The 121,896-nt window shown below is 54.0% G+C and overlaps 1 protein-coding gene across 1 annotated transcript; it reads left to right on the top strand.

Annotated features, from left to right (window-relative positions):
* Nucleotides 1-1,468: 1,468 nt before the first annotated feature.
* Nucleotides 1,469-105,888, top strand: TCERG1L (transcription elongation regulator 1 like). Its single transcript, XM_080642069.1, has 12 exons — nucleotides 1,469-1,844; nucleotides 3,893-4,039; nucleotides 4,825-5,005; nucleotides 25,054-25,239; nucleotides 76,586-76,677; nucleotides 79,440-79,528; nucleotides 84,319-84,473; nucleotides 91,012-91,081; nucleotides 93,341-93,476; nucleotides 101,226-101,315; nucleotides 103,821-103,939; nucleotides 104,996-105,888. Exons 1-12 carry the CDS (start codon nucleotides 1,512-1,514, stop codon nucleotides 105,150-105,152), a joined length of 1,755 nt encoding a protein of 584 aa, XP_080498195.1. The 5' UTR covers nucleotides 1,469-1,511; the 3' UTR covers nucleotides 105,153-105,888.
* Nucleotides 105,889-121,896: the final 16,008 nt, after the last annotated feature.

The following is a 121,896-nucleotide window of genomic DNA, read 5'->3' as shown; positions in this document are numbered from 1 at the left end:
TATGCCCAGATCTAAAAGAAATCATGCCAGAGCAGGAGGAAATTAAGCAAATTAGGGTTATGTGGAAACATCCCTAGAAGAAAAATGAGAGGACTCAGGTGACTTAGTTTGTACCTAGGAGGGTGGTGTGGACCAGTTCAGAGCACGTGTATGCAGAGTCCCAGGTGTGTCTGTGGCTGCAGGCAGGTGACTGCATGCCCTCCCGCCAGGTCAGGGTGAGTTTTTCCACGCGCTCTTGAATGCAAGCCTCATAATCCCCCTTCGGCTGCAAGCAGCAGGAAGCCCTTCACCAGGCCTCCTAAGGGGCACTGGGCTTGAGCTGCAGGGAACTGGTTGGGCTTCTCCGCTTAGCGACCTGAGGACCTAATTAGCACCGGAAGTCTCCATCCCGCCACCAGCACAAATCGTCCATGCCTGGGCTAGGTTCCCAGAGCTGCCATTGCACAAGGAAGTGATTGGGCCTCCCGGGGACCGGGTCTGTGGCAGGAGGGAGGTCGCGGGAGCTACTGGGAAGCTCGCCGCCTGGCGGTGACTGCTCTTGAGCAGCGCTGAGCCAGGCTGTGGGCCAGCCAGGGTCCGGAGGAAGGGTTTGTCCTTGGCCCCAGGCAGCTCTCGGTGCACTGCAGAGGCCACGTGCGGTGGGTAAAGCAGGAGCACAGTTCTGTGCCTGCGGGAACCCACTAGTTTACAGTGGGCTTCTCGCGAGAACTAGGGCGACCCGTGCAAAGGCCCGGAGGCGACCTGCCTGGTGCGTTGCACAGAAGTTAACGGAGCGTGGGGTAGGGCCGCGGGAAGAGGCCCGACTGGGGGCTTAGGAAAGTGTTTGGCACATTTCCCCAAGAGAAATCTACTCATCCCCAGCGGCAATCAGTGCCGCCTAGCGTCGGGGTCTGCAACCAGCATCCCCTCGGGCCCTGCGCCCTTGACCCAAGTGAAGCCAGGCAGAGAGCGGACCTTGCGCGGTCCCGTCTGGCGCCCCCAGCCCCGCCCGGCGGCGGGACGTGCCCGGCTTGTGCGCGGCCACCTGGGCCTCCGCTCGCCACCGCGCGTGGATTCCGGCTCCGGGCTCCAGCGCTTTGCGCACCGTTGCGAGGGCCAGTGGCTTCCAGCGCCGCCCGAGAGCTCGGGGGCGCTATCCGCGGGATCCCGGCCAGGCGCGCCCTCAGCTCCCAGAGCTCCCGCCCGCCCCGCCTGCCCAGGGGTCCGGAGGCGCGGGCGCGCCGAGCCTGGGAGGGGTGCAGGCGGTCAGTCGGGGGCCGGGAGTCTGGAGGCGCGGGCGGGCGGGCGGGGCCCGGGCTGAGGTCCGGGGGGCGGTGGCAGCGCTGCGGCCGCGCTCGGAGGGGAGGACGGTGGGCGGGAGGAGGGGCTCTCGGCGCGGGGCAGGGGCGGAGCGAGCGGCGGCGCCGCGGAACCAAGTGAGTTCGCTCCGGAGCCCGTGCTTTGGCCGGCCGCACCTCCGGCGCCCGCCGTCCCCGCCGCCCCCGCCGCCGCCGCCCGCGTGGGGATGTAGGATGCTGGTGGGCTCCAGGCTCCAGCGGCGGCGGCGGCAGCCTCTCCTTTGGCCGATGAATGCAGACCCGCCGCCGCCACCCTGGGTTTGGATGGTCCCCGGCTCGACCGGGCTGCTCCGGCTGGGCGCTGGGGTCGCGCCCCCGCCCGTGCTGCTCGCAGCGGCCCAGCCCCCCGCCGCTCCGCTGCTCCCGGGGCTGCCCGGCTGGCAAGCCCCCGGCGAGCCCCTGCTGCCGCTGGTGCCGCTGCCCTCTGCGCCAGACCACGCCGCCGCCGCCGCCGCCACCACCAGCGCCGCCGCCGCCGCGCACTACTACCCGCTGCTCCACGGGCAGGTAACGTGTCCCCGCCCCCGCCCCCGGTCTCGGGTTCTGGTCTCCGCGCGCCCCTGCCCTGGGCGCGGCCCTCGCTGGCCCGGGCGGCCCCGGCCTGGGGCTCGCGCTCTTCCGCCCCTGGTGGTCCAGGCTCCCCAACCAACAGCACCAGCCTGGCAGCCGTGCATCGGCCACAAAGTTCATGCCTTGACGTCCCGCTCTGCCCCCAAGCAGTCTTTCAGTATTTTCCGAGGTCTCTCAGTCAAGCGTTTTAGGGACCAGCACCCCAAGGCCCGAGTTGGGACCGAGGTGGCCACAACTTTCGCGGGGCCGGGGTCGCTGTCCAGAGAGCGGTGCTGAAGTCGCCGCCGCGGGAGCCGGCGTGGCAGCCGCGCAGCGTGGCCGGCTTATCGCAGAGAAGTTAATACTTTTACAGTCTCTGCCAGACTTGAAAATCAAGCTGGGAATCAATAGCTGTTTCTGATTCTGATCTGGTTGGGGTTTGTGTTTTTTCTTCCATGTGAAAATAGACTCAGGACAATGCTTAAGAGAATTCAAACCAATGGGAGCTGCAGGGAAATCCTGCCTTTAATACTGAGAAATGTTACCGGTGATACACCGCCGCCCCCACCCCCAACCTAGGTCCACCCGAGCCCGCCTCATTAGCTAGCTAATGCCATACTGCACTTTGGAATACTTTAGCATTTAAAACCTGGAATTAAAAAGGAAAAGTGACTGTACCTTTGATTAATGGTGCAACCGACCAAGGCAGGCTGGTTTTGGCAAGATCCATTGTTTGCTCTCTAACTATGCAGATGTATTTAAATCAGGAAAAAACGCATTTTATTCCAAGGATAGTCTTCATTAGCATATTCAAATAAGTGGTATGTTAGAATCCACCATTTAATTAATTTTATTCCTATATTATCTTGTGAGCTTTCCTTAAAGATGTTGTTAAACTCTGCCCACACTGGTCTTTAGACCTAATGATACATCACATATGCAGTCCTAGATACCTATTTTGATGTGCGATGCAGTTCATATTGGGTTTTATTGAATAAACGTTGGTAGCTTTTTTGGCATTTTCCGGGGGTTGCTATATCAGAGTGCTACCACTAGAGGTATATAATGCCCAGGAACTACATTTTTTCTCCCCCCTATATAGAACACTGCATTTTTGGGGGTGTAAATTTAAAAATGTATTTTAAAAATCTTATTATTTTTCTTTTAAATATTTTTGTGCTACATGTTTTCTGTGAAATGACAATATTTAGAACCAGAAGGACATTTTCACATAACAGGAAAATTAAAAAAAAAATGCTTTTATGGTCTTAAAAGAAGTAGATATGGAAGCATTCCACATCATGGAGCAACGATTCTGTCAGTTCTCTGCTCGTGACGACTCGGTTATTTTAACGAGGGAGACTGTCTCCGAGGCGGCCTGCCCCTTTCGGTGTTCGCTCCTTTACTCTGTGCTTTGGGATCTTCGGTTATTGACGAGCTACCCTTTCATCTCCTTTGCCTGGGAATCTGTTTGCACTTGTGAGCCGTGGGCAACTTTCAATCTTAACCCCTTAATGAATTTTATTTTGAAAATATTATTTGTGTTTGTCTTTTAAAAAGATAAGTATAATTCATACAAAATGTTATACTGACAGGACTATCATGACATACAGCTCTCTGCTTGCTTATGAAAAGAATTGAAGAACCATACAGGGACTACCCAGCATCTCCCCTTTCCACTGTGGTTCCTCCTATCTCAGGCAGAAACCCACTTCTTACCGGATTCTCGTGGTTTTGTGCTTAGAAGTTCTTTCTCAGTATTGAAGAGTCCAATGTGGGTAATGCTTTGTGATGGTTCTGATGGGAAACCTTATACATTTTAAAAACATGTGGTTTTTTTTTTTTTAAAACTGGGAAAGAGGAGGTTTTTCTCCTTGTTAAATACATATATTTTTGAATTCCCTTTTAAAAAAATTAAAAAGCAACTGCCCCAGTAGCTTATGGGACAAACTAGAGTTGATTGATATGGGCTAACAAGCATTCCCTTCTCTCTTCTTGGGTTTCAGTGGCTATTCGGTGGCCCTTCTCCTTCAATAGGACTGTCCCCCTCTTCCACTGTGGAGCTGGTGCCCATTTTCCCACATGTCTGCCCATCTGCTCTCCCATCTCCTCTTGGGAAAGGTTGGATAGACAAACGGATACCCAATTGTAAGGTAAAAATGCAAGTAGTTTCATTGGATAAGTGGGAGTCAATTATGAAGTCGTTGGGTATTTCCATAACAACCGAAAACAGTGTGTTTTCTCTTTGCTAATTGCACTAGATTGACCTTCTAGGTCTAAAGAGGAATCTTTTCAGAATAATATCAGTCTGTTAAACACCGTCAGATTTGGGGGGGGGGGGCGGAAGGGAATGGTATTTCATTTTAGCTTAATATACTTGGATTCTGTAGTACACTATAGAATTTTCCATTGTGAATCAGAATCTACTCTTTACAATGTTCAGTTTTTAAATCTGTAACAATGGGTCAACAGCTGGCCTTAAACATGATATAATTCAAGTATAAATTTTAAAAGCGAGCTTTTCTTGCTATGATTGCTTTAAGTATTCCTCTTCCTGGTGGTTTATTTTGGCGTTTGAATTCAAATGTACTAATTACGCTTTGTTTGAAAACTAAAAAAAGAGAAGAAAAATTATGTGGTAACTTGTCTGTGCCACACAACGGACCTCCTTGTGGCGGTTCTTTAGTCTGTAAACGGGCTGCTGTGCTGAATTAATCAAGTCAATAGTTAAAGGCCAGCGCAGACCACGGTAACTTCATGGTGATTGTTATTGGAGCCCCGTGGATCTTTAGGTTGGAGAAGGATGCTTTTATAGAGTCCCCACTTATAGACTCTCCAATATTTGATCAATGTAAGACGAGACAAATATTTTACAGTAGTCTTTAGTCTTTCTCATGTGCATGGTCTGAAATGTTACATTGCTTTCTTTTTTGGACAGATCTTTTTAAATAATTCCTTTGCTCTGGACTCAACGTGGATATATCCCGAGGAATCAAGATTGTTCCATGGGTATGAAAAGCCTCATTTATTGGCAAATCAAGTAGCTGTGTCTCTGTCCAGGCCAGCGCCTGCCTCCAGGTCTCTCCCCACAGTGGTGTTAGCACCTCAGCCTATACCAGGTTGGTGCCCAATTAGCCATCCAGTGTGCTTTTTATTCCTCCTTTTTGTTCTAGCCACAAGTGAGTGAGTTCTGGGTATGAACACTGCGTTTGTCATTTTAATGAAACCATTCTTTTAAATTCGTTCAGTAACATATCATTTCTTTTCATTGGCGTGTTTCCTTTTGATAAAGAAATGGAGTTTGGGGTAACTTCACTGTGTTTGGGGGGCATGGAATTTGATTTAAGATGAAGAGATGGCAGAAGGGATTTTCCAGGACCATATTTTTGGTGCTTTCTTTTTAGAATTGGACCACAGCTTCTGCTGGTAGCTCTTAACAGGGGCACCACGTGATCAGGACACTCATTACAAAATGTTTCTTGTGTTGGGTGAGGTGCATGCGTCAAAGCTGCCTGGTCTGCAGGACATATGAGGTTTCTGTGACCTCACCTTGGGGGTGATGCTGGGCATGGTCTAGCACATACTGTTTGGAAGATGGGTTTTGTTCTGTCTTTGGAGTCTTAGTGACCTGAAAGAACACTTGTCTTGGAATAAACTCCCTTGAAATAATCCCTGCGTGAAAGATTGTGTAATAAACCCATATAGTAACAGGAGAGTAAAATCATCTTATGAATTTTTAAATTGATTTTTAAAATCACCTTAACATACGATCATATTATAAAAGCAAATGTTGCCCGCGCCAAAATTACCTTGCAACACCTTCCATTATGGAATATTTTATGACTGCAGAATTACATTAGCTTCCTGTAATTTCCTACCTGCCACGCTCGTCTCAACGGGTGTCTCGAAAACTTAGTAATAAGGACGTGCCCTGTGGCTAACGTGATGGTCGAGGAGATAGATCTCTATGCTTCTGTTTGCCTACCTTACGTATTCTAATTTGCTGTGGGTCTTGTTTAGTAATAAGTCAGGAAGAACAACTCCATTATTTGTGGGGTGTTTTTTTTTTCCCCCATGGGCCTTAATGATTCTTGACTGAAACTTGCCTTCTGTCCTTGCCTTGTCACTAGGCATTACCGCGTTATTAAAATCCCCATGAGCAACACCCACACGTGCATTTATAGACATTTTTCACTAAGATGATTATGTTTCCTATTTCATGTAATGATGATGAAGGGTGGTTAGGCTGCATGTATTCTCACAAGGGTTCGTGGCTGCAGGTGGCTCTTTTGGTATACGTAAGAATAAGATTTCCGTTTCCTAATGCATCGGCAATAGCTGTCACCCAAATAATTAGACATTAGGTTTAAAAATAGATAAATTAGTTGAACCAGTTAGGCAGAATCTTTGCGTAAACTTCCCACCTCTCAGCTCATCCTTGAGTACCACAGACATTTTGCAGTGTACCTTAATCCTCTTCCTAGAACGCTCACACTATGAACACACTAAATATCTCTTTAGCTGAAGAAGCTGTCGATGTAAGAAACGGCCAAACCTGTAGAGAATTTTTAATAAGAGTTTATTTTAGCGAAACTGATGACAGCTGCCGGGAAGCAAGAGCTCAAACACTCCTGAGATAATCGTTTTGCAGCTTCTTTTATGCATTTGAAATTAAGGAGGGAACCCAGGGAAGATTAGAGAAAGCAAGGCGGGGATCGGATTACAGAATAGTTAATAAGATTATGTACTCTTTTGAGGGTGGTAATTACTTTTGTTATTTCAGAGGTGTACTAAGGTAGCTGCACAAGAACAATGAACAGGGCTGGCTTAAAACCTTTCACTAAAGAAGAGGGCAAAGGGGGGATAAACGATGGCGGAAAGAGATTTGACTTTGGGTGATGAGGGCACAGTGCAGTGGGAAGATGATGAGTTATTGAGTTGTATACTTGAAACCTGTAGGGTTTTACTAACCGATGTCACCCCAATAGAGGCCTGGGGTGTTACTACCCACCATGACCTACCCAGTTAGGAATTTATGGTCAGATCACTGTGTGAGGTTACGTTCTGTAGAACCCCTTTATCTTTCACAATTCCCCCTTTCAATTATAAATCAGCCTGAAGGATGCATTGATGACCAACCTTTGGTTGGACAATGTGGTCCCACAGGGCTAGGAAGGCTCAGTTCTAGGAAGTCTCAGTATCAATGCTTGTTGAGCTGGTGGACCATTGGGGATGAGGCAATGCTATAAGCATGAGATGTGAGGCTGAATTTTTCCCCTAACGGGAAGGGCAGGTGAACGGAAGGCTTTTGGGCCCTATGGCTTTCACTGTGAAGAACGTTGGATCATTTCTATCCTGTGAACTGTCATGATCTGAGTTTTGTCTTCTGCCTTTTTTTTCTGTGTTGGGTACCTAGTATGACATTATGTAAGCCATGAAAGAGAGTATTGAGTTATTTTATACATGTTCAGTCATCAGGAACAGTTAGACTACAATGAAAAACCTCCAAAACAAGTATAACTATTATTAGGACTAATGTCCTTAGCAAACTGGTAAAGACAACCAATTGTTCTCTGTGTTTAACATCAATCTGAAGGTATACCGGCCTTGTCGATGTCATGGGACAGCTGCCTAACTCTGATGTGGGAAGCTTCTCATCCTCAAGGAGTCTTGGATGTCTGTTGTAGGCGGAGGTGTGTATCAGAGACAAGGCTAGATATTCATTCGCTGTCAGGCACCTGATAAGTCCCTTCCAATGAAGTTGCAGAGTGTCTTTAATTTTTGTCCTTTCCAATGAACAAAATCTCCAGGTAGCAGTCAGTGAACCCTAAGTCTGTGTCTCCTGGGAGTTCACTGTGAAAGGAAGTGGCTACCCATTTGACAGTTTCTTTTTTTTTTTTTTTTTTTTTTTTTTTTTCAAATTTTTATTAAGGTATTATATGTGTACATATCTTACCATTGTCCCCCACCGCCACCCCACTCCCATACATGCCCTCACCCCCCAATGTTTTGCATCCGTTGGTTACTCTTATATACATGCATATAAGTCCTTCAGTTGATCTCTTATTTCCCCCACCTCTCCCTAACCTTACCACTGTAATTTGACAGTCTGTTTGATGTTTTACTGCCTCTGTAACTATCTTTTTGTTCATCAGTTTATAATGTTTTTCATTATCCCCAAATGAGTGGGATCATGTGGTATTTTTCTTTCATTGACTGGCTTATTTCACTTAGCATAATGTTCTCTAATTCCATCCAAGTGCCTACAAATGGTAGTAATTCCTTCTTTTTTACGGCAGCATAGTATTCCATTGTGTAGATGTACCATAGTTTTCTGATCCAGTCATCTGCTGATGGGCATTTAGGCTGTTTCCAAATCTTAGCTATTGTAAATTGTGCTGCTATGAACATAGGGGTGCATATATCCTTTCTGATTGGTGTTTCTGGTTTCTTAGGATATATTCCTAGGAGTGGGATTACTGGGTCAAATGGGAGTTCCATTTTCAGTTTTTTGAGGAAACTCCATACTGTTCTCCACAGTGGCTGCACCAGTCTGCATTCCCACCAGCAGTGCACGAGGGTTCCTTTTTCTCCGCATCCTCGCCAACACTTGTCGTTTGTTGATTTGTTGATGATAGCCATTCTGACAGGTGTGAGATGGTATCGCATTGTTGTTTTGATTTGCATCTCTCGGATAATTAGTGACTTTGAGCATGTTTTCATGTGTCTCTTGGCCTTCCTTCTGTCTTCTTTCGAAAAGCTTCTATTTAGGTCTGTTGCCCATTTTTTTATTGGATCATTTATCTTCCTTTTATTAAGTTGTATAAGCTGCCTGTAGATGTTGGAAATTAAACCTTTATCAGTGATCATTTGACAGTTTCTTGAAGTGACTTTATCAAACCTTGATAATAGCTAAGATGGCTTCTTTCAATAATGTCAACTCATAAGTTACTTCACTCAAGTCCATCTTAAAAGGAAATGGGGTTTGCTAGTGAGCCTGGGAAGAACCAAGCAGCTATCTTGGGTTTCCAATAACCCCGACTATTCATTTAATTGACAACCATTATTTACCCATACAATATGCCCTGGAAGTTTTCTATCACTTATTGTACAATGATTTCCATGTAATTTAACATAAAAACAGAACTTGGAGATATTCCAGGGGCTCTTTTAGCTGCAAAGGTATTCCTACATATAATGAGATTTTAACCCTTAAAATCTCAATCTCTAATGAAAACTAAGACGTAAACAACTAGCATTCTTTAGCTTGGCAAATTTGTGAAGATATTTTATAACCTCTAGAAGCATATTCCGTAGACATCAGAGTCAATTATTGACATGGACTTATTTTTATAAACTTGGGTAAAATATAAATATTTTATTAATAATTCAAAAGACATGTCTGTTCTTGAACCAACAAATTTAAAATAGCCTTTATTTAGTATGGATTAATCTTAAGTTGTGAATTTGAAAAGCATTTGAGTTAGTTTCTATATTTCTGAGAATTTTAGAATACCCAGTTCTTACCAGTGCTTGCCTTCCCATTAATTTTAACAATATCAGCAGAAGTTGAAAATTATCTTACATTTACAACATGCATACGTAGGCATATACAGATAGACAAAGAGAAACATATCTTTTATCAATGAGAAAAACTCATTAGTTTATGAAAGAACAGTTGGATCCACTTTTTGTATTGGAGGCATTTACAATTTATATCTGTCCTGGACAAGTCAAGTTCCAAATGACCACCCCCTTTTAACATAAGGACAGCCATTTTTAATACCTCAAAGAATTGGGTTGACACCTAACAACATCATTGGTTGATCTATTTGTTTATATTGTTGTTCTTTTAATGCTTCGAGAGACCAATTCAATATGTTTTCCTAATTTTATAGTCAGGTTTTTTTTATGGTGCATACAAAAAGATTAATCTAGAAGTCACTTTAGTATTAATGGAAGGCTGACTGTCCTGGGGCTTGTCGGCCTTGAAGGCATGATTTCCCATGTTAATTTTAGTGTTGTTGTTCTTTTTGAGATCTATAGAGTCTGAACAAACTTCTAGGGAAAATCAGCCTTTATGTGCATGTCTCCAGATGAGCCACATGTGGTGGATATCTCTATGGGATTGCTTCACACCTCAGAGGGTGACAGAGATTCTCAGATACTAGGAATACCCAGGGCAAGGGAGAGCTTCCTGGCCTCCACCAGAACCATGATGTTTTCCAAGGATGGGAACCCTCTCGCAAGGTGAACATCCTTTCATGATTTTAAAAAAAACAAACCCTCAACAAATTGGGTCTGAAAGAAAAATACACACCTCAACATAATGAAGGCCATAGATGACAAACCCATAGCTGACATCATACTCCATGGTGAAAGGTTGAAAGCCTTTCCTCTAAGATCAGAAACAAGACACGATGCCCACTCTCACCACTCCTAGTCAGCATAGTATTGGAACTCCTAGGTAAAGCTGTCAGGCAAAAATGAAAGGCATCTAATCAGAAGGGAAGAAGTGAAGTTGTCTTTATTGGCAGGTGACATGATCTTATATATAGAAAATCCTAGAGACTGCACCAAAACACTGTTGGAACTAATCAACAAATTCAATAAAGTGGCAGGATACAGAATGAGTGTTCAGAAACCAGTTTTGTTTCTATACAGTAACAATGAAGTACCTGAAAAAGAAATAAATAAACCAAATCCATTCACAATAGCATCAAAAACAAGAAAATACCCAGGAATACATTGAACCAAGGAAGGAAAAGATCCAAGCAATGAAAACTACAAGACTTTGTCGAAAGAAATGGAAGAAGACACAAACAAATGGAAAAACATCCTGTGCTTATGAGTCCGAAGAATTAATACTAAAATGTCCATACTACCCAAAGCCATCTATAGATTTCATGCAATTCCTATAAAAATTCCAATGGCATTTGCCACAGAAATGGAAACAAGAATCCTAAAATATTTATGGAACCATAAATGACCCCGAGGAGTCAAACCTCCTGAGAGGTAACAAAGCCAGAGGCATCACACTTCCTTATTCAAACTATAATGCAAAGCTACAGTAATCAAAACAGCATGGTACTGGCATAAAAATAGACACATAGACCAATGAAACAGAATATAGAGAGCCCAGAAGTAAACTCCTGCATACGCGGTGAACTAATATTTGACAAGGGAGCCAAAAGCACTTAAGGAGGAAGGGGTATCTTCTTTAATAATGATGTTGGGAAAACTGGATAACCACATGCAGAAAAAATGAAGTTAGACCCCTATCTTACACCGCTTACAAAAATCAACTTGAAATGAATGAAAGACTTAAGCATAAGACCTGAAATCATCAAACTGCTAGAAGAAAACATAAAGAAAATCTTCTTGACACTGGTCTTGGCAACAATTTCCTGGATATGGCGCCAAAACATAGGCAACAATAGCAAAAATCAACACGTGGGACTGCATCAAATTAAAAATCTTCTGCACAGCAAAGGAAACAATCAAGAAAATGAAAGGCAACCTAGGAAATTGGAGAAAATATTTTTAAATCATGTATTTGATAAGGGGCTATTATCCTATATATTAAAAGCTTAATATGCAAATCGACCTAATAGTGGAATGACCAGTCGGTAGGGGCTGAAGCTGGCGAGTGGGTGGCGCCAGGCAAGCTAAGGTGGGTGCCAGTGGGCAGAGGCAGGGGACAGCAATCAGGGGGCGGCAGCCACTGGCTGTAGTGGAGGCGTGATTGGCGGGCAGGGCCGGCCACTCACCAGCTGGTGTTGTCCCCTGATTGGCCCGTGGGTTGCCTCCCACAGAGGTGTGGGCCTAAGCTGTCAGTCAGACATCCCTCAAGGGCTCCTGGTCTGCGAGAGGGTGCGGGCCAGGCTGAGGGACCCCCCCCAAGTGCACGAATTTTTGTGCACCGGGCCTCTAGTTCAAAAATATAAAGGACTCATACACCTCAATAACAACCCCCTCAAACAAACAATACAAATACCCTGATTAGAAATTGGGCAGAAAAACAAAACAGATATTTGTCCAAAGAAGACATACAGATGGCCAACAGGTACAAGAAAAGATTCTCAATATCACTAGTCATCAAGGCAATGCAATTCAAAGCCACAATGAGATATCACCTCACATCTGCTTGAATATTATCAAAAAGATAAGTGATAACAAGAAGTTGATGAGAATGTGGAGAAAAGTGAACCCCTGGGCATGATGGCTGGGGAGGTAAATTGGTTCAATCATTATGGAAAACAGCATAGAGGTCAAAACAATTAAAAATAGAACTACCATATGATTCAGTGATACCACTTCTGGGCATATATAGAAAGGAAATGGAAGCAGATTATTGAAGAGGTATTGTTCACAGTAGCCAAGATATGGGAGACAACCTAAGAATCCATCTATAAATGAATGGATAAAGAAGATATAGTATATGTAATACAATTGAATATTATTCAGCCATGAGACAGGAAGAAATCCTACCATTTGGGACAACATGGATGGATCTTTAGGGCATGATACTAAATAAGAAAAGCCAGGCACAGAAAGACTAATCCTGGAGGATCTCACTTATATGTGGAATCTAAAAAAGCCACATCTGAAAAAGCAGAGACCAGACTGGTGGTTGCTAGGGCTGGGAGAAGCGGATGTGGGTAGATGCTAGTCAAAGGTACACACTTGCTGTTGGAAGACGAATACGTTCTGGAGCACTAACGCACAGCCCGTGATTATAGTCAACAAGACGGAATCACCTACAACAAAGCGGCCCAGAGACTAGACCTCAAATGCTCTCACAAAAACAAACAAACCCCCAAACACCTCCAAAAACACAAAAACAAAAACAAAAACCAAGAAAATTCTCAAACCAACGAGCTAAGCTTCCATCTTAAGAAACTAGAAAAGGGAGCGCTAACCTGTAAGAAGCCGAACTGAGGAAACAGTGAAGATAAGAGCAGGAATCAACCTAAAACTAGAAAAATATAAAGAAAATCAATGACACAAAAAGTTCTTTTTTTAAGAATGATCAGTACCAGTACAGTCAAACCCCCCTGGCTATAGAGTATAAGAAAAGAAGAGAGACAACACAGGTTGCTGAAGTCATGATGAGCAAAAGGCATCACTATAGATTTTAGTCCTAGAAATTTAATAGGAAAACCATATAGAGTACTTCATGACGATGGAGTTAACAGCCTGGAAGCAACAGGCAGATTCTTTGTAAGTCACCCCTACCTGTGCTTCCTCAAGAAGAAACAGAAAGCATGGGTAACACAAAAGCACCGAGTCAGTTCTGTTCTTCCAGCAGAGAACACCAGGCCCACACAGCTCCACTGTAGCCCGACCCGGCGTGTAGGGAGGAAGGAAGACCACGTTACAGCAAACTGCTTCAGAAAATAAAAGCAGGAATAACCTTTCGCAAGTTACTATTTTTTTTTAGGTCAGCATCCCTCTGATACAAAAACCAAATAGATATTACAAAAAAGACAATTTCAGGCCCATATGCTTCATAAACATTAGTGAAAAAAAAAAATCCTCAACATAATATTAGTAATGTACACAACTCACAGGACACCGTGAGCCAGTGGGGCTTTTTCTAGGAATGCGATGCTGGCCCAGCGTTAGAAAATCAATGTCATTTACTTTACAGAAACAACGAAGAAGAAAAACAGCAGGATCGTTTCAATAGATGTGGAAAATACATTTGTCAAACTCAAAATCTATTCAGGTATTAAAAAAACCCCCAAACAAACCTCTAATTCAACTCAGTATTAAAGGGGACATCATCAGACTGACAAAGAACATCTATGAAAGACCCACAGCTACAATCATAGTTCATACTGAATGCCTGATGTTTTCTGAGATGGAGAACGGGACGAGGATTTGTGCTCTCAACACTCCTATGCATCCTGTACTGGAAGGCCTACCCAATGCAATAAGGAACAAGAAAAAAGAATGAGGAGCATGCATCCAGATGGGGAAGGAAGAAGTGAAACTGTCTCTCTGTGCAGACAAAGCGAGGCATGCAGACCATCCCTAAGAGTCTACTGAGTGCGGCTAGTGCCAATAGGTTGTTTATCAAGGTTGCAGGATACAAGGTCAATGTGAAAATTCAATTGCAGTCCTGTATTGCTGGCGATGAACAATTGGAAATTAAAATAAAATAGTAGTACATTAAAGCACCCAAAACATGAAATGTTTACAGATAAAGCTAACAAAATATGTACCCAGAATACTAGAAAACATTGATTAGAGAAATGAGACATTAATAAATGGAGAGAGATTTTGTGTTAATGTGCTAAAAGACTTAATAATGTTAAGATGTCAGCTCCTTCCAGGTTGACCTCTAAGTTCCATGTAATCCTATCTAATAAAAGAGTAATATGCAGATTGACCATCACTCCAACACACAAGATGGCTGCTCCCATGTGGACACAAGATGGCCACCACAAGATGGCCAGTAGGGGAGGACAGTTGGGAGGGACCAGGTCTGCAAGGGAGGGCAGTTGTGGGCAATCAGGCCAGCAGGGGAGGGCAGTTGGGAGGGACCAGGCCTGCAAGGGAGGGCAGTTGGGGGCAATCAAGCCTGCAGGGGAGAGCAGTTAGGGGTGACCAAGCCGACAGAGGAGGGAAGTTGGGGGCGACCAGGCCTGCAGGGAAGAGCAGTTGGGAGGGACCCAGGCCTGCAGGGGAGGGCAGTTGGGGGTGACCAGGCCTGTAGGGGAGGGCAGTTAGGGGTGACCAGGCCTGCAGGGGAGGGCAGTTGAGGGGGACCCAAGCCTGCAGGGGAGAGCAGTTGAGGGGGACCAGGCCTGCAGGGGAGGGCAGTTAGGGGTGACCAGGCCTGCAAGGGAGGGCAGTTAGGTGAAAACAGGCTGGCAGGGGAGCAGTTAGGCATCAATCATGCTGGCAGGGGAGTGGTTAGGGGGTGATCAGGCTGGCAGGCAGAAGCGGTTAGGGGCAATCAGGCAGGCAGGCAGGCGAGCAGTTGGGAACCAGCAGTCCTGGATTGGAAAGGGTGCAGGCTGGGCTGAGGGACAACCTCCCCATCCCCGTGCACGAATTTCGTGCACCGGGCCTCTAGTCCTAAATAAAACCCCAGTTTCATAGTGGTTTACAAGCTAATTCTATAATTGGTATAGGAAGCCAAAGGAAGTAGAATAGCCACAACAGTTTTGAGAAAGAAAACTAAATGTGGAGGAAGCATCAATAAGTGATTTGAATGCTTGTGATGGAGCTACAAGAATGCGGGCCTTGTGGAATTGGCAAAAGTATAAGAACAGCGATCAATAGAAATAGTAATAGACCTTCCAGAAATAGGCACACACATACGTGGTCAATTGATTTTTGACAAAGGCATAAGGGCGATTCGATAGAGAAAAGCTTGACTTTCCCTAAATGGTCTGGGGACTGGTCTTTAAAACAAAAAACAAACCTTGACCAATACTTCGTGTCATATACAAAAATTAACTCCAAGTAGATGAGAGGTGTGATTATAAAACCCCAAACCCTGGAACTTCTGAAAAACAAAACAAAACAAAACAAAAACAAAACAACCACATAAAAGAGAAATTTGTGATCTTGAATTAGGCAAAGGTGCCTTAGATATGACACCAAAAGCATGAGCCATAAAAGAAAACACATGGATGGGCCAGATTTCATTCATATTAAACGCTGCCACTTTGAAAGTGCTTCGCATCAAGTGAAAAGAAAAGCCAGAAACTAAGAGAAAATACTTGCAAAGCGTATATCTAATAAATAATTGATATCCGGAATACACAGAGAACTCTCACAAGAAAACAAACAACCCAACAAAGTGGGCAAAATGTGTTACCAGATGCGTCGCCAACACAGAGTGTGGACGGCAAATGAGCGCGTGCAAAGATGCTCGCTGCCCCCACGGGGGCCAGGCACACTGAGTCCGCAGGGAGAGCCCACACACCTCTCAGAGGGGCTGTAACTTCAACACGCGGGGAGCGGCTGGCCCTTCCAGAACTTGCTGGTGGGAATGCAGCCCCTTTGGGGTCAGTGTGGGCGTCTCTCACAGGCATACCCACATCCGGTAACCCAGTAATCTCCTGCCTACATAGTCACCCAAGAAAAACAGATATGCCCACCCAGACCCCTGTGCACAACTGCTTTCAGAGGCTTTGTCTGTAAGCAACAAGACCCGGGAACAATGTAAAGGTCCGTTATTTGGTGAGCGATGGACGATGACGGAGATAACGAGGCACGGCTTCTGGTACCAGCAGCCAGCGGTTGGACCCCGAAACCATGATGCTAGGTGAAACGATCCGGAAGCAAACATCCGCGTCATAGGCGCTGCCCTTTTAAGACTAGACACAGATCGGTGGTTTCCAGGGTTAGGGTTAGGGTTTGGAGGAAGGTATCGACGATGGGGGTCCGGGGTAAGAGGGTTAGGGGTTGTGGACAGGTATCTGACTGTGGTGGTGGTTACATGACTGTGTTTATTGAAATTCTGAGAACTGTGCACCTAAAAGCAGTGACTTTCGCTGAATGCCAATTTTACGCGAGTGCACCCAACACTTGTTTTTCAAAAGGAAGAGACATAAGAGACATTCCCAGTACTATGTGCAAAGTTTACCTGACCCTGGTTTGAAAGAAAAAGATGGAAAGACAGCTGGAGAAATCCAGACGCTGACTATGTCTTGAATAATAGGAGGGAATTATGTTCATCTTATCAATCTGCAGGTGTGACAGGTGTTCCGTGCTTACGCTTTTTAAAAGAACTCTCATACTTGAGAGTCGACTACTGCAACGTGAGGATCAGCTCAATCCAGGACGCGTGTGCTCGAACCCGGGTGTGCGGCTGGGGGCACGTGTGTCATGAGGAAACACGCCCACCGCCACCTGGTGACTATGGACGGTGGACGCGATCGCGGGCTCCTGGTGCTGTTCTCACTACATTATCTTTGGAAGTTGCCGTAATAGCAAAGAGAAAAAAAATAGCGCCATGAAACACGCTTCAAAAAAGTGACGGAGTGGTAGTGGGGATCCCACCTGCCTGCCACAGTGCAGTGAAAGTGAAAATGAAAGATGAACCCTAAAGAGACAGCCAGCCGCCTGGAAGTTACAAGACCACCAAAAATAAAGGAACGAAGCAAGCCACAATGACAAAACCAGGCCTTTTATGTAAGAAGCAAACACGATGTGTGCCTGTTAGGAGTGATGCGTTGTGGGCAGTGGTACTAAAGAGCAGACCCAAAGCTCGAAATGATGATGGTGTGAACTATGAAAGTGTGGGGACCAGTATAAATTCACTTTCAAATCAAGGCAATAGAAAGTTAGAGAAACGTAAGGAAAACCCGAGGAAGCAAATGGTAAGAATAAAGGCAAACATTTATAGTTTTAAACACAAAAATAAATTCAATTGATTAAAAATGCTTTCCTCACTGATGGTTATAAAAACAGAAATACATGAACTGGGAATATTTTCTCAATAGCAGTCATTTTTAAATGATTAGGTTAGCTATTTCCTGGGAGGTGGTCAACTTGGATCAAGATGGACACCTGCATAAATGCCCACAGGACTCCTGCCTCCTCGGACTGGACTTCTGCTCAGAGACCTCTTTCTCCCCTGCCCCTTAGCCCGAATCCCCTCTGAGCCTGGCCCCATCTCAATCTTCGCCGGTAAAGTCTCCCAAACTCCAAGGAGAACCCTTTAATAATTATAGTTTGTTTCAGAACATAGAACATGGCGACATGCTAATATAGATTATAGAAGTTATTTACCCATTTTACCAGTGTTTTTAGAAAATAGAAAACAAACAGAAACAAGTCAATTATATGGTCAGATTTCAGCTGTAAAGGGAGCTGTAATGATCCTAAAAGTATTACTGAAAATGTAACAGTATGGTAATGAAACACCTGCCAGGACTCAGTGGAGCGCATTTCATCACTGCAGAAATTGTGTAAAAATAAGAAAAGCATGGCAATGACATCACATATGTGGGTTTAATAAGAAAAAATATATTCTTTCATTAGGCTACTAGAGGCGCGGTGCACTAAATTCGTGCACTTGTGGGGGGGTCCCCTCAGCCCAGCCTGTGCCCTCTCACAGTCCAGAGCCCTTGGGGGCTGTCTGACTGACGGCTTAGGCCCGCTCCCAGTGGGGAGCAGGAAACAAAGAAACTAAGAATTTGTGGAATTATTTTCAACTGGAGAAACTCACTATGGACTTGAGTAGGAAAAATGGAACATTGTGAGATATTAATTATTTTCAAATTAAGTTATGGATGTAGTACAATGCTGATTATATTACTTTTTAAATCTTTTAAAAATCTTGATCATGGAATATACACCTGAGATGAACAAATATAGGATGTCCCCCCCCCCAAATGTATACACACACTTTGAATAATTAGAAAAGAAATATTTACTAAAACACATTTAATTTTCAAAATTGAGCTACCAGCTGTTAAAGTGTATACATTTTTTGGGGGGGATACCCTGTATATATTTTTAAAAAATCTGTAAGAGGGATTTAACTTATTCTAAAATTACATCAGTTTTTAAAATGTGGTACTGATGTACTAATATACATATAGATTAATGTAATAAGTTTTAAAAGAATTGTTATGGAGGACAATGTTCTAATACCATAATAAAAAATAGATACAAAGATGACTTACAGCATAATTATAAATTATTATTTGTAATTATGATTATTATGCAAGATGGGGTTTACTCACAGGTAATTCAGGAAATGCAAATTTAAACCAGCAAATATAACATTCTTCTATTACGTAAATTGGCACAGGTTTTCAAAAACCTTGGCTCCACTCGTGTTTGCAGTAGAGAACAGTGTTCATTCTTCCACAACTATTAGAAGTAGTGTGTTTTGAGTTATGTGATTGGATTTTCAGATCCTTTAAAATGTTAATATAAATTCACAGTGAATTTATGTATATGGCCGGTTACAGAAAGAGCATGTGACAACTTATAATCCCAAGAGGAAAATTAAATCTTAAATGTCCTTGACTAGATAAGTGTCAAGCGAATTGTGAAACATCACTATTTAAAATACCTTTAACTTTTAATAACGTCACATTTGGAAGATTATTTAGACAAAAGTAAATGCTTTTATTTTAGTAAATTTTTAAAAGCAGGGAACAAACCATTTGAACCAGATGATCTGAATTCTTTATTTTTAAAATATATTTTATTGATTTTTTACAGAGAGGAAGGGAGAGGGATAGAGAGTTAGAAACATCGATGAGAGAGAAACATCGATCAGCTGCCTCCTGCACACCCCCTACTGGGGATGTGCCCACAACCAAGGTACTTGCCCTTGACTGGAATCGAACCTGGGACCCTGGAGTCCACAGGCCAATGCTCTATCCACTGAGCCAAACCAGTTAGGGCATGATCTGAATTCTTGGAGCACCAGACACAAACTCACACTCATGCACACACTGACGACAGAAGGAGACACACCAAGATGTTAACAGTGGCTATTTCTGGTTGCTGTATGCTGGGGTGAGGGGTACTTTTATTTCCAACTCTATAATACCTTTTATTTCCTTTTTTGTTGTTGTTAATCCTCACTCAGAGGACATTTTTCCATTGACTTTTAGAGAGAGTGGAAGGGAGGGGGAGAGACACACACACAGAGAAACATCGATGTGAAGAGACACATCGATTGGCTGCCTCCTGCACGCGCCCCAACCGGGGCTGGGGATCAAGCCTGCAACCGAGGTACGTGCCCTTGACCAGAATGGAACCTGGGTCCCTTCAGTCTGAGGGCCGACTCTCTATCCACTGAGCCAAACCGGCGAGGACTTACTTTCCATTTTTAATGCACATGTATTGCTTTTATACTCAGACAAAAGCCGTAAGATACATGGAAGTGCTTCCCTCATCCTCATGCCATTGAAAATGAGAGTGTTACTACCTGCTGCTGGGGCTCGTCCACTCGAGACACCTACCGAGGAGATCATGGAGCTGGCCCACTTGTCCCACAAGGGCGCCGCCCGCTGTGGGCGATGCAGGTGTATCTTTAACCACACGTCAGATCAAGGGCAGCGTCCTTGAAGGATCAGGCGTCCGGGAGAGCCCGGGGGAGAGGTCTTTCACTGCATCCTTGCAAACATCCCCTGTGGATCCTTGGGTTCCAGCAGAGTGGCAGCACCAGCTTCCCAGACGGCGGGCGTCCCCACAGAGCGCGCATCCTGAATGCATCCGTCTGTCCCTACCGAAGACTGTGTGTCCGGGAGCTGGTGATGCGGTGGGAGTCAGAAGTCAAGTGTCACCGAAGCCAGTCAGTCCTGGTCTGGAACCATGCAGCTCCCCGGAAGCCACCCTGAGACGTCGCCCTCACACGGGGCGCCTGGTACCTGGAGATCTGGAGTCACAGGCTGCACAGAGAAATCTCTGGGAACCCCCAACATTGCTTAGCGAGTTGGGGGAGACAGGCTGCTTCTCTGTGATGGAAAAGCAGGTATCTTAGCAGAAGATGAAGATGTGTTTGAGTCTCAGAGCTGCCCGGAGGCCCTCGGGGCCTCCAGGTTTGTGGGGGCCGGGCCGGCTCTGCCCTGTGGTCTGCGGGTATGTTCGCGCTTAACTCCAGTTCCAGAGAACACTACGGGGCGATCCCAGAGGCGCCGGAACTCGGGCCATCTGGGAGAAGTCAGAAAATACTGGCATGTGGAAAACGCTGACTCAGCCTCCCCTAGCAAGTGGCCTAAAGTTCTGCTTTGAGAGAAGGGACAGCACAGCACAGACTTTGATGCCAGTCTGCCCGGGTTCCAAACAGTCCTGCCACTCGCCAGCTGTGTGCTGGCTGTGGGCACTTGAGTGCATCACATGAGTGGCATCTTCCGTGCTGGCGGTACCCACCTGCTCTCACAGATAATCCCCACAAGACGCTGCTCCGGACAGGAGGGAGGCGTCTACCCTCCCCAAAAGAACCGGGCGAGCAGTTCCCCCGGTGACTGCTTTCTATTTTGTCTGTATCACACGTACTTCAAGGCGCCATTTGTATGAAAATTGGGTTGTGTCTCCAGACCCAGTGGTAAATTATTCAGGCATCAGCTAAAATTGAGAGACTGCCTAGATAATGAAAAACTTAAATGAGGGTTGTGTTTACCAACACAACTTATATCATTTTTAAAAATGAGGAATTTATGTCTGGTGATCTTTTTTTCCCCCCTTGAATTTATGGGTGACATTCCACAAAGTAATGAATCAATTCGATGCAAGATGACAGTTCTAAGTCACAGATGTGATTCAGATTCTTTATCTAGAGCCGAGACGGGGCCGAGGAAATGACAAAGGAGATGTCAGAATTCCATAAAAGTGGACTTGGGAAATTAGGGCTATCGCCTCACTTTCATCTTATTGGAAGTTTCCAGATGTTGGTGCCTACTTTAAAGCAGCACTCTCTAGCGGAAATACGATGTGAACCACATGTGGAATTTAAAATTCTCTGGTACTCATATTCCAATAGGTATAACAAGCCAGGTCGCCATGGCTCCGTGGCTGAGCGTTGACCTATGAACCAGGAGGTCATGGTTTGATTCCCGGTCAGGGCACATGCCCAGGTTGCGGGCTTGATCCCCAGTGTGGGGCATGCAGGAGGCAGCTGATCCGTGATTCTCTCTCATCATTGATGTTTCTCTCTCTCCCTCTCTCTCTCTCTCTCCCTTCCTCTCTGAAATCAATAAAAATATATTTTTAAAAAGACATAACAAAACAGGTGAAATTCATTTTAGTCATTTATTTTATTTAGCCCATTATCCAGACCATATCACTTCACCATGTCATCAACATAAAATTATTGAGACATTTACCCTTTCTTTGGTTTTGTTCTTGAAACCCAGGGTGTGTCACACCCAGAGCACATCCCAGTGCCATGAGCCACAGGTGAGGGCTCAGCAGCCACATGTGGCCAGTCTCTCCTGCGTGGGACAGGGTAGCATGAGAAGCTAAGGGTATCTGTGGGGCTCTCAACCATGTATCTGCGAGTGTACTTTAGAGAAACCGCTCGATCAGGAGTTTAAATAAGCATTTCAAAGAAATGTACTCGGTGCCCATTCTGTGAGCACGCTGAATTCAAACGTCACGTGACCTCTCTCTGTCTAAGGTCTTATAAGAGCCCGCCTGCCCCCGCCCTCGCCCTCGCCCTCGCCCTCGCCCCCTCCGTGTTGCTGAGGCCAGTGGAGGCTTCAGTAAGTGAGCGTGCCAGCCGCTGGCAGAGGCTCCTGTACATAGGCCCAGGTGGGTGTCAAGGAGAGTCCTCCAGATGCCTGGGTGGCCCGGGTGTCTCAGAGGGGAGGGGCCGGCCTGCAGAGGGCCTGGGGTCAGACACAGCGTCCTGGTGCCGGCATGGTCCCCGGGCCTGCCTGAAGTTTCTTAAACCTCCCCGAATTGTTGTCTTTGGCAGCAAACAGGTATGTATGGCTACCAGGAGGTTCCTCAGGACAAAATGTGCCGACACAGCTCTTTGCGAGTTTGGCCTTGAAGGAGGTAGATGGTGATGATAAAAGGGCAGCGCAGGTCCAGCGCGGGAGCTCGGCTTCCGCAGCCACCGGCCAGCTCGCCTCCCAGGCCGCCCGCCAAGGGAAGCACACGATTAATCCCTGTTTTGCTTAAAACATTGCTTTTTTCTAAGTAATCCTTATGGGATAGCATCTCTGGCGTATCTCTTCGCTGGCTTAGCAGTTTTCTGATTTTTTCTTTGGCTGGACCTCTCTTATCTCACGGATATTTACTCAACTCAGGGATTCTCTGCGGTCCTTTGGGGAAAGCGAGTTATGCTAATTATTTATCCTTCGGCACAACTTATTGAGTGCCTGCTCCTCTTCCAAGAGCCAGCTCCAGAGGCTCTGGTGTGTGTGTGTGTGGGGGGGGGAAGGGGGCAGCTGGCATCCCAGGGTGCCCTTGGCTCCGCGCACCACCTGGCTGGCTCCGTGGGCAGCTCGTATATCTGTGTGCATCGCGCTTCCTGCGGCATCGTCTTTCCGTCCGAGCCTTGCAGACGGGTGAGCCGAGGTGCTAGGGAGATGCCCGACCGTGGCGGGGGCGCAGGAAAACACCAGCCCCCCACCCCCCCGTTTCATCTTGCACACCCAGCAGCGGAAGTTCTTCAGCACCCGCCTCCCAGCGTGCACTCCGCTCCCGGACCAGGTGCCCTGTGCTGGCGGAGGGAGCGAGGCTCTGCTCCCACAAGGGGCCCTGTGCTAATGTCAGCACTCCTCGCTCCTGGCCGCGGCCTGGGGCCTCCTCCCAGCGCACCCCCCCAATTCAGAACAGAATTTTGTCGCTATGGGCTATTGACTTTCTGTCTCCGCTGATAATAGTCAGTCGATTCTGGGAACTCATTGGAGTGAGTTCGTAACCGAATGAATGCAAAACAGGCCCCACCTGTCGTTCCACGTGTTGGTTTTTAAACAGGCAGATCCTGATTTTCCTTTTCCGTTGACACATCATTTTTGACAACAAAATCGTCACCGGGGAATAGAAATGTCCCCACACTCATTTTCCAGACAGCCTTCACCTTAGCATCCGTCCTTCACGGGCAAACCTCTGTGTGAACAGGAAGTGACGTTCACGCTCGGAATCCCTGGGCGGCAGGCCGGGGTCATCGGGTTTGGCGCTTACCATTGGGCCACAGCAGCAGACCTGTCCCTGAGCCGGGCAGGCAGGTGGGTGAGTCCCTGGGAAAACATCTGCGGGATCCTGAGGGCGAGGCGGATCGAAGCAGAAGCATTTGAATGGGGCTTTCACAACATCACGGCATCGGCTGACACAGCCCGCGTGCCTCGGACGCTGGTGCTGCTGTGCACGTCATGGATGTTTATGGTGGACAGCACCTCGTGTGATGGGCTGGTTAGGGGGATGCGGCCAGTGTGTGTGGCGGGTCCCTGACCGGGGAGACTGGGCTCTGACGCATCGGTGGACCTGGGGAGGCCCCGGGGTGGGCAGGGAAGTGTATTTTGTGACACCTCACGATAAGGGCTTCCCGACAACCTCATGGAAAGCTGAAACCCACCTTCCGATTCTCAGTCCTCTCTCCCCGCCCGGTTCTCCACGGTGCCACCAGCCTTCATACAAAGCAAACCAACCAGAAGGGCGTAGAGCGCGTGCCCTCCCCGCCTGGCAGGTGTGCTCCTGATTCTGTGGGCCGCGCTCTGTCCCTGGGAGCTAAGCGGGCGTGGCATCAAGCCAGCCAACGAGGCACCGTTGGCCCAATGGCATGCCGTGCGGGCAGAGGTGGTTTTGTGATCTGCTTTGCTCACTGAGCACATCGGAGCCGTCCCTGCACACCGCGTGTTCCTCCCCACACGACCGTACCGGCTGCTGCAGTCTCGCTGGGTGGACGCACATACTACCGCTGTTATTTCTAGTTTCTTGCTATTAACCTCTGTCTTAAGGCATCAGACATGGGGATGGATTACAGGAAGGGAAATGCCAGATTAAATAAGTTGTGAACTGTATTAAGATTTTTAAAAACACGTTTCCAGATTGCTTTCCAGAGCTGAGCGCACGAGATTTCCACCATCAGTATAAGCTGGTACCTACACCACGTTTCTTAGAAGCCACATTATTCCAGGGACTGAGGGTTCCTGTTTTATTTATTTATTTTATTTAAGCTTTACAGAGACAGCAGAGAAAAAGACGGCTTTCAAATTCTCCTACAATGCCAAAAAATCCAAGCTGGAATCTCTATTTGCAGCCTGACCCCTCACAAGGAGCTGCCAAGCCGAGAGCGGTTGGGTCTCCCCACGGTGGTGGCCAGTTGGGTGGCAGCCATGTGCCCAGGGCCCTCTCCACCCCCAGCACAGCTCCCCTCTCCAAGCTTCCCCCCGCCCCCCACGGTGCCTGTGCTGGTCCCTGGCCCCTCTCAGCTCCTGCCCCCAGCATCACCTCTGATTTTGCGCGGCCCTGCATCTGGCCCCTTCTGTGAGGGGCTGGTGACTGTCCGCGCGGCGGCCCGCGGACCCTCACAGAGCTGTGTGCTCTGTCACCTGGACAGTGGAGAACTCCTCACTTTCTCTCTGGGACAGTGGCACACGGTGTCCACTTCCAAGAAAGAGGGCTGGCCCCGCTCTTGTTTTCTGTGCTCGTGTGTTGCATCATGAAATGGCATCTGTCTCCCCTGGCCACCGGTGTCCCCTGCTGACCTCCTGTCCCTCTTCCGCAGGTGGTTGCCACAACAGCCTTAAGCCCGTCGGCAGCAGCCCCGCCATCGCCATCGCCGCCACTGCCGCAGCCATGGTCTCCGTGGACGCTGAGGGACTCGGGGGCCCATCCCCCTCCAGCGCGCAGCCCTGCCACTTCCTGACGCTGGCACCCATCAAAATCCCCCTGCGGACTGTCCCCTTCCCTGGTAAGCGAGAGCACGCTCTCAGAGCCTTGAGTCGGTTCCAAAAGGCACAGTAAGAAGCATGAGGTGGGACCAGCCAGCCCGCAGGTGCCCGGCTCCCTGAGTCCTGGAGCTGTGGGGCAGCCAGGCTGGCCCAGGGGCGGGTGCGGGGGGGTGGTGGGCAGGGCAGGAGGTATACAGGTTTGCTCATTATCCATCTACACAGAGGGACGCGGGTCCACTCAACAAGGCTTTGTTCCGTCATCCCGGGCCTTTTCTGCCATAAAGCAAAGTTCCCAGTTTCTGTTTGAGAAATGCCACTTCCCTTGCTAACACGTTAGGGGAGGGGACACGTAGGGGACAGGGCACGGCCCTGAGAAGTTGGAGATTTTCTTACACAGACACGAAGGGAAACAAGGCAGCGTGCTAGAAGGTAGTCAGGCGTCTCAGCCAACACAACGCGAAGACGTGCGCTGTGGGTGCGTACGGAGCGCTCGGCCGCCTGTGAGACCAGCTGGCCTTGCAGCTGGGCCTGTTCGGAGTGCGGGGTCGGGGTCCAGGTTGGGGTCCCGCCCACCACGCAGGGCCTCTGTGGAAGCCACCGAAGGCTGTGGGCGTGCAGGCCGGGCCGGGCTGGCGTCTAAGGCGTTGAGTCTGGGTGTCGTGGGGTGCTCTTCTGAAAAGGCCTCAGGTGGCTCAGGGGCGGACATCCCCGTGTCCTGCACGGTGCCCAGTGCCCGATGCCCGATGCCCGCGGGGGCTTAGGAGGGAAGAGGGAGGCCCGGTCCTGATCGGTGGCGACTCCATTGTCCACACGTGTTCACAGTGTACACGGGCGTCTGTGAACTGTGACCACTCCGTCATGTGTCCACGCCATCCTTGTGAACGCACGGTCAGGTCCCTTCCTTACATGTAGCAAAAGCCACGTGAATTTGGAATGACATTTACTAAGTACCCAAGTCTCCTGGGCAAGTGCTCTTTAATTTTAGCTTTCTTTGTGATTCGATAAGACTGAAACAGAAGTTCTGCAGAGTTCTAATATTGATTGTACCCTGGAGAGAGTGTTAGAATTCTTTTTAAAAAATATATATATTTTATTGATTTTTTACAGAGCAGAAGGGAGAGGGAGAGAGAGTTAGAAACATCGATGAGAGAGAAACATCAATCAGCTGCCTCCTGCACACCCCCTAATGGGGATGTGCCCGCAACCAAGGTACATGCCCTTGACTGGAATTGAACCTGAGACCCTTGAGTCCCAACCCAACGCTCTATCCACTGAGCCAAACCGGTTAGGGCTAGAATTCTTTTAAAAAAATATGTTTTTATTGATTTCAGAGAGGAAGAGAGAAGGAGAGAGAGATAGAAACATCAATGATGAGAGAGAATCATGGATTGGCTGCCTTCTGCATATCCCCTACTGGGGATCAAGCTCACAGCCCAGGCATGTGCCCTGACTGGGAATCGAATCATGACCTCCTAGTTCATAGGTCGACGCTCAACCACTGAGCCATGCCGGTTGGGCTAGGATACTAATTCTAGTACTAGTATCATTAGTTGCTTGGTTATCAGCAATAACAAATACCACTGGATTGTTACATGTATGAGTTCTAGGTAGAAAGAGAAATAGCCTCGCTGTCTCCAGTGTGGGGGTGCTTCTGCTTTGCTCACCTGGTTTCTGGTAACTCTAACGTGGCCTTCTCAGCACGGGCCCCTGGCTTCCATAGTTCTCTACCAGGTTGATAAGTTAGCTGGTCAGCAGAACGTTGTACTCTCAAGAACAGAATCTTACTTCTATTTCGGCATGTTACTGAGCATGCATTTGGCGTGTGATGGGGAAATGAGTAAGCCACAGAGATAATCTCTTGCGTGGAACATAATTTGCAGCCGGGTCAAGATCCATCAATCCATTGGCGCTTATTAAGGATGACTTACTGTGTTTCAAGAAAGTTACTCTGAGGGAGAACTGAACACCGTGGTGCTCAGGGGTAGCTTCACTCCCGGGTCTCTCACGGGATTTATGAAGTGGCGCCCTCACCAGGCACCTCTCCTGGCTGCCTTTTGTAAGGCTCTGTAATCACATAATGTGCCTTCGGGTAGAAACCAGAGAGGCCTCGGCTTGGCTCTGTCTGGGAGATACCTGCCCAGACGCTGTCAGAGAGATGGAAGGGGTGGGCTCATAGGCGGCTTCTAACATGGCCTTTACAGTATTTGCTGTGGTCTAGTTCCTGGGAACCTGGCTTTACCGAGGAGACACCTGGGTGATGCTGAAATGCAGGCTGGAGGCTGGGTCTGGACCATGGACCCCAGCCAGGGGTGGCTTATCCCCAGCATCAGGGGTGACAGGTGCCCCCAGTGAGGGGGTCTTTGGGCGATGTGACTTCCGATAGTGTTTTCCTGGCTCTCTCCTCTTGGCCTCAGCGGGAGGCATGGGAGTGAGACTGGCCAGAGTCCCGGTGAACACCTTTACCCAACGTCCCTTGAGAGCCAGGGCTTGAGGGACATGGCGGGACCAAGGGGTGTCTGTCAGGGCTGCTTTGAACTGTCAGCAGCCCCACAAATGAGGTTCTGTGAGACGGAAGAGCAGACTCCCCTGGTGAACATCATCAGTGGGGTTCGGGCGGCCTGCTGGGCAATCCCTGCCGCCCTGAACATAGGGGGCCTAGAGGGGGCGGGAGGAAGCGAGGACGGCATTACTAGCACAGCAGAGCTCATAAACCACGACTGTGCAGATCTCTGTGGGATTTGCTGCACGTTCAAGCTGATCTTATAAAAGCACGTGAACTTTAACGTCGCTGCGATGAATACTCCTGTTTGCACTTAGAAGATCACTCCCATGAGCCAGGTAGCCTCGGAGCCCCACACGGCTCAGCTTTGGGGTTCTCAGCGGGGCTGGAGGCTGGGGGCTCGGGATGCTCGCCCCAGGGCACATTTGGCAATGGCTGGGACCTTTTGGGGGTTGCTATTGGGATGTAATTCTAGTGGGTAGAGACCAGTGGTTCTGCCCCACATTCTACAACACCCAGGACAGCGCCCCCGTGGTGAAGAGCTATCTGGCCCCAAATGTTAGCAGTGCCTCTGTCGGGAAACGGCGGTGCGTATTCTAGAATTCCACGTAGATGGTGGGAACCCGCATTGGGGTGTGGACGGTCTGCCCTCATCGGGAGAGTCAGTGACCCAGTGAGTGAAGGGCTTCGAAGGAAGTAGGCGGGGTGCTGGGAAGGCCAGCATGTTACTCTAACATTACAGGCCTCTAGCGTGACTTAGAGTCCAAAGAGGGTACGTGTTGAAAGAACCCATGACCCGTTCCAACGTCCACCATCAGCTGTGCTTCCTCTGCCCGCGTGGCCCGGCCCCTGCAGCCAAGTTTGTCCCTGCGGTTGCTGTGCTCAGGGACCCGTGCTTTCCTGGTGCCTGCTGGCCTCCTGCTCACCCCCGTGTGTTCACACCTGTCCCCCGCCCTAGGCTGTCAGTCATTTGCTGGTGGGCTGCCCCGGGCACTGGGGTCGCGCTCACACGTCGGCTCCATGCGTGACTCCACGGCAGCTTCCCAGGCTCCCGTGACCATTCTCCACTTTGTATATTAGCAGGTTGCGTAACCTATTCACCTTCTCACAGAATTTCTTTTTTTTATTTTTATTCCTCACCCGAGCCTATGTTCTTATTGGCTGAGAAAGAGAGAGAGGAAAGGAGAGAGAGAGAAACATTGATGTGAGAGAGACACATCGATCAGCCAGTTCCTGTACGCACCCAGACCAGGGACAGAACCTGCAACCTGGGTGTGTGCCTTGACAGGAGACTGACCCCAGGACCTTCCAGTACATGGGACAATGCTCAACCAACTGAGCCACACTGGCCAGGGCCACAGAACTTCGAATGCTCCCTTAGCTAGAAGGGACTTGGGGGCCCATCCCCCTCCAGATCTGCCCCTGAATCCGAGGGGAGGTAGCAGGCGGTGGGCACAGCGGGGTTACCTGCAGGTGTGGGCTGTGACGGAGGAGCTGGCCGATGGGAGATGGTGGCAGTGGGTGCCTCCTCTCCCTTCTCCCCAAGCAGGTCTCAGCAACACAGCCTTCCTCATTTCTGACCCCTCCCTTACGCCCTAGAACTTCGGGTGCAAGCACAAACACTTTCGGGGGGAAACGTATCTGGCACCCTGTGTATTTCCTGGTGTGTAAGGGGGAGGTGCAGTTTCCCGAGGGGAGAAAGACAGACCCGCGGGAGGGATTGTTGTGGAGCACGGCCCACTGTCCCCATCTCTGGGAGGGTCCTCAGACTCGTCATGTTTCTGTTGTTAATTCTCGCCAGAGAATATTTTCCCATTGATTTTTAGTGAGAGTGGAAGGGAGGGGGAGAGGCAGAGAGACAGAAACATCAGTGTGAGAGAGACACGTCGATTGGTTGCCTCCTGCACACACCCCCTAACCAGGGCTGGGGTTGAGCCTGCAACTGAGGCACGTGCCCCCTGCACACCCCCTAACCAGGGCTGGAGTTGAGCCTGCAACTGAGGCACGTGCCCCCTGCACACCCCCTAACCAGGGCTGGAGTTGAGCCTGCAACTGAGGCACGTGCCCTTGACCGGAATGGAACCCAAGACCCTTCCGTCTGCAGGCTGACGCTCTACCCATTGGCCCGCTAGGGGCCAGACCTGCGTTCTGAGTGTCCACAGCCGCCCCGGCCCGGGTGACAGGTGGGCGCCACCTGCGGAAGGAGATGACATCGCTGGGGCGAGCCTCGGGTTAAGAATGTCGGTGGTTCTTTTTAACGCTCTGCCCACCATTTCGTAAGCATTCCGGAGAAAGAGGGAGGATGTGGGGGGGTGGCGGCCACCGTGGAGTCATTACCACCCCGCACAGCGAGGAGGCAGAGCCATCTGCCCGGGAAGCCGCTCGCCACCTGTCCTCCGCTCCAGGGCGTGTGAGTGGCTGACTGTGACATCCTGTCCTGCCACCGAGCAGCTGGGAAGTGACTCTGTGTCTCCCCGTCTCAGTAACGCACCCACCGAGCCACACGGTGAGTCAGGAAGTCCCCGTGCCAGGACCCGCGGGCGCAGCCGATCCGTGGCTGTGGCCCCTCATTGGAGAACCCGTGGGTGGGCAGCAGGCACCGAACAGCCACCGGCGGATGCAGCCTCTTCCTTTTTGTTTTTTGTTAAATCCAGGAATTGTTTCCTCTCCCCTGCCATGAAAAATGTCATAATACATATTAACATTTCAGAGAGGCTCCGAGCTAAGAATAGCATCGCAGCACAATTACTCACACTCCAGAGTGTCTGAGCCTCAGCTGGCTCCTGCGGGAAGGACAGCTGTGTTTCTAACACAGGGACTGAGCAGCTCTCGGGAGGAAAAATATTGGATTTAAACAACCTGGGAACAAAGACGGGGGCTAATTTGTTTCCACGAATGAACTCCTCTGCAGGATGCGAGCTCCGCGTGGCCACACTGGCACTGCCACACTTCTTTCTCCTCACCCGAGGATGTGTTTTTGTTGATTTTAGAGAGAGATGAAGGAAGAGAGATAGAGTGAGGTGGGGGGGGCATGTGCACCTTAGGCGTGTAAGGAGCAGAGTTTTGTAAACGGGGAGCCCCTTGCTGGAATGCAGGCGGGGAGCCCCCATTCCGTGGCAACTTCCTGCGGTGGGAACTCCGGGCTCGGCATTAGCCGTCTCCACTCTTAGCTTCCAGCCACTGTTGGAAAGCAAACTGGAAATACGTCATGCACGTAACAGCACGCACGTGCTTGTGCAAGTGTACAGAACGCTAGACAACAGGCCTGAGACGTCCCTCTGAGCCTAAGGAAGGGGCGTCGCCCTGCCCTGATGCGGGGAGCCCCGGCTCCTGCGGGCCAGGGCCAGCCGCTCCCTGGAGGTGCCAGTCACCTCTCCCAGCCTTAGAAACGTGCGCCCAGGTGTGTGCGGCTCTAGCAATCGCTGCGGAGCTGCGGCTTTCCTGCGTTTCGCATCGGTGTGATCATCGTTCACGCGTTCTTCTGTGATGGCCTTTTTTCGCTCCAAATGACGTGTCTTTAAAAAGCCATTCCCGCCCGTGCTTCTAGCTGTAAGGCAGTCTCGTCCACGTTGGTGTTGCATTTGTTTGTACCCGTGACTCCGCCCAGTACCTGGCCCTGCTGAGAACGGTTCGTTCCCTGTGAGAGGTGAACCCAGGCTGCTGCTAAGGGGACCTACAGGAGGAGAATCTGTCACCCCAGCTACACCCGTGTGCCCGTGAGAGCACGCACGTCCTCACATGCACGCGCTCCCGAGTGATAGGGTAAGTGCATGGGCTGGGTGTGTTGTCCGGTGACTTGGGCCACGCGGGGCGCTGGCAATAGGTGCTGCGCTGTGTGTGTGTGTGTGTGTGTGTGTAGGGGGGGTGGGGGGCGGCGTTTAGAGGGAGGCGGATTGGAGAACCATCGGGAGAAGCGTGAGGGCCCAGCCCCGTGGTGGATTAGGATGGACGGCGGGCGGAGTAGGAGAATCAGCGCTGAAACCCGCTGTGCGTCTGCTGGGGCTCAAGGCCTCGTCCCCGCTCATGTTCATCCCTGTCGTTGGATCTGGTGTCATTTCTGGTTGTGAACGCCTGTGTCCCATACACCTGGCCTTGTTTCTGTACCTGAGGGGCTCACCCGGGTGGGTGTGCTGTTGGTGGTTAAGGTCCTTTCGGGCGAGAAGCGTATAAACACAGGCCAGGCCGAGTGGGTGAAGCTGCTTTACACACACGTTTCAAAATGTGATGATCGTGGGCAAGAACATGCCGATGTCCTTCCCGCAGCTCACACACAGGCCTCACTCCCCAGCCCTCACTGAGGAGCGGTGGACAGAAGTGAGCTCACCCGCCAGCCACGCTCACCTGCTGACAGCTGAGCTTCAGAAACGTGCAACCAGGGGCTTGAAGTAACACTGTGGCCATGGGGCCCAGGCCAACCAAAGCACGGGGTGATGCTGACAGGTGGCACCTGTAGGTGTTTCTCTTTCCGCGTCCAGCACGAAAAGAGAGCCGGTCCAGTTCCCGAGTAGAGGAGCTGGGGATTGAGGAGTAAAAGAAAGAAAAAGACCAGACACAGAGATAGAAGAAAAAAGCTGGGACCGGGTGGGACCACCGTCCTCTCTGATGGAGGGACAGGGATCCAGAGCCAATCCAGCAAGTTTATTTTATACCCCAAATACCGGGAAGTTTCACCAAAAGTTAGGATCAAAGGAGATTATTTGCATTCTTGAGTAGGCCCGAGCATTCCTGGTGCTTGCCTGAATTTACATATCAAAGCCCGCTCCAGACACCTGGGCAAAGGTGAGAGTCAGTGCTGATAACACATCTGCCTTTTTGGTAAATGTGTATCCAAGATGCGGCTCTGCCTGTTGCCTTGGGTTCACCTGACAATAGTTTAAAGAATGCCCATGTGCCTTCCCAGGTGCTGTCTACAGGCACCCTCAGTCTGCACACCGCCCGCCACGGGGGCTCCACCCCCAGGCCTCCCACTGGGTCCTGGGCAGCCGTCCTGACGCCCCTCTCAGCCCAAGGAGCACAGCTCCCTTCTCACACTGGAAGGGTCAGGGAATGTCTCCCCAATTTCACAGCACGCACACACGCACATGGACACACATGTACGCACACACATGCACACACGTGCACATCCACACACATGGACACATGCACACACGCACATGCACACACATGCACACACGGACACATGCATGCACACACACATGCACACATGCTGCATCCCTTCCATCAAGGCCGACCTCAGACCAGCTCTTTGCTAGGACACCAGGTTTAACTATTCACCAGAATGACTCCCCACGGCCGCCTCGGAAGCCCCACCTCTAGTTGGGCTGTTGCCCTTGAAGGCGTGTCCTCTGGGCGGTCACGGCTGCTGACGTGGAGAGCCGTGATTCCGTGGGGTGAGCACGCACATCAAGGAGGAGGCAGCCCCCTCACAGTGAGCTCACAGTGGGCGCTTAGCCGAAGCCGATGTAAACCTCTCGGTGTTTCCCCAATTTATTATTTTAAGCCTGTTAGCAAGCTCTGATGTTGGCTGTTATTTCCAAAAATAATTAATCAGAGACGAGTCCAAAGAATTCCGAGGGGGTTAGGCTTGGCAGGACTGCCTGGCGGGTTACACACTGCAATTAGTACGGCTCCCTCAGCCTCCATCCTCGCGACCCTTTAATTATGTTTCTCCGACACTCTCTCTCGTCTGCGGTGGGGTCACGGTCCCTGTTCCGCACGCTGGTGGCGGTGATGCCCACGACACCCCTCAGAGAGTGTGGGAGGTCCGCCAGCCCTTTGTCAGTGCAGATGTGTTCTGAGAAATTCGGGTCCTTCCACGGGGAGGATGGGACTGAAGTCAGGCTCAGCGCCAGGCCCGGGCCTGTGCGTGATGGACAGTGAGGCCACCCGTCTCTAGGGCCGGAGCTTGTTGGTTCCAGGTACCCAAGAACCGGCCCTGGTGGGTTTCTCTCCACCCCATGCCCACCAGCAGTACCCGTCCTGGTCCCTGCAGAACCCGCCTCATCCTGTGGTCACCCCAGCTCCGCCACGCTGCCGCCCCAAGGCTGGAGTGTCCTTGGGCAGGAAGACAGCTGACCCTCCTGTGCTCAGGAGAAGGGAGATGTGCTACGTCTTTCATGATTCCCAGCCTCACCCCGGGGACGGCGCTGAGACCAGCTCAGCAGCCGAGCAGGCGGGGTGGGGGCCACCTGAGTCCCTTGGTCCGTTAGTCTGTGAATTCACGGAGGGAAAGGATGTTCAGATTGTGACGTGATTTTCCAAAAAAATACGTTTTTATTAATTTTTAGAGAGAGAGGAAGGGAGATAGAAACATCAATCATGAGAGAGAAACATCTTTGATAGGCTGCCTCCTGCATGCCCCCTACTGGCAATTGAGCCTGGCATGTGCCCTGACTGGGAATCGAACCAGCGACCTCTTGGTTTATGGGTCAACGCTCAACCACTGAGCCACACCGACGGGGCGAGATTGTGACATGATTTTAGATGTCATAAATATTAATTAGAGTCATTAATATTAATAAGTGCTGTTCCATGAGATTCCCAACCTCAGGACCACGCTTTGGCATCAGAATCCAGCGGACACCTTTACTCGTCTCTCATTGTTGAAAACCCAGCAGCTGAGGCCAGGGCTTCCTCCAAGTCTCCTTTCGGTTGTTCCCGATTCTCTGCTCTTGCCTGTCACCAGGATATTCCTCCCCGCACCTTTCCGTTCAGTTCCTCTTCTCTCCCCGCACACCAGTCCCTGAGGGCCTTCCTTCCTCAAAGCATCCATCTTCCCGAATCATCCCTCCTGCATCCCGGCAGCTGTGATGCGGGCGGTGTCTGCTGGCTCACAGCCAGGTCTTGGGATTCGGCGTCTCCATTCCTAGTTCATAGCCACACTCGCCCGGAGCATATGCTGCCATAATGTCCCAATAAAAGGAATTTCCAATCTCTTTGATGTTTAAAATTCTCATTTGCCTTCAAACTTGACTGATAGGTTGTCAAGTTTACACAATATTGGCTGGAGTCGTTTTTCTCTTTAAGAAATTGCTCTAACAGTCTTCTGAAATCGGGACTCGCGAAGGGAAGGGCACACTCCATCCGTGTGAGTGTACAGGTGTGTTTTCTTTCTGGAAAAACACTGTGGCAAGGGCACCACATTTCTCTTTGATCTACAGTGGTGTTCTGATGGTATCTACACACTTAAAAATACTAATTCTGTGGAAAAGTCTGTGGGCCTTGTCAACACAAAAATTCATTGTTCTTTACTGCTGGGAAATTCTCTTATTCAACACACACACGTAGACATACACACACAGGTGCTGTGAATATAGATTATAGATTGTATTTTATATTGTGTTACACATTATACTATACACTAGAGGCCTAGTGTATGAAATTCGTGCACGGGGGTGTGTGTCCCTCAGCCCAGCCTGCACCCTCTCCAATCTGGGACCCCTCGAGGGATGTCCGACTGCCTGTTTAGGCCCGATCCTACCAGGTAGGATCATCGGACATCCCTCTCACAATCCAGGACTGCTGGCTCCCAACTGCTCGCCTGCCTGCTGTCCTGATTGCCCCTAACCACTTCTGCCTGCCAGCCTGATCACCCCCTAACCACTCCCCTGCCAGCCTGATTGATGCCTAACTGCTCCTCTGCCAGCTTGTTTGCCCCTAACTGCCCTCCCCTGCAGGCCTGGTCACCCCTAACTGCCCTCCCCTGCAGGCCTGGTCACCCCCAACTGCTCTCCCCTGCAGGCCTGGGTCCCCCCCAACTGCCCTTCCCTGCAGGCCTGGTCGCCCCCAACTTTCCTCCTCTGTCATCCTGGTCACGCCTAACTGCCCTTCCCTGCAGGCTTGATCACCCTCAACTGCCCTCATTTACAGGCCTGGGTCCCTCCCAACTGCCCTCCCCTGCTGGCCTGATCACCCACAACTGCCCTCCCTTGCAGGCCTGGTCCCTCCCAACTGCCCTCCCTTGCTGGCCATCTTGTGGTGGCCATCTTGTGTCCACATGGCAGCAGCCATCTTTGACCAAAGGGTGTCCCGGATCAGGGTGGGGGTTCCCTTGGGGCATGAGGCGGCCTGGGCGAGGGGCCCATGGTGGTTTGCAGGCCAGCCATGCCCCCTGGCAACCCAAGCGGAGGCCCTGGTATCTGGGGTTTATTTATCTTCTACAATTGAAACTTTGTAGCCTGGAGCAGAGCCAAGCCTCCTGCTTGCTCCGTGGCCACAGCCATTTTTGTTGGGATTTATTTATCTTCTATAATTGAAACTTTGTAGAGGAGGCCAAAGCAGACCAGGGCTGTGGGAACTTGGCTTCCTCCATCACTGGGGGCAACCCAAGCCTCCTGCTCTCTTCAGCTCTGTGGCTGCTGCCATTTTTGTTGGGATTTATTTATCTTCTATAATTGAAACTTTGTAGCCTTGAGTGGAGGCCTGGGCCAGCCAGGGCAGGTGGAAAGCTTGGCTTCCTCCATTGCCGGGGAAACCCAAGCCTCCTGCTCTCTCCGTGGCTGCAGCCATCTTGGTTGGGTTAATTTGCATACTTGCTCCTGATTGGCTGGTGGGCGTGGCTTGTGGTTGTAGAGGAGTGATGGTTAATTTGCATATTACTCTTTTATTAGATAGGATTACAACATATGCTATATAGAGTATAATGTGAATACACGTAGTGTGATAGAAATGACATATAAGAGTATGATGTATTCACGTGATATTCACATCTATTACAAACATATTATATGTCATCCCCTCCCCCGTGGGGATGCTTTGTTTCTGGGGTCCCAGCAGGAGGCTGTCAGCTGTCATGGATCGTCCCCCCTCATGTCTTGTTTTTTTCTCTCATCTTCTGTGTCTCTGACTTTCCCCCACATCCTGGGAGGCCTCTGGACCTGTGTTTTCAAAGTGTACGGAACTGGAAGGGAGCCCTTTGCCCCTGAGCACGCCTGTCTGCCCTCGATCGCCATCTGCCCTGCCTGTGGCACCTGGGGCATCTGCTCACCTGTGGATGCAGCATTTGCCCTTTTCCTTTTCGCTTCTCTCTGACTCTCCTCCCCCCCCGCCCCCCGGGGCTCCCATGGATCATTGTAGTCCGTTCTCTGTTGCCGTCTGGCTGGGATGTTGTCCTCCATGTTCTGGGAAGGTTCTTGAAGACCCCATCCCTTCTGAGGGCAATCAGGAGCCCAACGTCTTAAAAAAATTATATATCTATATCTATATCTATATCTATATCTACATCTATATTTAATTTCAGAGTGGAAGTGGAAGGGAGAGGGAGAAATATATAGAAACATTAGTGGGGAGAGAGAATCATCGATCGGCTGCCTCCTACATGACCCCTTCCCGGGGATGGAGCCTGCAACCTGCATGTGCCGTGACCAGGAATCGAACCCTGGTCTCCTGGTTCATAGGTTGATGCTCAACCACTGAGCCACACTGGCCGGGCACCCTGGGAGGGTCTTGACTCCGACCTGAGTCTGGTGTGGCGTCTGCAGGTGAGAAGGGACTCAGCCTTGTCATGCAGAAGCTGGGCATCAGTCACGCGGAGGATTTCTGAGAGCTATCTCCCGGGTGTGTGATGTCATGGTCGTCCAGGTCTCCCCTAACCCCGGGCAGGTGCTGCCCGGCTGCCCTGCCCTCACCTCTGTCTCCGGGCCTTGTTGGGCAGAGCTGGCGCTTTGGCCATCCCTGTGGATGGAAGCCGCTGAGAGTTTGCTAACCGGGTCTGATTATCACCCAACTTGTTTGCGCTGTTCGACCCCTTGTCCAAATCTGCAAACAGCTTTCTTTCGAGATAACAAATAAACAAACAGATAACAGAGGGGCCTACTCATTGTCCCATATGCCTTTATTCTTAGGAGATAAGATGAATGTTGACATTTAATTCTCATTTTTATTCTGGGCGTTGCATGAACGCCTCCTCGGCGCGTATGCTATCTGCATATCTCTGCTTCCCATATCAGCAAGCAGTTTATGGGCTGTTATTTACTTTTCTGTGTCCAATAAAGGCCGCATTCAAGCGAAGGCGTGAAATTACATTTCCTCAGGCAGCTGCAGATCTGACGTCCGCTCCGGGTGAGAGTGACAGGCCGTGTCCACGCCCCACTCTGGGCCCCACTCTGCCCAGCTTCCCGGGATCCACAGCCAGAGCGGACTGTCCTTGGCAAGACACTTGGACCGGAATGGTTGTCCTTTGGTCACAGCAGATAAATAAGTACAGGAGGGGTGTTTGCTTTTTTTAAAAAAAATATTTTCATTGATTTCAAAGAAAAAAGGAAAGAAGGATAGAAGCATCAATGATGAGAGAGTCATTGCTCGGTGGCCTCCTGCATGCCCCACACTGGGCATGGAGCCTGCAACCTGGGCATGTGGCCTGACCAGAAATGGAACCGTGACCTCCTGGTTCATAGGTCGACGCTCAACCCCTGCGCCACACCGGCCGGGCAAGGGGCATTTGCTTTTAGGTTCCCAGAGTTCAAGACTGCGGCAGGCCAGGAGACCGGGGTGCAGGGGCACCTGTGCCTGGTGCGTGGTTTGTGCCAGGACACCCTCCTGACCAGGAGGAATGGCTCCCGGGGCTGTCGGGCAGAGGCTCCGGGCACCACATGCTGAGCCGAAGCTGCAGCCAGGCCTCCCCCCACCCCCCCTTCTTCAGCCCAGCTGCCCTGGTGGCACGAGGGTTGGCTCTCGGGGGCAGCTGCCAGGGCCGCTTCCTGAGGTTGTGCAGGGCAAGGCTGACCGCGGTCGGGGTGGCAGTGATGGGGGGAGAGGTCGAGTCGTGGGGTGGGGGGGGGGGCGGGGGTGGTGGAAGGAAATCGGAAAACCCTGACATCACTAATGCTGCTTTGATTTTCAAAACATGGGAGTATTTTGACAAAATCAAAGCAATTTCCTGTACCCTGCTTGAGTTAGGAAAGCCCAGAATTAGGGCTTTCGGGGCGAGAGGGCTGCCCAAAATACTCTTGCTCCCGAATCAATCAGATCCCTAAAGGGGGAGCCCAGGCAGGAGCAGCCCAGGCTCCGGAGAGAAGGCGTGAGCCCTCGCTCTGGGGCCTGGGCGGGCCCTCCGCCTGCAGGGACCTGGGGGAGAAACGCTTTGCGCGGCTGAACCCCAGCATTGGCGTCTTTCCACCAATTACTCAAGCAAAGAGGGGCAGGGGCTTCCCAAGGCGGGGAGCTGGGAGCTCACCCTTGGCCACACTCTTCCCCTGGCCTGTGGGTCGGCGGCTTTCCATTGTTTTAGTGTGGCCCGGGGCCTCCATGGAACTGCCCGCCCCCCTCCGGCCATGCTGTACGGCTGGGCGGGTCTCGGACCTCAGTGGCCTCACGTCTCCGGATACTCTGTATGGAGACGCGGCCGTCACAGGTTGCCGCTCAGCACGTGGCTCAGCCAGCACCATGCGGAAGCACTTTTAACCCTTCCTTCATCTATCGGAGATGTACTGCCCGGTGGCCTGGCATCGCACAGAGGGCCTTCTGGTCCCTGGCCTTGCCAAGCACATAGTTCTGCAAATAATGCCAACCTCCCCCACCACACACACACACACACACACACACACACACACACCCATCACCACCAGGAGGGTCTGCTTCGGTGATGCTTGAGACATACATCCTTAATGTGGGAAGCATTCACACCATGTTAAAGCTGTATGAAATGGTGACGTTTTATGCCAGCCCCTCAAATTACCCATCTTCACCGGGTACAATGCACCTACATGTTAAATTAGCAGATGCACTCATTTATCTTCCTTTATTTATTCATTGACTCATTTCAGTAAACATTCCCTAAGCACCTCCCGTGTGCAAGGAACTGTTTTTGTACCTGGCAAACCTTGAGGAGCAAAATAAAAATCTCTGTCCTTGAGGGTGTACACCTGTGGGGAGAAGCAAACCCTTAAGAAAAGATGGGGCCCGCTAGTGAGTGATGTGGGCGGTAGACAGCGATCAGTGTTGGGAAACAGACATGGCCGACCAGAAAGGACGCTCGGAAGCAAAGGGGGCCGTCACGCTGTGCGTAGCGTGAGGAGGCAGGCTCACCGGGAAGAGACGTTTTGGGCAAAGCTGGGAGCAGGTGAGGGATCCCGCTGGGGGGCTGTCTGCGGATGGAACATTCCAGCAGAGGGAACAGCCTGTGTGAAGACTGTGTCGTGGTGAGCTTGACATGATTATGAGCCATCGGGGAGGCTGCAGATGGGCATGGTGGGAGGGGGTGGGCAGAGAATGGGCAGCGGGGCCACGGGGATCCACAGGAATGTCTTTACAGCAGGCGAACTGGGACTTCCGCAGGGTTTGGAGCAGAAGTGGGCCAGAGATGTCTTCTGGTTCAAAAGGGCCACTGGCTGCTAAGAACAAGCCTTTGGGGCAAACGATGAAGCAGGTGTCGTGTGTGAGCGGATTTTAAGAAAGTCCAGAGAATGGATCAGGCGACGTTATTTGCAGCAGCCCCTGAGGACACACAGATGTTCTTACTTCTCTGCCTTAGACTTTCCTGCTCAGAGTACAGGCTCCTGGTGGCGTCTCCTTCCAGACACAGTGGCCTCTCTCAGGGTCGGCACTCCTGGGTGGTCAGCTCTGACCCCAGGTCCCCGGGTCATCCTGTCCTCAGGCTGGGAACCGCCGCTGTCTCAAAACTTGCCCGGAAAACGGTCTCATTGTGCTCCATAGGTTTCATGTTTGATTCCGCGATTTTAACAGTGTGGTGTGCTTAGGGGCTAGTGATAAATTGCAGAACTATAGCCGTCATTCGCCAGGTGGTATTAGGAAAGTTAGCGTATTTTACTACCAAGTGTATTTCCAACAGCGTGCGTGACAGGTACACGGTCTCTTAGGTGTGGTGTGGCAGTGGGGGGGCGGGGGTGCGTGGACAGGGGCAGGGGTGGTGGTGGAGATGAGCCGAGATAATCACAACAAAAACACTGGAGATCCGCTTCCAACAATCTTCAAGGAAATGAAGTGATTTTGTAAAATTTTAATGGAAACTAAAATGACAAGTTCTCTTTTTAGTGCACTGTATATTCCATAGCTTCAAAATTGATATTTTAATGTAGCACTAAATGGGTTCTAAAATCACATATAAAAACAGCGCTAACTATGGAAAATATCTGGACAGAAAAAAAACAAACAGTAAACTGTAGACAGGAGAGAAAAAAGTCACAGAAAAGACTGAGACATTGGAATGGATACTCTAAGTTTTATATGTGTGTATGTATATATGCGTATATAGATACACTAGAGGCCCGGTGCACAAATTTGTGCACAGGTGGAATTCCTCAGCCTGGCCAGCGATCGGGGCCGATCAGGGCCATCTCGCTCAGTCCCGATTGGGGCCAATTGGGGCCAGCGGCCAGGGAGAGGGGCTGCAGGAGGTTAGCCGGCCAGGGGAGGTTGGCTGTGGGAGCACACTGACCACCAGGGGGCAGCTCCTGCATTGAGTGTCTGCCCCCTGGTGGTCAATGTGCATCATAGGGACCGGTTGTTCGGTTGCCTAGGCTTTTATATATATACTAGAGGCCCAGTGCACGAAATTTGTGCATTGGAGGGGGGTGTCCCTCAGCCCAGCCTGCGCCCTCTCACAGTCTTGGAGCCCTCGGGGGATGTCCGACTGCCAGCTTAGTCCTGCTTCACACATCCTTAGCGCCGCGGAGGCGGGAGAGGCTCCCGCCACCGCCGCTGTGCTTGCCAGCTGTGAGCCCGGCTTCTGGCTGAGTGGTGCTCCCCCTGTGGGAGCGCACTGACCATCAGGGGGCAGCTCCTGCATTGGGCGCCTGCCCCTTGGTGGTCAGTGCACATCATATCGATATGTCGTTCTGCTGGTCGGTCGATTTGCATATTAGCCTTTTATTATATAGGATAGATATACACCCACATATATGAACACTAACTCATTTAAAAAATGCAATGCCATGAATAAAGGGATCCAGAAAGTAGAAATACATGACCTAATTAAGATACAGAATGCGTTTGTTACTAACAAAGAATGCCAATTGTAACAATGGACCTTAATGTTACTGTGTGACCCCCCCCTTCCTCCTTCTACATTATGTTACATTGTTACCCTGCGTTATAGAGACAGACTCAGACACTGCTGTCAGCAGGATAGAGTATCTTTCTGAAGATGAGTGTGTATCATTCTCCTTCCACATTGATGTCCCCTGACCTACCATCCCCTTTAGGGGAGTTTAGTCTTAGGATGCATGCAATTTCCTCTAGGTAGAGCTATTTGTAACACTAAAAACATTAGCAGCGACTTGCATCTCCCGTGGTGTTGTAGGTAAGTTGTTCTGTGAAGTAACTCTTCTGTGTAGCCTGTAGCCTTTTACAAACACTATTTGTAAAGACCACAGTTTACCGTGAACTGCTGACCACATCTCGTGTTTCAGAGGCAGAGAGAGATGAGGAGGGTGAGGAGATGTTCACGAGATGGGTCTTGCTTCCACCTTCTTCTCTGGGAGACGAGGGGGCGTCTGTGTGGACACCCCTCATCCTTTGCCCAGCCTACCAGCCACATTCGAGGGCTGGCAGAGACATGGTGCCCGGGCTTAGGCAGTGAGCTGCCCCACATCCCCTAACAAGCCATCGCCCCACGTGACTGTAGGAGAGTCAGGGATGAATGTTCCAGGGCCATGTTGACAGTTGGCATGTGAGGGTGGGTCGCATAACACATGGGTGTGCCATTGGCTGCCAAGACTTTTCTCAAAGGTCTTGATATTCTCTGTGAAGGCATTTAGCTTCCTCTCTGACCCGTCTATTTGGAAAGAAATAAAAAATCGGGGTGGAATTCTGAAGGAGGAATGAGCTCCCCAGGCTCAGTCCCCGCCCTGAGCGTGTGTCGGGCTGGGGAAGTATGGCCCCAGGTCCAGCCTGGTGATGCCCGTGACCCAGGAGTTACACAAGGAGAAGGGACTGGCAGGTCATGGAGCGGCACCTCTTGTGGACGTTGGTCCTTAGGGAACAGTCCAGGTGAAGAGAGCTGGGATGCTACAGCCGTGCTCGGGGGCGGGCAGGAGAGGCGGTGGCCTGAGCGGGGAGGAGAGAGTCAAAGACAGACAGACAGAAACGGGATGGTGACGGGAGTGACAGGACCGGAGCCTGGAATACGAATGAGCTGGAAGAAGGGTCTCCGGTCGGCGCTCGGATCTGGTGCTGAGTACTGGCATTAAGGATGATGGTGCTCGAGGAAAATGTGAACGTTACACAGATACCATAAGAGGCTCCCTGTTCTGTGAAAAAATGAGACATGAGGAGCGTTCTCCGTAAGTGATCAATATCTGAATGAAAGACTGTAACCTCTGTACTAACTACAGTGCGTAGCTTGGACTCTGTGCTCCGGTCTGTCACCCATTCATCCAGTCGGCCTGCAGTGACCAGGTCAGCCGGACAGCCAGCTGGACTGACGGCTAACCTGCGCTGGGCAGGAGGACTGGCTGCGCTGGAGGTCAGTTCGGTGAAAACCACAGGTGTGTGTGATGCAGAGGTTTCCCTGAGTCCCCTCTGAGCTGAGCGGAGGACCCCAGGAGGTGCTTGCCTGAGGTGCGGTGGGGGTTACCCTCCTGCCCGCGCCCAGACAGGAGGGAAGCCGAGGTCGGCCTGGGACCAAGCAAAGCCTGAGGCCACTGTGTGGGGCTGACTCCGTCCACCTCTGCCCACACCCCTGGCCCCCCTACGTGAATCCTGAAATTCCAGTTTGCAGCTGCGAGCCCAGCCCGGGGGAAGGAGGAATGGGGTACCTTTTGCTAGGCCACATGCACAGGCATAGAGATGGGGTCCCCACTGGGCCAGGCGCTGGGTTAGGCTTCCACCAGCCATGGCATGTCCGGCCCCGGTGGTGACTCCAGGAAAGCTCCCTTCCCATGGCCAGTGGCCACACTCACGGAAAGTTCTGGAAGGCAGCCTCTGAGTGGGGTGTTGCTTTTTTCTGGGGCCTTGAGGCAAAGAACCAGGCCAGTTTTCAGTGTTGCTGTTGTGAGGAGGCTGGAGGAGAGGAGCACCCTGAGAGAGCGGCCAGCCCCTGGGAGAGGGGAGGGGCCCTCCTTGCTGGCCGGGGCCGCGGGGCGGGGCCCAGGCTGGGGGCTGAGAGCCCAGGGCTGTGAGAGCCTCCTGCATCCAGGTCTTTTTTTGCTTCGGTGCTTTTCCTTGAAGCAGGAAAGCCTCAGTGTCTCTACGTCCCACACAGACATTAGGAGACAGCGTTTTACCTGCCCCTCTGCCCCTGGCAAGGACAGGAGGCCTCTTTTTTTTTATTTTTTATTTTTTTCTGAATGAACGGATTTTTGTTGCCTGGCTTTTACACTTACAAACCATCATTGGTTTTGATTACACGTATGTAGCAGGTGGCTCATTTATGTCGAATGCCGCGAGCGTGAGTCTGTGGCTGCGTTTCTGTGCCACCAGCTGTCCCAGAGACGAGGTGTCGCCTCCTTGGCTTGTTGCTCCCAGGAGACCAGCGTCGGCTCTCCGGCCGGAAGTCTTCAGTTCTCAGGGCGGAGGCGCAGGACCGACAGGGAGCCCCTCCTCCGATGGAGATGGGGGCCTTCCCGTGATGGCATCTGTGGTTCATGCGTGGGCTGGCATGTCAGAGAGGGCTGGAGGCATGTCAGGGAGCCCCTCCCCCGATGGAGATGGGAGCCTTCCCGTGATGGCATCTGTGGTTCATGTGTGGGCTGGCATGTCAGAGAGGGCAGGAGGCATGTCAGGGAGCCCCTCCCCCGATGGCGATGGGGGCCTTCCCGTGATGGCATCTGTGGTTCATGTGTGGGCTGGCATGTCAGAGAGGGCAGGAGGCATGTCAGGGAGCCCCTCCCCTGATGGCGATGGGGGCCTTCCCGTGATGGCATCTGTGGTTCCTGCGTGGGCTGGCATGTCAGAGAGGGCAGGAGGCATGTCAGCGAGCCCCTCCCCCGATGGCGATGGGGGCCTTCCCGTGATGGCATCTGTGGTTCAAGCGTGGGCTGGCATGTCAGAGAGGGCAGGAGGCATGTCAGCGAGCCCCTCCCCCGATGGCGATGGGGGCCTTCCCGTGATGGCATCTGTGGTTCAAGCGTGGGCTGGCATGTCAGAGAGGGCAGGAGGCATGTCAGCGAGCCCCTCCCCCGATGGCGATGGGGGCCTTCCCGTGATGGCATCTGTGGTTCAAGCGTGGGCTGGCATGTCAGAGAGGGCAGGAGGCATGTCAGCGAGCCCCTCCCCCGATGGCGATGGGGGCCTTCTCACTGAATTTCGTGCCAAGGAGCCGGCACAGCTTTCAGGCCCCGGGCCCATTAGCATGGCACTAACTCACATAAGAACCCAGCGCCGTTCAACCCGTAGCCTCACTGTCCAAGCACAAGCGCCGTTTGCGGGTGATGTCGAGGCACGCGTCGGGGGCGGGACGCTCAGGGCCCGACTCCACACGGGTAACTCATTGTTTTGATGGACGGTCGCCTCCGCCGCGCCCGCACTGCACGCGCAGAGAAACGGCCACCTTAATGGCCCGGAACCTGAGAGGCTGTGTCATATTTATCGCGTCATATGTTACACGGTGGCGCTCTAGACTGAGCGAGGCGATTCTCTCACGGGTTTGGGTTATTGATGAATATGACTTCTTCCGAGGATTGGAAGGGTTTGTGCGTTTCCACGTTCTCTGGAGGAACAGGACGCCAGGGCGCGCGCAGCCAGCTCCCAGAGACAGGCAGACACGGGGACACGCGTGGCCACACAGCCTCGCCCCTCAGCCGCAGATGGTGGTGACAGGAGTTGGGTGACCGCACGGGGGCTGGGCCGCTGGGCCTTGCAAATGTCCCAGAGGCACATGGTCTGCAGAGACTCGGCCTCTGCTTCCCGAGGGTATGAAGGCGGCAGGACCGCGCATCCAGACCGCCCTCCTGTGCGGGCAGCACCTGTCCCAACGCGTTCGTGCGTTTAGGGAGCCCCACAGCCTCCCGGGGGCTCGGCCGGCTCTGAAAACTGCTTCCAAACAAGTTAATTTTGCGAAGAACTCTAATGTGTTTTTAATGAGTCATAATAACAGATGTAATTTTAACCGATGCGTGGCATATTTTTAAAATGTATTGCTTTTCAATGCTACCTCCCTGTTACAAGCTTTCGGAAATTTCCCATTTGGAGACACGGGCCACAGTGAGGAGACCCCGTCTCTTGCGGGCTGCCCTCCCCTTTCGGGGGGCAGTAGGCTTCCCGGGGTCGTGCGCTGACGCAGGAAGGGTCTGCCGGGCCTTCCTCAGGGCACCTCCTGGCGGTTTCAGGAGAAGACGGCTTTGAGGAGTCCTCGCTCTATCCGTGTGCCTCCTCCCTGCACCGAGTCCCTTCACACGCTTCCGCTCCCTGGCGAACCACAGCGCATTTCATAGAATAAAAGGGGCTTTGGCCCGGCCGGCGTGGCTCAGTGATTGAGCACCGACCTATGAACCAGGAGGTTTCGGTTTGATTCCCGGTCGGGGTACATGCCCGGGTTGCAGGCTTGATCCCCAGTGGGGTCCGTGCGGGAGGCAGCCGATCCGTGATTCTCTCTCATCATTGATGTTTCTCTCTCTCGCCTCCTCTCCCTCCCTCCCTGAAATCAATAAAAACGTACTTAAAACAAAAGGAGCTTTGTGCATAAACTAGACCAGTGTCCCTCAGAAGGGCGAGGGTCCCAGCTGGCCAACAGCACTCTCCCACTCCTTGCCCGGATGTCACAGCTGTAGCCCAAGGAGCCCCAAAAGCAGCCTTTTGTGCTTGTAAATGAGTTAGTGGTGGACCATCCCCAACCCGCCCCAGGCCTCCTCGCTCCTTTACTGAAGTCCCGCCCCCCCTCGGGGTCTTCCCAGCCTCCAGCACAGCCCTGTGTTCTCTGTGAGGGTGGCAGTTACGGGCACGTATGGCGGGGTGGGGGGGAGGGGGAGGGAAGGGGGAACTGGGTGAAGTGAGGACTGAGTTTAGAAGCCGTGCTGCTGGTCGCCTCTGAGGCCCCCTGGCCACGTCCCTTCTCTCTGGGCACCGACTCCTTCCCAGCACGCGACTGGGACCCTCAGCGGTCTGTGTGCACAGCTGGAGTCACCCCACGTGTGACTGTCAGGACGCCGTGTGTCATAGCCTGTTGTCATCCCTGTGCCCGGTGCCCAGTGCAGGGCTCCTTCCCGTGATGGCATCTGTGGTTCATGCGTGGGTTGGCATGTCAGAGAGGGCTCGTTTGGCAGGGGCGGAGGGAAGACCCCCCTCTCTCTGGAACCCGGTCCTGGACCCACAGACACAGGATCACAAAGCTCAGTGCACCCCGTGTTCTCTTCCAGAGCGAGCCAGGCAGCACGTGAACAGGACAGCGCAAGGCAGGCGGTGTGTCGTGCCTTTAATTATGGACGAGTCAGTGTGCAGGGGAGGGAAACGCCACCCGTGTTTCCTGAATGGCCAGCCCTGCCCCCTGCACACAGCCCATCCACAGAGGGCCCGGGGACAATGCTGGCCCGTGTCAGGCACCCTCCTTGGCTGGCCGCTCCTCTCTCGCTGCCCGGGTCCCGAGGGCAGCAGGCGCCCTGGCAGCGAGGTCCCGGCCTCAGCACTGCATGGTCAGGGCACAGGACGCGTCACCACGTCCCGGCACAGAGGCTGCAGGAGCCACAGGGCCAGTGGGGCGCCCGTCCTGGGCTCTGTCCTGCGCCCACAGCCGGGAGCCTGTTCCATCCCCATGGGAGCCATGGGGAGCGTCTGAGGCCCCTCGTTCTTCCTGCCATCCACCTCCCAGGGAGCAGACAGTCCGAAGGAACTCTTCCGTTCTAAGCTCTGGGCTGGGCCCAGCCCATCGGGGCTCCATGAGCTGGGGTTCCACTCACGTCCCTCCAGAGAGGGGCCGAGGCGGGCAGTGGGCAGTGTTTCAACGACAGCATTTATTGTAACAACGGACTCTAATTTTACCTCCCCACCCATCACATGCGCTGTTTTCTCTTAGCAACCCTGGTGTGAATTGCTTTTCGAGGAATAAATGGACAATTCTGGTTGATGAGTCTTAGCTCCCACGGCACGGAATTCGTCCTTTTATAAAAGCCATCAGGATCTACTTCTCTGCCGCGGTCCGCGGAGGTGAAACCCAGCGTCCTGGGTGACGGGCAGGCTGTGTCCCGTTCATTGTCCTGCTGTCCCCGCTGGGGCCCCAGTGAAGCGGAAGAGAACGTGGAAGGTCAGAGAAATGGGTTCTTGCCCCGCCTGTGGCTGGGGAGACCCAGTTTCCTCCTCTGTGATATGAGAACGACACAAGGAAGCTTGCTTCAGAGTTTCCAAAGCGGGTAGATGTCCATTTCATCCAAGATTCTCAAAACAACCCGCGGAAGAGGAAGAACATTGTCCGAGGGAAGGCCTTGCTGTCGTGGGCGAGCGGCAGCTACAGGCCTGGAGACTGAGTACTTACAAAGAGGCCCGTGGCTCTGCCAGCCCCACGTGGCCTCAGTCCCCACCCCGCCCTGATGTCTCACACCCGACCCACTTCTGACTTTATGGGTCTCCTTGGGCTTTGTTCATACGGTTGGGACTGTTTTTTTTAAAAAATATATTTTATTGATTTTTTACAGAGAGGAAGAGAGCGATAGAGAGTTAGAAACATCGATGAGAGAGAGACATTGTTCAGCTGCCTCCTGCACGCCCCCTACTGGGGATGTGCTCGCAACCCAGGTACATGCCCTTGACCGGAATCGAACCTGGGACCCTTCAGTCCGCAGGCCGATGCTCTATCCACTGAGCCAAACCGGTTAGGGCTGGGACTGTATTTTTTTTTTCATTTCTTCATCTTAATCAAGGGGAGACTGAATAGGAACGGACTCATTGATGACTCCGGGCTGGATTTTGCCCAAGTCAACTGTTTCACCTTCCAGTGAATTGATCTCCTCCTGTCTGCCTCCACCTGCAAGGCCACGCAGGGACAGAGCCATCCGCCCGCGTGCCCTGCCCTTCCCCGTGGCCTGTGCAGGTCTGTCTGTGTGGGGCCGGGCCAGGTCAGGCTCAGGCAGCAGCGATCTGGTGTGGCTCTTTGCACTGGAGGCTGGTCCCTGTTTTCCTTGGGCATGTCATTTTGCTGTGGGAAGTTTCTGTGTTTCCCTGCAACCCTGGTTTCCCTTCTCGGTGCGGTTTCTGACCCACGAGAGGTCAGAGGAAATGCTTGGCCCACGACCACGCTCTTCCCAGCCTCAGCGACGTTTTCAACAGCCCGGGCCCCACGTCCTTACCCTTCGCCCTCCACGGCCCCTCTGACCGCAGCCAGCTCTCCCCCGTGGGCTGCACTCCCCGTGGGCTCGTGCGCCAGGCGGCCTCAGAGCCTGCGTCTCCATTGGTGTCCTTACGTGCACCTGCCCCCTTGGGCCAGGGTCTCACCAGCATCCCCGCTGGTGACCCCTTTCTCTCCTCAACAAACAGAGAGCCTCCAGGAGCCGGAGGCCGTGCTTTCCCCAGTTACATCTATTCCTTTCTAAATTGGAGTTAAAATTTCCATTTATATTTAAATAGACATTTTAAGGTAATTTTCTCTCAGCAGCTCATATGCTGATCTAGTGGTGCGTCCCCCATTTGAAACGCTACGATGGGCTTCAATATCATCGGATCTGATTAGGCGTTCATTCCTGGCTCCCGAGGGCGATGTGGGCGCAACATGGGAGCCAGGGAAGGCGGCGGCAAAGACCTCGGGCGACTCTGGCCCAGAGGTTTCCGAAGGATCAGAAACCGTTGGTGGGTCGGGACCGGCATTGGCTTTAAATGAAGTAGCACCACTATTGGCGTCTCACACTCAGAAATGACACGTGGATGTTGGTTCCAAGGGAGGATGCTGAATGGACCGGGCCTGGCTGGGCCCCGCTGCTCAGACCACCACCTCAAGTGTTCGAAATCCTTCTTCAAGCTGAACTGAAGCCTGCTCTCCGCCCCGCCACCCCTCATTAGTATTTGGCACTTCCTGTGACCCAAAAGCAGTGATAAACTTCGTGGGAAACATTGAAATGACAGACACCATGCCTTTCGCTCCCGACACTCACTGTTTGGGGATCTAGAAGGTGGTGACCAGGACCGCAAGCCCTTATGAAATAATACAAAGACTCCAGTTTCCTCAAAGAGGGGCCCCGACTCAGGAGGAGGGGTGCTTCCAAACCGAGAGGCCGCTCCCATGGGGTGAAGGTGTCGGAGACAGACGTGAGATGAGCTGAGGTGCCTCCAGGGGAAACGGGATTCGGTGGGGAGGGGAGAGGTGTGTCCGTCCCGTGGAGGCAGGCTGGCTAGGCTGGACCTGAGTCCTGGGCGTGAGGAGGGTGTTGGGACGATGGGAGGGACCCTGGGGCTGGGATCAGCCAGCTTCACAAGCGAAGCGCAGCCCCTGCCCAGCTGGCCTTGGACTTGGGCCCTGGCTGAGCTCCGGTCCCTCGGGCCCCAGCCCTGGGCACAGGCCCCAGGAAGCCAGGCTTCGGCAAGGAGCTGTGAACGCGCCCAGTGTGACTGGCTCTCCAGTCAGCAGCTCCTGGTGTGGTTTGGTTTTGTATTAAAAACTTGTCCTCATCCTGACACACGGGCCTCTACCAGGTTAAGCTGATTCCCTTCCAACCGTCCTCACTGGTGCCTGTGAGAGCTTCTTGGGACCTGGGTAACCTCAGGTCTCCACCGTCCGGGGTCCTGTCGGCCAGGGGTCTGCCTTTCTTCCTGATTTGTCCAGCGCAGGAGCAGAGCTAAGCTTCTGCTGAGCCGAACGCTCACGTCGATGTGTAAATTGCTCTCTCAATTAGGCTTTGCCTCGGCAAACAGAGCAGAGCGAGAGACACAGAATCCCATTTGTTCAGGGCTTACCTGGAGCAGGTGCTGCTAGGAGTGCTCTGCATAACCGTGCTCCTGGGACCGTCCCAGCGGTGTGGGGTGCAGGGGGTCAGGGGGAGCAGCCCCGGTTATTGTCTCCAGGCCGTGGGTAGGGGCAGGAGGACAGCCCGGCCAGGCCGGCAGGGGGTGGCCAGCTGAGCTGGAGTCAGAGCTGAGGCTGCAGGGCTCTCGAGCTCATCGCTGCTCTCTGATAGTTTCCTAAGAATCCGAAGAACAGAATTACATTTCAACACCGTCTGGGAGTTTACAACCATCCGATTCCAGGGAAAAGTAATTTTATAACATGAACTACCGCGCCAAGTGTGTCTGTTTTCTCTCTTTGAGTTTCTGTACAAATGTCCAACAAGTGGGCCGCCTGGATTCCCAAGGTCGTGGGAAGGTCATGTGCAAGTGTTGATTCTGCTGAGAGTCTGGGTGTTCCTTCTGCCCCTGCCTTGAAATGTGCCGTCTTCCCAGGTGCTGGGGGTGCACTGGCCACCACAGGAGCCCACGCAGCCTCTAGGGCTGAGGACCAGCCACAAGAAGTTTCCCATCATGCATTTGGCTGGATGGCACACTCCCTTGTTGCTGATGCGGCTTCTGATTGAGGCTGATTAGGAAACAGTTTTCTGGGCCATCTGCCTTGCAAGACAAGAGAAGGGCATGTCCAGGCTCATTAGTGATTGAAGTCTTCAGCTCCAGCATGCAGCTGCCGGTCGCACTCGCCAGCGAGAGGACAGTGCATTTGGAGCCTTTCTGTAAATAGGGGTTCAGTCGTGTGGCCCAGGCGGGGCACCTCCATCCCCTGTTAGAGCACGTGTCATCTCAGGCCTGGGCCAACAGCCTGGCTTAAACCCTCCGAACTACTCTCGCTCGCCTTAGCTCCTTTCAACTCTCATTGTGAAATGATATTTTCCTTGCATCTGTGTTCGCTCACAAACATTTCATAAGTTAATTAGTTGTGTTATTAGCCAGTGGTAAATAGGCCTAATTTGTTAGCTTCAGGTGTAATTAAGAATCTTGCAACGGCAGACCTTGCAATTCCTGAGAAACCTCAAAGCATCATCTACATGCATTTATCAAATCAACCGAACCGCCTCGCTTTTATTTACTGTTCCACTTTGGAGTCTAAATGTAATTATGGACTCATTAGGTGAAGTCTAATAATTTTGATCTTACAGATGCCAAATCTAAATTAATGGAAGTTTCCATCATATATGTAGCTTGATGCATGATGTTTCCCATCATGCATTTGGCTGGATGAATCAAGTTTCCCATCATGCATTTTGTTGGATGAATCAAATTTTCATCATGCATTTATTTGACTGGATGATTGACATTTCCCATCATGCATTTGGCTGGACGCATGAAGCGTTTCATCATGCAATTAGCAATATGTATGAAGTTTTCCCCATGCCTTAAGCTGGATGATTGACATTTTCCATTGTGCATGTGGCTGAATTGTGCATGAATGAAGTGTCCCATCATGCCTTTAGCTGGGTTATTGACATTTTCCATCATGCTTTTGGGATACTCTTAACTTTACGGCATGAACGTGGACACTGAGGAGGACTTTAAGAGGCCTTTTCACTCAGACATTGCAGAATAAACTGTACCCAGGGGGCGTCTTTCTTAGCCAGTCTATGAGTCAGCGGCAGAGGGAGGGGACAAGGCGGACACAAGCTTAGCTGAGCCTGCCCGCCCTTCCGTGCATCACTCGGAGGATGAGACAGATGGTCTCTCATCCACCGGAGAGATTAGGATATCTTGGCCACACTGCACCCTTGAGTCACCAAGTCTTTGTTCTGTTGGTCTTGGAGCTTTGCTAGACTGAGGGAGAAACCAAGAGTAGGTTTCTAGGCTGGGAGATTTTAGCAGTGGGTGCAACTGTATGCTTCCAGCCTGGGAATAGAACTCTCTAAGCCAGTGGTCGGCAAACTCATTAGTCAACAGAGCCAAATATCAACAGTACAACGATTGAAATTTCTTTGGAGAGCCACATTTTTTAAACTTAAACTTCTTCTAACGCCACTTCTTCAAAATAGACTCGCCCAGGCTGTGGTATTTTGTGGAAGAGCCACACTCAAGGGGCCAAAGAGTCGCATGTGGCTCGCGAGCCGCGGTTTGCCGACCACTGCTCTAAGCTAACTGGGGCTGCTCGGCGGCTTTCTTACATTGATCTAGGTTTCATTTGCGAATGTTTTTACTGACCCCACCCAAGAATAATAACAGTAGTAAGAGCGATCCTTGGGGCAGGCAGGGATCCAAATGCTCCCCATCTTGTTCTCCTTGCTCCCGCAGGGAAGGCGTGGTGAGGTGCTATTCTGATGCCCTCTCCAGATGAGGGATCTGAGGTACAGAGAGGGTGTGCCTCTCTCCTGCAGCCACACAGCCAGAGGGCAGAGCAGCTTCTCTGTGGCGTCCCTCCCTGCCTTTGCGTGTCCCTGAGTGTGTTGGGTGCATGTCTGCACAGGCCCTAGGCACCGAATTTCATATCTGTCATTGCCTCATCACCTGGGAACGAAGGAAGAGCTACGAATGTTCCTAGACCTTCTCAGCAACAGCAAAAAGATGGTCTGGCGTAGGCTGAACGCAGAGGGAATTCCGGTCCATTCGGTTACTTCGATGTCTTACCGTTCCCACATAATCCTTCCCGGTCAGATGAGAAGTGCGTCCTGCCAGCTGCTGTGCTCTCAAGAGGCGCCTGAGGGCCAGTGGCCGGGCGGCCAGGTCCCCGGCGCGCCGTGGGCTGGAGCCCATTGCCGGTCCCGAGGCCGCACGCCGAGGCCCCCTGCCGCCATCCGTGTGGTCCTGTGCTTGGCTGCGCAGCGCAGAGCTCTACATGCTGGTGATGTGCACTGTGCGTGAAAGAAGCCGTCCTGCTCATCTTTCCGCCCAGTTTCCTCCGGTGGCCGGAAACTCGGGCGCCGCCTGGCTCTGCCTTGGGGGTCTGGGAGGTGAAGGGAGGCGGTCTGTGGCAGGGCGTATTTGCCATGGTGTTCGCCAGAGGTCGGGAAGCTGGCTCCTGAGTTCTGGGCGCTGGAGCTTTCCATCACCAGGGTCTGCCATTGTGCTGTACCACCCACACCCTGGCTCCTGCCAAAGAAACTATAGCAGAGTCCAGTCAGGGGTGGGCAAACTTTTTGACTCGAGGGCCACAATGGGTTCTTTTTTTTTTTTTTAATATATTTTATTGATTTTTTACAGAGAGGAAGGAAGAGGGATAGAGAGTTAGAAACATTGATGAGAGAGAAACATCGATCAGCTGCCTCTTGCACACCTCCTACTGGGGATGTGCCCGCAACCAAGTTACATGCCCTTGACCGGAATCGAACCTGGGACCCTTCAGTCCGCAGGCCCACGCTCTATCCACTGAGCCAAACCGGTTTTGGCCACAATGGGTTCTTAAACTGGACCGGAGGGCTGGAACAAAAGCATGGATGGAGTGTTTGTGTGAACTAATATAAATTCAAAGTAAAGGAGCGGAGGGGAGAGCAAGAGAACCGGATAGAACAGCCAGATCCGGCCTGCGGGCCGTAGTTTGCCCAAGGCTGGTCTAGTTCCTTCTTTGATAGTTTCTTGGTCTGAATGGAGCCACAGCGTAGCTGTCCCTGCACCGGGGCTCCATGTGGGTGAGGATCGGGCTCCGGAACGTGGGAGACAGCCCGTGAGACCCTCTCTGCCCGTGGCCTTGGGCGCTCCGGTCCCTCCGTGAGGAGCCCTGCTCTTCAGTGTCTCTGCCTGGTGATGCGGAATCGATGGGCCCGGCTGCATCATTAGCAGCTGGCGCTCCTCCAGCAGTCGTTTGTAACTCGTCCAAATGCAGGTGATTGCCGGGTTCTCTGTAGCACTTTGCATGTCAGCTGGTTTTATTCTAAAACTGCCTCCTTGCTCCTGGCGTGCGAGGCTGTGGAGGCTGCCTCCCAGCCTTCTGTTCTTCCTGATGTATTTGTGTCCACATGTGAGCTGATGGGGCAGGGAGAGAGACAGACAGACTGACAAAGAAACAGAGTCAGCGACACACACACACACAGGGTGTGGGGGGAGGAGAGACAGAAATGCAGAGAGACAGGGGGAGAGGCTCGGCTGGGCACGGGGACTGTGGGAACCTGGCTTTCAGGCTTTCCCCCCTCACAGCATCCTTGCTGGGTCTTGGCGGAGGGTGGGCGCTTCCTCCCGGGGCACCCCGACCTCAGCCGCCCTGGCCGCTGGGCTGAGGGCCGGCCTGTGTCTGTTTGCAGTTGCGTTTTCGTCTTTGGCCCTTGAACCCTCCCTGACCCTGTGGCTCTGCATTTGGTCCTGGGCCATGTGCTGCCCTGAAAACCATGCTGAGCATGACAGTCACAGGCGGAGGGCAGGGCTCAGGGAGACCAGGGGGCGGGGAAAAGCCAGCCGAGTCGGTGGGCATTCAGAACCGGCTCGGCGGATCTCTCTCTCTCGCTCTGGGGATGCCAGCCACTGCCCGGAGGACCAGGGCACTGTAGCGTGGGTTCAGGGTTCACAGAGGGGAGTCAGGGTGGCAGCCTTGCTTCCTGCAGGGCTGGTACTAGAAGCGAGGCATCTGGCCCAGAGGCCCGAGGGATGGAACGGTGGGCACTGGGCAGTGTTAGGGCCTGGCAAGTGGTTTAGGCTTAGAAGCCATGGTCCATGAGCCAGGCTCAAAATTGAGCTTTATCCCGTAAAAGCTGTTGATCTTAGGAAAGTCACTCAACTTCCCTGTGCCTGTGTCTTCACTACAAAATGTATCTTAGAGGTGTGGTTATTTCTAGTGCAGAGGATGGATGGAAGAATGACACGGAACACTGGATGCAAGGATGCTTAGCCAGGCCTTGTACAGAGTAAGGCGCAAAAGTATTAGTAGCTGTCGAGAGGATGGTGATGGCGGCCGCAGTAGTGGTGATGGTGGTGGTGGTGGTGGTGATGGTGGTGATAGTGAAGGTGGTGGTGGTGGTGATGAAGGTGATGGTGGTGATGGTGGTAGTGATGGTAGTGATGGTGGTGGTGGTGATGGTGGTGGTGGTGGTGGAGGTGGTGGTGATGGTGATGGTGATGGTGGTGGTAGAGGAGGTGATGATGCTGATAGTCAAGGTGGTGGTGGTGATGATGATGATGGTGATGGTGGAGGTGGTGATGATGGTGGTGGTGGTGGTGGTATTGGTGGAGGTGGTGATGGTGGTGGTAGAGGCAGTGATGATGGTGATGATGGTGGTGGTGGTGGTGGTGATGATGGTGATGATGGTGGTGGTGGAGGTGGTGATGATGGTGATGATGGTGGTGGTGGAGGTGATGGTGGTGGTGGTAGTGGTGGAGGTGGTGATGATGGTGATGGTGGTGGTGGTGGTGGTGATGATGGTGATGATGGTGGTGGTGGAGGTGGTGATGATGGTGATGATGGTGGTGGTGATGGTGGTGGTGGTGGAGGTGGTGATGGTGGTGGTGGTAATGATGGTGGTGATGATAGTGATGATGGTGGTGATGGTAGTGAAGGTGGTGGAGGTGGTACTGATAGTGGCAGTAGTGGGCGATATGTGGCAGTGGTGGTAGAAATGTTGTGGTTAAGAGCAGGGCCCCCAGCACAGCATGGGGCCAGAACAGTAGGAAGCTCTCCTCTGCCCACTTCGGGCACATTAGTGGGTAAGACAGAGCTGTGTTTGCCTGCATATGCAGGTGCCCAGTCTTTCCCCAGGGTCACCAGACACTGTCGGATTTGGGGGACCTAGTCTAATTCTGGTCCTGCCTGCTGGGAGCTCAGCATGGCTCCTGGCCCCTCCAGGCCAGCCTGGTTCTTGCGTTTGCAGGAGGGGGCTGTGAGGCCTCCAGCAGGACGGGCCTGGCCATGCTGGGCGGGGCTGTGGCGTTCCCCCCCCCCCCCCCCCCCGCCCACACAGCATCCCTGCCTCTCTTCCCCGCCTCTCCGTGCCCCTGTGCCACGCCCCCAGAGCTCAGATGCATATGCCGTGGGCACTGTCCAAAACCAAGCACTCAGAAGGCCCCGAAGTGAGTCTGCGTCAGAAAGAGAGATTGAGCAGAATGTCTCTGGACATTTTATTTTGATTAAAACATTAAAGTGCACGGCAGCTCTCATGGAAATTGTAAATCTTTACTGGAGGAAAATGAGAAACCAGGACCGACGTGAAATAATGGCTTGCAATGCCTCCTTGATTTTACATGGGAAACTGCGTGCCGTCGCTGCCAAATTAATTTTTGGAAAATGAGTTATTGACTGCAGTTATAATTTATTACGAATAACAGACTATGTTTGTAACCTGGGCCTGATGGGGTAGTTAGCAAAGCAGGGGAGAGGAATAATACGGGTGAGGGAGGGGTGGAAGGGGGGCCCCCAGGAGGGGAGAAAGCCCAGGGCACCTCAGGACCGGCCTGACAGGCTCCTGGTGACACGTAACGAAATCCTGTGACGCTCTGGGAGCTGACGTGCCTTCTGCGGGCCCTTCGTGTACCTTCCGGAGATTTCAGTGACTTGGCAGAGCATCGTTCAGCAGCAGAGGCAGGAGGCCAGAGTGCCCAGGGCGTCCCCGGTGGCCCGTTCTCCTGTTTGCCCACCAGCACGGCCATTTGGCTGTCTCCCTGCGGAGGGCGCTGTGCAGGGAGCCTGTGCCAGAGGTGGCTCTGGTCACAGCAGTGACTAAAGCAAGAAGGGGGGCGGGTTCTGGGCTCTGCTCAGGGCACCTTGGAGGCGCGCTGGCTTTGGTGTCTGAGCTGACACTCCCTGCAAAGCTGGGGACCTCGAGAGAGCCCTCGACCACAGTCTCCTCATCTGCAGGGTGAGCACAGTGACAGCCCCCGTTGCTTCTGGAAGTCAGGGAACAACGAGAGAGAGAGAGAAAGCTAGGGGGTTGGGGCGGGGGGAATATGACTATGGAGATGTTTGGAGATCTGGAGAGCTACCCTGAATTTCGGGCGGGCCTTTTAGTTCCTCCAGCTGGCCTTCACCTCACTGGCGCTCCTCGCTCAGCCAAGCATCCATGTTGAAAACTCGGAAAAGAGAAGCATCTGTAGGTTTTAAATCCTCACCGTTGCTGGTCTGACCAGCCCAGTGAGGTCCGGGCAGCTCCAGGCACCGTCTGAGCCGTGAATGCTGCAGCTGTAGGTGTGAAATGTGTCTGCAATCTGGCGATTTTGGTTGCCTCACCGGTAAGATTCTGGTGTGTGAGGCAATAATATTTAGAAAGCATTTATCTTGGATAATTAATGTTTTAAAACATGAAGTCTTCTTCCAGCGTACACTGATTTAAATACTTACATTTAACCAGATAGTTACGAATGGTTACGTGATAATTTATTTTACTGGGCGCTTACACAGTGATAACACGTAGTGATCACGGGGTGCTCTTCTGTGGTGGCCATGGAAGGAGGACGCTGGGCAGGTGGGGCGGGAGGTCGCCTCAGCCCTAGTCATCAACCGCGACCTGGACTCTGTCTGGGGCGCCCGCTGCCTCTGGCGACTCGTGCAGGATAGAAACAGCCAGGTCTCCGCCTCGCTGGGCCCGCAGGTCGATGTCCTCAGTGAGGGAGCAGCACCCCTCCAGGGGATGGTCCCTCCTAGGCTCCCATCTGGGCGTGGTCTGCACAGCGGGCCCTGCAGGGGGAGCTGTTTTGTAGGAAGTTGTCATCCCCGCCCCGCCCCCCCAATAACAGTTCAGCCTGGGAGAGTGTCAGGGGAGGGACAGGCTGCAGGAGGCGGCTCCGCGGGAAGTCGCGGGGGACGAATTCACTCCCACTGCGGTTCCTGGGGGAGGCCGCCTCGGCGCCCCGCTCCGTCCCCCTTCCCTCTCACTTTTTGGTTTTATTGCCGCTTTCTGACATCAGAAGAAATTGAAACCCTGTTTAGGTTTCATGGCTTCGCATTTCAGAAGTCGGTGCTGCAGCCAGGAGCCGGGATGCGTTTAATTTATGCCGCGCGACCCCCCTTCTTAATTCTGCAGCCTCCCACCGAAGGGGTCTGCTGGGACGGAGGGGAAAGTGCTAAGATGTACATTTTCGTTCTCTTTTTATGGGAGCCACTTATCAGGCACAAAAGGCAATAAAACCAGGTGTGATGAGATTGGATCGAGAGGATGGGCCTGCTTAGGGAATGAGCCGTTTGACGTGACTCAGCGGGGCTCTCAGCGGGGGCCCCGGGAAGAGTGAGGGGGCAGAGGCCCAGGTCCTGGTCCGAATCCTCACACAGACTGGCTGAGCCCTCAGCCCATGGCCGTGACCTGGGTTTAGAGGCCACGATGTTTCCCACCTGGGCTGGGAATCTCTTCTCCTCCCACTGATACAGTGAGCAAGGCGTGGGTGAGACTGACCCCCAACTTCTTCTTGGTGTAAAGGACCAAGTAACAGCCTTACATTCGAATATTTCAGGGTTTCCATCTGTGACTGTTTTTTTATTTTGTCTGTTTAGTTGTTAATCCTCACCTGAGGATATTTTTCCCATTGATTTTTAGAGAGAGTGGGAAGGAGGGGAGAGCCAGAGAGAAACATTGACAGAGACACACCGACTGGTTGATTCCTGCGTGAGTCCCGCCCAGGGCCGGGGATCCAACCTGCCACCCTTTAGTCCACAGGCCGACGATCTAACCACTGAGCTGACAGGCTAGGGCTGCGGTTGGGTCTTCATGAGCGTATGTGACTATGTGTGTCAGGTCCAGGAACAGACTCAGACCCACGGGCAGCTCTGGCGACAAGGAAGGCACTTCGCATAGGGTGGAAGCGGTTAGTGGGGTAACGGAGTGGGGGAAACAGGGACGCAGCCCGGTGGAGCAACGTAAGGGTGTGTCCATACCACGCACCTTCCCCCAGACGGAGTCCGGATGGACATGCGAAAATGGCCCCCTGGAACTTCTAGAGCAAATCGTGGCAGAACGGTGAGGTACTTGGCAGTGAGGCGGCTTTTGTCTGACACCACAACGCAAACCCAGACGCCCCCAAAGACCAGAGCAATCAACTTGCCTCCTTACAAATAAAAACCTGGGCTCGAAACCACGATCGCCACGCCAGTCAGAAGGACAGCAGCGCTGTGCTGGTCTGCCCCAGCCCAGAGAGCCTGCACACCTGCCGGGCGGAGGCAGGAATGGAAGTCCCCGGAAGAGGAGAGACAGCCAAGGGGTCTCTTCCACACGGGGGAGGAGGTCGGAGGCCGTCATACCGATTGCCTGTCTCCATCAGAAGTTCCACGGGGCCGGGATGTCACCTCTTCGGTTTCCTCCTCCTCCCCACACCACCCCCCGCGTCCCCCGGCCAAGAACAGTGCCTGGCACATAGTAGGTTCTCAATAAACATTTGCTGACTGGAGGCACCCAGAGCTGTGCAGCCTCCCACCCAGCCACTCCCCTGAGGGATTCACCCTCACAAGGACGCCCCGGGCTGCCAGGAGGGGGCGGACGCAGGGCAACAAGGACTGTGACAGGAAACGACTAGAACAACCTTTGTGTCCCCCCTGGGGGTTGGTGCAAATGCTGGCCTCCCCTGGATATTGTTAAAAAGCATGATGCATGCTTTACTAACCTGGCTGTCAAAGAGATGTCACTAGATTTCTGAAAAAGGTGCGCCCTCGCTGGTTTGGCTCAGTGGGTAGAGCGTCGGCTTGCAGACGGAAAGGTCCTGGGTTCGATTCCGCTCAAGGGCATGTACCTCAGTTGCAGACTCCTCCCTGGCCCAGGCCCTGGTCGGGGCTCATGCAGGAGGCAAACCATCGGTGTGTTTCTTTCACATTGACATTTCTTTCTGTCTTTCCCTCTCTCTCCCACTCTCCCTAAAAATCAGTGGAAAAATATCCCCGAGTGAGGATTAAAAAAAGAAAAGAAAAGAAAAAAGGTACAAAGCAAGTATTTATAAAGGTACGTTTGTGTACAGAAAAAAATGGAAAGCATATGTACTCATATTTGTCTGAGAATGCATGATTATCTGAGGCAGCTCACCCGGGAGCGTGGGAGCGTTCATTCATTGTAAGGACAGATGCGTGTCTCGATTCCGGAGCGCAGGCAGACAGTTCACGCTTCTACATTTTTTGGAATTTGAATAATTAACAATGGATGCATCACGTGCTAAACGTTACACTGATTGGGAAGGACACGCACTGAGCCACGTCCATGTGTATCACTCACACATGCGAAACATCCAGAGTCAAAACCATTGAAACGTGTGTGAAGCATCTTTGGAATTTTCTGTGATAATTGTCCTGAATCGATGTACATTACGTGTGCATTATTGAACACAGAAGCCACTGGAAAGAGAGATTCGGCTTTGTTTTCGCGGTGCTAATTAGATGCGGGCTGCTTGCGAGTGAAATTGTTTGTGCATATATTTGCTGTTTGGTTCGGAAGCTCATTTGTCTCCGACGCGGCCCGTGTGTTAGCCGTGTGGATGAAGTGACTGTGCAGGCAGGAGGAAACGTGTTTCCTTGTGAGAACTTCGGAACCCGTTTCCTAGTTGCTCTGCGTGAAGCGGGCCACGCACCCTCGTTTCCATGATGTCCCTCCTATCAGAGGGACTTTGAGTCCCACTCTTTCAACCCATAAACATTCCTATCAGTAGAACGACTTGCATTGGAAACAGCCGGGGAGGGGAACTTCACAAACATTCAAAACACGTACCTAGGGCCACCCGTGAACCTTCCGGACGGCCAGGCCTGCATCTTCTTGTCAGCAGTCCAGTGCTCCTGGCGCTGACCCCGCCGGAGGCTGGCGATGGCGGTGTCTGCCCGGCTCCCGCTGGGCGAGGGCTGGGGACAGAGCGGAGGAGAGGCCACCTTTCAGGACAGCAAGAGCATCCGAGGTGCAGAGCCTGCGTGTAACTGCCTTCCACAGGGAGCCCTTGCCATCAGGCGGGCGGCGAACCTGGGCGGGTGCGGTGACTGTGGGGACCTGGAGGGAGGCTGCGTGGAGCACCTGGTGGCATCCTTCCTCTTCTCACCTGTCCACCCCAAGCTCCCTGGTAACAGTGCTCTGTAGGGGCAGCTGTAGGGCCTGCAAGACAGCTCTGCAGGAGGACCCAGTGGCCCAAACCTTGCCGTGTAGGGCAGTTTTGTGTTTGAGGGACAGTGGAGGGAGCTGGCTGGAAGCTGGGAAGCTCAAGACCTGAGCAGGCACAGTAGACAGCACTGCCCACAAAGGCAGATGTTCTCAGCCTTCGGTTTCCCATCAGCGAAGGACAGAGCTGCTCCATCCTGACCGAGGCTGTCGGGTTGAATGCCAGCAGAGCGAGGGCCAGGTGGAGTGGTCAGAGGCCTGTGGGATGTCCCTTGTTGTGTCCTGGACAAGGGAGAGTCCAGCTCAGGTCAGGATTAGTTTGGACGTAGCCTGAGGTCATGTAGCCCTAGCAAATATCTGCTCCTCATCCATCACTTTTTTCTTTATCAGACCTTCCTGGGTTGGGGGTGGAGTGATAGTGAACTTGACCTGTGACCCTTGTCATCACTGAGGTCACTGTCTTTGGTATCTTGAGCCTCTGCTCTCTATTCAGCTTTTGGCCTGTGCCTCTCTGTTATCCTTGGATCAGGGGTGTGTACCCCAATGGGCTTGTTGAGTATTAAGGGTCAGAGCTGTGCGTAGGACACGAGGGAGGGCATGGGCAGGAAGGGGAGGACCCTCGGGGGTAAAGGGCAGCTGACCACGGGGTGGCAGTGCGTGGTAGGGGTCAGAGGGCAAGTGGCTGCACCCCCGGATGAGGTCTCATCCCCAGCGTCCGACTCGGCAAACCTCCCCCTGTGTTAGTCTAACAGCACCTGCTTAGTCTAACAAACCGTCTGTGGGGTAAGCAGACACCTCGCTTTATCCCTGGGAGGGCTGCTGAGAAAAGCAAAAACCAACCGAGGAGCAAAACAGAAGGTGAGAGCAACTCAGAGGTGAGTGCAGTGCCCAGGGCAGCGTTGCAGGTGGGGTCTAGAACATTCCGTGCCGCAGCCCTTCCCCCTGTCCAACCAGATGCTCAAAGACGAGTGTCTTCAAGGACAGGTGACCACGTTCAGTGCTCAGCTGTCCTCATACCTCGGTAGGAAGCTCGGGTTTTCTTTTTCTTCCTGGAACTTTCTAGATTGACGTCCCTGCAGAGCCTCTGGAGACAGATTGTACTGAGGTCGGCGGGCTCCCAGCTACAGAGGGCCTTGCTCTGGATTGGGAACCCCACCGAGGCCGCAGCTCTTGCTGAGTGTGTGTCCAGTGTCTTGTTTACTTGCCATTTGTTTCTCTGTGGTTTGATGGCTCTGCACGTGGGAGGGGCAGATTGACAGGCCTACGGATGTCTTCCAGTGGGTGGCTGATCATTCATTGATGTGCACATTTGGCCAGTCATCCAACATTTATTAAGCATCTATTTTGTGTCAATCACACAGTTGGTTTAGAGCAGATTTAAAGATGAGAAGCGTGGCGCCTGCTCTTAGGGAGCTCGCAGATACATAATGAGTCATTAGATGTGTCGTGCTGGAGTGGCAATGTGCATACCGCGTTGCAGAGCACAGGAGGACAGTGAGGTCCGCACTCCGCAGTGCGTGGGGGCGGCCTTGCAGAGGGCGGGGCGCTGGGCCTGCGTCCAGGAGTGGGGACTGTGGGCAGACGGGGAGGCAGATACCGGGAACTAGAAATGTCCGGTGTGGAGGTGGGGGTTGGAAAAGCCCGCAGCTCGGCACAGCCAGGTGCAGAGAGGACTGTCATCCGGGGGAGGGGGGGGAAGTGACTATGGCCAAAGGGGTCTGTGGGTCCCTACTGAGCACCGTGGCCGAGTAGGCGCACGGCAGACAAAATGCTGAAGTTTATCTTCCAAGGAGGAGAGATGCATCAGCCAGGAGTGTAGGGCAGTGGTCGGCAAACTCATTAGTCAACAGAGCCAAATATCAACAGTACAATGATTGAAATTTCTTTTGAGAGCCAAAAAACTTAAACTTCTTCTAACGCCACTTCTTCAAAATAGACTCGCCCAGGCCGTGGTATTTTGTGGAAGAGCCACACACAAGGGGCCAAAGAGCTGCATGTGGCTCGCGAGCTGCAGTTTGCTGACCATGGGTGTAGGGCAATCCTTGCAGTGAGGAGGAGCAGACAGAGTGGAGGGCAGGGCAAGGACAGCGTAAAGAGCCGTGCACAGCGCCCCAGAGGGGAGGGGCCCGAGCTCAGTTTGGGGGAGCGGTGGGGAAGTTACTCCAGACAGAGCGGGTGCATAAAGCTGCACCCCGGCCTTGATCTGAGGAGGGGGTCCCGGCAGTGGAGAACCCTAGAGAACAAAGTACCGATGGGGAAGGGCGGGGTGAGATTCTAACCCGCAGAGGGTGAGGTGCCACGGAAGGGCACGGAGGGTCCAAGGTCAGTGCACAATGGAAGTGCTGGCTTATGGACCAGAGATGCTGACTCTATTTGACCCACGTGGTCACTGGCCCGATGGAACTGGGGGAAGGACAGTCTTAGACTAGAACCTTCATGTGAGTTACTTAGGAAACAAAGGGTCTCTTTTGACCAGATGCTTTGTGGTAAGTGTAGGCTTGGCTTTTAAATTTTTAAGACCTTTTAGGCATGAAAAATGCAGGTTCCTTGGAAGATTCCTAGTGTACGCTCAGCCTGCGCACGCCCCCACCCTGGGTAGCAGTGAGCAGAGCAAATAACTCAGACGTGTAGGGTCTCCTCCTCCCGGCCCTTCAACAAAAGGCACCTGCCCTTGCCATGAAAAACCGCCTTTGTGTGCACACGGGCCAGCTCTCCATGGCCTCGCAGAGGGGTTGCTCTGCCAGGCGAGGGGTGGCTTCCCGATGCCACGCGGACTGGGATAGCGGCCGAGGCTGCACATCCACGCCCCGCGCGCGCACAGCCCTGCTCTTCCTCTCGGCACGCAGAGCTCCATCCCACGCCTGTGTTTGTTCAAGGTTATGTTTGCCTAGAACTAATTAAAGCCATTTGTATCAAATGACTGGAATAACCTCCCTTTTGGAAAGAAAATAACTGAAAGAAGCTGCTTAAAAAAAAAAAAAAGTCCGAGTTCATTTCATCAACTGAGAGACGAGCCCTGGACCATTAGTTCTGTGGCGTCGAAATGTGAAAGTAAGGCAGCCAGGTGAGGTCTGCATGTCCATATGCTAGTAGGTTAGCCGGCGGCCGCCGGTGCTGGGCGGCGGGGAGGCCTCAAAGGCGGCTGTGGTCCAGTGTGCACAGGGCTGGGCCGGGTTCCATGAAATCGCCTGGTTCAGTCACGTTCTGGCAGAAGAACCCAGTGCACTTCTGTGCGTCGGGCAGACACGTCAGTCATGCAAATGGATTAGGTTAGGATGCATGGATCACAAATCGTGATTCATATCGATTTTAAAATAGATGTTTATTCCTCTTAAATGAGATCCCTCCTGAGGCTGTCCTGGTGCCAGGCCCAAAGACACTGAGCGAGGCTCCCAGCGCCCTCGGACTTGACGCCCACATGCCCTCCCGAGTGCTTTCCTCTCTTCCAGGCAGCAACGATGCAGGCACGTTTTGTAAGAGGCGTGTGCACTCACACGGGAGACTCGGGGACCCGTGAAGGGTCTAGACAGGTGTCCTCAAACTACGGCGCACGGGCCACATGCGGCCCGCCGAGGACATTTATCCGGCCCGCCTGGTGCCGCTGCCTGTCCTGCTTAGCAGCCGACTCGTCCCGGGCCTGCAGTGCGCATAGGAATTTGTTCATATTTTTTTTTTTAAACAATAGTCCGGCCCTCCAAACAGTCTGAGGGACAGTGAACTGGCCCCCTGTTTAAAAAGTTTGATGACCCCTTGCCTAGAATATTCAGGAGGGCGGTTTGATGGAAGACAGGAAACAGACATACACACGCGGACAGATGCGCTTAGAATTCAGGGGTGGGCAAACTTTTTGACTCGAGGGCCACAATGGGTTCTTAAACTGGACCGGAGGGCCGGAACAAAAGCATAGATGGAGTGTTTATGTGAACTAATATAAATTCAAAGTAAAGGAGCGGAGGGGAGAGCAAGAGAACCCTCCACTCTTTCGGCTCCGCGGGCCGGATAGAACAGCCGAACGGCCGGATCCGGCCCTCAGGCCGTAGTTTGCCCACGGCTGGCTTAGATTCACTGCTGCGTCCAATGGGTTGATTGATTGATGAGCAACGATGCCGTGGGAGCAATGGATGGTCTTTGCCAAAGCATGTGAAGGAAACTGTCCAGCGTTCCCCATAAAATTGTCATGAAAGAATAAATGCAACCGCAGCTCCTCAGAAGACCCAGCTGGATGAGAAAGCCGTGCTGTACAGAAAGAGAGTCGGTCCTGGGAGGCTGTGTTTGCACAAGCGGGGAGGAGGGTCTCCTTCTGGGCAGGGCCCTCTCTGCTTGCTTGCTCAACCACAGGCACACCCTGCGTAGTGGGGGAGGCTGGTTGAGGATGTGTGTGCCCCAGGAACTGCTGGAATCCTGTCCCATGAGCACCCCCACGGCAGAGTGGGTGCCTGTGCGCGGCACTGTATGCCTCGTGTCTGTTCATAGCTGGAATCTCCCCGGTGGCAGAGGACTGAATGTGCGTGCCCTCCTCCCTGCGTTCCCAGTGGGGTGATACTTGGAGGTGGGGCCTTTGGGAGGTGATGAGGGTTAGATGAGGTCATGAGGGTAGGGCCCCTGTGATGGGATTCGTGTCCTAAGAGGAGACACCTGAGAGCTCTCCCCCTCTGCCATGTGAAGGCACAGCGAGAAGCGGGTGTCTGCACCCCAGAAATGGAGCTCTCACCAGAATCCCACAGCGCCAACACCTTGACCTCGGGCTTCCAGCCTGCAGAGCTGTGAGGAATAGACACCCGTTGTTGAAGCCACCCGTTCCGCGGTGTTTGGTTACGGCGGCCCAAGGTGCCATGTTTTTCTCATTCTGTTGGGGAAACTGAAACTCAGAGAGGGCAAGAGAGTGCTCCCGTCCTTCAAGATGGTGCGTGGCCGAGCTGGGCTGATTCCAGGCCTGATTCCCAACCTCGCCTCTACGCTGAGCTCGACACTCATCTGGTCCCGGGGGGAGAGGTGGCGACTCTCTCCCCCTCCCTGATGCCTGACCCTCCCAGGCCAGGTCTCTGACCGAACCCCACAGCAGCTCCCTCCTCCCAGGCCGTGGCTCCATGGTGGGGGAGGTCCCAGCCCGGCCAGAGAACTGGACAGTCGGTCTCAAGCACGCGGACCAGGGACAGCGTAGAGCCTCCAGACTGGGGGCTGCTGGCCCAGTTCCACGGCGGGCAGCGTGTGTGTGAGCAAGCGGGTGCCTGCACCCTGACGTTCCCTGTCCTGGGAATGCACCCAGAGGCCCAGCGGCGAGGCTCGCCTTCAAAGCATCGCTCATAACACGCACACTCAGTGGTCGCAACCCCTGTTCCAGAACTCAGCCCTTACAAACCTCACTTTTATACGACAGTTGCTTTAATATTGAATCCTTTTTTTTTTTTTTAACAAAAATGTTCCTCTTCCGATAAAATTGAATAATGTAATTTAGAGTAGAATATATGCAATCGTGCGTTTCTCGTCCATGTGTCAGTGAAGGCTATATAAAAAGGTACTTGGAGAAAGGTGGAAATCCGAAGCTGTGACTACGCATGCTGAGGTAGCTGAGGTATTAAGTGCGATATCTGAGGCCGCAGCACTTAATTGCAGCGTCTCACCGTGTGCCTAAGAATAGCACAGCCCCTCCGGCGTCCCTTTCTTCCCTGAACGAATAGTAACAGCTGAAAGCGGCCTTGAGAACCGTCTTCAGGGTGAACGTGAGAGGCAGTCATTTTGACTGTATGTAAAAACACGACATACTATGCTACCTATATGATGGATGACGTTATTTACAGCCAAATTTCATATGTCATTGTCCTTACATTTTTTCAGCTTCCACTGCTCCTTGCAATGTACAAACCGGGGGGGGGGGGAGGGGGGGGCGGGGCGGGGGGAAGAAGGGTGACAGTTCTAACTGAGCCTGGCCTGACCTTGGCTCCCTGACTGGTCCCATCTTGACCCTCACTGTGCCCGGGCACCTGGGCTTCAGAATTAGGTCACAGATGACTCAGCTCCTGGACTTGGCACTTGCTACGCCTCATCCCCATATGACATCCCTACCCCCAATCCCTTCTCATCTTTGGGGTCTCACTTTAATGCCACTGTCCCAGAGTCTCTGTCAGCATGGGTACGAGCCACCTGCCCAGCTCCAGAGGGCCTCACTGGGGTGCCCCTGGCCACAGGGTTGGTGAGCCACTCACTACCGGCCAGACACAGCTCCCAGGCCGAGCTGAGAGCAGGGCACATATTTTTGGCCAAAAGATGAAGCAACAGTTATAACCCTTTGTCTTCGGGAAGGACTGATGTTGCCAGGCACAGAGGCGGACACCTCTCTGTGGTGGGACCAGAGTGGCTGCCGGGGAACTCAGGGTGCCTGCACCCCGACCACACAGGGGGCCCTCCCTCAATTAGTGCCGTGAAAGCGCTGTAGGCTGCCTGTGGCTGTTCCTAGCATGGTGAAATGTTGTTCAAGGCTCTACTCACTTGTTATAGGTTATAGATGATTATAGAGTACTAGAGGCCCAGTGCACGAAATTCGTGCACAGGGGTGGGGGGTGTCTCTCAGCCTGGCCTGCACCCTCTCTCAATCTGGGACCACTGGCTCCTAACCGCTTGCCTGCCTGCCTGCCTGCCTGATCACCCCTAACCACTCTGCCTGCCTGCCTAATCACCCCTAACTGCTTGCCTGCCTGCCTGATCACCCCTAACTGCCTCTGCCTCAGCCCCCGCTGCAGCGGCTTCGTCCAGAAGAACGTCTGGAATGACGTCCAGAAGGTCGTTTGGCTGTCCGGTCTAATCTGCATATTACGCTTTTATTATTATAGATAGAGTATAGATTAGCAAAATCTTCATTAACCTCAAAATCAAAATAAAACATCTGTGATCCTTGCTTAACAACTTGGGTTTGAAGGTGGTCCTGTTGGAGGGTGGGACTCCGCCTGAACATCCCAGGGTCACGGGCTGGGCTGGCTCGGCCACACCGGCTGCCGTAGAGGCTGGAGGAGCCGAGGTGACTGCAGGGGCCCTGGGGGAGGGTGCTCTGAGGGGCACGTTCTTTGGACCTCTGTTTAGCGCATTTTCAAACTGGAAGAAAAGTTTGAACACCTACTTAAATGTTACAGATTTTGACGTTTTGGTATTTATAACGCAGGCCAGCCCCACCTCTGAGCATGGCTTGATTTCTCACCGTGACCCCGGAAAAGGGACCAGACAGGTTCTCCATCATGGCCACGGCTGGCACAGCTCCTGCCCAGGTGACCAGCGCCCCAGCCAGCAGCTCTGACAGTGACTGCTTGCCCCTGCCCTTCAGCACAGACTTGCTTCTTCCCCCCAAGGAGAGGGTGGGGGTGTTCACAGGAGCCTCCCAGGACCCCCACGGTGTGACATTGACTCTGGTCAGCAGAGGCTGCAAAGCTGGGCTGACGTTTGCACGAGAGGGAACAGGAGCCCCTCATTGATGGCATCGCAGAGCGTGTCCCCACGGGGCGAGCACCTGAGTCGCTGAGCACTCGAGTCGGGAGAGGTGAGCGGGCTCTGGGGAGGCGCCCTGCTCCCCATGAAACAATTCATGGAGGCTGGTTCTGTTCAGCCTGATGGGCAGCCAGCAGGTGTGGATGCGGTAGTCGACCTGGAGCATAGACACTGAGGGGGCTGGGTTCAGGGTGGGTCCGAGGGCCTGGGGAACCGAAGTGGGCGGGAGGCCTGTCCTGTGCCGTGGGCTTCAGGTGGCAGGGGCCGTGGGGACTGCAGGTTCTGAGGGTGAAGGTCTCCAGGCCAGTTTCCAAGTGAAGGCTCGTCCCCCTGAGAGCAGGTGTCCTGTGCCGAGAGGTTGAGGAGCCCGCTTCTCGAGGAAGGCCGGGCGCACGCGCAGCCATGACGTGGCTCTCTCCAGCCTGTGGGACCCGCTGTGGTGCCCCTGATCACACTGTCCACGCCCAGCTGGTGGGGACGAGGGACACTCAGCTACTGTCCTGCATCAGCCTTCCCCAAAAGCACTTCGAGGCCTCTCTCCATCAGCTTGCTCGTTCCTCCGAGCTGCTGAGATGTCATTCATGCCTAGGTCTTGCTTTACATTCATAATCCTGCTCAAGTAAGACAGGTGGCCACATCTCCTGGAAACACCTGGGCTCTGAGGCAGAGTTCTCAGGGGCCAAAGGCAGATTTGTGCGTGTGCACCCACCAGGGTCTGCACCCGCTGGGGTCTGCACTCGCTGGGATGTGCACCCACTGGGATGTGCACCCACCGGGATGTGCACCCGCCGGGATGTGCACCCACTGGGGTCTGCACCCACTGGGATGTGCACCCGCCGGGATGTGCACCACCAGGGTCTGCACCCACCAGGGTCTGCACCCACCAGGGTCTGCACCCACTGGGATGTGCACCCGCCGGGATGTGCACCCACTGGGGTCTGCACCTGCTGGGATGTGTACCCGCTGGGATGTGCACCCACCGGGGTCTGCACCCACCAGGGTCTGCACCTATCAGGGTCTGCACCCACTGGGGTCTGCACCCGCTGGGATGTGCACCCGCTGGGATGTACACCTGCTGGGATGTGCACCCGCTGGGATGTGCACCCGCTGGGGTCTGCACCCGCTGGGATGTGCACCCGCTGGGATGTGCACCCGCTGGGGTCTGCACCCGCTGGGATGTACACCTGCTGGGATGTGCACCCGCTGGGGTCTGCACCCGCTGGGATGTGCACCCGCTGGGATGTGCACCCACTGGGGTCTGCACCCGCTGGGATGTGCACCCGCTGGGATGTGCACCCGCTGGGGTCTGCACCCGCTGGGATGTACACCTGCTGGGATGTGCACCCGCTGGGGTCTGCACCCGCTGGGATGTGCACCCGCTGGGATGTGCACCCACTGGGGTCTGCACCCGCTGGGATGTGCACCCACTGGGGTCTGCACCCGCTGGGATGTGCACCCGCTGGGATGTGCACCCACTGGGGTCTGCACCTGCTGGGTTGTACACCTGCTGGGATGTGCACCCACTAGGGTCTGCACCCGCTGGGATGTGCACCTGCTGGGGTCTGCACCCGCTGGGATGTGCACCCGCTGGGGTCTGCACCCGCTGGGATGTGCACATGCTGGGATGTGCACCCGCTGGGATGTGCACCCGCTGGGGTCTGCACCCGCTGGGATGTGCACCCGCTGGGATGTGCACCCGCTGGGATGTGCACCCGCTGGGGTCTGCACCCGCTGGGATGTGCACATGCTGGGATGTGCACCCGCTGGGATGTGCACCCGCTGGGATGTGCACCCGCTGGGGTCTGCACCCGCTGGGATGTGCACCCGCTGGGATGTGCACCCGCTGGGATGTGCACCCGCTGGGGTCTGCACCCGCTGGGATGTGCACCCGCTGGGATGTGCACCCGCTGGGATGTGCACCCGCTGTGATGGGCACCCGCTGGGGTCTGCACCCGCTGGGGTCTGCACCCGCTGGGATGTACACCTGCCGGGGCATGGGCCTCGGGGCCTCGAGCTTTGCTGTTTCCACTCCAACAACTCCAGGCCCCTGTGAAGGCAGCGGTTTGTTAAAGCTCCGAGGAGAACTCGGGGAAGATGAAAAGCCGCAAGGTGAGAGGGGAGACTTCCTAACGGTCTGCACTGCAGAGGCTGTGAGATAAAAGGCGGCACTCCAGGTCTATTGCCAGAAGGAAAAATAGTGGAAACAGACCTCGTTCAAGACCCAGAGAAGCGGGAGTGGGAAGCGCGGTCAGACTCCGGTGGGGGCAGGCGGCATGCAGGCTGGCGTCCCCAGGAACTCTGTCCCTGCTGCGGGGCCGCCCACATCTGTGGCCTTGGCAGACCAGGCACAGCACTCACCGCCCCCTGCATGCCCGGGAGGGGTTCATGGCCGCGGAGCAGGAGACAAGAATGTGCTGTTGGTGGCAGAGGAGGGAGGTGGGCCCCGATCAGGGAACGGTACACTTTGGGGCAGTTTCCGTTCCCGTCTCGAAGCAGCCTGGTATGCAGAGGTTTCTATTATAACAGACGACTTGCGTTTTATGCCACCTTTAGGAAAGTCGTGATGCTGACATTTTGCTTGTTTTTTGCTTACATACATCAGCTTTTCTTCCGTTCTAACTAAGCAGTGGGTTTAGAGAAATCCATTTATCTACTGCCTGTAATCGCTACAAACCCATCATCATCATAACAGTCTTGTCTTAGTGCACGTGTGCGGGAAGCAGGTGCAGATGGAGGGTCCCTGAGCCTCTGGTGCCCGCTCCCATCACAGCCGGCAGCACTGCCCGGTGTGCGCTCCCCGGCACCCCGAGGATCCCTCCTCTCAGCCCCCTAGCCCTGTGCTCCCAGCAGGACTGGACAGTGACCGTGTCCAAGGACAGGGGAGCCTGGGCGCTGGGCTAGGTTCCAGCAGGTGCAGAACGCAGCAGGTGCACATCCCAGCGGGTGCATATCCCAGCGGGTGCACATCCCAGCGGGTGCACATCCCAGTGGGTACACATCCCAGCATGTGCACATCCCAGCGGGTGCAGACCCCAGCGGATGCACATCCCAGCGGGTGCACATCCCAGCGGGTACACATCCCAGCGGGTGCAGACCCCAGCGGGTGCACATCCCAGCGGGTGCAGACCCCAGCGGGTGCACATCCCAGTGGGTGCACATCCCAGCGGGTGCACATCCCAGCAGGTGCACATCCCAGCGGGTGCACATCCCAGCGGGTGCACATCCCAGCGGGTACACATCCCAGCGGGTGCAGACCCCAGCGGGTGCACATCCCAGCGGGTGCAGACCCCAGCGGGTGCACATCCCAGCGGGTGCACATCCCAGCGGGTGCACATCCCAGCGGGTACACATCCCAGCGGGTGCACATCCCAGCGGGTGCACATCCCAGCGGGTGCACATCCCAGCGGGTGCAGACCCCAGTGGGTGCACATCCCAGTGGGTGCAGACCCCAGCGGGTGCACATCCCAGTGGGTGCAGACCCTGGTGGGTGCAGACTGGGCTCCCCTCACTTAGCTGCAGCCAGGGCCCCGTAGCACCCTGTCAGTCCCAGCCCCCGGCACCCCCAGGCTTCTCTGGGGCTGGCTGTGTCTTTCTAGCCTCTCCCCTCCTTTGGCACCTGGGCCGGCAGCTTGTGCACTTTACCCCTCGGGCAGCGTGAGGGCTGGGCTCCGGCCACTTTCCCCAGGACCCCGTCCCCTCCGTGTGTCAGCACGTTCAGAGGCTCTGAAAATCAATGCATTCTTCAAGCCTCATTTGGAGCCGCAGACAGTGGGCCTGAGTGTGTCGTCTCTATTATCTCAAACATAAATTGCATTTTCTCTTATTATCACGATTCTCAGAGGAGCCCGTGCTGCTTACACGGACAGATAATCGTAGCCCTCCCTGGAGGCTGGCCTCTCACCTGGAGCACAGCGCACCGTGTCTGTTTTCCTTCTGTGTGAGCCAGGAGGTTGTCCTGCTCGCTGGGGCCTTGCGGAAGTTATTTTAAGGTGGTGCTTATGGCGAGACTGCTGGACTAAAATGCCGCCCATTCTTCTCCTTAAGGCGTCTCTGTAGGTGAACGGTTGGTTATGTGTTCTTGAAGGTGAGAACATCTACACATAGAAATGGGTCCCCTGGATTGTGGCCAACAGGAAATGGGCCCCAGGGGCTCCGGGCTTGTCCCCTGCCTCCCCCACATCCTACCCGGGCCTCTCCAAGAATGGAGGTCACCAGAGAGTCATCTGTTCCCAGCACAGGTCCCCAGCAATGACCCGTCTGCTGAGCTCGTCCCAGGGGGTCAAGGCCAGGTGCACAGGTGTCACCGTGGATTTTCTTCGTAAACCCTTCCCATAAGAGCCAGTGGTCTGCCACAACCAGGAGCTCCTCATCCCACTGCCCCCTCCAAGCTACGGCACCTCCAGGGGATGTGGTGCGGATCATCTGTGGGTCGGGGGTCCTCTTGGTCTAAGGGGAGGCTTCCCACAAATTCTTCGGAGAAGGTTGGTTCCAAAGGGACAGTCTGTCAGAGGTCACTTAGCTTTTCAGAATAGGACAGTTGAATTCTCTCTTCTGCCTATTCCTTGGGGCTAATCCGTGTCCTTGAGTTGGGAATGAGCCCCCCTTCCCCAGCAGGATATAGATGAAGAATGTTGTCACCGGCCCTCCGAGGTCACTGTGTTCATCTTGTGTTGCTTTGGGGTATACATACAGTTCCAGGTGTCCTGTGGACTTACAGAATCCCAGAATTGGAAGGAACTTAGGAGATCATTTTATAGACTAGAGGCCTGGTGCACGAAATTTGTGTAGGGGGTGTGTGTCCCTCAGCCCAGCCTGCACCCTCTCCAATCTGGGACCCCTCAAGGGATGTCAGACATCTCTTTCACAATCCAGGACTGCTGGCTCCCAACTGCTTGCCTGCCTGCCTGCCTGATCACCCCCTAACCACTCCCCTGCCAGCCTGATTGATGCCTAACTGCTTCCCTGCCAGCCTGTTTGCCCCTAACTGCCCTCCCCTGCAGGCCTGGTCATGCCTAACTGCCCTCCCCTGCTGGCCTGGTCCCCCTAACTGTCCTCCCCTGCAGGCCTGGTCCCCCCAAACTGCCCTCCCCTGCAGGCCTGGTCCCCCCCCCCCCTCAGCTGCCTTTCCCTGCAGGCCTGGCTCCCCCCACCCCAACTGCCTTCTCCTGCAGGCCTGGTCTCCCCCAACTGCCCTCCCCTGCCAGCCATATTGTGGTGGCCATCTTTGACAACATGGGTGCGGCCATCTTATGTGTTGGAGTGATGGTCAATTTGCATATTACCTATTTATTATATAGGATGAGGAAACTGAGACTGGGAGATGTCAATATTATTGAATTAAAATTAGATTGAATTTCAGAATCACTCTTCGAATTAGGAGATGCTGATATATTTCTCATATCTTGTTTTTTTTTCTTTTTTAAAAATATATATTTTTATTGATTTCACAGTGGGAGAGATAGAAACATCAATGATGAGAGAGAAACATCCCACACTGGGGATGGAGCCGGCAACCTGGGCACGTGCTCTGCCTGGGAATCTAACTGTGACAACCTCTGAGCCACACCGGCCAGGCATCTTTTTGACAAGTTAGACCCATTCTGACTTGTCTGCAATAGTTCTTTGTTTCAATAATTTTTAAAAAGCCATTTTTTGAATGTTTAAACACATCCTGGTGCTTTATTCGACATAGGTTGCCTTCGCCGTGGCCAGGGCACACAACCGCTCCAGGCCCGTCCCCTCCTGTCCCGTCCACGCTGCCCTTGATCGGGGCCCTGACCCCAGGGGACGGCAGCTGCCTTTGAGTCTTCATTTTGGAGACTCTCAGAGAGCAGTTGCCTTCGATCTGGACTACTGACCAAGAGGCGACGGCTGGCCGGCTGGCCGTGGAGTCTGGACGCGGGCAAGCCCACCGCATTCTTCTCTTACGGGAACGAGGTCGATGAATCGCTGAGCCGCGAGAGTGTGCAGAGCTCCTTCCAGAGAGGGAGCCCGGCTTTTCTGTCCCCACTTTTTTCAAGGGGATAAGGTCCTGCCACTGTCACCCCCGCCCCCCAAGGGCTCCTCTCCTGCGCTGCCCTTGGTCAGCCTTGCCAGGCCTGATGTGTTTTGAGGGAAGAAGCTGATCACTCCCCACAAACAACCCCGGCTGGTCTGGCTCCCCGTGAGCAGTCAGTACATACTCGTCAGGTGGTCCACATGGAGATTTCCCATCTGGACCCCATTTCCGCCCCCCAGACTTCCAGGCGACCTTCCCTGTCCTCCTTCCCCAAGGCCAGTTGTGAATCAGACCTGTATTTGGCCTGGCCGGGCCCCGAGGTGGGCCTCTTGGTCATGGCCACAGCTGCTCAGGAGTTCTGGGGCCAGTGCCGCCTCTGCATGAGGAAATGGTCTGTTTGCCACCAGCCTGAGCTCCGGGCCCCCTTAACAGCCTGACCTGCCAGCTGGCTGCTGGGGAGAGCCCGTGGGGTCTTCAGAGTGACAGCTAGTGGGCAGCAAGCCTCACTGTGGTCATAACGTTGCTGTCTACCCATCTATCACTTGACAGACGAGGGGGCCAGTCGGCTCTGTGTGCTTCAGCCTTGTCCAGAGGCAGCAGGCCTGTGGGGACCGGACATCGGTCCAGGTCCAGAGCTGTCCCCTTGGCACTGCCTGCAGCCACGAGGGTTCCCGGTACAGACGCCTCCAGAGGCATGGTGCTCAGGCCCCATGTGGGGTCCAGCCTACGTGGCCCCTTCCTGCAAACTTCGTCCCCAGAATGGGGATCAGAGGAGGCCAGAGTGGCAGTGTCTTGAGGAAAATGGGGTGCAGGTGGGATGGGCTCTTTGGCCCTTCCCCCACCTCTGCCCTTCAAGGGCAGATGCCTGAGTTGGAGGGGACCTCGAGGCAACTTCCCGCCACTTCCGCGTGTGCGTGTGCATTTGCAGAGGAACACAGGTGTGTAAAGGGATGCCACTGTCTTTGTGTCATCCCTCCTGCCGAGCCCTCCCTGGACCTTCCTGGGTGGGACAGAGGCTTCCTCAGGGTCCTGACCTTCAGGGCCCTGAGGCGCCTCCCGGGCTCCTCGGTGGCTGTGGCTGTGAGGTGGGCGTGAGGTGGTGTGGTTTGGGCTTCTGTCCTAATTCTTGGTATGAATAGTGGGTAATCCCGCATCTCTCATGGCACCTCTCTCCCACTCACAAACGATTAACGTCTCTGTAGACGTTTTAGAACAAGATGAAACCTAAATCGTTTTCTGTGCAGAATCCACGTTTTTGACATTTCCCCTTCTGTCTCCCAAACACTACTCTTCGAAGCGCTGGGTTGTCTGGTCCATGACGGAGCCAGCGCCCACGTTAGCGATGAGCACACGGGCGTGGTGGCCATGGGCCGTGGAAGCCTACGACACCTGGCCCCCCGTCGGCCTCTTGTCCTTGTCAGGGAGCCCATGTCCCCTCCACCCGTAGCCCACGTGGCCCGGCCATGAGTGTGGCTGACGGCGGTGGGGGTGGGGCTGCGAGCAGGCACAGGTGGAGTCACCAGAGGAGCTGGGCGTCATTGGAGGGACTTGTCACGAGACCACCGTCCAGGCCACATGTTGCCCTTGTTTAGTTTTCTCCAAACTGACGTGACCAAGGGATGCTAATGACGATTGTTTTGGTCCAGCAGAGAAAAGCAGGGCCCGGGTCTGCACGCCCCGCCCTCCTGCCCTGATGCTGCGCGGGGAGAGGAAGAGCCCGGCCAGGGACGAAGGACACAAGGTCGGTCGCGGGACCTGAAATCCTGGGTGGGGGCCTGGGCTGCACACCCTTCCCACCGGCTTTCCCCCGTGGCGGCGCGCACGGATGGTTGGCCAGTCCCCGTGCAAGACGGTCACACCCAGAAATTGCAGCGGACGCCCCGGAAAAGAGCCGCGGGAGAGCAGAGCTCACTGGGTGTGACCCTCGCTCCCGTGTCCTTGTCCCCACATTTCAGGGGAAGCTTGTGCACGCAGAGTGGCCAGGCTGCGGCAGGCACCCCGTGGGCAAGGCCGGGTCGGTGTTTGGCATTGACTTTTGACGAAAACCCAACACACATTTTTTTTTTAACATGTTCTGGTCTTAGACCTTCTCTTTGCCTGATTGCCAAGTGGCGTTTTTAAGGGCCAACCGTGAATGCGTGGGGCACGTTGCTATCACGTGAAGAACCCCAGAGCTCTGCTGTCACGGCTGCATTTGAAAATCACAATTGGGGCTTATTTTGTCCCGATCTGTCAGATGGGCCGGAGGCCCCTGGTCCGCCCAGTGCATCGTTCACACTCCCTTCCATTCGGCTTTGGTCGGCGGTCGCTGCCTCGGGCCTGTGACGGCCCAGTTCGCTGCTTTTCCAGCCAGCGTGGCATTCCAGGCACCACCGTGGTGTCCCCGGCCTCCTCCCCATCTCAGTGCCCCGGAACCGGTGTGAACGGATCCCGGATGTCAGTGCAAATGAACATTTTGTTCCTCGATGGAGGGTTTCGCTCTGAGAGAGCTGAGTGTACAGAATGACATTTATTAATCAGTCTTTCTAGGGCTTTAACTACTTTCTTTATCACTGTGCTCTGCGTGTCTAATTCACTTTTATTACCTCAGCGTGGAAGGGGAGCTTTACGCCGTGATTAGCCATTTTTTATCGCCAACAGGAAGCCATCACCTGCGCGGGCCTCCGGACGAGCGAGGGCCTCGGCAATTAGCGGCTCACAATCCCAGCGCCACCAAATTTACGTGTCCGCCCCTCACAAATCACGGCCCACCGTATTTCCCCGAGTAATTAGCAGGATCATCTACTACCCCGCAGCCCCTCATTGGGTTGCAACTGTTCAGTTAGCCCCATAATGAAACTTTCCCCTCGTTTTTCTAATTGGATTAGTAATATAAACTCCTGTCTTAATGTATTTTTCAATGCAACCCCTTCAGAATACTCCCTGTTCTATGACTTACTAGAGGCCTGATGCATGAAATTCATGCAAGGGGCTCAGCCCTCGCAACCCCGACTTCGTCCGGAAGGTCATCCGGAAGGACGTCAGGAAGGTCATTTGGCTGTCTCATCTAATTAGCATATTGCGCTTTTATTATTCTAGATGCTTCTCGTTTGATCACAGGAAGCGAAGGCATTTTCTTCTACCCCAAAGTTCCAAGAAAGATTGCTCTGATGCTTATAAATGGAGGGGCAACCATATACGTTACAAGTCATTTCCGTAGGGTAGTTACTTGTCGCAAAGAATGGAGGGGTGTGGGGAGACCCAGGACAGCACCGAGGCGCGTGCCTGCATAGATGACCCCTCCTTTCCGGGTTGACTCGTCTGGCGGTTAACAGACGCCCTGCCCGGTGTGCCCGTCCGGAGACCACGCAGGAATGCTCCCGGGTGAACGCTTTCACCCCAGGGCTTCTCGTCCCTCCTCTCGGCCATTTGGTCCGGATGACATGGGCCCTCTCGGTCCTCAGCTCACGGGTAGGCGGTGTCCACAGGCCGCAGCCTCCCTCTCCCTCAGCTCATGGTTCGACAGAGTACAGCTGGTGTACGCGTTGGAGATTTATCTCACCTTCGGGTCTTATAGACACGTGGGTTTTCCTTTTTAAAAAAAAAAATATTTTTTTTTTATTGGTTTCAGAGAGGAAGGGAGAGGGAGAGAAACATCAATGATGAGAGAGAATCATTGGTTGATTCTCCTGCACGCCCCCCCCTGGGGATTGAGCCTGAGACCCGGGCATGTGCCCTGACCGGGACTCTAACCATGACCTCCTGGTTCCTAGGTCGACGCTCAACCACTAAGCCACACCGGCTGGGTTTCTTTTTCTTTTTAAGTTTAGGGAAAATAAATCTCCATTTTCTTCTAGGTGTTCATGGCCTCTTTTTTATTTTGTAAATAGAGATACAGAAACGCGGTGTTTTTCAAACCCAGCTGTGTACACATCACCTACACATTGCCCCACCCCTTGAACTCTGGCCCCCGTGGGAGTTCCAGGAGGGGACAGTCAAGGGCGCAGCCAGCCTCTGCAAGGACGCGGCTTGTCGCTTCCTCCTGCCCTCAAGGGTCGGGGATGGGCCAGCCCCGGCTGCACCAGGGCCTCTCGCAGCTTTCGGTTTCTCGGCCACCGACTGTAGTGTTTTGGTGGCACAGCGACTCCAGCCGCTGGGTCACTCTGTTTCCGGAGATGAATCCGGTGGGCTTGTCTGCCGCCAAGAACTGACGGCCCCTGGGAGCCACCTCTGGCTGCTCTGCCCGTCTCGTGCCTGTGAAAGCAGGCGGTGTGGCCCCTCCGGGATAATTAAGGATGCCCGTGTCTGAGTTGCTCCCCATGCACTGCTGTGCCGTGAATTCCATCTTCTCGGCCTGATTGCCTGGTCCCTCTGGCGGTGCTATTCAGAGCAGGTCATTATCTCAGGGGCACTGTGGGCAGGTCTGTCTGCAGGAGACTTGTTATTCTTTCCTTGGTTGCCTGTCATTGAAGACGAGTGTTTAAATAAAAGCATAAAACGGTGCTCTTCTCTTTCTGCTGAAAGGAGCCTCCATCGATCCTCGTGACGGGAGAGGACAGCGCGGCAAAAGGCAGCAGACCCGTGGCCTCCACTCCGGTGCCCGGCTCCCCCTGGTAAGAGGCCCCGAACCCCAAGAACAAGGAGCTAGGGCAGGGGTGGGCAAACTTTTTGACTTGAGGGCCACAATGGGTTCTTAAACTGGACCGGAGGGCTGGAAAAAAAGCACGGATGGAGTGTTTGTGTGAACTAATATAAATTCAAAGTAAAGGAGCGGAGGGGAGAGCAAGAGAACCCTCCGCTCTTTTGGCTCCGCGGGCCGGATAGAACAGCCGAATGGGCCGGATCCGGCCCGCGGGCCGTAGTTTGCCCACGGCTGAGCTAGAGCCTTGCCTTGTCACCAGAGAGAGATGCATGCTCCTCAGGTGAGACTGGGGCGTAAACATTAATTGGCAGCTCATGGCAGGTACAGTTGTACACACGCTCACATCCTGCAGGGGAAAGCGGTGTTTCCGTGATGCGGTTCCGCGGCAGTGCGTCTGCGAAGATGTATTAAAATAAGAATGCCGGTGCGTGTGTGTCCGTGACCCCTGCAGCTCCAGAGGGTTCCCTGTACCCAGGAAGAGTAGCGGGGTGGCTGTTAATAACGACACCAGTGAACGTAAAATTGCTAAAAACAAAAAAAAGGTGAGGACTCCTCCACGGAGTCACACCGCACATGCCTTTGGGAGCGAGCATCATTGGGTTCTTAGAATGCCCTTTCAGCATGGAGTGATTTGGAGGCAGAATGAAAAGGTTATTCCAGGAAAAAAACAGTTTTAGAACCGGAGCTTAGAGAGCAGGATGCGGCGGGGCGTGGGTGGGAGGTGGGCTGGGGGGGTTGGCGGGATGCGCATTGAGAGGGCGCACGTCACAGCCACGGTGGGCGCTAGGTGCCGCCTGCCGTCAGCCGGGCGTGTCCCGGGGACCCCGTGGGCGGTGCCCTTCCAGTCCTGCTCTTGGCTGATTTTGGTTAGTCTCCAGGCAGCCTCGCTCGGATCCGGAGACAGCCATGGGCCGCACCTGTGTGGGCAGGTGGGCGATGCCACACATCTCGGACCGGGCGGAAAAGCCTGCAGTGGGGATCCCCCTGAGATTGGCTGCCCCTGGGGTGTGATGAGCCGGGGCTCTGATGGATGCCATGGCGAAGGAGGTGCACTTTGAGTCTCTATGAGGGCGGATTCTTCTGGAAGCCCTCGGCCACCGTCCGATGGAGCTCCCGGGAAAGATGGTGTGCTGTGGAGACAGGCTGGGGTCCTGGGCATCGTTCTGGTGTTGAGCCCACGCCGCCTGAGTGTTTGGTGTCTCCTCTCCACAGAGCGGGAGCTGCCAGCACCTGCGGGTCCCTGCCTGGCGTTTCCCTGCTGCTCATTATTTAAATACGGGGACGTATGTTTCTGGGTAACAACAGAAGAGGTTGCAAGAGGCAGCGGAGTTGAGGTGATGGTGGTTGGGCGCACAGGCACGTGGCCCAGGTCTGGTTAGTCTCTGTGGCCATCAGCTGTGCTGCCTGGCGGGTGGGGGAGTGAGGACTGTCTGGGCGGCACCGGGGTAGGCTGCCACCCGTGTCTCCATCTGCCCCTCAGCGTGGCACACCTCCCCGCAGCAGGAGGGGCTGGAGGCGGTCCCCCCGCAAGTTAAAAGGTGCCAGGCATTGCTCCCAGCTGTCCTGGACCCTCATGTGGCACCAGCCTTTGGAAGAGATGCGAGCTGCCCGCCCTGGAGCTGAGCTTCAGGAGGTTGCGCTTCCTGGCTCAGAGCTGCCCTGGCACCCCTCACTCTGTGCCCGCCTCACCCTGCTCCTGAGTAGCCAGCAGGACCTCTGGGCCTCAGCTGTTCTCCACTAAGGAAACACGGTTGGCGGGCGGGCCCTGGAGCTGGGGATGGTGGGGGTGGAGGATGGGCTGGGGAGGGGAGGAAAGACACACCTTTGCGAGTCTCCTCCACTCTCGAGACGCCCCTGCAACACGTCACTTCCAACACGGGATGAGCGGGTTTACACACAGAGCGGTTCTTCCACACCAGCTGGGTGGCCACAGTTTAACCCGGTCGGACACTGTCTCCCTGGAGACAAGTCCAGGTTGTCACCTGGGCTCTGACCCATTGGCTGTGGATCCAAGAGCCCCCTCCTTGGGTTTGATTAATTTGCTAGAATTAACTTGTTCGTTATTTAAATATGAACACGTGGGGACATATGTTTCACGAACTCAGAGACGGTTTACTCATAGTTCATTATAAAAGGATGTAACTCAGGACCAGCGGATGGAGAGATGTGCAGGGCGAGGTCTGGGAAGGGGCACAGAGCTTGTGGGCTCTCCGAGAGCGCCACTCCCCCAAATCCATGTGCTCCCCAACCCAGAAGCTCTCCAAACCCTATCCTTTGGGCTTTTATGGCAGGTTCATTACATTGGTGTGATTGATGACATCATTGGCCAGGTGTGATGGGACGCAATCTCTATCCCCTCCCCTCTCCCAGAGGTCTGTGGTTCCAACCGTCTCGTCATAGGATGGTTCCCTGGTCGCCATCCAGCCGATCTTCAGGCACGTCCCAAGCCGCCTGTGGTGAGAATAACCACACACCATTTTACCTTTGCCACGCCCACTCTCTTAACTGAGGAAATTCTGAGGGTCTGGGGAGCTCTGTGCCAGAAACAGGACAAAGGTCAAGTACATCTATCCTATAATATAATAAAAGCCTAATATGCAAATTGTCCCCTAGAACCGGGAGTTTGACCGGGAGTTTGACCAGGGGACGGTGGTGGCAGCCTGGCAGGCAGCCGGGGGAAGGGAGGCCCCCCGGCTGGCACCCGGCAGCTGCTAGGGACCCTACCCGTGCACAAATTTCATGCACTGGGCCTCTAGTTTCATTATAAACCAGGACATCACAGGAAGGAAGGTGGGCAGAGGTTCTACTCTCTCCTCCCTGAATCTTTGTGTCTGCAGACCCCATGGCCTCTCACCCACCTGCCCTGGGGACCAGCCAGGGCTGCTCAACCAGGCTGCCAGGTCAGCCCCTCCCCAAGACAAAGCAGGTGGGATAGAATGAGGAGAGGAGAAAAGACAGCAGAGGACATACGGACACTGCCTCTCAGTTCCGAGACCTCCGCCCTGGGACGTGACCCCGTGAATACCAGGCTCTGTCCTTCACAGGACACTTCTCCTGGGACAGGGCGCACAGGGGTGAAACACGGAGGGTGAGAGGGACCCAGTGCGTCTTCGTGTGGGTGGGGAGGGACGAGGCATGTCCCCCTCTCCCTCCGGGGCTGAGGTCGGAGCCGGGAGAGAAGCCGACATGTCCCCCACCCCGTGGAGCCTGCGCCTGCTGGGCTTTGCTACCTGAAGGTGACCGTGCAAATCCTGCTCCCCACGAAACAGCAGCTCCGTGTTTGATGACGAAATCCGGATTTTACGTGTCAGGGCTGCTACGTGTGGGGGCTCTGTGCCAGACTTAAACCTGGTGCAGGGCCCAGAGCCTCTGGGGCATGGGGACAGAGAAGAGGGAGCATGGCCGCCATCCAGGAGCTGCGCTGTGATTAAGGGAGGGGACCTTGTGTGTATTACTTAAAACGGGCATAAAATGATACATGAAATTAACTTGGCGTGGTACAGCGGGCTTGGTCTAGTGGGAACCAGCTGTGACGAGTCGATGGCCCGTGTCTCCAGGGGAAGCCGCTGCTGTCGTTGCCCGCCACCAGCAATCTGGCTCAGTGGCACCGCATCCTGCTGGCCCAGAGCCGGGCTCTCTGTGCCCGGATATAAACGTACCGAGTTAATTGTCACTCCGCTCCCTCGGGGAACAATCCCCTAGTAAGGCCCCGACTCACTGCACTGTTCCCTTGCTTGGAAGCTCGGTGGTGGAAGGTAGAGACCCCCCCACCCCCCACTTTGGGATCCCCCGGCCAGGATGTCCAGGGAGCGTGCATCCCCGGGGCAGCAAACATACAAGAGACAATCGAGGATCGGGAGAGAATGGGGCCAAATAAATCCCCAACTGTAAAGCTTCTTCCTTTTAAAAAAAGTTTTTATCATCTTTTTGTTAATCCCCATCAGAGGACATTTTTTTCCATTGCTTTTCAGAGAGAGTGGAGGGAGAGAGAAAGGGGAAGAGAAACATCCATGTGAGAGACACATCAGCTGGTTGCCTCCCAGTTGGGGATTTATTTGGCCCCATTCTCTCCCGATCCTCGATTGTCTCTTGTATGTTTGCTGCCCCGGGGATGCACGCTCCCTGGACATCCTGGCCGGGGGATTCCAAAGCGGGGGGGCGGGGGGCTCCCTACCTTCCACCACCGAGCTTCCAAGCAAGGGAACAGCGCAGTGAGTCGGGGCCTTACTAGGGGATTGTTCCCCGACTAGGGGGCAGGGACCAAACCCACAACCCAGGTACGTGTCCTTGACCAGAAAGTGAACCTGAGATCCCTCGGTGCATGGGCCGAAGCTCTGACCACTGAACACACAAGGCAGGGCTCGAGTCTCTTTCTTAGTAAAATGGACTTTTCCTACGTTGACTGGTACCAACGGGAAAAATCCCCCAGGAGCTCAGGGGGAAATGTGCATGTCCACCTGGTACGGAATGTCGGGGCCTCACGGTTTGGGGGGGCTTTCTGGAAGCCATGCTTCCTGGTGTCTTAGCACCTCCAGTTCTTCAGGGAGAGGACAGGCGGCAGGGAGGACCCTGGAGGTCAGGCTAGTGGCCTCAGCGGAGGCCCGTGGGACAGCCGGGTTCCCTGGACGTGCTCTGGCCGGAGGTGAGGTGGTCCCTTTTCTTTGGGAACCAGACCCCTGGGAGGACTTCGGGTGAGACCCACAGACCCACCACGTCCTCCGCGAATGTCTGTCACTCAGGTGGGCTTTTCCATTGGAACAGGTGCGTGGTCTGGACGGGCGATGACCGGGTTTTCTTCTTCAACCCCACGATGCAGCTGTCCGTGTGGGAGAAGCCCGTGGACCTGGAGCACCGCGGGGACCTCAACAGGATCCTCGAGGACCCGCCGCACAAGCGCAAGCTGGAGGCCTCGGCCGGTGAGCGCGGGCCATGCGCAGGCCCCCATGCGTGTCCGGGGAGTGGGCGGGGAGGTGTGCTGTCCCTGGTGGTGGGGGACACTGACTTTTAAGGAAGCGTGCTGAGTGCTCGGAATCTAGTAATTGCGCTCCTAGGGCACTTTCTGCAGAAACATCGATCCTTCGGGAGGGTCAGCTCTGGCTTTCTCTCCGTGTTAGTTTTTAACCAGAGAAGGCCGTTCATCCCTCGGCCGCTCCACATGTCCTTCCCGCCTCGGCGTGAGCCAGCATTTAATTTTCTCAATGGCTTGCGGACCCCACTGGAGAGACCAGGTGTACATAAATAACGGTGGCAGGAGACCAGCCACTGTTTCTTTGGAGGGCTCCCGAACCCAGTGGAGCCATGTGCTTGGCGAGGGGACGGGTGCGGGGCAGCGGGCCAGCTGTCCCAGAGCCAGGGGAGAACATTTCGCATCTTCAGCCTGGATCTTTCCGATTAGACCGCCCACATTTTTAGCTCTGTGTTGGGCGAGCCCCTCCCTCAGTTCGTGGGCCACATTGTGGGGGCACTTGAGGTCCGCTCTGGGCTGACCTGACAAACAGACGCTTGACCCCTTGAAAGAGGGGTTTTGTTTTATTTTGTGGGTGTTTTATTGGGTTGGCAATGACATTTTTGTCTCTACTGATCTAGGGCTAACAGATGACAGTGGCTCACGCTTTTAGTCAAACCCAGAGGCATTTGACTGGACTTCAGAAGAGGGGGTTGACATTTTCACAGCTCTGAGTGGAAGTCACTGCTCCAGGGAAGCCAGCAGTCGTCTTTCAGGATGGAGAGAGGACAAGTTTAATATGTTTGTTTCTCTTAATATAATAAGAACATTCTCCAGATAGCTGGAGCCCCCGGATGCGGAAAGAGAGGCGTGTTCTGGGTGCCTGTTGAACCGAATCTATAAAATCTTAGTCGTGTGGGGGAGGAGAAAATAATTTTCCTCACACCTTTCTAAGTTCTGGCTGGGCTAACAATCAAATTAGCATGAGACAGATGAAGAGGAGAGAATGTCCAAAATTTCTCGTGGATGTACGTATGGGGTCCCATAAGAATGTGGGGCCCAAGGACAAGTCAGGCCGAGGAGGTTTATATGCCATTCGTAGCTGGAGAGGAAGGGGGTGGGGTGGGGTTGTGGTTTGGGACTTCAAAGGATAGGAGGGCACTCACATGGGCATGGAAAAGCCAGTGATTGGTAACCGAGTGTTTGTTGGGCCCTCAGTGACCACAGGGCCTTGCCGGGTTCCTCTGTCTATGACACTTCGTTCTTAGTACCTGTGGTTAAGATGATGTAGCTGCCTTCCTGGACAGAGCCTCGATCTAAATATTAGGGGGAAGGTCAAAGTTCTTTCTGCATCTTCTGTTTCTTAAAAATAACCAGATTAAAGTGTTCCATGTCCTACAGAGGCACACGTTGGGGTGTTGAGTTCTGCTCCCCCTCAGCTGATTGCAGGTGCAATAGAAATTGGGTCTGGGATTGTTTTCTCCTTTGATAAGCAGGCATCCATTTTTAAAATGTACATTCTTATTGATTTCAGAAAGAAAGGGAGAGGGGTAGAAAGATCCATGATGAGAGGGAGAGAGATAGAAAGATCAATGATGAGCGAGAATCATTGACTGGCTGCCTCCTGTACGCCCCCCCCTGGGGATTGAGCCTGCAACCCGGGCATGTGCCCTTGACTGGAATCAAACCCGGGACCTTTCAGTCCTCAGGCTACCGCTCTATCCACCGAGCCAAACCAGCCAGGGCATGGCATCCATTTTTCAGAGGGATATTTAACATGCTGAACGAGGGCTGGAGCAAGAGACCCTGATAGAAAGCCACGTCTTGAGGTCCACCCCTGGGATGGAGAACTCCACACGCTGGGGAATGTCAGGAGACCACGCAGCCCTTGAGAAACCTTAGGTGCGTCGTGGCAATGGTTTTATTTGCTTGGTGGAAGGCAGATCCCTCAGGCAGGCTCCTGGCTCCTTGTTTAGCCTGCATTCTTGTAGATAATTGGGTGCTGCTTTTACTTATTTATTTTCCCCAGCGTTGGTCGCCACAAGAAGGCAGCTAGCTCATTAGCAGTCCACGCATAGTTGCTCTCCTGTTTCTCTCATTTGGAACAAACCAGGCCAGGGCCAACTGAAACGGAAGCACGTCCTCAGACTCCCCACCGAGGCACCTGCCAGTTCAACGCTCAGGAGGACCCTAGGAGGGGGAGCGACAGTGGTAAAAGATAAACTGAGGCACGTTACACATTTCCACGGTTTATTTGAGCAAAAATTATTCTAATCGGGGAGCACCGAACCGGAAGTGGTTAGGAGTGCCTGCCCACAGGGAAGGACTCAGGTGGTCCAGGGGCAGACGCAAAGAGGAAATTGTTGGCTGGCTGTGGTTTAAAGCCCAGCTGGCTCCTTGTGAGTGGTGGTTCGTAGTGTTTCGATTGATTCCGTAACCGCCAGGCAGGCCCCGGCTGAGATTTCTGGTTCTTTGTGGAGGTGTCCCCTCATGGAGCCTCCTTGTTTCACGAACTTCATGGCAGGGACCTGAATTACTGGGTCCTGGGTCAGTGCTCCATTTCACTCTAGACCAGTGGGCAGCAAACTCATTAGTCAACAGAGCGGCAAACGGTGGCTCGCGAGCTGCAGTTTGCTGACCATTGCTCTAGACCACTCGTCTCATTGTATACTAAAAAAGGGGGAGAATGGAGCCTCAGATCCCACAAACACAACCAGGAACAACCAGTGAATCCAGCTTCAATACATTAAGGTGTTTTTGTCTCAGTCCCCTTATTCTGGTGGCCCTAACTACTCTACCTAGATAGACATGTGATGATACAGTTACAGGTCCTGACGGAAGTTTTAACCTTGCTTTCTCTTTTAAAAGAGATGTTCTTAAACCAGTAATTTTTAAAACCTGAATCTTAAAGCTATGCCAGTGACCTCAATTCTCAACTTCCTGTTGCCGGGTAGAATTGACTTTTGAATGCACAGCTTCTAATTTCCGGAGATCCACCCACATTGTTTTGCTTGCAGCGGAATTTGGACAGGAGGTGCTCCGGAGGATAAGCAGGGATTACCCAGCAGAGTGGGTGACCTTCAGCCGTCAGCCGTGGCATTTTTTCCTGGCTGGTCATCCATCAGGACTCATTAAACCATTTGACCCTAATGATGATAAGAACCAGCTCCAGGAGCGATTGTGATTGGTGGAGACTTTGTTAACTATTATAGATTTGAATGTAGTAATGCCTGTTTCTAGTCTGAGATGGAACAATCAAGCATTCCAGTTGATAGCTACTATTTTTCAAGAGGAAGCAAAATAAATGAATTCTATAAAACAACTGCTACATTTAGCTGCTATTAGGTTTAGAGGTGTGTGTACACACATGTGTATTCCTGTGTGTGCATGCACGTGTGTATGCGCGCACACATGTGTGCATATGCATGTGCACACATGGGCATGCGTGTGCACATACATGTGCGTGCATGTGCGTGCGCGCCTTGGTGTTTACTGGGAACAGCAGGCATTGAAGTGGGAGCTGAGAGTGTGTGGCAGCTCGGGGTGCAGCAGACAGAGAACTGAGGCGCCCATCATTCAGCAGGTCAGGAAAGGGCCCTTTTTTCTCTCTGCTAGCAGGGCTGAAAGATTAAGGCGAAGGCCTGAATTATTTTCTAATTATCTTGCAGAGCATCCAGATTTTTTATGGCTCTAGCAGCCGTGCTGTTAGCTGAGAATAAATGCTTGGGAACGAAAGTGAAATGGAGAGTGCCAGCCCTCACATGCATCCCTTACACGTTGCGGGGTGCTCAGGCTATTACGGGCTCTTCAGTGCAGAGAGCGCAGATGCTCCTCGACCTATGACGGGGTTCCATCCCCATAAACCCACCGTAAGTCCAAACGATCATAAGCCACAGATGCATTTAATGCCTTTAACCTGCCCAAGGCCATAGCTCAGCCGCGCCCACCTTAACGGTGCTCAGAACATCCCATTAGCCCACAGGTGGGCGGTTGTCTTGCGTTCCATCTCGAGCCATTGCCTTCCTCTCTTTCTCCCCAGAAGCAGGGTCACAGGTGGGTGTTTTGTAGACATGATGGGATGTGATAACTCAAAACACAACACCGACAAAACACTGGCCACGCTGAGCATCAGAGGGTCACCCTCGTCCCTGTGCCGCTGATGGGGAGCCCGGCCTTCCCCGCCACCCAGCATCCGAGAGGGTACCCTGCCCCACCGCATGTCACTAGCCCAGAGAGATCAAAATTCAGAATTTGAAGTGCGGTTTCCACTGAACGCGTGTCACTTTCGCACACCGTAAAGTCGAAAAACCCTAAGCGGAACCATCGAAAGTTGGGGACCAAAGTACTCGCTTCTGTTTTTCCCAGGGTCAGCTTTCTTCAAACCTGTGGAGAGGCTGCCCCTGTGCTTACCTGCAGCCACAGCCACTCCTCCCGGTGATGGCAGAACCCTCCGGCACCCGGCCCCCACACCGGCTGCCTCGTGGCCTCGCCGCTTGGCCTGCCCTGTGCAAATGGGGAATCCAGGCCCTTCCTCTGGAGGGGTTGGTGCAGCCTGGGGGACGTGCTGGGGACAGTGACACTGCCGGGGCTCATCCTCCAAGTGGGCAGGAGGAGGGGCGGGTGAGACGGGCGATGAGCATCACACTCTCCTGCCTCTCTGTCCCTGCTGGTGCCTCCCAGTGGCTGAGGAGGACGGGAGACCCTGGGTGAGACCTGCCGAGGTGGAGGGGACTCGGGAGGGACAGTGGGGTACACGGATGGCTCAAGGCAGCTCCTCGCGGTGGGTGCCTCTGTGTGAGCCTCTGTGGCTGCTGGAACAGAGGATCCCAAACCAAGCAGCTTAAGACAACGCAGAAGTATTATCTTACAGCCCTGAAGGTCGGAGCCCAGCAGAAGCCCCCGTGGCCGGGGCGGAGCTGTGTTCTTCCTGGCGGCTCCCAGAGGAACTCGCTCCCGCCTCTCCCAGCTCGGGTGGCTGCAGGGTGGCACCTTCGCTCACAGCGCTCTGGCCCACTCCTCGGAGTCCCCCTCCCCACTCTTAGGGTCCTCACGATGTCCGGGGGCCCGCCTGGAGGATCCAGGGTTGCCTCCCATCTCAAGGGCCGCTGTTTGGCAACCGTCACCTCCCTCGGCCTCATAACTAATCCATCCCCGGGCTCCGAGGGTTAGGGCGCGCACGTCTTTGGGGGCCTTATTCTGCAACCCAGCGTCGTTATCCCCATTTTACAGGCGAGGGAATGAAAGAGAGGAGGGTAACCGCTTGACCAAGGCTGCTCTGCTATGAAGTGGGGGGCCGGGACTTGCACCCTGCGGGTCTGACTCCACAACGAGGTGGTGCTTTGAGGCTGTGATTAACACGAGCTCTGGGAGCGCTGGGCCCTGTGCCTGCGGCAGGGGCAGAAGGGACAGCAGCCTTGGGCTGCACACGGATGGATCCCAGCGTCACTGGCTCTACTCTCTCTGCAAACGTTTTAGTCCTTTACCTTCGAGGCACACATATATACACTGTCCCCACGGGTGAACACGGCTGTGGCATGAAAGGGTGCTTTCCCAAGCTGCGCGTGCCCAGGACAGTGTGCACAATCTCCAGCCACCGGGCACCAGGGGCCACGCTCAGCAGGATCCGAGACCAGGGCCAGTGGAAATGTGGACCCTCCCCACCCAGAACGCCCCACCCCGCTCTTCCGGAGGAACCCTGACCTTCCCATGGGCCCTGTCCCACCTCCGACCCCTCCAGTGGCCTGGCCTAAGCCTCCTCTCTGCACAGTGAGTGAATCAGGCCACTTGCTCCCATAGTTCCGTGTCAGCGCCCACCCTGGCCAGTCTCTGTAAGGCGGCCCCTGCACCCGTGCCCACACGGGGACACGATGGTGAGAGGGCGGCTTCCTGGGGAAACACACCCAGAGAATGAGAAGCAGGGCGCCAGGCCGTGGCGATGCCGGGGAGACCGCTCCGCCGGCCAGGACGGAAGGCATAATGGTCATTTTTCCTCTCTTCCTTCTGGAGACAAATATGAAACATCCAGATGCCGTTTCACTTTTTCATTCCCAAAGCTCATCAAACATATACGGAGCCGACCTTCCTGGGATGGGAGGAGGGCAGCTGTCTTCAAAATCAGTTTGGCTTTTTGAGGTAGACGCGGAGCCAGCGCTGAAGGGCAGGCGGCCTGCGGGAGAAATCTGAGTATCCATCGCGGTAGACAAGAGGAGGGGCCGGGTTTGGGGGTTCATGCACAGGGACGCCAGGCAGACGTGGAATGGAAGGGCAGGGGCGAGGGGGTGGACACCCACCCCATCCCCGTCCTCTGGCCCCTTGGAGGGCCTGCTGCCGCAGTGGCGGGGCTGGGACAACTTGTCCGCACGAAGGGAGTTGGGTTTCTCTTTGGCGACGCGCTCCCAGGGAAAGCTGGCTGCAGGTTGGAGGTCGTGGTGAAGGGAAATCTGCCCAGTTTCCCCTGGTGGTTTGCCAAGCAGAGTGCTGACGCTCCTCCTAACCCGCCTTTCTTCCAGCCGACCACAGCGACGGGTCGGGTTCCGAAGACGGCCGCGAAGACCCGAGCGTGAAAACCAAGAGGAACCGGTAGGTGTCCCGTCCTCCCCGCTGGCCCTTCCCTCGGCGGAGAATTCGGTGGCGGAGAAAGAAAAGGGCTGTTGGGCTCTGTTGACCGAGCAAAGCAGGGATTTGACACTAAACAAAGGCGGGAGGTCTGAGGCTCATCTCAGCGAGGACACCTGGGGACAGGAGTCTCGGTGGCTCTGGCCTCTGGATCCTGGAGGAGTGGACGGGGGCATCCAGGGGCTGGGCGGTGCCCTATGCTGGGTGAGGGGTGGGTTTGGGGTCTAACAGCTCTGGGTGGGCATTCAAGCTCTGTCCCGCTTGCTTTGGGATTTGAGGCAAAGCAATTCCCCTCCATCTCGGGGTTTTCATTTGTCAAAGGAGGTGGCAGAAGCTTGAGGTGGCGCCTGAGTGAGCTGACCCCATGTGGCTTCCTGTTACCCTCGGGGAATGGTGGCTCAGTGAAGCCCTTTCCCCAGGAGAGATCGTTCCCATCCCACTCGGCCAGGATGGAGCGGGTACCCAGGCAGTGTGGCCTGGGGGACGCCGCCGCTCTCCCTCGGGACCAGTATGGCCGGAGCTGGCTTTATGAAAAGTATCTGAATGTATGTTTAGTGGACAGCACCCAAGTCATTCAGCCACGAGAATATTAAAATCTACTTAGCAAGTTCGCATTTGCCTTTGACCAATTCTAACTGGACCGAGAGCTCGGGCTGCAAGGCCCCCGAGCTTCGGAACCGCCTATTTCGTTGAATGAGCTTGAGCATGAGATCGGCGCCAAGCTCCCGGCGCTCCTATTCATCTCATTTCAAGTTACAACAATACGAGTCGTGTTTCCACGCTTCTATTTTTAACCAATGAAAACTGATTACGAAGAAATCCTAATTATACTCTTTGGAATATACAATTACAAATCCATTGGTAATTTTCTTTTTTCAACATTCCACACAATCGCCTATGAAGCAAAGCTTGTGCGTTCTCCCGAAATAGTTGGTGTATAAATAAGACTTCCTAATGGGCTGAGCAATCCTTTCTTTTCTTTGCACATTTTGCATTAGTAGGGTTCTTCCCTATCGTAACCCTCGTGCGTGAAAACCCTTGTGAGACATAGAATATGCTTAACAGGTCCCTTCCTTGGTCTAATGGATGCTCACAATACCCTGGACAGTCAGGGGTAGGAAGGCCATGAACTTGGAGAGTGTCAGGAGGTGGGGACTCGCCTGGTCCTGGCCACTAAGTGACCATATGACCTTGAACGGTCCCATCTCGTCCTCCCCAAATGCAGCATGCAGACTTCCCGGCGTCCTGTGAGTCCCCTGGTAGGCGCACCGTCCCCAAGGAGGGCTGTCCTGTGCATCGCAGGGTTAGCAGCACCCCTGACCTCCACTCCTGGAAGCTGGTAGCACCTCCCCAGTGTGACCACCACAGATGTGTCCGGACACGGCCCAGTGTCCCGGGAGCAAGTCACCCCGGGGCAAGCACTGTGCTAGACGTATGTCACAAAGTCTGGACACGCCCTGGCTGGTTTGGCTCAGTGGATAAGCATCGGCCCAGGGACTGAAGGGTCCCAGGGTCGATTCCAGTCAAGAGCATGTACCTAGGTTGCAGGCTCGATCCCTGGCCCTGGTAGGGCAAATGTGGGAGGCAACCTATTGATGTGTCTCTCTCTGTCTTTCCTCCTCTATTCTACTCTCTCAAAAAACAAAAACAAAAACAAAACAATGGAAAAATATCCTCGAGTGGGGATTAACAACAACAAAAAGCCCAAATGTGACTGTGTGAGGGACTTTACCCACCAAACCCTAGGGTCCCGGTCTCCCCGTTGTCACTGAAGTCTCCGTTTTGGGTTAGAACTCAGGACAACACTGGCCATACCCTGAGGGGTGACAGAACCGTTTCCCCATAACTGTCCTCCCTGCGTTTGTACAGACCCAGGGCCTCTCCCTGGAAAACGGAGCCAGGTATGAGCTCCGATGATGTGCGAGGTGGTGACGCTCGGCTTCCTTCCCCGTGGGCCCGCGGCTGCTCGGCCTCCGGTGCCCCCTCCACCAGCTCCTCTCGGGCTGCCCGTCCGCTAGGGTTTCGGTCTCAGCTTTCCGCCCAAAATGCAACAAAGCGGTTTGCATGGCGAGAGCAGACGCCTCCATCTCCGCGGGGGGTGACTGCACCAGGATTTAAAACGAGTTTCCCGAGAATCAGAGTCTTTGTTGATAAAGAGTTCCTCAGAGGGCTTGGCAGGCCGCGATGGGGTGCGTTTAACTCTCTGTGTCTTGTGCCCCAAAGGACCGAAGGCCACGTGAGCCCTGGCCCAGAGGAGGCGCAGAGAGAGGACAAGGGCGCCAGGACGCTGCCGCCCCAGATCCTCCTGCCGCTGGAGGAGCGGGTGACCCACTTCCGAGACATGCTCCTGGAGAGAGGGGTAAGCACCTGGCTCAGGGGCGGCTCTCGGAGCGAGGAACCGAGTCGCGTCCCCCAGTCACGGAGATCACTTCCAGGAAGCTCCTGTCTGTGTTAAGAGTCCTGGGGGCGCCCGGCCAGCTTTCAGGGTCCACCCCTCCCAGGGGGACACCCCGGGCTTCCTGACTCAGGTAGGGTCTCCACGGCTATGGGTTCGTCGGACTGCTTTTCGTTTCCAAGATTTCTTCATTGCGGTTGGCTACTCATCCCATTTGCACTTAATGGGGGAAAACATGTTATAATCGAATCCCCTCCCAGCGCCTTTAATGTCCTGCTTTGGCCTTTGGGTAGAGAATGCGCTGAAACACGAGGTGAGCCCAGGTGGACTTCTTCGTAAGAGACTGAATGCGGAGGCAGCCACGGGCCCCTGTGGGCGAGGGTCATTGCAGTGAGCGCTGTCGGTGACCTTGGGGATTCCAAAGCAAGTTCCCCACAGTCAGCACCCCGGGCGGGGCAGGGGCAGTGGGAACTGGGGTGCGGGGCCATTAGGAAGAGAGCTCCCCCAGAACAGCCGTCTGAGCAGGGATCCGCAGGCCAGGCTGGAGTGCAGGCACCAGGGAACAGAAGGTCCCCGCTCTCAAGAATCAGAAGGGGGTTCTCACAGCCACTCTCCCCGGAGACCCACCCTCCTTTGCACCAGGACTTTTAATGTACCCCTCGCATCCTCTACCGACCATCCACTCCCAAATAAAACACAGCCCGGGCCACAGCGGACGGGAAAGGAACGCGGACGTGGGAACTGAAAGGCACAGGGCGAGGGGTTTCCCTAAATGAGCACGTCACCGAGTTACACAGACGTGCAAGGCAGGGAATGCCAGGAGCACGCGGGAGGAGGTCCCGGTGGGCGGAGGTCACTCTTTGTTTTTTAAGGATGTGGTTTTAAAACTAGATGTATCTATTAAGCTACACATTCGTTTCAGAAAGGGTTGTAGTCCCTCCGACCAGGATGGAAAGAACCAGGGCAAGGGCGGGGCTCGGGGTGCGCCTGGCGTCCTGCCCCTTCCCGCTCAGCCATCTTCTCTGGACGTCCCGGAGGATGTCAGCCGTGCAAGGCCCATGGAGACGGAGACGCCTCCCTGCCACCCAATGGAGTTGCTCGTCTGGGGCCATCAGACTGGCCTCATGGTCCTGGAGACTAGTACCCAATGTCACCGCGGGTCACCAGCTATGGTGGCCGCGCTGCTCGCCCCTCCTTCCGCTCTTGGCACGGGGTCCCTTTCCTGGCCCTGCCCGCTGCCCCTGCCCTGGCTGCCGTATGATGCTCTGCCTCCCTTCACGTTGCCCAGTTACCGAGCGAGCCACAGCTCCTGGAGCGTCGGGGCCTCCCGACATTTCTTGAGGCTTCATCTTATTCAGATCTACATTTTCATCTCTTTGCTTTGGAAACCCACCAGCCCCGATTCACCGTCACCGCATCACACTGACCTGCGTGAGCTCGGGGCTGTCCGAGGGACCCCCCTTTCCTTCCCTTCCCTTCCCTTCCCTTCCCTTCCCTTCCCTTCCCTTCCCTTCCCTTCCCTTCCCTTCCCTTCCCCCTTCCCTTCCCCCTTCCCTTCCCTTCCCGGGGACGCTGGCCGGCTGCGTTTACATGGGAATTGATCCCAGTGGCCTTGGTGGAGCGGTTTTCCTAATGAGATTTCCAGAGCATCCCTGCCTCACGGAGGTGGGAGGCTTCTTTCGGCCTTAGATCCTCACCCCTGAGCATCGGCCATGGGGAAGGAGAGCATCGGGTGTTGATTTCTGGGGAGACAGGCCTCAGGCCCCAGACCTCAGGCCTCCTGAGCGGATCAGAGGAATCCCCCACGCAGCCCCCGGGCAGCAAAGACAGACTGAATGACTGCTGATGGCATAGAGCAAGGCCGCTGTTTATGACTTTGACTTTATAAAACATGCCAGCAGACTTCATAAGCGACTCGTGCCCATGAGGATGCTATAGCTGAGCCCATCAGATGTCTAGTTGCTTAACAGTGAGGCACAGAAAGGTCACTTTTTCATGAGCTGCGTGATTAATACGGTGTTTCATTGCCTTTGTCCAGAAATGCATGTGCTTAAGGAGCGATGAGGCGAGGTCCTGTGGGTTTCCAGTTTACAAGGGGCACGGTGTGAGGTATTCCTGGGGCTTGGGGTGGGGGCGGGGCCTTCGGCTTTGTGGTTTGGTAGCACGTAATTGATGGCTCCATGGAAGCTTTTGTCTTTGTTTCCCTACACAAACCACACTACAGCCTTTTTGTAAACTTCAGCGTCGAAAGGGCCAGTGTAACTGAACCGCATGTTATTCATCTAATCCCGCCTATGTAGGTAAATGCGTTCAGAACGATTTATGGGGACCTTCTTCCTTCTGCAAGGCGTCCCTTAGCAGTAAGTATGGCTTTCCCAGGAGCCAGGAAAGGAACGGCCTCTCGGGAACCCCCACTCTTCACTCGGGGACTCGGGGCTGCAGGTGCGTGGGGTCCCCGCAGGGCCCCTCTGTGGGTGACCCTGGGCCTGCTCCCCGGCAGTGGGCAGCCTCTGGGAGACTTTATGACCCTGAGGCCGCCAACACAGGCCAGCTCCCGGGGTTTGGCTCTGAGTGTGTTAGAATGAGGACGTCATAGACAACACACTCATCCCAGCCCGGTCACCCAGTCTCCACAGGCACTAAGACAGCCACCGACCTGAGGTTGTTGGGGTGAAGTTGGTACAAATGAAGCAGAGGCTCGTTATGGGGGGCCTGGGGCTGACGGGGCAGCTGGCGCCTTCTCCGCAGCAGCAGGAGGGCCCTGCCTGTGAGGGACGGGTAAACCGCGTCGCTGTCCGGGGCTGTCGTGGCGCTTGGGCCAGCACCCGTGCTGTAAGGGCTCGCCCTCATGTGCAGGTGACAGGTGGCAGGGAGGTGGCCCTGGGCGTGAGGGAGAGGAGTGACGTGTGACCCGAGTCCTGGGCGCCGTGACGTCTGCTCCACAGGGTGCCTCTTTGCTCTTTGGGAAGCTTATCTGCCTTGGGTTCCTATGGCAACGCTTCAGAATCTCACAAGACACATCATAATACCGCTAATAAAGTTATGCTATAAAGGAATGCATGCTTATTATAGAAAGTGTGCACAATATTAAGAGTATAAATAAGAAAAATCCCCCTGAAATGCCACTCTAAGAGACAGTCAGTACATTAACTGGGTACATTTTCTCCCACCCTTTTTTTTTAATAACAGAGTTTTTAAAAGTATCAAGAATGAACATTTGATCTCACAGCATAATGAATATTGAACTATGCTATAGTTCAATGTGGCTGAACATTAATGTTTTAAATATACAGTATATTAAACATTAATATTTTACCTAGTTTATAAACTTGTATACTATTTCCTCCTTTTAATCATTTAAAAATATTAATATACTATTTTGGAAAACGTTTTTTGATGAGGCATACATTGTCGGTTCAAAAATCCTGCATTTCCTGTATTTAATGCATCTCCCATTTGGCTGTTTTGAAAGATGCTCCGGAGGCGTGTCCCGCCCGCCACCGCCGATCTTGGTCGTTGTGAGGGCGTGTTCCCTGCAGCCTTGAGCCCTTGCCCAGCATCCCCGCTTGTTGTGAAGCAGGCTCGCTGGCACAGGCCCTCCCGGCAGCGATGCTTGAGGTCCTGAGACGCTGCGGCCAGCTCGCTCCGCCAGCGCCAGGCAGCGAGGAGCTTGGCGTTTACTGTTGATTGTTTTGGGAATCTCCTTGTTCTTTTCCTGGGATTGAGTCTTTCTCCCGGCTTCTCGGCTGTGGTTCTTCTTTCCCGGATGGGCCGCCCTGGCCTTGGGGATGCAGCTCTTCAGACAGTCACCTCTCCGTTAGCATTAGACAGGCTCTGCCTCCAAGACGGCCCCGGGTTCCTAGGATGGGTTACAACGACCCGAGTGTGAGAATAGCCCCAAAGTCAATGAAATCAGCCAAGTGCATGGTGGAATAAGAGTGTAAAATTTTATGTATCCTTCAAAATAGAAAACAACAACAACCCTGAATTAGTAAAATACTATGAGCACTGGGAGATGAGGGGTGGAAGTTGGGGTGTCCCAGGCCCCTTGCTTCCCGCTGCTTCACCTGCAGGAACCTGGCTCACCTGGTGCACCTGGGCTCATGGTACTTCCCACAGGCCGACCACTCCCACCTCTAAATTCAGGGTTAAGCATCTCCGGGGCCATGCTCAACCCAGCAGGGGTGGGGATCTTGATGTAAACCCCCACTTCCCTGTCCCTGGGAGACCAATCTCAGGCAGGTTCCGGCATGTTCTCCAGGACCCTGCCAAGACTCCTGGACCATCCGTGGCTTTCTCCTTCCCGTGCCAGTCTCCGTGAGCCCGCAGTCACCTCCCAGGTGCGCTGGCTGCACCCAAGCCCCTGTCTCGGGGCTGCTTCCCAGAAACTCAAAGGATGACACTGTCTCACTGTCAAGGACACGCCAAGGGCACAGCCTCACCCGCCAGCCTGTCCGCTTCCTTCTGGATGGTGTCCATCCCCCGCTGCCTGTAATTGTCAGGAGCGCCCGCGCCAGAGGGAGAAGACGCGGGCGAGCGTTCCAGGAAATTGGGTAAAGAGGGTAATGGTGTGAGTGCTGATTACAAAGCACAGTGTTTGTGATCAGCCTGAGCCTGCAGACGGGAGGGGGGCTGGAAGGGAGGGCCGAGCATGGCCAGGCAGCTCCTCAAGAACGGAATTGGCAGCATCGGGGTTCATGGGGGGGGGGGGGAGCGGCCGTGGGGTGCTCAGGCCAAAGGGACGTTTAAGCACCTTCTTCAGGGGCCGCTGGGTCTCCTGTGTGGCTAAGCGGCTGTCACGCCCGCCTGCCTCCAGTGGCCTTGGTGCCCCTCAGGACCCGGCACCTGCTTCCCCACATCCCTCTACCAGGGGAGAGAGGCCCTGCTTCTCCCGCCCGAGGCCTGTGGTCCATTCCCCTGAGACCAGGGGCGACCAGAGTTGGCAGGCAGGGAGAGAGCCCGTGGTCCATGGGTCACCCATCAACACAGCGTGTTGGATCATAAAATTTGCTCAAAAAACATTCGCTTCCGAAGTAACTGGATTTTTGTTTGAGATGGAGATTGGCCCCTTACAGAGCCCTGGGCACCCCAGTGCCATGGTCCGGTGCTGAGGCAGCAGCAGCTCTGGCTGGGCCCCGATACAGTCAGGCAGGAGGCGACGAGGACGAGGAGGGCGGTGCGGACAGTCACACGGATGCACACGGAGCCAGGACGGGGTTCCCAGCTGCTCAGAGGGGAGCCCCTGCCTCAGCTGTAACTGAATGATCCAGACGGCGCTGACCCCCCCCCCCTCCTCCCCCCCTCCCCCGGAGGCAGACAATCGATCCTGCGATTCAGAACTTGGCGAGTCGTCCTTGGCCATCTTCCTGCCTGTCCTCCTGTCTTTAAGTCCCTGGCCTCTTCTGGGATCCAAGGATTGACAAACACACAAAATAGCCTTTGGCTCTGAAGGTAAAAGCAGCGTCTGCCTCCCGCAGGCGACCCTGCCTGCCTAGGTCTGGTCTAGTGACGGAGGGGACTGTCGCCGGCATCGGGCGCTAAGGGACTTACATGATCTCACCTTTTAGCCAGAGCTGACCTCTCAGACACTTTACTTAAACGGAATCCATTTTCCTCCAGAACAGACTCTCCCCAGCAGCCACAGCGGCCCTTTGCTCAGTGCTCGGACGGGCTCTGGTGATGCTGGGACTGAGGCGGAGCCGTTTCATCCATGACTTTCTTTGCTCCTTTGTGCTCAAGACTGTGCACGGCCCCCGCCCCCCGTGGCCTGCTCACCCCCGGGGGGCTTTGGTGAGGGCCACCCTCGCGGGCTGACCTCCATCCTCTGTGCGGACAGCTCAGTGCTTGGCTGGCCAAGAGGCAGACAACGAAGCTGTTTGTTCTGACAAAACACGTCGGGGCTTCCAAACGAGGCTATTTCCACGAAGCAGCTTTGAAACAGCTGTGGAAGGAGGGGCCGGTCCCAGGGGCTGCAGTCAGGGTACCAACTTCGACCTTGAGCTGTAGGCTCCCTCCGCCTGCCCTCCCTCCAGCCGTGGCATCTGCAGGTGCAGATGGTGCCACACAGGGACGCCATGCCAGCCAGCCACCATGGTGACCTCTGGCCCTGCCTGATGTGGCCACGTTCTGGCGGTGGCATCTGTTGGGGGAGGAGTGGGTCCTGCCGCTCCTCCTGTGCCCGTGCTGTAGACACCAGCTCTGGTGTCTACGCTGGAGAAACGGCAGGGAACAGACAGCCACTCCGACACAGTGACGTCAGAGGGCCGTCGCCAGCAGGAGAGGATGGCGGCTGCAGGGGCGAGGGCACGCTGGCCAGCACAGCCCACAGTGGGGGAGGCCACATCCCACGACCCCGGGGCCCCTCGGGGCTGAGAACGGCCCCAAGAAGCGCTCAGCCAGCCCCATCGGGGGGATTTGCCATCCAACCTGTGGGGACACAGCTCCTGGGGGACTGGGCATTTATCAGAGGCGATCACGGGACTGATTGTAACGAGTCATTGAGAGTCCCTATGTCATGCTGTCTGGCTCCCACCTCCGTCCTGGGCCCCACGCCCCGGCACCCCCTCTCGACTGCTCAGGCCCTGCAGGAGGTTAGCTTGGCTGCCCGGAGATGTGACGCCTATTTTATCGCCGTAAATTACAGTCACTGTCGATGTGGCTCATCTCAAATATTCACAGATTGTAGATGCGGTCAAAGGCAAGGATGATATACTGTTAATTTTTTAAATGTATTTTATTATGCATCTACAACTCCGAAGAGGGTCAGCAAACTGGTGGAGTGGGTTATGTGACACCGAGTCCCTGGCAGGGCCCACAGGAGACAGTAGACTAAGTGTCACGTGGTTCCTAGGTAGGAGCCTGGGGCAGGGAGGGAGAATGAGGTGGACACTAAAGACCTCTGAGTGCGGTGTGGACTTTGGTGAGCAGTCGTGTAGAAGAATCGAGAGAAGGTGAAGAAGTCGACAATATGGAAAGCCAGGTGTGGAGTACCTGCTGACTGTGCAATACGCTTGTGACTTCTCTGTAAACCTTAAACCACTGCAAAATAAAATAGTTAGTTGGAAAAAATAAAACGTACCCCAAAAAGGGTTAAGTGTGGGTTAAAAATCAACTAAGCCCAGCCGGTGTGGCTCAGCGGTTGAGCATCAACCCAGGAACCAAGAGGGCACTGGTTTGAATCCCAGTCAAGGCACATGCCCAGGTTGCAGGCTCGATCTCCAGTAGGGGGCGTGCAGGAGACAGCCGATCAATGATGTTTCTCTCTCTTCGATGTTTCTATCTCTCTATCCCTCTGTCTTCCATTCTCTCCAAAAAGCAATAAAGGAAAATGAAAAATCAACTAAAATTATGCTCAACTCAGACTATTTGCAGGGCGTGGCCTCTTCCTGGGCTGTGTGCGCTGAAGTTTTACGGTGCCCTTTCTTCCTTCAAGCTGTGACAATCCGGCGTGTCACAGCTCCAAGGATGTACGAGGCTTCGGGTCAGAGACGCGTGGCCCTGAAAGATGGCCCAGGAATAGGGTCATGAGAGTAGACGTGAAACATCCTAATGCTCTCAGCATTGACTTCTTAGAAGTTTGACGTGTCTAACACTTTTAGGCAGCAGTACATCCCGCCTCGGGGGCCTGAACGCTGTCCTTGGCCCATGACCTTGTCAGTGGGCTGCAGCCTTAGCACAGGTGCTAACAGCGACTCTGTTGCCTCTCCTCTGCAGGTGTCGGCGTTTTCTACGTGGGAGAAAGAATTACATAAGGTCGTGTTTGATCCCCGCTACCTCCTGCTGAACTCTGAGGAACGGAAACAGGTACCGGGTGGCAAGGCTGGGGGACGCGGCATCGGAATGACCTGCCTGGGAGCACGGCTGGCAGACAGATGCCATCGCCGGACAGATTCTGTCGCCCAGGGGAGGTGTGGACGGGTGCTCCAGCCCGGGAGTTTGTGGCCGGCGCGTGGCGGGTGTGGAGGAAGGGTATCCGGTCACCTGCTTACTGAGCTCGCCCTGGATGACCGCGTTCGGGAGATGTAAGGTCTGTTGTACGAACGGGGAAGCGGGAGAGGCCCCAGGGAACAGTGTCCCTACGTAAAGGATGGACATCTCCACAAAGGACAGGGCTGGTTCTCGGGTAGCTTGCCTGGAGCACGTTTCTAAGGGAGGCCTGACCGACTGGCGCTTGGTCCCCAGGCCTGAGGAGGAAGGGAAGGAGCCGGTGGCCGATGCACTGGGCACGGGAGTCCTTAGATCAGCCGTGGGCAAACTACGGCCCGCGGGCCGGATCAGGCTGTTCTATCCGGTTCTCTTGCTCTCCCCTCCGCTCCTTTACTTTGAATTTATATTAGTTCACACAAACACTCCATCCATGCTTTTGTTCCGGCCCTCCGGTCCAGTTTAAGAACCCATGGTGGCCCTCGAGTCAAAAAGTTTGCCCACCCCTGCCTTAGATGGTAGACACCAGCATTCAGGAGAGACCGCCCCACCCCAGGGGAGAGGCGGCCGAGTCTAGGAGGCATGGAACTGAGGCTGACCTGATGGGGGGACGACAGTTGGGCCCCACTCAAAACACACAGTCCTGTTTACGAATGGAACCATCCAACTCAGAGTCTGTGAGGGGCCTGCCATCTGCAGCGTGGTCATGGCGAACCCTAAGGATCCTGGGGTGGCGGAGGGGAGGCGGTGAGCCTAGACAGGGAACAGCGGTCAAGGGCCTGCAAACAGACCCGTTTCCATGGTAACGTGTGGTGTTTCATCTTGCTACACTAGAACATGCCATCCTGGGACGAGAGCCAGCAGGGTCTCTGTGGAAAAGCCATACCCCACTCTGAATAAAACTGGCCCAGTTTGCTAAAGGGGGACAAAGCCCGTGACATTAAGTGGCAGCCGCATAAATAAAGCACAGAGCAAAGGGAGAGGGACGAGGAGGACCTGATCGGGTGGATAAACGGCTCTGGACAGAGAGAGGGCCAGGCTCTCTCTCCAGATTTAAAATCAATAGGGTAGGACTCCCACGAACGACGGGGCCGCACGCTCCTGTTTGGATAATAACGCCACGTTCACCTTCTGGATGAGTTAAAATACCAGGCAACCGGAGAGATTACATCACCACCTGCCGTGAAGGGGGCATAAGCCAGTCACATCATCGCGACTTGGTCCATATGCACGCGTTCTCCCTTTAAGTCCCCTGCGTGGATGTCTCTGCTGCCGAGTCTTCAGGGGGCGCCCAGCATTCTGTGTTTCTAATCCCAGAGGCTTGTGACAGATGGAATCTGGAACCAGAGACAAGCCGCAGCGTCCGTCAGCCCATCCTGTACCCTCAGCCCCGTCCCGGTCCCCTCGGTAGGAACCCACGTCGAAGTCCGCCCTCCGGCAGGGCCACGGGTTGGAATGGCACAGAACTGCGCGTTATTGGCCTGATAGGGTCCCATGTGGGATTTTCATTCATCTTTTTATTTGTCTTCGCGCACACCTTCAGTTGCTGTTCTTTTTCACGTTCTTGAGGCTTGGAGGTCATGGGCAACCCAACAGCCCTGCTCTGCCTGCTGTGGCTTTAGCATCTGGAAGGACCCTTTTCCTGATGTTAGAACCATGAGCCACCTGAACCTACCAAAGGGAGGACCACCCCAGTGCCCCAGAGAAGCCGTCCCCGCTCCTGAAGGGATTTGCCTTCCAGGGCATCCATGCCCTTCCCAGGGCCGGGCAGGGCTTCCAAACACACCGCTTGTCAAACTCGGGGGGGCAGCCAGTGTCCAGGTCGGGTCTCCTCTTGGTCCTTTCCGCATTGATGACCCACACCGGTGACCTGGAGGCTCCGTGACACCCCCGGGAGAGGGTGTCCCTGAGCCCACACTCACAGGTGGGTCTCGCTGGAGGCCAGTGTGGGCGGGACCAGGTGCCGCACTGACTCGAAGACAGTTGCGTTGCCATGGAATGGACTAGAACAGAGCACATCCTCGGCGTGTTCCTGGCTGTGATGGGAGAGTTGGCGGGACGGGACTGCAGGCTACTCTCCGAGACCGGAGAGGAGACTCTCGGTGGCCTCATGGCTGGGCGTCCACACTGCCAGCTCTTCACAGCCAGTCACTCCCAGGCGATTGGTTGTCGGAGGGATGGTGCCTGCAGGGGCCGTATGCTGCCTCCCGGGGGGAACCCAGGTGGCGTCCTGGGCAGTGACCCCTCCAAGGGCCGTGGCTGGTAGCTGCAGCCCGTGAGGAGAAAGGCTCGCCTCCGGTCCTGCTGTCCCGTGTAGTGTCTGAAACGCACGGTTGCATGTCTGAGACGCAGCCCCTAATACTTTCCTCCTGTGTGTGCTTGCAGATATTTGAACAGTTTGTCAAGACGAGGATAAAAGAGGAATACAAGGAAAAGAAAAGCAAATTGCTGCTAGCCAAAGAAGAATTCAGAAAACTTCTAGAGGAGTCGAAGGTGTCGCCCAGGTATGGAGAGAAATATGCCAGGAATGAGGGCGGGGGGGGGGGCGCTAGAGGTGCCCCCTGGACCAAGACAGAGCTTTCCCCTGCACCCCAAGAGCCCTACCTGCTCAGGCCAGCGCCCCGCCAGGCTCCGAGGGAGGCAGGTCTGAACGCCTGCACGCGGCCCCTGGGCCTCGGCCGCTCTGTAGCTGTCACTGCTCCTGAGCTTCAGGTCCAGGCCTGGGAGGAGCGAAAGCCCTGAGGACCGCGTGCTGGCGAAGGTTTCATGACCCCTCTCCAGTGACCTCAAAGGGGCTCCCTGGCCTGGCAGTTACGGATTCAGTCCGTCAATATCTGGGTGCTCACTACACCCCGCCACAGGGCCAGCCCTTTAGGATGTCCAATGGAGAACAAAGCAAATAGGACATTTCCTCCCCGTGAGGGAGGGTCGGGTAAAACTGCACGATGGAGGCTTATGGAGGTTGTAACCTTGACGAAGGCCATGCCAGAGCCATGCACAGGTCTCTGGCCCTCCAGATAGGGAGCGTTTTCTCGAGGAAAACATGGCCGGCCTGACGCCTAATGATGAGTGGGCTTTAAATGATGAGTGAAGAAGTAAGGGAAGGGTGTGCCAGGCAAGGGAACAGCAGATGCCAAGACCCGTGGCAGGTTGGTGATTGGTAAGAGCAAGGGACGGAAGAAGACCTGTGTGGCCGAAACAATGATTGATGGGGGCAGGTGGGCAGTAGCAGGCTCAGAGCGAGGAGGTCAGAGAGGCAGGGAGGCCAGGCTCATTTCTAGAGGCTATTGGATGTGCCGATGGGGCGTCGGCCTGCAAGTGAAAGGAGGTCAGGACCCTGCCAGCCCCAGTGGGAGTAGCCCAGTGTGGGGAGCAGGTGGGTCAGCTGTTGGAGGCCCAGAGCTACTCCCTCTAGCCTGTTGATCCCCCCAAACTCCACGCTCCCCTGGCCCTGCAGCTGGTTCTGGGGGGAAGGGGCGCCCTCCCTCTCGGCGGGCACGGTTCCGGAACCCCAGGACTTGGCTCAGGGAAGGGCTTACCACGACCCTCTTGCTTTTCAGGACCACATTTAAGGAGTTTGCCGAGAAGTATGGCCGGGACCAGAGATTTCGACTTGTTCAGAAAAGGAAGGACCAAGAGCACTTTTTCAACCAATTCATCCTTATGCTTAAGAAACGGGACAAGGAAAACAGACTCAGGCTACGGAAAATGAGATGAGTGTGTGGAAGATGCAATAAGACTGAGCTTTGCGGGAAGGGGTGGGGCGGTGGGGGAGGCCCAGGCTGCATAGAGGGGCAAGGGGGGGGGGGGCCTCCCGGGCCAGCTCAGTTCTCAGAGGATTACTGTTTCATATTGAAGCTTTTTGTACAACGTGCAGAGTTTGATGCATTTCTAATTGCCATGCCATGTGGATCCCTTGGTGGTTTTAATTATGCAAATGACTTGTAATATATACAGATGCTAAACCCACTGCAGGTTGGTAACTCGGCAGAAGCGGGCACCATCTGAAACCATCCCGAGATGAGCCGACGCTCTGCCACTTCCCTGCAAACCTCCGTGAGTTCCTGCGGGCCCCCAGGAGTTCCCGGAGCCGGGGCCCGCCTCACTCAAGTGTCCTCACGTCTCCGTCTAGTTTTCTGCGCAGTAGCAATAGGGTACTTTATCATTCGTCATAGTGACATCTGTGAACATCAGGGCACAGGGACGGGGGGAGGGGGAGGCACCCCCAGGTGTCGTAGGGTAATCACCTCATACTCCCGGTACATCCAGCCCGGAGAGGGGGCTGCAACTGCCTGTCGGAGGTCCCACCGAAAAAGAATTATTTTGTACAAAACCATCCAATGACATTTGAGTTATTTTTATCGTATGCCCAGAGTGTGCATGGGACTTCTCTCATCATCTTTGTATAGAAAAAAAATTTAAAATTTTTAAATTAATAAATATTTTAAACCAGTGTGTTTTTGTGGCTAAGTCTTCCGACACAACCTTAAGCAGCAAAATGGTGTGATAACTGAAGGTACTCTATTTTGAAACATTCTCAAAAACATTTATGATGGCATATGTGGGCTCTCTATATGCTACTCCCACAAAACTCCTCCTTTTCGACGTACAATGACGCGGGATAAAACCCCGGATAATGAATCGTGTTCTTTAAGTGATGGAGCACCCATCTATTCACTTCCAGGTGACACGGCCTCTGGCTCTGGCCCACAGTGGCACCACCTTTGCACCTGCCTCTCAGTCCCCACAACCACACGTATTAGGACACACCTGGGCACCGTGGATTCCCTCTATTGGGCTGTGCCCTGGTCTTCATGCCAGCACTATTCACAGGTCACTCTCTGTGCAGTTCTGGGCCATGGCTAAGGGGAAGGCCGGGGCCCAGGGGGGTGCCTTCTAGGGTATCACTGGGGATTGAACCTTGACCTCCTGGTTAATAGGAGGCTGCCCCCCGGGAAGCCAATCCCACTCCCACAGCCAGGGTCTAATCAGGAACTAGAAACCACCTTGTGATCTGAGCAGGGCCGTTTCGTGGAAAGAAGACTAACTGTAACGATTCGTGTTAAGGCCAGGAAGGACAGAGACAGTGGCAGGCGGGGGTAGCTGACCTAAGAAGCAGCCATTACCCCCAGGGCTCGGAGGAGCCTCTACAGAAAGTGTCCCCCTGCCCGGCAAGTGTGGCTCAGTGGTTGAGCATTGACCTATGAACCAGGAGGTCAGGGTTCGATTCCTGGTCAGGGCACATGCCCCGTTGAGGCTCGATCCCCAGTAGGGTCGTGCAGGAGGCACCCGATCAATGGTTCTCTTTCTACATTGATGTTTCTCTCTCCCTCCTCTCTGAAATCAATATATTAGAGAAAAGACAGAGGTTCAGACCTCGCTGGAGAAGGCGCCTCTGCTCTCAGCAAGTGGCAGGGATGTCACGGCTGCTGCTGTGCTGGAACCCCCTCTAGGGGCCGGGAAAGCCCCCCTGTGTCCTCAGCTGCTGGCCACCCAGGCCTCAGAGGAGGGGTGCAGGGGAGCTGCCGTGACCCCTGTGACATAGTAATCTACAGGACGGGGCTCGCGGGGAACAGGCCCCGGCCAGCCAGTCTTTTTCTTCCGTGTTCTGTCCTCTGTCCCGTAATAGGAGTCCGGCCCCATCTCCTGCCACGGCAGCAGCACGGGGTGTCCAGGGGAGCAAAGCGAGGTGAGCTGGCTGGTGGCAGTGAGCAGACATTCTAGATGTTTTTGTTTGGGGGGGGGGGCGGGGAGGCGATATGTTGGATTATCAAGAAAAACATCCCCTCGGTGTGTCCAGTGCCCGAGCGTGGAGTTCCCAGAACTGAATGGGGGCAGAGCAAAATGGTGAGCCGGCAGCCATGTGTGTGTGTTGTGCACACATGTGAGTGTTGTGTGCACACGTGCATGCAAACAGCCCATAGTGGTACCTGGTGCTCAAGTGTGGCTCCAAATAGTCCCCTCTCTACCCCTTCTGTCACCACCCCCTGCTCACAGTCCCTCCCGGGAGCGTCCGAATGCCTGCATGTCCACGTGCCCCTCGCTGCTGTTGTTCGTGTCTGTTCTCTGAGCGCCTTGTCATCAAGTCGTCTTCCTGGGCCCCGTCTCAGCCCCGTGGGGACCGTCCTTCGGGGGACAACCTGCAGCTCTAGGAGACCGGAGTCAGGGCCATGAAGAAGAACAGGCTGCAGCTCACGGGAGAGGACAGAACCCCTCTGCACTTGCAGCTCGGGCGTGGCGCCGGCTTTCCTGGGCGGCGCTGCTGGTCCACCCGTGATGGGTGTGTCCACTGTGGGCCCCTAATTCTGCCTGTGAGGTCTCAGATGGGGCATCCCACGTGCTCCTTACCATGAGTCACCTTCTGGCAAAGCGTGTGGAGGAAGGAATGCTTTTTACCACCCTTCCACCTTCCTCACCTTGGCAACACACTCAGTTAACACAAAGCCCAAAGGTGTGGTTCCGACTGGCCCGGGTGAGATGATCTATGGAGCCACAGGGGTTTGCACACTCACCTTATCTTCCCCACAGCGCCCTGCCCGCAGGGATGTGAAAAGAGGAATCCTGATCCAGTCGGACCTCCCCGTGCAGAACCAGCATGCTGCATGAAGCGGCCATTTCCCGGCTTCCAGGAGCTGTTCCTTGCACGTCGGACGGTTTCGGTCAGAGCGGTGGTGGCGCGCGCTGACGGCTGCCCGGCGTCGGGGAGCGTGTCGCTGTAGCTCATGTTCACCGCCACTAAATTTTGGCTAAACCACTGGACCGGGCCGTAATGGGAAGACATAAAAGGGGCCCACAAAGCATTCAGGATTTTTCGGTTTTATTTAGGATATAAAAGCAATATTTATTATGGTCCTACACACGATAAATATTTCTTGCCACAGGCATCATCACTGTGCAACTGATGCCATATTTTAGAAATGGAATGGCCCGTCAAGGCCCAATGATCTGACCGCGTCCACACCATCCGTGTCCGCTCGGCCTGTTGGTGGCCTCAGTTGAGTAGCCGGCAGGGAACTGTTCCCGGAGCTGATTTCCGAGGTCGGCCTGACCTTGGCGGCCACAAGGCCTGGACAGCAAAGCCTGGGCTCCTGATGTGGGGCACCCTTTGTCCAGAGGGGTCGCTGCTGCTGAGTCCCCTGCCAATGCCCCTCGTCTCTAAATGGGCAGGGGGTGGAGGGGGCAGAACAACAGGTCACATGTGGCAATTGGCCATGGCAGGCGCTGAGCCCCAGCAAGGCCACAGCCTGATTTGTTCCAGGGGCAGAAATGGAGAGACAGCCCTGCCCACCGGGAGCAATGAGTGCGAGAAGGCAGAGGGGCGAAGTGGACCGTGCTGGCCTGGGTGCAATGATCCTAAGGCGACAGTGGCACTCAGATGTCCTCAGTTTGGATCTCTGCCAGACATTTTCCTGCTTCCTGCTTCCACAGGCTGCTCACTCCTGTGCTCCTTGCAGGAACCCACAGGGCAGTCAAGATTGCCCCATTTTACAGACGGACAGACTGAGTCAAAGAGAGGCAGTGAGCGATCGGGCTGAAATGCAAGCAAGTGGCCTCGGGGCCCTGGTGTCTCACCACGGCTCAGCAAGACCCCGCACAGTCACGCTGGGAGGTTACACTAGGACCGGCTCTGAGCTCAGTGCTCCCTGCACCCCCTTATCTCCTCCAGGGTACGTGGGCCCTCAGGAGTCCCGGTCCTTTGCCTTCCAGGTCTCAGGCGGCAGAAGTCACCTGCCCAGCCCCACGGAGCTAGCACACCTGTCCCCGTTTCTCTCCAGGGCGGGGCAACGCTCAGCACTGTTTAAAACAGAGACGTGGGGTCAGAGAGCCTGGCCCCAGCGGCTGAGCCTGGGCTGGTCTTTAAACTACAGATCAGATTCCGCTCTTTCCAAACAGCCCTCCCCGCCCTGCAGGGGCTGAGGTTGAGCAGGGCCAGGTGAGCCACAGAGCAGGCTTGATTGATGCCACGTGCGCCATACCCTTATCCCAGAGAGAGTGTCTTGGTCCGGCTGAGCTGCCCCAGGAGTGACCGGTACCTGGGCCTGTGGGGCCGAAGGGGGGGTGGGGGGTGTCAGGAGATGGCAGGTAGGGGAGGGAGAGGCCCCCCAGGCAGCTGGAGCTGGGAGGAGGCCGGCCTTGCCCCAATTGCTGTACTTAATCACCCAACAGAGGTATTATTATCCCATCTTCTTACGACTCAGGCTGAGATAGGAAAGAGAATATACAGCCTGATTATGCACCGGATAATGTATTAAGCCAGGAAGGTCTTAAAATTAAAACATTTAAGAAGAACTATCTGGGGAGGTAGTTAAAATCCATTTAAATCCTTATCAAATAATGAAAATATCTTGGGGGTGGGGGGTGGTCAGCCTCTTAGCTGTGTTCACTTCCACGATTTTAGCATAAGACAAATGTCCATGAAAATATTTAGGATTTGGAAGTCCCTTTTGGCCACGGGCTGAGAACACAGGAGAGGGACAGGGTGAGCTCCATGAGGGGTCCCTACCCATGCGGGAGGGTGTCCTTGTCACAGACCCGCTGGCTCCCCCTGGGGGTGCCGGCAGCTGCTCCGGCTCCTTCCCTCAGCTTCTCTGTCCCTGGGCCAGGCACCTGCGGGTGCACCGCACACTTGTGTGGTTCCCGTTGGAGGCCATCCCCCAGTCCTGCTGGTCCCGTCTCCCTGCAGGCCCAGCCCCTGTGCCCTGTCAGCCTCAGCGGGCCTGCGGCTGGGCTGAGCCCTGACTCCTACACCTGTTCCAGGTGTTAGCCTTCACCTGTGTCGGAGGGGACAGCAGTGGGACAGAACTGGTTTCTTCTGCTCAGAAAGCTCAGAGCCCAGCCCGCCCATGACCGGTCATTTACGGGGTCACCCTGTGTTGCTCCCCAGCCACGTAGGCAGCTGGGCCCTCCCTTACCTTGCTCCTCCAGGATGGGGCGGCGCAGAAGCCGGACACACCTGTCTGCCACCAGGTCCCTAAAGCCAGGTCCCTACAGCTCAGAAGGAGCCCTGGATCTCTCCCAGCCTCTGAGGCCTCAGCCAGGCCACCAGCTCCCCCTCCTGTTAGGAGGTACCCTCCCTCACGGATTTTGTTTGAGTCCTCACCCTGGCTCTGGAGGAAGCCCAGAGAGGGGGTGATGGTCAGGACAGAGTTGGGGTGCAGCAGGGCCCCCACTGCTGCGGCTCCTCCCCGCCTGGAGCTCCTGGTTGGAGGGCTTTGGAAAGGGCCCAGGGGCATCGCTCCGTCGGTGGCCTGGCCACAGCTGGCCGTGTGGGGGCTGTGCGGTGGCGGCTGCTGCTGGGAGGGAACGAGGTCCCGGGACGGCCTTGCTGAAAGCTTCATGCATATTTCTACACTCATCTCCTTCTCAGCAGTCCTGGCACCAGGCAGACAGCGGGTGTTGGAAAGCACAGACAGAGAGGCGAGGGGCCCAGATGAGCCTGGTGACTTGGGAGGTCGCATTTGCCAACAGGCTCAGAGGAGCTCTTAGCGGGGAGCCCATGAACTCGGAGAAGGAGCCAGCCCGTGACTGGTCGGTGAGTAATGGCCCCTGCCTGTCCGTGGGCCGACCTGGTGGAGATCTATGACTGAGACCCAATGCGGGGAGATTGGGACCATAGGGTGCGAGTGTCCAGGAGGGGGTGCGGCTGACGCGGCCCCGGGGTAACAGGTGTCACCCTGGGGGGCAGGCAAGGTGACCGAGACGCCGCATGTTCTGAGCCTTTGTCCCTCCTTGTTTGAGAACCAGGCTTCTCTGTGCTCAAATGAGATGAAGATCTGGGAGGAACTAGGCCTTTAAGAGGTTTGCCTGATGGAATTTTCCAAAAGCATAGACGTGGGGAGAGAATAATGGCCCCAGGCATTCTCGTGGCACACCAGGAACCAGGCCTAGAGCTGGGTCCCTTGGGTGTCCTCCCCGCTCCAGTCCCTGAGGTCAGACCCCGCAGGAGTGGGCACCTGGCTGATGCTGGCAGAGGAGGCCCAGCCCTCCCCCCGCCCCCCACCCCCGCAGGTTGGCTCACACCTGGGCATCTCCTGCATCTCGGGCACCTGGACTGGGGTTCCTGCCAGGGGTCTCAGAGCGGGGAAGCCCCTGTCCCAGTGGCTGTGACATAAAGAGAGAAAGCTCTGGCCCTGGCTCTGTTGGTCAGATTTCGTCCCGGACCCCGAAAGGTTGCGAGTTGGATTCTCAGTCAGGGCACACGCCCAGGTTGCAGGCTTGATCGCTGGTGGGGGCCGTGCAGGAGGCAGATGATTGATGGTGTACTTGTTAGAGAGTGGGAATTTCTGAGCACTCTGGAGAGGCCGTGGACAGTGCTGACACCAGGCCAGGCCTTGAGTTATGGTCTCATGGCCCCTTTCCCCTTGCACCTCACAAAATAGCCTTGCAAGATAGAACCCTGTCAGCTTTCTGAAGACCAGGATGACCCTGTGAATAACATGGTCGTCAATAGCATGGCCCTGACGTTATTTGGGAAAAACTGTTTTGTCTTGGGTTGCTTACTCTGCAAAAACAGGATGTGGTTAATGTGCTTAAAAGTGGTCCTGCACAAAGGATCAGGGCTGCTCTCTGACCTCCCTGCGTGGAGAGAGAGCAGTCGCCGGCCAGCAATAAAGGCTCCTACATTTTAATTTGGTCTGGACTCCAGTGGTCTTTACTCGCGTTCGCTCCACAACAGTACTCTCCCATCGATTTCTCTCTCTCTCCCTTTTCCTCTCCCTTCATCTCTCTCTAAAAATCAATAAACTATTCTTTTTTAAAAAATCAACACTAGAAGTAATTAAGAGGGGGGGGGGTCTGGCTGGGGACACCCTTCCCCCCACGGCCGCCATGGGGCCGAGGAGCCCCTCTGGGAGCCAGCTGGGTGCCCAGGGTGAGAGCCCAGACCGCGTCTTTAGGGCGCGGAGCTGATGAGCTTTCTGGGAAGAGATGCCACGTGATACCCAGCCCGGGCTGCCTCCTGCAGGCAGCTCAGACCCCACACCCCGCAGCGACCTTTCCACGTTTCTCATTGTTTCTGATTTAATTCCCATTGGTTGGTTAGATTGCCACGGTGCGGGGTAGACCTGTTTCCATGGAGATAAAACCTGGGTGTGGGGCCCACACCTGGGCTCACCCCGGGAAGACAAGGTTCAGCACCTGTGACCAGGGCACTGCCTTGGCGGGAACAGCTGCATCCTGGGTCGTCCAGGCCCGGCCCCACTGCTCCGGGTCAGCGGCCTCCCGTCCTGTTCAGGGCTCAGGGCCTTGAAATATAAATCTGTGATGAAGGCCCAGGAATGAGAGGAGGACCAAGGAATTTGCATCTTTAGAAACGCTTGTTGATCGCTCAGCAGAGATGTATAAAATTTTGATTCATGGAAAGACTTTTTTTTTTCTGCAAGAGCAACACTGTGAGAACTCCCGCTCAGCCTGAAGTTAGGGCGCGGGAGAAGGCTGCAGCCCCCAGCCCTGGACCCCAGCCTTGCTGAGCTCCCCGCTTCAAGACCAGGTCCTTCAGGGGGACACAGGCCTCCCACCTGCTCTTGGGGAACGGGGTCCCAGGCTGGCTCTCAGGGTCACAGCCTGAGGTCAGGGTTGTGTTTGCCTGTCGCTGGGGGTGGAGGGAGAGTGCTGGTGATGGGTGTCCAGCCCTGGCCTCCGGGAGCCACCTGGCTGGTGGTGGATCGAGGACCTGCTCTGCCTGTGACAGGTCTTTAGGAAGACGTGCTGGGGGGTGGGGGGGGGCGTCACCCACAGGACAGGGCGGGCTGTGGAATTCTGGAGAAAAGCGCTGGGCATTGGCAGGAAGCTGGAGGGCGGGGTCTGAAGGTCAGGGTCCCATGGCCGTGCAGGCCCTGCCCCTTGAAGATGCCTGACCCCATGCACAGCACGCCAAGGGGCCTGCCGGCCACAGTGGAAACATGTCCTTGGGCTCTTCCTCCTCTTTCTAGACGGCTCAGGTGCCAGCCCTCCGGGGCCTCAGAGGTCCCTTTGGCTTTGCAGGGCACATGCCATCCTTCCCTCCAAGAGCGTCACTGGGGGCTGAGACTGCGGCCAGAGCACCTGCTCAGCAGGGATCTAAGTCATCCTTCCCGGGGAGCATCCGCACGGTCTCTCCGACACGGTCAGAGCCCTTCTCTGCTCAGTCACCTGTCGCTCTGGGGCCTCGTTGCCCTAAGTCAGTGGTCGGCAAACTCATTCGTCAACAGAGCCAAATATCAACAGTACAACGATTGGAATTTCTTTGGAGAGCCACATTTTTTAAACTTAAACTTCTTCTAACGCCACTTCTTCAAAATAGACTCGCCCAGGCCGTGGTATTTTGTGGAAGAGCCACACTCAAGGGGCCAAAGAGCCGCATGTGGCTCGCGAGCCGCAGTTTGCCGACCACTGCCCTAAGTCACCAACCCAGCGATTTGAGTCTGCTGTCCTCAGTCACCTGGACGGCACTCAGTGCATGTAGCCTGGGCCAGGCTGGGTGGAGGGGAGGGCTGGGTTGGAGGTGGAGGCAGCAGGGCCAGTGTGGGCCATTGGGACCCAGGGCCACAGCCCCACTGGAACCACGGACGTGGGACATGCTTTGAGCTCTCTGAATCAGAGAGCAGGGATGCTGGGTGGTCTGAGCCGTGTGGGTTAAATGTGCCCCTTACAGTGAGAAACATTTCGGAGTAAGGGTCCATGTGTGTGTGCATGCGTGTGTATGTGTGTGCATGTGTGCATGTGTGCATGAACAGGAAGAAGAAGCGTGGCTCGTGGCGGGTGATCTGTCCACAGGGGACTCAGGAGTGGGGTGCAGGCCGTGGCACTGCAGGACCCCTGGGAGCTTTATCTAACAAGAGGCCCAAGTGTCCCGTTTCTACAGTTGCTGGAAAATGCCAGTGCTAGACAATTGGGGCACAGAAATTATTAAATGCATAATCTCCTTTTGAAATATTCATTTTATTTTGCTATAAACATTTTTGTAATGAGCACATAAACATCGTGTGTCATGGAGCTGGTGTACAAGGCGAGCTGAGTGAGTGGATTCGTGCCCAACAATATTACAAGCATATTTTAGGGGGTGTGGCTTGGGGAAGGGGCATGTGCCTGAGGAACCCTGATGGGGCACTGAAGAAGGAGCACACAGCCAGGGGCGGAAGGGCTTGCCCAGGCAGGGGTCCTCGGGGCGGGGGGTGGGGTGCTCAGGTTCACGGGCGCTCTCCCGCTCCAGCCTCGGAGTCACCCATTTCTCCAAGGAAACCTGATTTCTTTTAATGGACAGACAGAGGAGGTTATATATACAAGCATATACAGACATACTTTCATTACACTAGAGAAAGAAGGATTGTTACATTTTAATTAAACACTTCATCTTTGCAGCCATGGGTGTGCAGTGATGGCACGGATTCAAAGCCAGCGTCACAGGTGTTCCCACAACGCCTGCCTTTCCGCATTTCCCCTCCCCCTCCCGCAGTGAGCGGCCCCTCCCAGTGTCGTCCACTATGACTTGCTCCTCTGCTCGCTCCTGCGACACCCGCGATTTCACTCTCCCTGCGTCCTCAGCCCTTCCAACACACCCACTGAGAGCCCCCGTTCCCTTGCTGTTCGCAGAGTATATCCCACGAAGGGTGGACACTGAACGTATGCTATTTACAAGACAGTTGAATTGTTGGTGTGATTTTCATTATACATTGGCTGTATACTTGGGTCCATGGAGTTCTGTTTGGATTCAACGCTATGGCTTGTCGTTTTAGTCCCTTAATTTTGTTTTATGCAAATGTAAGGTATGTACGTGGTTGAATAGAAAATTACCCGTCACCCTTTGTCTGCTTCTATCTGTGACATAAGCGATCATGTACTATGTTCGCTCTTTTGCACTTTTTTTTCCCACTTAAAAAATCAAACAGGCCATCCCTCATATCAGCACAGAGCCCCCATCATCTCTCCAGCCTCCTGACCACGTGACCCTCCGTCCTGCGGGGCTTCCCATATTCCCAATGTAAGCAATGAGGGAATCATTACATTTTTGCCAATGTTGGATCCTATTTCAGGGCATTGGTCTCTGAGGGAAACTCCTAGACGTGTGACACTAGAGCCAGGGGTGGGCAAACTTTTTGACTCGAGGGCCACAATGGGTTCTTAAACTGGACCGGAGGGCTGGAACAAAAGCATGGATGGAGTGTTTGTGTGAACTAGTATAAATTCAAAGTAAAGGAGCGGAGGGGAGAGCAAGAGAACCCTCCGCTCTTTCAGCTCCGCGGGCCGGATAGAACAGCTGAACGGGCCGGATCAGGCCCGCGGGCCGTAGTTTGCCCACGGCTGCAGACCATGGTGTGTGCTCATGCCATTTTCTGAGGTGTGTAGCTCCCCTCCATGGAACAGGGACTCTCTCTACACCCACCAGCATTGTCGGGGTGCCCATCCCCCCATCTTGTCAAGCTTATAAACTGTGTTCATCTGAAAGGGGAGAAATGGGATCAACATGCAATTTTCACATGTTATTCTCCATGATGAATAAAGTTGTAAGTATTTTCTCACACTGTGCTGTTTATCTTGAATTCATTTATAGTGATTTGTGCCATCTAATTTTAAAAATATGTCATTCTGCTTATCAGTCTTTCATGTTATTGCTTCCAAATTTGAGTTCCAAACAGAAAGGCGTTTCTCATTTCCAGGTTACAGTCACTCCTGCTCTCGCTGATATTTGCAGGTTTCTATTTTTGCCTCCAGACCCAGTTGAAATGTGTTAGGGTGAATGCTGTGAGGGTGGGGCGTGGGGGGGGGGGTGAGTCCACTTTTCCAAGTGGCTGCCAAGTTTCTAACACCACCAAAAAATATGTTTATATTTTACCCGTGGATTTGAGAGATGCTCTCTTTAATATGTGTTCGGTTCCCACATGTAATTGGGTTTATTTATGGATTTCTATTTTCTTCTATTGATCTGTGGCTTCTTCTTTTGGTCTGTTTATCGTATTTTTAATATCTAGTAAGCCTCCCTTAATTGCTCAAAAATATCTGCTAAGATATTTTGCAGTAGTTTCCATGTGAGGTGTAGAATCTACTTCTTTGGTTTCAGAAAAAGGTAAATCCATTAGCCTTTTTATTGGTATCACAGGCAATTTATACATTAACCTGAGGAAACTGGTCTCTATCATTTTGAATATTACTACCCAAGAGCAGGAGATGCCTCTCCATTCAGGCAAGTCTAATTTTAGTTTTAAAAGGGGTATTTTGGCGTTTTTCTCATATAAGTTCGTAGTTTTTCAAAGTTTATTTTATGCATTTTTTTTTTTTTATTGCTAGTTAAATGCTCTCTTCTTACCCGCTGTCTCTTCTGTTTGGTTATTATTGTGCAAAGGCTATTTATTACTATGTTCATTTTATACCATGATACTTCACTGAATTATTTAATTTGTTTCGCTTTGTACATGTAGGTTTTGGTTTTAGCTTAATAACTTTATTTTAATTCCAACTTTCTTGGGGTTTTGGGGGCTACTCACATAGCACAGCAAACAGAAAGGGTTTTCTTCCTGCCCCGCTATTATTTTTTTCCTGTCCGATTGCATTGGCTAATGTCTCTAATGTCTCCACTACAATGTCCCACAGGTATGCAGATGTTTTCTGATGAGTTATGAGCTTGGCTTTAGTACTAAGGGATATTTTATCATGTCAAGGGTATGTCCCCCAAGTCCTACTTAATTGAGCACATTTGTTGTTTTAATCGGGGTCTTTAGGATTTTGTCTTTTGTTTTCTGGCAAAGCTGCTGAAGGAATAGTAGATTATTTGCAAGGAAAGTATCGATAAACACAAACATTATCCAAATCTGTGGTGATTAGGGAGAACCAATTCACCGCAATAGTGAGATATTCATTATGTACTGAACTAGAAAAGTTTAAAAACAAGGACGGTAGTCATGGCCCATTAAGGAAGAGAGCAGTGAGCCTGCGTCTACTACTTAAGGATTAGCTATTGCCGACTTTCTCGACTTACATAATTTGATTCAGTGATTCCTTTTCTTAGTAACTAGTCCCAGGAAACAGTCATAATGACCATCCAAGACTTCTCTGAAAAGGTGCTCATCACAATATTAGCCATAATAGTGGAAAAATGCAAAAATCTCATGTCCAACGATCGGGGAATAATTAAACGGTGCTGGATCATACAACAGATAAATTACAGAAGCATTCAACGACTCCTTGAAAATTGTCAACAACTGGTAAAAAAAAAAATTGACTATACAATATTCAGTAAAAAAATCAGGATATAAAATTTCATGTGCAGCATAAGCTCAATTATGTAAATATGTGTGCATAACACTCGGAGAGCATGCAAATGCCTCTCCCAGCGCTCACCCCTGGGTTACAGCAGGCAGGTCCTTAAAATGTGTTTCTTCTTGGCAGTTTCTTATGAGCATGTATTACTTTCCAAAAATAATAATAATGACAGAAAAGCAATAGGTGGCCTCTCCATAAAGAGGGGCCCTGGGGCCCCCAAGGCTGAGCTGGGGGGTGGTTTCCGAGCCTGGATCGCCTTGCCTCCTCCTCCGGAGCCGCAGCCTTCCTGAGCCTCCTGGAAAATCAGATATTTCTATTCTGCTCTCTATTGACTAACGGAGCACCTCATCACACATCATTACACATTTATAGATCTTCATTTTCCAGTCTGTTTTCCTCTTCTCTTGGTTTATTGTTATTCGGTTTGTTTTATGTGTATGACTGAAATACAGTTTTGGTTTCTTTATTTTCCTCCTTGGAAATTAAGTGTTAGCTGCCAGGGGCTAGGTGTGGCTCATGGAGTCTTGCTTTGGGCCGTTCCAGAAGGAGGGGGGCTCGCTCCTGTCCCCCCAGGACTTCGACCCTGGTCCTCTGCTGGGCATCCGCTGTCCTTTCAGCGAGCCCAAGGGCGTGGCCGTGTTTTGTAACCTCTGACGTGCTGCTGCTGGCCGGCCGGCCAGACTGGCTCCTTTGGTTGAGTATCATCCTGAGCACTGAAAGGTTGCGGGTTCGGTTCCCGGGCAGGGCACATGCCTGCATTGCAGGTTTGATCCCCAGTCGGGGAGCATATGGAAGGCAACCGATTGGTGTTTCTCTCTCACATCAAGTCTCTCTCTCCCTCTCTCCCTCTCTCTTTCTCTCAGTAGGCATGTCCTTGTGTGCCGCGCCAGCCCGGCCAAGGGTGACCCTGAGAGGGGGCAGTGAAGGATTGAGAAAAGACAGACAAGAGAATGAAAGCTGGGTTTTGGTGGGACGCTGCCTCTCTGATGGAGAGACAGCGACAGCGCCATGGACTACAAGCCGTGTCTTTATTTTACAGCCAGCTGCCACGAGGCAAAGAAAGGGCGTGGTCAAGATGTTTACACCATTCTCATGAGTTTTGATCCTACTCAATCACATGCACCTGAACTCTATCAAGCCCACATCACTCAGGCAGGTGGGGCCACGTGTTCGGACCACAGGTTCAAGCTTACAACCACAGCTGTTGGCTATCATGGTGCTGGGAAGACTCTGCCCTCCAAGCTGGGACTTGCATGTGGCCATGAGAGGACTGTGCCCTCTCCTTAGTCGGAGACTTGAACCTGTCCAAACACTGTAGCTGCTCTCCACATCCTTGGGTGGTAATAATAATAATAATAATAATAATAATAATAATAATAGATGCTGCTGCTGGGGTACCAGGTGATGGTCTTGTGATTCCAGTGCAGGACAGAATGAAGCGACTCTGTGGTTTGTCCTGGAAAACAACTCATGTGCCCGAGGGAGGGAGGGCCAAAGCTCTGCCCGCCCCACGCCAGACACCGGGTCTCCGGGCCTGGAAACCCCAGCATGGTGGCCTCTGAAAGGGCTACTGCTTGTCATCAGGCCAGCTGGACCCTGCAGCAGACCCTTCAAGAAGGCCTGGGCATGGGGGGACCACGAGGGGGACCCAGCCAGCTACCCCTCAGGAAGGTCTGAAACGAACTCCCTAGGGCCTACCCTGCTTCTGAACCCCTTCAGCTGGCCCTCCACCTGCGCACCCCATCAGCTGGCCCTCCACCTGCGCACCCCGTCAGCTGGCCCTCCACCTGCGCACCCCTTCAGCTGGCCCTTCACCTGTGCACCCCTTCTCCTGTCCTGATGCTTGGAAGCCCCCAGGCCCCTGGTCCTTTTAGCAGAAGAGCTGATGATCAGGAAAAGGCGGAGACTCCCACCGTGGCCCCAGAGCAGGGCGTCCTGGCCTGGGTGGACTAATGGGCATTCCTGACCACACACCTCCAGCGGCTGGGCACACGTCACCGCCCGCAGCCCGGGTGGCTCTGTCGCGGCTGGCACCGACGCTGTGTGTGGGCCTGTGGTCTGGACAGTCCCCTCCAGCCACACTTCCCTCCTTCCCTCCTCGTCAGAAATGTTCAAACCTGCAGGGAACTTTTATAAGTGTATTTGAGCCACGCTGACGACAATTGCCGGGAAGCGGAATCTCAATGGATTGAGAAAATGCTCCAGAAAATGGCAGTTTTGTACCTTATTTCACACATCACAATCAAAAGAGAAGACGTAAGTGGGTTACTTGAACGCCATTGGAGGTAGATTAGGGAGGCGGGAGGAAGCAAAGCGGGGAAACCTCTGGGACTGGATGAAAGGTAAAATGATAGGCACATGCTTCTTGTACACAGGGGGGTGCAGGACCGTTAACCGTCCGCAGTGAACACAAGATGCGGGGCGGGGGGGTTGTGGCCTCTGCTCTGGCGCTTGTGCTTTGAGGGGTCCAGAGAGAAGGAAATCACTTCGCTATTGCCAAGGCATGTTTCCCAGGCGCGTTACCCCAGGTGCGAGAAGACAAGGGGCATCTCAGTTAAGGTGAAGATGGACTTTTGTTGGGAAAACACCACCCAGGACAAGACTCCGCCATGAACTGCTTTAAGCTAAAAGGTCTTAACTTCAGACCGTCTTGGTGGTTGCTTCCCGGCTCTGAGTTTGTAAGGCTGCCGCGCAGGCCTCCCCTGAGCTTGTCAGGGTAAGTATGTGGCCTCCTTCCTTCCTCCCTCCCTGCCTGCCTGCCTTCCTGCCTCCCTTCCTGCCTCCCTACCTCCCTCCCTTCCTGCCTCCCTTCCTCCCTTCCTCCCTCCCTTCCTCCTTTCCTGCCTTCCTCCCTCCCTCCCTTCCTTCCTTCCTCCCTTCCTCCTTTCCTGACTCCCTCCCTCCCTTCCTCCCTTCCTCCCTCCCTTCCTCCTTTCCTGCCTCCCTCCCTTCCTCCCTCCCTTCCTCCCTCCCTTCCTCCTTTCCTGCCTCCCTCCCTCCCTTCCTTCCTCCCTTCCTTCCTTCCTTCCTTCCTTCCTTCCTCCCTCCCTCCCTCCCTCCCTTCCTCCTTCCCTTCCTCCCTCCCTCCCTTCCTCCCTTCCTCCCTTCCTTTCTTCCTCCCTTCCTTCCTTCCTCCCTTCCTTCCTTCCTCCCTTCCTCCCTTCCTTCCTTCCTCCCTTCCTCCCTCCCTCCCTTCCTCCCTTCCTCCCTTCCTTCCTCCCTCCCTTCCTTCTTTCCTTCCTTCCTCCCTCCCTCCCTCCCTTCCTCCCTCCCTCGCTTCCTTCCTTTCTCCCTTCCTTCCTCTCTCCCTCTCTCCCTCCCTCCCTCGAATACCCCAAGACCTTCCTGTGTAGCAGCCAGGCCTCACCTGGATGCTCTCCCGTGGGGGCCCTCAGCTGCAGGCCCTCAGTTAGATCCCCGCCCGGAAGCCCGGGGGAAAATACGGCGAGAGGCAGGCATTTGCCTTCAGGGACGCTCTCTGCGGAAGCGAGGGTGTGAACCGAGTCCCTGGAAAAGCCGAGGATGCCTCGGCAGGCGATGGGGAACAGGGAAAGCTGTGTAAGTAAGACTGTTTGCGGGTCTTGAGGTTCAGTGGGAGTTTTCCAGGTGGGCAGGGATGGGCCGGAGAGTCCCGGCGGAGGAAGAGCGAGGGACAGTGCCGGAGCCCAGACCTCAGAAGAGGCCCCTGAGTCCGAGAAGGGAGGGCTCTGTGGGCTGGGATGGGGTGGGAGGAGGGCAGTAGGGGCAGACCAAGCACCGGCCCTTTGCTCCATCGGGAATACGTGCACTCCCTGCCGGCGGGGTCTCCCTGCCCCCCAGCTCCTGCCCTGCCTGCTGGAGGTGTCCCCAAGCCTCTGAAGCTCTCTCTTTGGGCCGGGCCAGAGCGGGGCTGTCCAGGATGGGCATTGCCTGGGGGGGTGTGGCTGGGGCTCCCAGGGAAGGGTCCTTGTGATGAGCAGTGGGCATCTAGCCTGGTCCCTGCAGGAACATGACCCGTGCATGCCCTCCAGTGGGCGGGGCACGTGGGGGTGCTGACAGGGGAGCTGGGGTTGTGTTTCTAGGCCAAGCCCTTCTTGCTTTAAGGCCCAGACGCCAAGGAGATGGTGCGGAGGCATTTCCTGAACTGAGCTCGGCTCACTCCTAAGCCCCTCCCCCATCCAAACACTCAGGGAGCCAAGCTGGGCTATTGCTTAATGAGTGAGAGGAGGCCATCTCGGCTCATTAGCCC

Source organism: Plecotus auritus (genome assembly GCF_963455305.1).
Source record: "Plecotus auritus genome assembly, chromosome: 9".
NCBI classification, from domain to species: Eukaryota; Metazoa; Chordata; class Mammalia; order Chiroptera; family Vespertilionidae; genus Plecotus; species Plecotus auritus.
This window is presented reverse-complemented; position numbering and strand designations above follow the sequence as displayed.

Coding starts and splice junctions, on each gene's coding strand:
- TCERG1L (XM_080642069.1), top strand. CDS start 1,512: ATGCTGGTGGGCTCCAGGCTCCAGCGGCGGCGGCGGCAGCCTCTCCTT. Junction 1,845..3,892: donor ACCCGCTGCTCCACGGGCAG/GTAACGTGTCCC, acceptor CTTGGGTTTCAG/TGGCTATTCGGTGGCCCTTC. Junction 79,529..84,318: donor CCGGTGCCCGGCTCCCCCTG/GTAAGAGGCCCC, acceptor CCATTGGAACAG/GTGCGTGGTCTGGACGGGCG.